The 144,179-nt window shown below is 37.7% G+C and overlaps 1 pseudogene across 1 annotated transcript; it reads left to right on the top strand.

Annotated features, from left to right (window-relative positions):
- The first annotated feature begins 71,565 nt into the window (after window positions 1-71,565).
- LOC149225917 (major strawberry allergen Fra a 1.06-like) lies at window positions 71,566-72,463 on the top strand (annotated as a pseudogene). The gene is made up of 2 exons (XR_016246989.1): window positions 71,566-71,763; window positions 71,928-72,463. The product of XR_016246989.1 is annotated as a major strawberry allergen Fra a 1.06-like (transcript).
- The last annotated feature ends 71,716 nt before the right edge of the window (window positions 72,464-144,179 follow it).

The following is a 144,179-nucleotide window of genomic DNA, read 5'->3' as shown; positions in this document are numbered from 1 at the left end:
TGTCGATGTAGTGCCCACATGACACAAACATTCAATGGTCTATCATAGCCAAACACTCTATGATGGGTTTCAAAGATACCCAACCTATGACAACAAGCTACATTCTTTGTAGAGTCATGATCCGGATTACCCACAGTTTCTAGTTCATTCTGCAGACGTTTCAAACCCCAAAGGGGGTCCATCATCATGACAAATCAAATAGAAAATGAATGAAAGATTATTGAGAGAAGGGAGCCTTGCGACCTAGATATAAATAAACCAAGAACCCTAATTTTGAAAGGGCCGACACATGATTTCTTATTTATTAATTAATTTCCTTAAATTTTTTTATTTAAAAGTTTTATAAAAACATTTTAATTAATTATTTAATTATTCATTATTAGTTCAAGATTAATTATTTTCATCATGAATCCTTAATTGATTCAATCTTATAAAATTATATAATTAAATCAATGATTTAATTTAATATAATTAATTATATAATTAAATCATTAATTTAATTTAATATAATTAATTAAATTAAATTAATTAATTAATTAATATAATTAATTAAATCATTAATCTAATTTAATATAATTAATTAAATTAATTTGTTTAAGTCAATTAATTAAGATTTAATTAATTTAATATAATTAATTATATAATTAAATCATTAATTTAAATTAAATTAATTAATTAATTTGTTTCTAATTTAATATAATTAGTTATATGATTAAATCATTAAATTAATTTAATTTAATATAATTAATTAAATTAAATTAATTAATTAATTTAATATAATTAAGTTAAATTAATATAATTAATTAACTTAATATAATTAATTACATTAAATTAAATTAATTAATTAATTAATTAATTAATTAACTTAATATAACTAAATTAAATTAATTAATTAATTAACTTAATATAATTAAATTAAATTAAATTAAATTAATTACTTTGTTTTAATTAATTAATTAATTAAACTTTCAAAATGAAAGACCCCTTTTTCTTTATGCTTCCAAGGGTCCGGAGGGGTTTATTTGTTTGATCAGAGGAAGCCAATTTCCACTGATTTCACTCCCATTGTCCCTGTTGAGGTTCTGAGGGAATTTTATAACTTCAATGGCCTCTCTGATTTTTCTTTTATGATAGTTGTCCTCTCTAGCAATTACCTTGGTGTCTTCCAAACACACATGATGTTTGGTCTTGGAAGAGTGCTCAACAAGGGTTGATGTACGGGATCTTTCATTCTTTATGTCAGCAGCGTGCTCTTTAGTATTATTTTCAGAGACCGACCTGTTTCCCCAATATAATTGTTGCCACATGAGAAATCAATCTTGTACACACCCTTGAGTTGTTGACGATCAATGTTATCCTTAACCGACCTCATCATTTGCCTTATAGTTCCACATGTTGTAAACTGCGTGCCTATGTTATTCTTCCTTAAAGTTTTTGCAATCTTATCTGTAACCCCTTGGATGAATGGAAGGTAAACTTTCCCATGATTTTCTTTCTTGTCTTTAGGGGGATGCTTAGAGAGGGCCCTATCCTGAGCCCTTCTTATAGCTCTCTTGATACTCCACTCCTTGTATCCAATGTTTTTGAAGACATTGGTCAAGTGATCAATCTCTTCAAAAACATTGGATACAAGGAGTGGAGTATCAAGAGAGCTATAAGAAGGGCTCAGGATAGGGCCCTCTCTAAGCATCCCCCTAAAGACAAGAAAGAAAATCATGGGAAAGTTTACCTTCCATTCATCCAAGGGGTTACAGATAAGATTGCAAAAATTTTAAGGAAGAATAACATAGACACTCAGTTTACAACATGTGGAACGATAAGGCAAATGATGAGGTCGGTTAAGGATAACATTGATCGTCAACAACTCAAGGGCGTGTACAAGATTGATTGCTCATGTGGCAAGAGTTATATTGGGGAAACAGGTCGGTCTCTGAAAATAAGACTTAAAGAGCACGCTGCTGACATAAAGAATGAAAGATCCCGTACATCAGCCCTTGCTGAGCACTCGTCCAAGACCAAACATCATGTGTGTTTGGAAGACGCCAAGGTAATTGCTAGAGAGGACAACTATCATAAAAGAAAAATCAGAGAGGCCATTGAAATTATAAAATTCCCTCAGAACCTCAACAAGGAAAATGGGAGTGAAATCAGTGGAAATTGGCTTCCTCTAATCAGACAAATAAACCCCTCCGGACCCTTGGAAGCACAAAGAAAAAGGGGTCTTTCATTTTGAAAGTTTAATTAATTAATTAATTAAAACAAAGTAATTAATTTAATTTAATTAATTGTATTAAGTTAATTAATTAATTTAATTTAAATTAATGATTTATTTATATAATTAATTATATTAAATTAATTAAATCTTAATTAGTTGACTTAAACATATTAATTGATTAATTAATTTAATTTAATTATATTAAGTTAATTGATTAATTAATTTAATTTAATTTTATTAATTAAATTAAGTTAATTAATTATATTAATTTAACTTAATTATATTAAGTTAATTAATTAATTTAATTTAATTTAATTTAATTAATTATATTAAGTTAAATTAATGATTTAATCATATAACTAATTATATTAAATTAGAAACAAATTAATTAATTAATTAATTTAAGTTAATGATTTAATTATATAATTAATTATATTAAATTAATTAAATCTTAATTAATTGACTTAAACAAATTAATTAATTTAAATTAATCTAATTAATTATATTAAATTAAATTAATGATTTAATTAATTATATTAATTAATTAATTAATTAAATTAAGTATATTAAATTAAATTAAAGATTTAATTATATAATTAATTATATTAAATTAAATCATTGATTTAATTATATAATTTTATAAGAATGAATCAATTAAGGATTCATGATGAAAATAATTAATCCTGAACTAATAATGAATAATTAAATAATTAATTAAAATGTTTTTATAAAACTTTTAAATAAAAAAAAAAAATTTAAGGAAATTAATTAATAAATAAGAAATCATGTGTCGGCCCTTTCAAAATTAGGGTTCTTGGTTTATTTATATCCAGGTCGCAAGGCTCCCTTCTCTCAATAATATTTCATTCATTTTCTATCTGATTTGTCCTGATGATGGACCCCCTTTGGGGTTTGAAACGTCGACAGAATGAACTAGAAACTATGGGTAATCTGGATCATGACTCTACAAAAAACTTCCACAGTAGCTTGAAATCTAAGCTACATTCTATTGCCAAAGCCTGTAAGCAGTGGAAGAATTATATTCTACCAAAGGATATGACCATCCACACCAATTGTGGGCCTTTGCCTACTCTAGATAATCTTTGGGAGTTAGTGCCCCTAGATTTTATGTCATGTTTTCCCTCAACCGAGCATGGTAACAGATGTGTTTTTGTTGTTGTTGATTGCTTCCTTCAGATGGGATTTTTAGCACCTTGTAAGAAGATTGTCACAACAAAATCCACTCGTAAGTTCTTCTTCGAGTATATTTTGATTCACTTTGGGTTTCCAAATACCATATTTCTTGATAGGTGTAATAGGTTCCTTAGTAATTTTTGGTTTAACCTTTGGTCCATGATGGACATCAAGCTTGACCAAATCCACTACATTCCATCCCTAGATTGATAAATAGAAAGTAGTAGTCAATAGGATTAATATAGATGTCTTTAGAGTATATAATTCCAAGCATCCACATACACGTGTTGAAAGCCTTCCATATCTTCAACATAAATTCGACATAACTCTTCATATTTCTATTGCCACAACCTTTTCAGGTGTGCTTGGGGTCCCAAAAATTGGCACAAATTGATGTAGATATATTCATGGTATAACACATGAAGATACCTCCTATACATGGAACGAGATAAGTAAAGAAACCAATTTTGAGGAACGTATCTGACAAATTCAACAATGAATTCATGATATTTTGTAGAAAGATTCCAACTCCAAGTACAAGTAGATACACAATCCATTGGGTTTGACATAATTTTCGGGTTGGTGAGGAGTTATGGTTGGACTTGCATAAAGGGAAATTGACAAACTCCTATAAGAAGCTCATACCACTTTGACATGAGCCTTACACTATCATTAAGGCTATGGGTGATAATTCTTTTGAGGATAGCCATAGGATGATTTATATTACAACAAAAGTAGGTATATGTTAAAATGATTTATTCTTGATGGGGTGTAGGTATAGAAAAAGTCCTCAAAAAAATAAAAGAAATGATCACACCATTACCAACATAAATTATTGTGATATTATACTTGACAATAGATAACTACACAAGAGATTTTAAAAATTCACATTTTAAAAATTTATTTTATATCAAAGCACATGGATCATTATCACTAATTTTTTTAATATTACACTGCTCTAATATTATTTCTCTTATGACCAAATTTTTTAAATATTATCACTCTAATATTATTTCTCCTATGACTAAAATTTTTAAATATTATCACTCTAATATTATTTCTCCTATGAGTAAATTTTTTAAATATTATCACTCTAATATTATTTCTCTTACACACTCTAGGTTCGAGAGATGAGAAGACCATTGCAGGTAGGCCATATCTCTGCCTTCCTTGTTTTACAGTCCTCTTTACCTTGGATTTCCATAACCCAAAACGTTTTTCTATCCATTTGGGGAATGAAATTTCCTCCACCAATGCAGGAGTGGGAGTGGGAGTGGGAGCGCGATTGAACCACTCTTGCAATCGATATTGATCTAAAACCATACCCATATGCAAGCACAGATGAATATGAGGGATCAGATTTGAACCCCACCATCGTGGTTGTTGTGACGGTGTTGTTGAAGGCGTTAGGGTGAAAATGTGAACCGAGATGGATTGAAGAAAACTCCACTGTGTTGCCAAGGCGTTCAGGGATGGAACAAGAGGTATGCATTCAATATGCCTATTTTTGGATTTGATGGCCTCCTATTATCTATTACTGGTGTTGTTGGTATCTATTGAGGACAAAGATCAGAACTCTTTTCGCTTATGTTCCTGTACTTCTTAGAGAAATGCTCCTTAATCATGGTCTTTCCTATGCCCTTTTTTTACCAAGAAAAGGTTATATTTTTATTCATGGATATTATTCTAAAAGACTAGACCTATTCATATCTAGATGAAACATCTAAGAAACTATGCATATTTTGCTTCTTTCTGTTGTTGCATACCTCTAGGTAGGCTAGTGTACAGTTCTGATCCAAAAAAATTAAACAATCCTCTCATAAAAAAAATGTACATTCAACTATGAGAAATAGAAAAAGAATCCAAGATTCCACTGATAAAAGGAAATGAAAGTGGAAATATTCAGTGTGCAACCCATTTAAATATTCTTAAACAATCCAGTGCCCAAGCTAAAGCTCGAGACCATTTGACAGGATAATTTCCCCTTGACTTCTTTCTCTCAAAATGTGAGAAAAGGAAACTTGGGTAAGCCCCTCAACAATACTAAGAATTTCCTCATCAGTGATGGTAGATATTTGTAGAGTATGCTACCTATTGAGTCATTTTATAGCACATTGAGAATTGTCAAATATTAGAAATTCTACAACCACATATTCCACTGCCAGAGTTTTGATAAGCTTTAGTGCCATTAGCTCAGCCTTGTTGTTGAAACCTTTACTAATTCCTACCTTAAATCTGATTACATGAGACTCACTGGTATGTAAGATGTTTCCTGGCCCTCCCAGTAGGGTTCACCTTGAGAGACACCATCAAAATAGGCCCAAGGCTTTGAGCGATCAATTCTATGTTCTGCAATACGACTATAGTAGCACATTGGACAGGTTTGTTCACTAAATATTTCAAAGCCGAATGGTTAGTAAAAAACTTGAATGGGCCTCCTAGTAAATAGTTTATGAATTTTTGGAGTGAATATACCATCGCAATTGCCTCCCTCTCAGTTGTAATATATTTATTTTCTACTGTAGAAAATTTTCTACTCGTAAAATAAATTATGTCATTGAGGTTGCCTTCCCCTGATTGAGCCAGAACAACACCTAGAGCAACGCCTGATGCGTAAATGTGGACACAGAACTATTTGTTCCAGTCGAGGTAGACTAGGATCAATGCAATTACTAGTTTTTCTTTCAGTATGTTGAGTGCATCCTCACATTATTTTGACCACACAAATCATCCAACATTCCTCAATATCTTCTCCATCGGTGCAGTAATCGAGGCGTAGTTGTGGATAAACCTCCTGTAGTACCCGGTATGTCCCAAGGTGGATCTGAGATATTTTACACTTGTGGGGGGGTCCATAGTCATGATCGCTAAAACCTTAGTAAGATCTACACATACTCCTTCTTTGCATACTATGTGGCCCAAAAGTGTGCCAAAAGGGACTGCAAATATGCAGTACTTCTTCAAATTTAGTGAGATATGTGGTTGTATACATCAATAAAACATGATTTTGAGTAGAATGGAGTGTTTCTTCAGCATACTATATATTGTCTAGTCATCCATATAGACTTCTAGGAACATGTGGACGTAATCTCTAAAGGCAGAAATCACAATTCTTGACAACACCGCAGGTGCATTTTTGAGACCGAATGGCATAACATGATAGGAATACGATCCCCATCCTCTTCTGCGATCCTAACTTGGTGATAACTAAAGAATCCATCTGTAAAAGAGTAGGCTTCATTCCCTGCTACATTATCTAGAACTTCATCACTGAATGGTGTAGGAAAATGATCATGCACACAAGCGTTGTTCATACTATGGTAGTCCACATAGACACTTATCTCTATAACGTATTTCCTTTTACATATCACAATCATACTTACCCACTCTACCTTGTCCACCGGAAATATAAGCCCTACTTCTAGCATCTTGTCTTTTTTTTTTAACTTTCTCCTTAACCTTTGGGTTCAGTGGGTATGGTTGATGCTTTAATCACTTTGCATCTGGTTTTAGCATGATTTTAATCACCCCTATGTCTCCCTTAATCCCATTTAGTTTCATGACCGATGAAGGGAAGATGTCTTCATATTCTCTCAGGAGGTTGAAAATTTCCTTTGTAGTCTACTTATCCTAAAAATATCCAATTGAGGCTAACTTGGGTTTGTCATCGGTCCCGATGTTATGTTTCCATAACTTCAATGGGAGTAAATGTGGATCATCATTGACAGGTCCATCCTTGATATCCCTTTCCTCTTCAGTTTCGTGGAATGACAGATGTCGTAATTCCTCCAGATCATCTTTATTCGGGTCTTTGTCCACCTTCCCATAGGCTATTGCTTCATGATATCTGGACTCGTAGATATGTTGTAAAGTATTATGATCTATCCACCGCTCTGTTAGCTGACTCGAGGTGAGAAGAATCCGCTTGACATCCTGCAACACCTCAGTCAGCCTCTTTTTGCGGTCTAAAAATCAAAAGCTACTGACAAACTAATCAACCAAACTGTCCCAATCTCCAGTATGTTTCCTTATTTCTTCTTGTACATACCAAGATTTTGGAAAGGTTCTTAGGGTGTGTATAAAACCATGCACCCATAAATCCTTTGGAACTCCTTCCCAATTCCATCTCTCCTTACAATTTTGCAAATGTTGTCGAGGGTTAGAGTCCCCGTGTATTTGACGAAATCTTGAGCATACTCCCCCACTTGTCTAAATCTTACTTCCATGGCTATTTTGATCTTCTCCCATTCTCGGAGGTAGTTGCAGTGAACTCCCCACCATATTGGTGGTGTCGCTTGTAATGCGACATTTAGTAGAGGTACTTTATGTTCTTCAATAACCATTGCATCAATCTTGTTGATAAATGAATTTACTGAATCTATACCATTAAAGATAGGGAAATCTCATACCTCAGTGCATTTCCAATTGATCCAACATATTGTGGCACAACATCTAGTGTTGATTTCATATCCAACCTGCTGCCAATTATCCCCATTTCCGTTGGCGAGTGTGGGTCCCTGTCACCTTCCGGACCCACTTTGCTTGTGGCCGTCTTTGCCCTTCCCACTGAAATTCCTTCCATACTTTCTCCCTCTTCCTAATCTCTTAACACCACTCATGCTTGTTGCAATTCCTTATGTCGGCTTTTAATCGCGTGCATGGCCCTTAATGATTTCTACACCATACGTGCTCTCCGTTGCGCTCTTAGATCCCTAGCCTTTCAAAAGTCATATGCATCCATCCTCATGACATTCTCATAGTTCCTCGCTCAGTAGAATCCTTCCCTTTAGGTCCTTCCCACAGTACTAGGTGTTTACACTCTTAATGGAACTATGTGTTTACACATAGTAATCTAATGGTATATACCACTAGTTGAAGAGGTATATGTGGCCTGAATCAAGGATGATATCTTAACACGAGTTATCGACACTTGAACATAGTTGCCATGGATCTCATGGACAAAATATGGAGAGACTCTTTGAATCTTAGGAAACATTTTCTCATAATCTAATTAATCTATAGGAAGTAGGGCTTCATTTTTTCCATTTACTGGGAAATCTCACCCAAAAAGTCAACCATTGAAGAACCAATCCTATGCTAAATCACACCTAACTTCTAATTTTTAAGATCTTTGTGAACTTTCACCTATGACCCTTAACGTTAGTTTCCTTTAGCACCTTGAATGGTGCAATAGAAGGCGTTGCAATAGGAGGAAAACTCCATTCCCCTTTACCTTTCTAAAGACCTTTAGAGACACCTATAATATATAACCCTCCTCTAACTCAACATGAATTTTTGTTCTTTTCCACTTCTTTTACAAACCATCCCTTCATTGGAATCCTCGTAGGAAGATCTTGTGGTTGAAATATTGTGAAAAACAAAATGTGGAACACTATCTCTTTACAGGGTTTCAAGGGATGGGTATTGGAAAATAATTGTCTTATCCTCTATAACCCTTAAGACCTTCTCAACACATAAGTGAAATAACAAATTGATAATTGGACCAAACGATAGATCTCAATGTTCAAGGCCAAACTCAATAGAAAGAATCACACCATGGATTAAGCATTGGAATTAGGTTTTGGTAGAATAAAGGACTTCCTTTCAAGACAATGACCTTGTTTTTAGCACTCTCGAATGGAAGGTTTAAAACCCACATTAAAGAGGGGATATTTTAACCTTAGCGTTTGCAACCTTTTCCCAATACGAATCTATTTAATGGACTATCTTGGATAAGTTAGGTCTTGGATTTATAGAGTACCTAATAATTTCTTTTGATGCCAACTCCCTATATCTAGCTAAAATTTAGTCCTATTGAATAGGAAACTTGAAAAATCCTGCTAATAGGAGACATTTTCCCTTCCTTTTGACTTATTTACAATAAACTTTAGTGCCTCTCCTTTCTTATCTTCCTCTTCCATTCCCCAACAAAAATTCATTGATCTTATATCATAAATAGTCTATATAGGTAAGCATTGGAATAATTTTCCTCAACTCATGGGGTACCTTTACACCTCAACCCATTCAAGTGGACCTAAGTCCATGGTACAACCCATCACACTCTAATATGGTTCTAATTGTCTCTTCAAAACTAGGGCATAACACACCTTACAATGCGAAATGGTTAAGCCATCCGAAACTCGTGCGCTTTTTGCCTTCATGGAACATATTCTAGCTACTGTTAATCAAACACAATGCTCTAACACCACTAACACACACCAAAATTCCAAGATAACCGTAAGATGTGGCCCACACCAAAGAAATTAAACTACAACCCCACAAAATGCACCTTCAAATTTGGATGTCCGAAAAAAATACTATTCTAATCCAATATGGCCTATTTGTTAGATTTGTGTAATTCAATCTTTATCAAATCCTTGCACCTCCTTAACACCCCATGAGAAATATACTCCAATGGTCGCCTCCTAAGTTCCAATACCTCCTTCTAAAACATGAAAAAACCACCTATATATGTTGCAACAACCTTTCCAACCTCTTTAGTGGGTTGCACATATATTTCACATTTCTTCTTCATTTTGAAAAGTGGTAGCGCAAGGAGAGGCTATCAACTTCGATCAAAGAATGTTCACTTAGTATCACTACCAAGTTGCCTTTCTACAACTTTTCAAATGTCTTAAGTTAGCTTCAAAACTTCTCATGGTGCATAACTCACTTTTCTACACCTCTAAGTAATACCACAACCCCCAAACCCCTCTAACTATTCCACCTCTTCAACCCTTGTTAGAGTCTTCTTGGACATGCACCCATGCCTCGAGTAGAACATAACACTAGCATCCCAAATGTGCATGCTCGTTCCATATTTTAATGCCTTGTGGAAACCACATCATCACACTATTTAAAATGAAATGTTTACATCTTAAGGCAAAGCACCTACTTTGCTTATGAAAACCTAAACTATGTTAGTGACTCAGAGAGGAATCCATTTTATCAAGATAAAAACATAGGGTCTTACAAGCCCATTCACACAATAATTTGAATATATTTAACCTAGGGTACATATGCTACTCCTTCCAAATTGGCCATATGACTTTTAAGAAACTAACACTTGTTTTTAATTATTAAATCTACTTACTATATACTCTCTTTTGTTTGCACCACTTAATATGCAAGAACACTTAAATTTTTCCAATACAAGCAAGTTAAGAGTACATGTTTCCTTCTGAGAGATCTCACATTCAAATTCCAAAAATAGAGTCTGTCCACCTCCATAAACTTGCATAAAAAAATTAATCTTAAAATTAAATTATTATTAATATTATTATGATAAATACACCAAATATGCAAAAAAATGTTTTCAAACACAACAAAAAAACTTTCCAATAGCGTTAGTTTCTAAAATACAAATAAAAACATACTATCCAAGAGAAAATAAAATAATGTATAATGTATTTAAGTGAAAATAATATAATGTATTTATAAAATAAAATAATATATTTATAAAATAAAATAATGTAATTATTGTTTTTTAGGAGGAAAAATTTTAGCATATTTGAAAATCCCTCCTAAACCGATCTTTGTTTAAGTTCTAGAACAGGTAGTATATGTTCACTTTTCACAAGGCCAGAGCAAAAAAGAGATTTAAGAGAGTTGCGAATTAGGGTTATCGAACCCCACCAACTGATCTTCACTCCATTGATTGCGCCAAGGTATGTTTCATTTTCAATTTCATTTCATTTTCAGTGTTCCACACAGAGACGAGGTTCATTGCATTTTCTGTTTTGCAGGCAAAGAGGAGAGGAGCACACAAACCTCAAGTCTTTGGTTCAAAATCCATTGTTTTTTTGCTTCACACTTGTATGTTTAGGCTTTAATCCCTATGATGCATTTTGTTACTGTTTCTGGGAGGGAGTTGACATTTGATGAGTTTGAGAAACCATTTATCATAATAAAGGAGCAAGAGCAGAAAACCTGAATGATCTCAGTCCAGAGCCTCGACGGTGATGTCACAACTAGTATGTTCCTGTTCCATTTATTCATTCTCTATTTTTAGATCAGTGAAAAACCTTAAATTATGAAAATAAGTAGGACTCTTATCGTTTGATGGGCCATTTCTAATATTTTTGTATTTAACCGATGGGTGTACTCAGGTCTCCCATATAACTGTATTGGATTAGAGTATCTACGTGAAAGGAATTCATATGTGACAACAAATTTTGTGTTCGATTCTTTAAATTAACAAATTATGCTTTATGTACTGCAAATTATTCATGTAATGGGAAGTACTGATACAATGAAAACTCCAGGACCGATGATTTTCTAGCTTCTGTTGGCCATTCTTGGAGTCATAATTCATGCTTGTAAGTAGTCATTCATGTATATATTTTCTTTCGTTTGATGGGCCATTGCTACACTTTTTGTATTTAACCGATGGGTGTACTCAAGTCTCCCATATAGTTGTATTGAATTATAGTATCTATGTGAAAGTCATTCATATGTGACAACAAATTCTACGTTCGGTTCATTAAATTAACAAATTCTACTTTTGGTACTGCAAATTATTCATGTGATGGGAATTACTGATACAATGCAAACTCCAGGACCGACGGTTTTCTGGCTTCTGTTGGCCATTCTTGGAGTCATAATTCATGCCTTTAAGTAGTCATTCATGTATATATTTTCTTTTAATATCACTTTGGTTTCGCTTATTTTCATAAGTTGCGTACTGAAGAAATTTCAAGGGATACAATAATTTTTTTTTCTTTCTTATGGGCTTCTGACAGCCATTGATTTTGTTTCTTGGGATAAATCCTTTGTCAGAAGAAATTTGGATGAAAATTCCATGGGTTCCTTATCTTTTTCCTATTGGTACTAACATTCCATGGGTTGGGTTCCTTATGGTACTGACATTTTTTCCAGAGGAAAGAAATCGATCTTTTTCTCAGTAGGAGGGTTAGAGTGAAGTTGTTGGTACAGACCAACCCACAGGTGTAATCATTTCAGAGTTCATAAATCTGGAAGCCAATACAACAATATTCATAAGCACAAAGCCATTACAAACATATTTATCAAGGCATTATAGCTCATCATATCACTGGCTAAAATTTGAATCTAAATGAGAAAAATAATAATTATTCAGCCAAACAACCCTAAATAACCCTAATAAATAATCTATTAGTACTAACATATATCTGCTTCTGGTTCCCTTATCTTTTCCTATTGGTATTAGCATATATTTTCCTATGGGGTTTCCCTTATTTCAACCAATAGTCTATACAAGTAAATCTCAATGGTTTTCCAATGTTTTGTCTTTGAATGTCCCTACTGTGTTGATCAGGTTTCCCTTGAAAAAATCCTACACTAGGTAAGTCTACCTGGTAAAATACCGTGATTTTACATTGTAAATTGTCTGGCTACCGTTTGGATCTCGTTCTTGGAAGGCAGTAGGGATTATCCGCGCTAGTTGCTATTGAGATTGTTGTGCTAGGGTGTTTTAAGATACTTTTGGAAAAATGAAATAATGTGTTTATTTAATTTGAAAAAAAAATCTACATGTTTCTTTTGATATTCATTGTGCTTCCCTTTTTTGAAAATTTTATGGATTGAGCTCACATTTGGCCCCATAGTATTTTGATTGTTTTCAACCATTCCAATGAAATTCCAAGCCTTGTTATGCCTTATACTAGCATTCCTATGTATTTGATTATATACAGATCCTGCATGATTTTCACTAGTTTTTCAATGTTTTATCTTTTTCTTTTTGTCATTGTTGCACAGATGCAGAGGATTACACCATCGGTGTCGCTTATGGGTAGTTTGGTGACAACCTACCCTCGGTACAAGAATCTATTGACTTGATCCAGAGATTGAAGGTTGGCAGGGTTAAAATCTATAGTACCAATCCAGTCATCCTCAAGGCGCTCTCTAACACCAGTATTAAGGTCTCTGTGATGGTTAGGAATGAAGATATTGCTAGTCTCTCAGCCAGCCAGTCAGTTGCAGACAAATGGGTCAATGATAATATTGTTCCCTTCTTGATAATATGATAATATGGGTCAATGATAATGGCTTTCACTTGGACTCTTTGGCTCTACTTGAACTGAGAAAATCATGATGATACCATTGATGGGATAGAGGAAATCCCAGAAAATATCCTTGTCATTACCTTCTACAAGCCATTGAAGTTTACTGGCAGTCCTAATGGTGTTGGTAAAACAACAAAAATTGAATGCTTAAAGCATGCTTGCACTTGAGAGCCGCCTCCAAGCTTTGTGTGCTCAAAGGAATGGGTTTGGAGGATGCTTGCAGCTAGTGAGATGGAGCTACCCATGACTGAGTTTTGTTCCTAAGGGTTGATAGAATATGGATATATGTTGCTGATCCAGTTTGTGAGTTTATTTCTTAACTTCTCGTCTGTTATTTGGGTAAGCATTTTCTAGGTTATTTTTTGCATGTTTGGGGGTCTTTCTCTTTCATGTTTTTGGGTTTATTATGGCTTGCTCTATACGAATATGATATTCTTGGGCATGCATAGTATGTCTATCTTTTCCATATATATGTACATCTTCCAATGCATGTCTAAAAATTATGTGACAACTCTTCGATAACAGAGTAATATTATTGCAATGCCCCTTGCCTTTGCCTTCAGTTGTTTATATATGTGGTGCTCAAAGAAAATCAGAGTAGAGGAGACTACGTAAAACCATGCCCTTGGGATTGAAAATTTTCATGTATTCATATTTACTGTTCCACACCGCTGATGCTATGACTCCCTTCAACTTGACTATGGAGAATGATCATTCTCACCTCCTTACACTTGTTCCATAATAAGATAAAACAAAAACTCAAAAGAATTTGTATATAATAATGGTGCTAGAGCTAATGGATCTTTACGTAATGCATGCTTGAATGCTTATATCTGCAGATAAACTAGTTCCAGGGAAAATACACAGATTTGTTTGATGCAAGTTCATTCCACCAAGACACACTCCACTGCCTGATCTCATTTCTCTGATACCATGTTGAAAAACCTTTTTTGATCTACAAATAATTACTTGTGATATTATTTACCATTAGTTTGGCTTATTCAATTTTCATCAAGTAATTATACATACATTAGAAATTTAACCAATACTATTATAGTTATAGTCTAAGAGATTTTACTTGAAACATAGGACCAAGTATATGGGAATAAAGGAAAATTTGGTTGTAGCTGCTGAAACTAGAGCTTGCATAGCTGTGATAACACAGGTACAACTCCTTTTCTTCCTAATTTGTCCTAGTGATTTGGATTTTCTAGCCAAATTTTGGTATTTTGACTTGTACATTTCTTGCTTAAATTTATACATAAACACTATGTTATGTGGTCGTTTATTTTGTTTTGGAAAGCCATTTGACACAACTTCTGCTTGGATGTAAACTAGCGCATTTGGGAAATGAAAGGGATTTTGGCAAACTCTTTCTAAGGGTTCTTGGAAAGAGGCATTCGATGGACTTGGTGTGTCTTTACTCCTAGTATCAAATCCTGCTATATAGGTAAACTGTGAAAAATATATAAATCCAGAAAAAACCCTTTAACTACATTTCATCATGATCAAAGCCTATGGCTTTGCTAAAATAGGCCTACAACTTTAAAAACAAAAAATCTAGAGATCCATTGTAGGTTGAACATGGCTTTAAGAATTATATAGCATCAAATCAACACCTCCAAATAATTGCAGATGCAGCGTAACAAAATACTAACATTTTGTTGTACATTAGGTCAATTTCCTTTCAATCTTGGGGTTTGAAACAATTTATTTTCCCATTGAGATGAATTTTCTTAAAACCATGTAGTAAATTTTGTCTTATCTATGGTAAAGATTTATACTTTGTTTGACATAACTCTGTGTCTTCCCATGCTAGTCACTTTTTTAAGTATTCAATTTATCACTGTGGTAATATTTTTTTGATTGGCTGGTTCATATCCTTTGTTAGATTTTCTACCTTATTTAACTCTGACAGTCTTCTCCATAGTACTAGGGTGCACTTAATTGGTAGGTACAACAGTAGTAAGGGTGTACTTTTTGTAAGTCCATACAGCAGTAATAATGGCAACAATTTTTCATGATTCCTGTGCACATTATAGTATGAGGGAGGTGTTGTTATGTAAGAGAGTAGATGGTATATTTCCAGTTTGCTACCCTTAATTAATTTCAATTTGCATGTTGTTTAAGATTAAGAAATTCCATTTTTTCTTTAGTTCAGTTTAGTTCATTTCTGCATGCATGATCTAATATTTGGAGGGCACAAACCCTATATAATCAGAGCATTTTTTCATGATAAGGTTCCAGTCTAGGTAGAGGGCATAATTATCAAGGAAGGAGGTGCATGCTTCTGCTTGTCTTCTAGTTGAGATGCACTTACCTAGAAAACTTCTCCATGTGGCAAGGGTACACTAGATGATTAAACTTGGGCTAGCATTTGACTGAGTCACCTTGAGTGCTTCATGCATGTGACCAGATACTTTGTATCTTTTCTCATCTTCCTATTCTATAAAGGAGACGTAGTGAACACTTCCATGTTGGTTAGAAAGCTTTTGGTTTTGAGGTATTGCATTGTATTTTCTTTGCTCTACATTCAGTAGAAGATAGATGTGATTGAGAGTTCAGATCTGTGTACATGCTCTTATTATTTTTCTACAATGTGTTTTTGTAGATTCTAGTATACCCATCAAGGGCTTTAAATTACCTAGGATCTTAGGAATATTATTTTAGTGTAAAATTTATTACTATTGTCTAGCTTACATGGTATCAGAGAAATTTCACTCAAACTAATAAGAAGTTGTGCATGGATAGGATTGCAACTTGTTAGAGGGATTTGTTGAAGGGTTTCAAGGGTGGGATGCATGAGTTTCAGCAAGTGAAACAAATTTCGACTGGCTAAAGGTTGTGGCGCATGGGGTGTGATGTCCCAGTTTCTCCAGGGATTGGAGTGTTATTTTGCATGTTTGCGAAAGGAGGCCTCCACCTATAAGAGGTTGCATGTTTGATTCTTAGTTCTCAGTATGTTTTCATGTTTGTTTAAAGAGTTGTAATCACAAGTACTTAGGGTCTTTAGGATTGTCACATGTTGGGGGATACTTCCAACTCTATCATAGTTCAGGATGTAGCATCTCTTGGAAGAGTTTGAATTATGGTACCTCATGCAGAAGGATATTTTACTTTCAACAGATACCAAGGAGTTGGTTGAGCATGATTAGAAATTGGTCAAACTGGAATGAATAGTTTTGGATTTGGTGAAGAATCATCTAACCCCTTTCATTGTAGAGAAAATGATTGATAGGGAAATGCATATTACCTTGATTACATTGTATTGGAGCGAGAACATGTCTAAGAGAATGCTCTTAATGAAGAAATCATCCATTACTTGCATGAGAAACACTACTACAATAGTTATCTATCTGATAAAGATCAAGAGTTGAGAGATCAACGAGCTACACTTGATGACAAGGTAGAAGAGAATGGACTAATTTGGATCAGTTTGAATGGATTTGGTCCATCTTGGCACCATTTTGTACAGTTTGTATGTGCTTATGAGAATATACCCTCAATCGAAAGTTTGTGGGATGCATTTATCAAGGAGGAAATGAGATTGGAGATGGTTTCAGCCAGTGATGAGGATGTACCAGAGCTAGCCCTCATTGGGAGGGTGAGGAAAGGAGGAAATAAAATAGGATTTGTGAAGGGTTAGAAGAAGAAGGAAGATTCAAGCTCTTATAACTAGCAGAAGAATAATTTAAGCCATATCAAGTGCAAGAATCATGGCCAATATGCTTCTTAGTATCTTCAAAAGTAGCGGAAGGGTAAGCAACAATAACAGTAAAATAGTTTGCAAGAATTGTAGAAGCTTTGAGTATGCATGGCCATTATGCTTCTTAGTGTTCTAAGAAGAAAGGGAAGGGTAAGCAACAACATCAATAAAAATAGTTTCCTAGAATTCCAGAAGATTTAGGTTCATACAAGTTGTAGAAGCTTTGAGTATGCATGGCCATTATGCTTCTTAGTGTTCTAAGAAGAAAAGGAAGGCTAAGCAACAACATCAATAAAAATAGTTTCATAGAATTCCAGAAGGTTCAAGTTCATACAAGTTCATTGACATGTGTGGTACAACCTTTGCCATGGTATCATGCCTTTCCACCAACTCTGTTTTAGGTGTATGTGGTATGTTTAGAAGTGGAGCTTCAAGACATGACAGTAAACAAAATAGCTTTTTTCAATTGTCTAGATGAGTATACCTCAGCACTTCTAGTCAATGTTATATGCCTTTAGGAAAAAGTAAAAATATTACTCCACATGAGGTACATGATGCTATTTGCCTTGAGGAAAATGTAAATAGAACACTACACACCAAAGCCATGTATATTTAAATTTTACAACACTTGCACACAAAATTAACCTAGATGATTTGGAAATTATCTCTTAAATGATCCTTAATAACCCGCAAGCTATTTCTTAGAAGCATATATTTGGATGTGAGTAGAATTCATCTTACATATACATTTAGTGAAGGCAACAATATTACTAGGAGTCATCAAGGCAAACTATATGGTTGAAGATATATTTGTTGGCCTTGATGACTCCTAGTAATACTGATTTTGTATTGGAATTTCTAAAATACATAAGAATTATATATGGTGTATTGGCATTTGAAAAATACATAGGATTTCACAAGTAATCCTAATAATCAACTTCCCTAATGACTAGGAGGCCTTAAAACTCCACTAATGGTTTTTGCACTAAATGTGGGTATCATTTATTGATAAAAGTGGGATCTCGGGGAGACTTGTTTGGAAGTTGTTTGTAAAGAGCAACCAAATTTAGAAATAAAACTTTGGCACAAGTGAACTCTAACAAAACTAAACAAGTTTCTCCTTACACTTTCAGGGTAGCCCAGAAAATCCCTACATATTGGTAATTACTGATTGTACATTCTAGCCTCATTGGCATATTTTTTGTCATTTGTTGGACATCAATAAAATTACCTTTCTCTGCTTAATGAAAATTTTGTTGGGTGTGGAGCCTGATTATCTTCTGTATTCAAAAGGTTTCAGCCGGATGTATACCCAAGGAAGATTGTACACCCCTCCATGCGGGGGGGGTGTGGGGCGGACTTGTTCCCCCCTCGGGGGTTTGGGGGGGGCAATCCCCCCCCACTAGGGGGTTCGTGGGCTAGTGGTCCCCCGACGAGGGTTCAGGGGTAGCGCCCCCGTAGCTAAAAACAGATGTAAAATTGCCTTGTAAAAGTACAGTAATTTCTAGTCAATCTGGGCCATTCAGTAGGCGAATGATCTAATGGTAGAAGTTATGTTTAGTTTAGAGTTTTTTTCCTTAGAAGGCAACCCCTCGCTATATATGAGGGAATTGTATTGCATCTATGTATATCTGTATTCTGAGTGAGGAAGAGAGAGGAGATTGAGAGCGAAGAGGGAGTAACATTGGATCTGTTGTAGGTTGTATCTCTTCAGTTTGTTGGATAATATAAAAAAGAATGACTAGCTGTTTCTCCATGGACGTAGCCCAAACTGGGTGAACCACGTATATATGTCTCTCTCTTATTTGATGTGTTTTCTGTGTTTATATTTCTACAATATATGTGTTCCATTGCTCCATAATATGTAATTTTCTAACAACTGGCATCAGAGTCGAAGGTCTATTTGGCTGATAAACGCGTGGGAGAGAAGGGTTCCTGGTTCGAGTGGAAGCAATGGCGGAATATGGTAGGTTTAGGGTCGAAAAATTCAACGGCCAAAACTACCAGCTATGGAAGATGCAAATTGAAGATTATCTGTATCAGAGAGATCTGTACCTATCATTGAGCGAAAAGACAAAGAAGCCGACAAATATGACAGACACGGAATGGAATATTCTTGACAAAAAGGCACTTGGAACAATACGGTTGTGCATAGCGGCGTCAGTAGCGTTTAATATTTCAAAGGAAACAACAACAAAGGGTTTAATGTTGACATTGGCGAAACTATATGAAAAACCCTCAGCCTCAAATAAGGTATTTCTTATGAAGTGTTTATTTAATATGAAGATGTCAGAAGGTGAATCTGTTGCAGACCATTTAAATGATTTTAATACAGTTACAAGTCAGTTAAGTTTTGTAGGGGTAACTTTTGATGATGAAGTTAAGTGTTATTTCTATGCTCATTGCCAGAAAGTTGGAATGGTTTAGTTATGGCCATTAGTAACTCTGTCTTTGGATATAGTACTTTAAAGTTTGATGATGTTGTCGGTGCAATCCTTAGCGAGGAAATGCGATGAAAAAGCTTCGGTGAGACATCAGGTAATGCTTTGACTGCAAAGACTAGTGGAAGAAAATTGGAAAGAGGAAAGAGCATTGGATATCGCAATTAGTCAAGAAAAGGCAAATCGAAGTCCAGATCAAGGATAGTGTGCTGGAAATGCAGGAAGAAAGGACACCTAAAGAAAGACTACAAGTCTCGGAATGGAAAAGAAGAAGACGCATAGCAAGAAACTAATCATGAAGCGAATGTAACAGGTGATGTGTTGCAAGATTCTTTGATCCTTTCATTAGAAAATATTACTGATGCCTGGGTGGTAGATTCAGGGGCCTCATTCCATGCCACACCTGATAGGAAACATTTTTATGATTATGTTCAAGGAGATATTGGACAGGTTTGATTGGGTGATGATAAACCCTGTAAAATCATTGGAATGGGTACAGTTTTCATAAAACAAAAAAATGGAAATCAGTGGCTATTGAAGGAGGTAAGGCATGTTCCATATCTGAAGAAAATTTTGATTTCAACATTGCAGTTGGGAGGTGAAGGTTGCATAACTACTTTCACAGATAAAACCTGGAAGGTCACTAAAGGATTTTGGGTAATAGCGAAAGGAGGAAAGGTTGGTACATTGTATTTATGCAATGGTATTTCTAATTCTGTTAATGCTTTAACCTCTATAGGAGAAGATACGACATTATGGCATCATAGACTCAGGCACATTAGTGAGAGGGGATGCAGATTCTTCACTCAAGAAATTTGTTGCTAGGTTTGAAGCATGTTCATTTAAAATTTTGTGAGAATTATGTTTATGGAAAATAGAAGAGAGTCAGATTCCTTAGAGTTGGGAAAGAAAAGAAGATCGAAAAATTAGAGTTTATGCATACAAATGTATGGAGACCTGCTCAGGTATCATCTCTTATTGGCTCTCATTATTATGTTACTTTTATTGATGATGCAATGAGAAAAACCTGGATTTATTGTATTCGAAATAAATATGATGTATTTGATACTTTCAAGAAATGGAAAGCTTTGGTTGAAAATGAGACAGGAAAAAGGTTGAAGTGTCTCAGATCAGACAATGGAGGTGAATATTGCAGCAAAGAGTTTGATAGTTATTCATATGAGAATGGAATTCTCAGAGAGAAGATAGTTCGAGGAACACCACAAGAAAATGGTGTGTCAGAAAGGATGAACAGGACAATCATGGAGCGTGCAAGGTGCATGAGATTGCATGTAGGATTGCCTTTAAAATTTTGGGCAGATGTTGTAGATACTGATGTTTATCTAATAAATAGAGGGCCTTCAAGTTCCTTGGATGGTGGTATTCCAGAGGAGGCATGGACAGGTAAAAAGGTAAACTACTCTTTTTTTAAAGACTTTTGGTTGTGAAGCCTTTGTCCACAATAATAAAGAAAATAGAACAAAGCTTGAGGCAAAATCAAAGAAATGTACCTTTATTGGATTTGGTGTTAATGATTTTGGTTATCACTTTTATAATTATGAAAAACACAAAATCATTAGGAGCAGAGATGTCATATTCAATTAAAAGGTTTTGTATAAGGCTCAAATGCAGGAAAAGAAACAGGAAAAAGAAAACAAAGAATACACAGCGCATGACAATATCATAGGAAAAGTGATGGTGCCTAAAAATCATAATGATCAATGGCTAGAACAAGAACCACAACAACAACAAGCACCTCAAACACCTAAAAGTGGTGTTAGAAGATCTACGAGGATAAATAGACCCCGTGAACGATACTCTCCTTCATTATATTGTGTATTGTTGACTGATTCTGGTGAACCAGAATGTTATGAAGAAGCAGTGCAGGTAGAAACCAGGAAGAAGTGGGAGCAAGCCATGAAAGAAGAGATGGACTCCTTAGCACATAACCAGACTTGGGATTCAGTCATGTTGCCTGCAGGTAAAACAACATTGCAGAATAAATGGGTTTACGAGTTGAGGGAAGAAGATGGAGGTAGAAAAAGGTATAAAGCTAGACTTGTGGTGAAAGGGTTTGCACAGAAAAAGGATATAGACTTTGATGAGATATTTTCTCCTGTTGTGAAAATGACTTCAATCAGAACTATTCTAAGTCTAGTAGTAGCTGAAGATTTGCATCTTGAGCAGTTAGATGTAAAGACAACCTTTCTCCATGGGGATTTGGAGGAAGAGATAGATATGCAGCAGCCACAAGGATATGAGGTAAAAGGGAAGGAGAAACTAGTGTGCAAGTTGAAGAAGAGCTTGTATGGCTTAAAAAAGGCTCCAGGGCAGTGGTATCTAAAATTTGACAATTTTATGTCTCAACAAGGTTATACTAGGTGTCACTCTGATCATTGTGTTTATCTCAAAAGGAAAAATGATGGAAGCTATATTATATTGTTATTGTATGTAGATGACATGCTTGTTGCAGGTTCTAACATGTAGGAAATAAATGTGCTCAAAAGGAAATTGGCAAACTCATTTGCATTGAAGGATTTGGGTGCTGCAAAATAAATCCTTGGTATGAGAATAGCTAGAGATAGGAAGAATCACAAATTAACATTTTCTCAAAGTGGGTACATAGAAAAGGTGTTGAAAAGGTTTACTATGAAGAATGCAAAACCAGTTAGTATACCTTTGGCTAGCCATTTAAAATTAAGAAAGGAGATGTGCCCAAAGACCCAAGAAGACATGGATTATATGTCTAAAGTTCCATATGCATCAGCAGTTGGAAGCTTAATGTATGCAATGGTCTGCACAAGGCCTGATATTGCACATGCAGTGGGAGTTGTAAGCAGGTACATGAACAATCTAGGAAAAGAACATTGGATGGCGGTGAAGTGGATTCTCAGGTTTTTGAGAGGTACCACAAATCAAGCATTATGCTTTGGTGGCTCAAAGATTTCTCTACATGGATATGTTGATGCAGATATGGCAAGTGACGAAGATGACAGGAGGAGCACTACAGGATATGTATTTACTGTAGGTGGAACACCTGTAAGTTGGCTCTCAAAACTGCAAAGTGTTGTTGCACTCTCAACAACAGAAGCAGAGTATATTGCTACTACAGAGGCTAGTAAAGAAATGATTTGGTTGCAAAGGTTTCTAGATGAATTGGGTAAGAAGAAGGAGTTGGGCAGTTTATACAGTGACAGCCAGAGTGCCATACATCTTGCAAAGAACTCTGCATTTCATTCCAAGACTAAGCATATACAACTCAAGTACCATTTCATATGGTCATCATTAGAAGATGGACAGTTGAAGCTGGAAAAGAAACACACTAGCGAGAATCCTACAAATATGTTAACAAAAGTTGTAACCAGGGAGAAACTGAGAATCTGCTCAGTTTCAACTCGTCTTCAAGTATGATGAAGAAGATGAGAAAAAACCAGGTCCAAATAGGAGTCATTGTCTAGAAAATGAAGCAGCAGTGGAGTTGCTATAATCAGTCTACAAGTGTGAGATTGTTGGGTGTCCAGCCTGATTATCTTCTATATTGAAAAGGTTTCAGCTGGAAGTATACCCCAAGAAGATTGTACACCCCTCCATGCGGGGGGGTGTGGAGGGGACTTGTCCCCCCCCGCGGAGGTCTGGGGGGGGCATCCACCCTGGCTGGGGGGGTCTGGGGGCCAGTGGTCCCCTGACGAGGGTTCAGGGGTAGCACCCCCAAAGCTAAAAACAGATGTGAAATTGCCTTGTAAAAGTATAATAATTCTTGTCAATCTAGGCCGTTCATTAGGTGGATGATCTGATGGTAGAAGTTATGTTTAGTTTAGGGTTTTTTGCCCTAGAAGGCAACCCCTCACTATATATGAGGGAATTGTATTGCATCTATGTATATATGTATTCTAAGTGAGGAAGGGAGAGGAGATTGAGAGTGAAGAGGGAGTTACAGCGGATCTGTTGTAGGTTGTATCTCTTCGGTTTGCTGGATAATATAAAAAATAAGGACTGGCTCTTTCTCCATGGACGTAGCCCAAACTGGGTGAACAACATATTTTTGTGTCTCTCTTATTTTATGCATTTTCTGTGTTTATATTTCTGTAATATATGTGTTCCATTGCTCCGTAATATATAATTTTCTAACAAATTCAAAATGTTAAACAACTGTAGTTTGATATGAATTCTCTGAAGGAAGGTCTCCATGTTGTGGAACCTATTATGCTTTTCTCTCAAATAAGATAAATTACCACCAATGAATTCCTTCTCCAGAACTTAGTTCTCCTACAACTGTAGCCCTTCCTTTGAGAGAGTATATGGTGTCCTATTAAGTTCCTTGAACACATGAGAGGTTATGATCATTTGGAACTGCCAAGAGAGCTCTTTCATCTAAGTAGCTAAGGGAGATAAGGAAGTATCCTGAATCTGACCTTGTGCATTCATCCAATTAACATCTAGTGCTGAGTGCCCAAAGACCTATAGATGACCAATATCCTTTTGAAAGGAACATGTTAATAAGGAAAATAGAGCCTTCAACTTCGCCAACTTATTATTATCTTTATCCATGTTTTCCTTAGTTTGGAAATAGTGAGTGTCACAGCAATAATGCACAAACTCACGACTACAAATCTGATGAGAGTCTTGGAAAGCAATTATACATGTAGTAAATTTTTTATTTGTGTTTCAGATGTATTGCTTTTATGTTATCAAATTGTAGTGTTACCAAAGGACAATAGATACATGCGTTGAAGAGAATTATCACAATTGTAAGATATTCAACAATAAAAGTTTAAAACCATTTTTATGTGGACTGTGTTCATTTAGTTTCATTTGTGTTATCGCTTTCCATAAGATAGAGTCATCTTGGTCTTGCTACTATAGTTTACCTCTGTCAGAATCTTGATAAAGATGACTTATTTAAACTTTCATTCTCACATATATCTAAAGTTAATAGCCAATCAACTTTTGAGTTGTACGATGGTATAATGAATCAGTTCTCTCTCAAGGAGGCCACAGAGTTATGTTAATGACAAGGTTATCATGCTTCAGTCACTAAGCAAGTTCAATATGGCACAGGGTTCAGATATGAGCCTTCCAAATAATAATAACCAAGTCTGCATAGTTATTGCAACTTTCACCAACATCAATATACTATAATTTCACTGCAACAATGACCTTCAAGGAGGCCAAGATATTGTGTAAAATGACCATCGAGTGCCAAGTGTTGACTAATCAAACCTTCCAGTGCTCATATTATCGATAACCTTGTTTTAGGGATACCTCCAACATAACCATAATATGTCTCTTGAGATCAATATGATCCTTCTTTATCTCTTCTCTTACGCAATCCCTCGACCTTATTCCTGCAGCAAGTTAGAGGATTCAATCCTTCAAGAAAGGCATCATAGTGACTTGATCCTATTCAAAGCGAAATATCCTTCCAAAACCAGAGGCACTAATAGAGAGAATATGTGCTGATCAGTTGATACTAATCAATTATCATGGTGATCATGCTCAGAATTTTATAGAGGAATTTTAGATTCCAGGACTCCTCTGAAATATGTTTTGGTCTATGATTTGGTACTCTTGATCGATGTCCAAGACTATAACTTCTTAAGAAAGAATCTCAGCTTCAAAAGTAATAATAGAATGAATGAAAGCCTATACTTATTATCTGAAGTATTCGATATATATTAGATAGATATTCCCTGCACTTGATCATTCCTCTAGAGATGAGAATAGTATTTCAAATAGAGATTTCTAGAGGATTGACCTTACCTCCAGGGATCATAGAAAATATCTTTCCATAAGCTTACAATGATGATATAGTCTTAAACTTGATGAGTAGGACTATTATAAAGTACAAGAACATACCTTGTTGCGTTCCAACTTTTGTCTGTGATAGTTGAATATCTTTAGGATGGGTGCCCATGTTTACTAATTAGGGCTTGAAGAAGGCCTTGAGAAATAACCCAGATTTAAAATCTGATTTGATTTACCATAGAAAGCTGGAGGTATCAATGAAATTCTTTAATGATTGCAATCTCTTTAAGCTTGGGTTTGTCCTCACCTAAGCTCCGATATCATGTTACTTTTCAGTTAACATGTTCTTTGCTTAGGTTAGATACTTCATTCAACCATATGCCCATTAATCCATTTACCAATCACATTAGACATTATATAACAGTAACTGGCGAAATAACATAAATGATAGATGCAGAAGACAAGCCAAGATAGAAAGACATGAGAATATGGCTCAAGCCAGGGAAAAACCCCAAGATGGGGAAAACCCTTGATCAAATATTCTTATTATTATCATAAAATGTTCAGTAGAGAAAGAGAGAGAGTAAAATGATATAAAATAACTTGCCAATATGAAGATCAGGCATCACTTCTCTTAGATCCATTCAATCATGTAATCTGGGCAGTTTGTTCATAGAGGACAAATCATATTGTTGTACAAGATCAGTCTGGTTAGGGAAACAACAGTCCACTGCTTTCTAAGTTGACTAATCCAAAAATCCTCCTTTCTACTGCAACCTTCCTTATTTCACATGATGCTCCCTTTTGTTGGCTTAAGGAGTTGGTTTATGACCACATTAAGGTCACCATTGATATTATCTCTATGGTTCTAGATTAGGGCTTCTGAAGCATACTTCTCCAGCCCTTGAATTTTGTAAATAGTGCAGCCTTTTTCTTCTTACAAGGGCTCTATTATTTGTAGTAGTCCTAGCCTATTTTTAAGTTTCCATGTCATCCTCAACAAGAACCTAAATACTATCATATAAGGTCAATGACTTTCTGTTGTATTTCAGCTTCCTGGGAAAGTGATTCAAGGCCTGCGGTCAAGTTGTGAGAATATCTTCTAGTAGCAACCAAACTACAGGAATAAGTCCCATACAAAATAAGTCACAACCCATATATAAGATTTCCTTAACCATAGTGAAGCACTGCTTCCAAACTCAGACCTATTATGACAAACCCCTAACCAAAACAATCCCAACAATAAACATAATTTATCCTCCTTAATATTCATTGCCACAAAGATATCTTTTTCTTTTGATTGATCTGTCTCAAATGAGAGAGAACTCTCCTCTATATATACAATTCAATGGAGTTGACCGGATGTGACTTTTGATCTTCTTAAGCCGACATATAGTTGATGCCAACCTAAATAATTTACATGAGAGAAACATAAATTCAAAATTCCACTTCTACTTATCCAAATTTGACGATCTTTAGATCAAATTTTGGTCCTCTCAAAAAGACGAATTAAATACCACAATTATATTCCCCAAAGGAGCCATTCAAAGTGGAATTTGGCCCTAGTTGCCATTTTTAACAAAAATAACCATCAACATTTTTTTCTAGCATTTTGGGCTGAATTTACAATAGTATGCTAAAACGTGTCATTTCAATGTCTGGAAATTAGGATATATAAATGTGAGATATATATTCTACATATTTGGGTTATCTCCTTTTCAAATCTAGGTTTTTTTAGGCTACATGTTAATTGTTTAAACTTTGAAGTTTGAACAAATTCTTGAATGGACTTTGTAAATACTCGAATGGATGGACTTCGTAAGGCAGTGGTACCATAAATTGTGTTATTTCAAATATTTGACTTCCATATTTTCACAAAATACAATGTCCTCAATAAATACTTATATGTATAGATACTTATGTTTAGGATTATATGTGTTGGAGCGGTTCCTTTATGTTTTACTATAATCTTGATGTTGACAAGATTTAGCTAACTTTTTTCATCAATTGCTCATAGAATATGCAAAAGGAAATGATTGTCAAAATGTGGAAAAATATACATTTCTCCTCATTTCTTTTTTTATTGTTCATGAAAGGATAATCATGTTATAGGAATGAGTTATCCTACAGTCTGTTTCAATTTGTGGATTTTTTTTCCTCCCATTTTCTTACAAGGATGTAGATTTCATTTTCATGTTGATGGTTTTTGCATGTATCTTATCTAGCCCCAAATGATGATAATGGAGCGGATCTTGAGAAGTAGTCGTGGACACAGACTCTATCAAGGGTTAATGTTACAATACCACTTCCACCTGGTATCAGAAAACATTTAATGGTCTATGACATAAAGAAGAGTTATTTAACGACAGGGTTGAAAGGGAAATCTCATGTCTTAGTTGTAAGTCATTTATTTGTGTTTCTTAGCTGTAAGTCATCTGTTGGATTTTGAGCTTTATCAAATCAATTATTTTGCTAATCCAATATGCATGTCCTGTATTTCTCACTCGATGTTAGTTACTTGACATGGTTGACATAACATTCAATTCTAGGCCACTTTTATTTTAAGTCAGAGATTTTATTAATTAAAAGGATGTTCATATTTCGATTGGTTTACTTAGAGCTTGATTTATTTTATTTTTGTAAATCCCACGTGGATGTTATTTTTTCAAGGTGATCTATTTGCACCAATAAGGTTAGATGATTCCTAAAACATAGGTATACAACAAGTGCATCTTTGGCCTTTGTTGTGTATATGTTATTCATTATATCATTGATGGATGGTTATTGATTGACGTAAAACAGAGGATGGGAAGCTCCTATCATTTCTCTTGAAAAAACAAAATCAAATGGAGTGGTAGAATTGTGTTTTAAATGGTGAGCCAAAAATCAACACTTGAAAGGTAGAACTTCAGAATATCAAGCTATCTAATCTGGATCTAGAGACACAATAGACCGTGGAAAAAAATATGATGGTATTGATGAGTCTTCCCTGCAAATAAGCTCTAACTGTTAGACCACTGCCAAAATTTCAGTTATCTGCAAGGACAATAGTGACTCTAGATTTATTTGTATGAAAGCAACTTTGGCCATTGTCCTATTCGTTTCCTATGAATGATTTTGATTTTCAAGCTTCAACAATTTTGTTGTTAAACTAATTAAAGCTTTAATGACAAACATATAGTTTTCAAAGCTCTTTTCTAAATATATTTTCTTGAGAAAATTTTCCTTTTTACTTTAGGTACTATAGATTGCTACCGTGTGACATATGCGGTGATATAATTTCTTGGATAAATAGACAGAAGTGTTGTACAACAATCTTTTTTAAATCTAAAGAAACAAATTTCCAAATACAAAGCTTATTAATTAAGAACGTCTTTTAGACTTCTTAGCTAAATTATGATTATATTTCGGTAGGGGATTTTGTGTACGCTGATATTGTGTTGTCTCTTTGATTTTTGTCAAGTAACAATGGTTAATAAGGAATGTGTTCTTGAGAAGCAGGCACACATCTTATTCTACTATCGACATGGATCTCCATGGTTTTCAAGCATGGCAACAAAAACGCAGATGTCAGTGGGATCTCCAAAGTCCGTGTTGGATGAACTTAATACTAATGATGATTTTGATTCCTTATCAGATAAAGAATGTCACAAGTCAAATTCAAATAAACAGAAGCAACTCAAGAATGAAGGTGAAGCTATGGCTTTCTATCCAAGTCAATTTCTTTTATTTGTTGGTTTTTGTCATGTTTTGAGTGCAGACTTGTGAAATTTCAAATTGCATGTTGGTTTATGTAAAGGGGATATATATGTATATATATATGTATATGTATATGTATATATATATATATATATATATATATATATATATATATATATATATATATAGATATATATATATATATATATATATATATATATATATATATATACATATACATATACATAATTTTACGATATGTCGTTCATGGTTTCGAGAGATCCATGTTACATTTGCACAGAAGTTTAGATATCATTGAGATATCTAAACACCAAACAACAAAAACATTGAGATTTTCCTTTCACTCAACATATAACATATTGCATATATCTTCATCAATGTTCTTCTTCCATATGCTATCCACTCATGATATTTCCTTTGCAATATTTGGTGCATTTGCTAGTTATAGGTCATTTATAGATTATAAATGTCTTTAGAGTTTCACTTTTAATTGAGTATTCAGCTGAACATATTGATTCTCTTATACGTAATTATTTTTCCCTCCACCCACTTTTCATAACTTCTATAACCATTCAGTAGGGACCTACAACTTTGATGTTTCTTTGCTTGTTTAGTAAAATATTGCCGAGACGTTAATTTATTGAAAGTTGTATAATTTACAATTTATGAAGTTTCAAGGTCTAATTTTTAAAAGTCAAATTATTTAAAGGTTTCTACCTCAATGGAAGAGCATCTTCTTTACAAGCAGGAGGTTGGTGGTTCGATTCCATCGTGCCTTGACATCCATATGGAATGGTGACAATCAATTTTTGGTGACAGAGGCTCTTTTGAACATCACCAACGAGCTTTGGTGATATTTTTCGACCCTCACTAAAATATGAAATGGTGATGGTCAACAAACACCACCATATATATGCATCAATAGTGATGACCCTAAAAGGTCTGTAACCATAAATCGTTATTGTTGATATGAAATGGCCTCGGTCTCTATCCGTCATTATAGTCATTATTCATGATCGGCCTTGAATGTCACCACAACACCTATACTTCTGGAAATGTGGTTTTTGGTGATGATCAACGAATGTCACCATATATATGCACCAATAGTGATGGCCTTGAATATCCCTCACAATAAAGTATTGTTGCTCATATGAAATGGTGACAATCACTATCCACCATTATAATCAATATTCGTGATGGACCTTGAATGTCACCATAAAACCTATACTTTTGGTGATGCCACCTTTGGTGATGTTCAATTTTTGGTGATGGAGGCTATGGTCCGTCACCATTACTCATATGAAATGGTGATGGTCACTATTTGTCATTATAAATCATTATTGGTGAAGGAATTTGAATGTCACTACAGCACCTATACTTTTGGCGATGCCACCTTTGGTGATGTTCAATTTTTGGTGATGGAGGCTATGGTCCGTCACCATTGCTCATATGAAATGGTGATGGTCATTATCTATCATTATAAATCATTATTGGTGATGGGCTTTTAATGTCACTACAACACCTATACTTTTGGTGATGCCACTTTTGGTGACATTCAATTTTTGGTGACGAAGGCTCTTTTGACCATCACCAATGAGCTTATGGTGACATTTTTTGCCCCTCACCAATGTCCTTTTTTCTTGTAGTTTTTGTTGGCTACAATAATTATTCAAAGTTCTATAAGATCTACATAAAAGAAGGAAACCGAATATAATTCAGTCGAGATGGGATATTTGATGAAAGTATTGCATTCAAGAAATCAAAGGATCCCCCTATGAACTCTAATGATGAATAACCTCTGGTACTTGAACAAGACGTTGCTAGGGAGGAATAATAATCAAATCATAAAGATGAAGGTCCCAGTGGAGCTATTGAACTTGTGTTAATCTCTGAGACTAGAAAGAGACCTAATTGGTTTAAGTCCACCCTATTAGATATAGAGGGTCATCAAGTAGCTGAAGGCACATTTAGAGAAAGCAAGAAGCCCAAAATATACAAGGTATTGTCACACGGAATGTGTCGTTCTTGCGAACAAGACCGACCTCCCTTGTATCTAATGATATCTAGCGACAAGAAATCCAATCAAATCCTATCTTTCTCTAAATATGCAGTTTATAAATAAATGCAAACAAGTGTTTTAGGCCTACCTTGGGTCCAATGCATGTTTGTGGAAGCCTCGCTCCGCTGATCCAAATGAGCTCCCTTGTAGAGAATTTGCAAACACAAACAAGCACACAAATTAAATAGCACCTGAAAAGCCAATATAATAAAGCATACTTATCATGATGATCAAGGAATTCATGAAAAAATCACATAAGACAATTTGTTGAGAAAAATGAATCTAATTGTATTAATTCAAATCAAAAAAGAACTTTACAACCTGTGCCTTGATGCTGTACAAGCTCCTCCCAGGGTCCAGCAAGAAGTCTGCTCTACTTTGACAAGTTTCACTCTCTTCCCAATGAAGCCAAAAGGTATGTGATCTCTCCTCTCAAGCTTAACTAGGAAGTCCCAATTCCACCAGCATTTACCCTCAAAAATGTTTAGCTTCTAACCTCCTTAGCAACCAGCCCAATGCCTTAATTTATAGTGCAATGGAGGGAAGTTACTAGGTCCACCGTCAAAGGGATAAATCCCGCCCTCAAAGGGATAGCTCCTCTCATCAAGGGATTAGCTCCTTCACTTTTGAGATGCATGAACCACCTAGGAGTGAACCATCCACGTCAAAATTCCTTCTAGAATCATCTAGAATTAACCCAAAGTGATTTTTTAAGAATAAACTTGCACCTTTTTGACTTTCATAGGGGTATGCACCCACTCCTTTAGAGACAGAGCGGGCAGGTCCGTAGGTAACACGAACAAAGGGTGCGGGACGACAGGCAAAAATGAGAGAAAGTGCGGAACCAGAGCTTTATTGATTTTTAAGGTCTTTCTCTCATTTTCAAAGCTTGACATGGAGAGCTGAGGTTTGAGACTTGCTTAGGAGGACAGTATGAATGATGATACACCCATACTGACTGCAAATAGTCATGGTGACAATATTTTGTGTAACAGATTTCCCCCTAAAGTGCGAAGTCTGTAGTAGATGAGGATTTCATTTATCATCTAGGAAGAGTGAAGTACTTTATCATTTTGAGATCATCTTGTGGAGAGCCCGGTTGGAACCTGTAAAAACATTCAATGCAAAATATATATTTGAGATCATATCATCGCTAAGGTAGGCATTCCCATACTCAAATCAAAACTGACTGGAAAACTAACTACTGCTCTGATATAGGAATGATCTTGTAATACATCACAAGTATAGACACATGTAGACACAGTATGGACACATCCATCTGTTTATGAATAGTCCACTATATAATGAATACAAAATTCATCGCAGCCTAGATGGTGGAAACTAAATCCAGGGTCTTCATTTCTACTTCTCGAAATAGTACGATTCTAACCATGTGAATGAATGTGTCGAAGTCGAACATGGTAGAAACCACTTGATTACTAGTCAATGATGTAAACTGTTAACAAGTGTGAGAGAAACCACCAGTAATGTCAATGGCTCTCAAAGTACTCAGTACAATCCATGAGATGTGAATAGATGTGTTGATGTTGAACATGCCACAGAATCCTTTGATCGAAGGTCAATGATGCAACCTATCGTCGAAGGCGAGAAACCTTCCATTGAGGCATGCAGATCCCAAGGTACTGATGATTTCTAGATCATCTTTCTAGATAATGAGCTGAAGTCGATAGAAATCGAACTGTCATAGGCAAGCCCACAACATGAAATCATAGATCAAGTTTGACGAAATTTAGTTGCAAGGACTGACTCGGGGATGGTCAAAATGGATGACAGATATTTTGCAGATGAATGGCATATTTTCACTGACCTCTTAAACACATAACGACACAACAGATGGTTTGGTGACAATTGACCCAAAGTTAATACCCAGAAACCGGCTGAAGACTTTCAATATGGTTTGATCAACTGTTAGGCAAAGGATTTCCCAACTTAGGTGAATAATAGTGTCGTGTTCAAGAATGGTTACAAAGTATGACAAACAGGCTCATTTTTCTCTCTTTTCCCCCACCATTTCTGGCAAGTACCTCTTTATTTTTTACAATCTTGAGGAGGATAACATTTGCTTGATTATAAGCTCATCCTTTGGATGAGTCCAACTTAGTTTAAATTCAAACCCTAAGAAGGAGTGGTCTGTTCCTGTTTGTAATTGAATAGGTCCTTTAATGTTAAATTTTAACGAGTCCAATATAGGAGAAACTCGGCGTTTTGCAATTTTAGAGAGTCTGAAAAAAACTTAAGAAAACTCCATGGTTGTCCTTTTTCGTAAATTTGTGTCTCCCAAGCCTGAAAAAGTATAAAATAATACTTGAGAGAACCACTTGATCATTACGACCAAGGAGTACTTTTCATAATTAGTGCCTCTGATCCGAAAAAGTAAAAAAGCTATCAATGACACGTCATTTTATAACCAATATCGAATTTGAAATGACAAAAATCCAGCAATCTTTTCATGTTTTTACAGTCACAAAAGGGCTGTAAGTGGACCGTCTTTTTAGTTCCATTTTAACGAGTTTAAAAAGACAAACTCATCAATATTTTCATGTTTTAGGAGTCAGAAAAGAGCTTAAAGGTGACTCTAATGTTTTTTTGTCAAAAATGATTGATTTCGTCTGAAAAATCCGTTATCCTGAACAAAAACTCAAACATTACTCATACGTTTTTAAAATGGATAAAATGCTTCAAACGTTACCTCTTTAAAGTGAAACATAAACAAATTAAAAACTCATTTATTCAAAAAAACTTATAAAAAGGGCTTTTGTAAATTCATTTTTATCGTTTGAGTTCTGGGTGAGAAAATAGAGCTTTTGGTTAGAAACTTCCCGTGAAGATTGCAGAAAATCCGTCCGCTGGAATCGAATGTCGTCCCCTCCAGGTAATCTACATCATCCTACTCTCTAATTTCATCTGTTTCAAATTTTTTTTTTAGGCTTTAAATTCATTTTTAAGGGATTCTTAGGTTAGAAACGCGCGCGCGGGGGCCCGCAGGCACAGCATAGGTAACCTGTGGACGCCGACTTTTTTGTAACGGGAAAAAAGTCAGTGGTCCACACTTGCCATGAAGGCAAGGTGCGGACCCACACACTGTCTCTAACAAAGAGGGTGCGGTCCCTACAGCAAGGGTTTTAACCCTAAATTTCTCAAAATTCACCCAAAAACTTTGCTTTTAGACATTTTAATTCTCCTTTTTGTTGAATGTAGAGTATACACCATGCTTGATTGGCGGCAACGGGAGCATGAGGATGTAGATCTTGCTGCGATAAATCATCAACCTTCGATTGATGCATTGAAGGCATGCGGCTTATACAAATTCTAGGCCATACCTACATGAGGGCCTAGGTGGACTTTTTGCAATGGCTGGTAGACAGGTGGAGCATACAGGACCAATGCTTCTTTATTGGTGGTCACCAGCTCGAAATGGAGCCAACAGACATTTACTTTTTGACTGGTTTGCCTAAGAGAGGTGAACACTTGACTCTATTCGGGACTAGGCCAGGTGGCCAGTCTGTCGATAGCCTCCAGCTAGAGTTCTGTAATAACCAGACTAGAGACAAAGGGATAAATATCAAAACAATATCCCTTCCTGAACTCAAGGTAATTGTGTTTACTATTACTAGGCTCTGTGGGAGCGCAGCACTACATGTAGCCATTGGATCCCAGATGCGGATGGCAGTAGACTGCTTTCGAGGCACCATCTTCAACTGGTGCGATGCTATGTTGGCTAATATAAAAGGCCAACTGACTAGAGAAAAGAATGTAAAACTGAATACCTTTGGATATGGTGCTTTAGTCATGAGCATTGGTCTGGAGAGGGTTCCAATGCTGGTCCCACAGCACCTCACTGTTGGAGCTGGACTTCCTCGAGAGCCCAAACGTATGCGATGGGTTGCAGTTATGGCCCGTCATCCTGAGGAGGGGACAGAGGTTGTTCGATTCACTCCTGAGTATTTCCATTGGTTGGAGAACCAGGTTTTTTCTATTCAGGACTTTCCTTATGCTGGGGTAGATTTTCGTGGTGACCAAAACATGGCTCTTCCACCAGGAGAGCAATGGGATGATTCAGGTAAAATCATTTTCAACATTTTCTAATTTAATTTTTTTTGTTTGTTTTTATCTCGTCCCAAAATTGATAGTAAAAGTTTCAAATGCAGATGTAGGTCCACGGCGACCAGCTGCTCTCCGGCCCTATGAGAGGAAACAACCAGCTGCAGCAGCACCAGTCCCACAGGACGAATCAGCAGAGACCTTGGCTGAATTGGAGAGCCATCTAGAGAGTTTGACAGTAGACATTCCGGAGACCAGCATAGATGACATTCCTCTTAGGCTATAGCGCTATGTGATTGGGGTCCCAGGACCTTTCAGGAGGTTCCTTTGCAGGGTGGCCTGTACAGTGGTTTCTTATCGAGATCATCACCAGTGATAGGATGATCGCCTGTTGTAGACACATATGACATTTTTTCTTTTTGTACTATCATTTTTGCCGATCATAAGGTGTTTTTCAACCTATGATCGAAGACGATGTATATTTGACACACTCCTATGTTATACTATATCACTATTACCGGCTTATCTTGTAAAACATGTTATGGAATGTTTTTAGATTTACTTGTATGATTATTGCAAATGTCTATCTAACATTCGAGAAGTAGTTGCATCTGCTAATGTATTTAAATATCTTGGAATATGCTGATATTCAATATAGTCAAATTCACGTTCCCGTTAGCCTCCTGCTGCAGCAGGTATTCATCTTTCATGATCGACATTTTTACATGCCAAATATGTCATACTTTGCATGCTGCAATGTTCCATATTTGCTACAAGAGGCCAAAGAAGTGTCCATGAGAGTGTGCTAGTCTAAATGCCACTGCTGTGTTCCATTTTTGATGAGTCAATCCATTTTGATGAGGTTTCAGTTAAGGGAAGTCCAAACAGCTTAATCTTAGCTTCCCTAGGTTTTAATTTCTTGTTGTAGAATATAGAGAATGAATATCTGTCCAAACAGCCTAATCTTGGTAGATTTGTAGATAGGTAGAGAAACAAGGGTGCTCAACAGCTTAATCTGAGCCCCTGGATGCAATAAGTGTAGATTTAGATAGGGGGACAGCTGAAAGAAAAGAAGAAAAGCTGGGTTTGCTAGTTCAAGTGCACCCAAACCAAAAAGAAGACAAAATGCTAGGTGAGTAGGCTGGGTAGGTAGTTTTGTGGTGGCAGAATGATGGATTGTGATCCTTTTCATGTTCTCAAGTGTCAAATCTATCCAGATCACAAGTTCAAGGCAGTTTTTCATTCGGAGCAGCTCAAGCGAGGCATGTTTAACTTCCCCTTCTTCCTCTTCCCCAAATCATTCACTAACTTCCCCAAAGAGGTCAAGATCTACTTGATACCTCTTAGATTCATTATTCTTCATATCATTTGCCTAAGCAAAGATCTGCTTTGCTTAAGGATGCTTATATTTCTTCTACAAGTCCTATTTCCCCTTTAAAGCCTAATTTTTCTATACTTAGCACTTTCTTCACACTTTCATGTTAACTACTAACTTTATTATGTAGATCCCTATGTTTTCCCCCTTCCCTTATTTAAAATATGTTATAAATCCCTTTATATACATATTCCCCTCTCTGGTTGAAATATAACCATAAGTATCCCTTGGGAATTACTAAGTTTACTTGAAACTTAGTAAGAACCCTCATCTCGCCTTTAAAACCATCTTCCCAATGCACTTGGACTTCTTCCATTGCATAAATCCCTCTTTTATCTTGTTTTTACCTTTTCCAAGGCAAAGACCCCCTTTCAAATGCTTCGGACCCCTTCCGATGCATTAAGAACCCTCTTGTCACCTTATCTACCACCCTCTGAATACACAAATCCTTCCCCTGATCGCAATAGCCCTTTGCTGATTCATAAAATATGCCTCCGATCCCAAGTTCCTCCCCTCCGACGCGAAATTGTTGTTGGAAGTCGTAGCAAAAGTTGGCCCTTGTATATATGCTGCCCCGAGATACATCCGCCGATAACCATTTCGGCGATCGACATATCGCATGGTTCCTGCGCATATATATGATATCCCCCCGTCCCTACCGATCGCCGATACGCCGAGTTAATCGCAGCCATTCGATCGTGCAACTGCATCGACGGTCCACAATCCATCTCTCCCATTTCAAATATCGCTCGTCGCAAATGTTAATAAGCCCTCCTCCCCCGATCGCCGATAGCGATATCGGCGATCGCTCCATTGGCCCATCGCAACAATGTATATATGTGTTATCGCCTCCGCCCGATGGATAGCCCCGATGCGATATGGCGATTTAATCCTGGCCGTTGGATTGGCCTGCACCGGATCCAACGGCCCAGATCTATTTTTGGCAACAATAATCGCTTCCGCCCATTTTTGATGGATTTTTATGTTTTGAGGCGTTTTTGCCTTATAAAAGGGAAATGGGCCATTTTTGTATTTAGCAGTTCGGCGCCCCCTGCAGTCCATCAACAAAGAAAACAAGGCACTCTTCAACAGTTTTTGGGTCGCTCCAAGCCCGATTGGCTCCAAATGCAACAGTTTTTTGCCTCGGCAAGCCATCAATGCCAGAACTCCACCATTTTTACATTAATTCATCATTTTTAGTAGTGTTTTGGTCGTCCAGTGCCGAAACTCCTCCAGAAGCCCACAGACAGCCACAGAAAGCATTGCAATAGTATTTTCGGCCATAAAGACATAAAGCAGGGGCAATGGGACAGTCAAAGTGTTTCAGAGGAAGCAGTTAAAGAGTATCAGTTGAGGGAAAAGGGCCCGATTCAGTGAAAGAGTATCAGTTCAACCAAAAATTCAAAGAATATCAATGCAACAATAAAGCCACAACAAAAGAGCATTAAAGAGGATCCATTTAAGTCAAAGAGTATCAGTAAGGAGTTTAAAGCCATTAAAGACTCACCAAAGCAGAATTAATGCGCTCCAATGCCACTTAACAGCAGCAGAACCGCCTAAAGGGAGCATATAGGAGATTTAAGGCCCAGATTTTGCATAGGCAGTGTATAAATACACCTGAGGGCAGCGCTTCAGTATTCAAGGCTTAGTTATGGCAAATTGCCAGCACATCACAACAAAGGACCCATATTAATTTATTCTTATGGCTGTTGCTTCCAGCGCAGCTCACAGAGATATTGGTAGTATTTATTTCAATAAGTGTTAGGTTAGAGGCTTTCATTTCTTCAGATCTGTCTCAGATCTACTGTTGTAGATATTTTTTAGATATTTCCTCTATAAATACCTCCCTCTGTATTGTGAAAAGGGTTGGTTGGTTGTATTTCTCATTCTAGATTTGCGCTGTAAGCTTAAAGAACTTCTGTAATCAAAGATTGTTGGAATATTTGCATCTGAACTGGCTGGTTGTGCTTTCAATGGCTGAAGAGCTTGATATGGAATTCTCATGCTTGCTTATGGTCCAATAAGTCTTTCCTCCCTCTGTTTTATTAGTTTATATGCATCAGTATCATCTATATATCATAATCTAAGTTGCAGGAAGAAGGAATAGATCAGAACTGGCTTTCATGCCCTCTGTGCTCAATTCTTGTAACTTTTCTATGTTTTCCTCTGAATTAGTGATGAATATGCATACTTAATTGATCATGTTTAAGCTATTTCTCATTTCTGAATGCTGTTTAGGAATCCTTAATTGCTCCTATTTAGCCTTCATCCACTTTCCCTCTTTGGCTGGATGAGAGATCCTTAACTGCCTCTCATCCCCTGACCTCCATTTCATCCTTGTTCCAGCATTAATCATTGTGCCATGCGTAGCTATCCTGCTCCATATTCCCCTCTTCTGCCAAGGAAAACACACCCTTCAGTTCACATTCATAGACTCCATGCCCAATGGTTTGAACTTCTTACACTGTGCATGCCAACTCTGCTTGAATAAATCAACCATCCCACCAAACTCAAACAAAACCCATGTACATCATATCTAGCCTAAAATATCCCTTAAACAAAGCTAAATCCTAAAGAGAGAGCCCTCTCTGACTGCTAGTAGGCTAGGACCTGCAGTCCAAAGATTGGTTTGTGGTTACCTCGGCCGTATTCCCTTAGGAGTCAAAGGGAACAACCTGAGTGTTAACATAATGGCGACTCTGCTGGGGACAATCATTTGTTTATTGCTGTAAATCACCAATTTTGATCAGTTTGCCTTTCGAATAAGCCTTAAAGTTGTTTTTGAAAAATCACAAAAAAAAAAATCAAATAATCACAAAAATCTAAAAATATTTGATTCCTGAAGGAGATTCTCCTTTTTTCTTCATGACTATTTTCATATTTAGATCTGGTCTGTGTTGGTGGACGAGATCAGACCCTTCAAAGTTAATTTATCCACCTGGCGACTCCACATAAATCCTCATAATAAAGAATCCGCTGGAGAAATGAACCCAAAAGAAATATATGCGCAGATCAAGCTTTTGACCTGGATTATTATCCAAGAGGTCATGTTGTTTCTCTTCCATAAAATTTTGCTGTGTATATTGTATTTTAAAGATGAGTTTAAATTTTATTTTTATGATTTTCCTTTTGAAAATGTTGAGGAAAGCCCTCCTTGCACATTAGAACAACAACCTTTAAATGCTGCTGAAGATCATCATCCAGCCAAGGAGGAAACAAGTATCAAAGCAAATCATCCTATCCCTGTTCATATCGAGCCCAGTCATTCAATCCCTATACATAATCCTGTGCCTTGTAAGGTTCCTGATAGATATAAGCCACTCATTTTGCCTCCCGTGCTCAATCCTTTGCCCAAAAATCATCCTGAGTATCTCCCAAGATTTGATGGAGAAAATGGTATTACTGCCCAGAAACATATCGAGGCTTTTGAGGATTATCTTAATATATTTGAAGTAGAAGATGAAGATGTCAGTCTTAGATTATTTTCCCTTTCTTTGCAAGGCGAAGTTAGGACTTGGTTTAAAGCATTGCCTGAGTCCAGCATCTCTAATCTTCAGTAGTGTTCCAAGCTCTTCCTTGATAGATGGATGATTAAAATCAATTTCCTCTCGCTCATCGAAGAATATAATCAGTTAAAAAGGCATCCAAATGAATTTGTTCAGAAATTTTCTGATCGATTCAATCAAGTTTATCATTCTATGCCATTGAATATAAGACCTCCTCCTGATTTAGCTCTATTGCATTATCCAAGAGCCTTTGATGCAGAGATTGAATTTCGTTTGAGAGAAAGAGGCCCGTCCACCATGAAACAGATGCAAGACACGGTTGTGGACGTGGAGGCAAATCTGAAGATGAGGAAAAAACAGCGCAAGGCAGAGCAAGAAGAAAAACTTCTTTATTTGTTAAAAGAAGCAGAGGAAAGGATGCAGAAGATCACAAAGAAAGTTGAATGCTTAGAGCACAAGAACACATCTGTTGTGCATGAGGAAAGTAGTGACATTCACGAACAAACCTACCACAAATCAGATGACATATTCATACAACCATATGTGAAGGAGCAGTCTCCTGATATACTATGTGAATATAACAGCTTCTCTTCTTTCAGCTCTCTGCCCAAATATGATCTGTAAGATGAAGATTATGCGCCTCAAAGCCAAATCAGCCTTGCAGAGGAATCAGAGCCTATTTTGGCAGAAGGCAGTATTCAGGTTCAGCAGCCTGAATCCAGTGATCAGCCTGTTCATTTCAGCTATGAAGAGGAGGAGGAAAATGCAGAGAATTTTGATTTCAACGAAGGAACTTTACTTTTCTGTTTTGAGTCTTTTCAATTTATTAAGGAGAACTATCATGCAGTTAATAAGCAAGTATCAGCAAGTGTTGATATTGATCATCTGGAGGAAGCCCAAATCATTGTTCAAAATATATTGCCTCTAGTTCCGCAGCCCCAAAGAGCCATCGAATATCAGATTGAGGAAGACTTAGAAGCAGCAGCATGTGATCAAATGATCCAAGTGGATCTCCTGCCTCTTGGTTTTCAACCATCTCAGGTATTTGAAGAACAAGAAGAACAACAAGCGCAGATCAGTCGAGTCCCATTCGAGGCTGTTTGTAATAAGTTGCAAGTTTCGCTCCCAGTTTTGAATAATCCATCAGATGGCAGGCTGAGTGATGAATATAATCATTGTTCTTCTCCATCAGCAGGCTGTGTAGCTCAATGGAAAGTTGTTGCTGATCTCCCAATTCCAAAGCATGATAGCTACCTCAAGCCTTTGTACAGTTCTTTAATTCAGTTCAGCAATAATGTATACATGTTATAGGACACTTTTGTACAGTTTCCTGTTTCAGCAAAGAAGGTCAGCAGTTCCCTGATCTTCTCAATGGTTGACAAAGCTATATCAGATTACAAGATCTCCATTTCAAGCATCAGCAAGCGCAGGCAGCAAAGCTCATTGATGTTCATAATACTTAAGTGGCTGCATTGGTTATTTCATTTCACCTAACCAGCAAAGTAAGTGCTGATTAGGGTAGGTAGGTAGGATTAATAAGGCAGCCAGCAAAGGGAATTTTGCATAATTCTACAACAATCAAGATCAAGGCAGTCTAACCTGCTGTTCTTGGCTTTTCATAAGGAAAAGCCATCCCCAAGTGGAGCCATTGTTGGCCTCCTGCTGCAGCAGGTATTCATCTTTCATGATCGACATTTTTACATGCCAAATATGTCATACTTTGCATGCTGCAATGTTCCATATTTGCTACAAGAGGCCAAAGAAGTGTCCATGAGAGTGTGCTAGTCTAAATGCCACTGTTGTGTTCCATTTTTGATGAGTCAATCCATTTTGATGAGGTTTCAGTTAAGGGAAGTCCAAACAGCTTAATCTTGGCTTCCCTAGGTTTTAATTTCTTGTTGTAGAATATAGAGAATGAATATCTGTCCAAACAGCCTAATCTTGGTAGATTTGTAGATAGGCAGAGAAACAAGGGTGCTCAACAGCTTAATCTGAGCCCCTAGATGCAATAAGTGTAGATTTAGATAGGGGGACAGCTGAAAGAAAAGAAGAAAAGCTGGGTTTGCTAGTTCAAGTGCACCCAAACCAAAAAGAAGACAAAATGCTAGGTGAGTAGGCTGGGTAGGTAGTTTTGTGGTGGCAGAATGATGGATTGTGATCCTTTTCATGTTCTCAAGTGTCAAATCTATCCAGATCACAAGTTCAAGGCAGTTTTTCATTCGAAACAGCTCAAGCGAGGCATGTTTAGCTTCCCCTTGTTCCTCTTCCCCAAATCATTCACTAACTTCCCCAAATAGGTCAAGATCTACTTGATACCTCTTAGATTCATCATTCTTCATATCATTTGCCTAAGAAAAGATCTGCTTTGCTTAAGGATGCTTATATTTCTTCTACAAGTCATATTTCCCCTTTAAAGCCTAAGTTTGCTATACTTAGCGCTTTCTTCACACTTTCATGTTAACTACTAACTTTATTATGTAGATCCCTATGTTTTGCCCCTTCCCTTATTTAAAATATGTTATAAATCCCTTTATATACATATTCCCCCCTCTGGTTGAAATATAACCATAAGTATCCCTTGGGAATTACTAAGTTTACTTGAAACTTAGTAAGAACCCTCATCTTGCCTCTCAAACCATCTTCCCAATGCATTTGGACTTCTTCCATTGCATAAATCCCTCTTTTATCTTGTTTTTACCTTTTCCAAGGCAAAGACCCCCTTTCAAATGCTTCGGAGCCCTTCCGATGCATTAAGAACCCTCTTGTCACCTTATTTACCACCCTCCGAATGCATAAATCCTTCCCCTGATCGCAATAGCCCTTTGCCGATTCATAAAATATGCCTCCGATCCCAAGTTCCTCCCCTCCGACGCGAAATTGCTGTCGAAGGTCGCAGCGAAAGTTGGCCCTTGTATATATGCTGCCCCGATATACATCCGCCGATAGCCATTTCGGCGATTGGCATATCGCATGGTTCCTGTGCATATATATGATATCCCCCCGTCCCCGTCGATCGCCGATATGCCGAGTTAATCGTAGCCATCCGATCGTGCAACCGCATCGACGGTCCACAATCCATCTCTCCCATTTCAAATATCGCCCGTCGCAAATGTTAATAAGCCTCCTCCCCTGATCGCCGATAGCGATATCGACGATCGCTCCGTTGGCCCATCACAGCAATGTATATATGTGTTATCGCCTCTGCCCGATGGATAGCCCCGATGCGATATGGCGATTTAATCCTGGCCGTTGGATCAGCCTACACCGGATCCAACGGCCCAGATCTATTTTTGGCAACAGTAATCGCTTCCGCCCATTTTTGATGGATTTTTATGTTTTGAGGCATTTTTGCCTTATAAAATGGAAATGGGCCATTTTTGTATTTAGCATTTTGGCACCCCCTGCTGTCCATCAGCAAAGAAAACAAGGCACTCTTCAACATTTTTTGGGTCGCTCCAAGCCCGATTGGCTCCAAATGCAGCGGTTTTTTGCCTCGGCAAGCCATCAATGCCAGAACTCCACCATTTTTACATTAATTCATCATTTTTAGTAGTGTTTTGGTCGTCCAGTGCCGAAACTCCTCCAGAAGCCCACAGACAGCCACGGAAAGCGTTGCAACAGTATTTTCGGCCATAAAGACATAAAGCAGGGGCGATGGGACAGTCAAAGTGTTTCAGAGGAAGCAGTTAAAGAGTATCAGTTGAGGGAAAAGGGCCCGATTCAGTGAAAGAGTATCAGTTCAGCCAAAAATTCAAAGAATATCAATGCAGCAATAAAGCCACAACAAAAGAGCATTAAAGAGGATCCATTTAAGTCAAAGAGTATCAGTAAGGAGTTTAAAGCCATTAAAGACTCACCAAAGAAGAATTAATGCGCTCCAATGCCACTTAACAGCAGCAGAACCGCCTAAAGGGAGCAGATAGGAGATTTAAGGCCCAGATTTTGCATAGGCAGTGTATAAAGACACCTGAGGGCAGCGCTTCAGTATTCAAGGCTTAGTTATGGCAAATTTCCAGCACATCACAACAAAGGACCCATATTAATTTATTCTTATGGCTGTTGCTTCTAGCGTAGCTCACAGAGATATTGGTAGTATTTATTTCAATAAGTGTTAGGTTAGAGGCATTCATTTCTTCAGATCTGTCTCAGATCTGCTGTTGTAGATATTTTTTAGATATTTTCTTTATAAATACCTCCCTCTGTATTGTGAAAAGGGTTGGTTGGTTGTATTTCTCATTCTAGATTTGTGTTGTAAGCTTAAAGAACTTCTGTAATCAAAGATTGCTGGAATATTTGCATCTGAACTGGCTGGTTGTGCTTTCAATGGCTGAAGAGCTTCATATGGAATTCTTGTGCTTGCTTATGGTCCAATAAGTCTTTCCTCCCTCTGTTTTATTAGTTTATATGCATCAGTATCATCTATATATCATAATCTAAGTTGCAGGAAGAAGGAATAGATCAGAACTGGCTTTCATGCCCTCTGTGCTCAATTCTTGTAACTTTTCTATGTTTTCCTCTGAATTAGTGATGAATATGCATACTTAATTGATCATGTTTAAGTTATTTCTCATTTCTGAATGCTGTTTAGGAATCCTTAATTGCTCCTATTTAGCCTTCATCCACTTTCCCTCTTTGGCTGGATGAGAGATCCTTAACTGCCTCTCATCCCCTAACCTCCATTTCATCCTTGTTCCAGCATTAATAATTGTGCCATGCGTAGCTATCCTGCTCCATATTCCCATCTTCTGCCAAGGAAAACACACCCTTCTGTTCACATTCATAGACTCCATGCCCAATGGTTTGAACTTCTTACACTGTGCATGCCAACTCTGCTTGAATAAATCAACCATCCCACCAAACTCAAACAAAACCCATGTACATCATATCTAGCCTAAAATCATCCCTTAAACAAAGCTAAATCCTAAAGAGAGAGCCCTCTCTAACTGCTGGTAGGCTAGGACCTGCAGTCCAAATATTGGTTTGTGGTTACCTCGGCTGTATTCCCTTGGGAGTCAAAGGGAACAATCTGAGTGTTAACAGTTCCAAGAGACGAACTCTTAAAAATAATCTTAATAACATTGGATTTCTAATGGCATATACTCTATTAAGCTGTAATACAACAAGTTCAGAATCTAACCTCACTATCAAACTATGAATCCCAAATGAAATAGATTGAGATAATAACACAATCACTGCACTATACTCGGCAATGTTGTTCGTTGTTTGACCAAGGCTTACCCCATGCATAGATACCAACTCTTCAGAGGGCGAATAGATAACCCAAGCTGCAGAAGAAATGTTCCGTGTATACGACAAGCACCATCAGCAAAACCAATGTATGTTTGAAGATGTGTCAACATCTGCAATATCAAGAGTAAAACCAAGATAAGCAGGAATAATGACGAAAAAACACTCTCTAAGCTAAGCACACTTTTTAAACTAAAACACACCAGCTAGAAAGAAAACTAACCTAACTAAAAATCTCCACACCTAGATTTTAAGCATAATACCTCTTCAGGTAAAGACCATTTCTAGGTTTACCAAAAGAGACCCCGTCAAAGTCTACCAATTCATAGGCCCGTTTTGCTAGCTTTTTCTTAAAAACATAAGGACCATGCCACATGGGTACGAATTTCCCAGCGCCTAATTTATCATTTGCTTGATCGTACAATAAGACTAGGTCTCCTTCCAAAAAATTTCGAGGGGTAACATTTCGATCATACTAAGCTTTAATACGTTTGGCATGAGTTTCGATCGCTAATGCAGCATCACGTCGATTCTCATCTAGCTGAGCCAAGTATAACAATTTTTTTTCCTCTTCGAAAGTGGATGGAAGTAATTCGATGGCCATTTGCAATGACGGTATTTCGCATTCAATGGGTAACACAGCTTCCAGACCATAAACTAGTTGGGAAGGAGTGAACCCGGTTGACATTTTTACTGAGGTTCAATACGCCCAAAGCGCTGAAAATAGCATGTTATGCCAATTCAACCTATGAATCCCAATGATTCTTCAGATCATGACGACTAGAACTTTGTTGATGGCTTCAACCAGACCATTAGCTCGTGGATAATATGGAGTTGAACTGTCCTGACGCAAGCCAAGTTGGCCTGTAAGTTTAGTCATCATAATATTTCGAAAATGATGCCCATGATCAGTGATAATCACTTGTGGAACACCAAACCTAGAAATTATATGATTGAACACGAAAATCGCAGTAGTTTTTCCGTCTGCCTCAAATGTAGGCATCGCCTCGGCCCACTTGGTAAAATAATCTACCGCAAGGATGATATACACATGCCCCCCGGCCGAGTGAGGGTTACATGTAATAAAATCGATACCCCATTTCGAAAAAGGACCGACGGAAATTATAGGGTGGATAGGAGCAGGTGGAGCGCGCATCTTTCGATAAAAAATTTGGCAGTTGTGGCATTTTCGGACCGTGTTAATACAATCTTTAAACAAAGACAGCTAGAAATAACCAGCGTGCAATATCTTTTGGGCTATGGCAAACCCAGACATATGACCGCCACATGCTCTAGAGTGACAATCATTTAGAACCCTTTCATCTTCCTCATGAGTTAAACAACATCGAAAAACAGAGCCCGCCCCACGACGATAAAGCGTATCTCCAATAATTTTAAATTATTGGGACTGGAATCGTATTTTTCGACGTTCTGACCTTGAAATTTCTGGCCGAAAGGATTGGGTCTGGAGATAAACGATGATATCCCCATACCATGGATCTAAAGTGCTGATTAGAAACAAGGATTTGTCCGCAATGGGCTCCTCTGCCACAGTTTCTGTGTCAGCACGCGGGAAGTCACACATTAACTCCACAAAAACTAAAGATTTCTTCGACTTAGACTTTTCAAACTCCAAGTCGAACTCCTGTAGGATCACGATCCATTTGGAATACTTGCCCCCTAGCAATTGTTTGGTCAAAATATAGATCATAGGGTTGCAATCAGAAATTATTGTAGTTTTACATAGTAAAATGTAATGATGAAAACGTTGGACAGCTTGAACAGCTGCCAATGCCAATTTCTCCACATGTGAGTATTTTAGCTCAGTTGGATTTAAAGTTCGACTAAGGTAATATATCACATGTTCAGTACCGAATTCATCTTCCTGAACTAACACCATTCCGATGGTGGAATGGGAGGCGGTGAGATACAAGAAGTAGTCCTGGTTGTAGTTGGGAGGATGCAATAACGGTGCATGGGTCAACACGTGTTTTAGTGCATCAAAAGATTTATCAGCTATCTCATCCCAAAAGAATGGAGTATTCTATTTCAACAACCGGTAAAACCCTTTGTGATCTCGGCGTAGTTAGGAATGAATCGACGTAAAAAGTTTGCTTTCCCTTGCAAACTTTGGAGTTGGCAAAGACTCGAAGGAGGAGGCAATTTGACAATAGCTTCAACCTTCGAGGGATCGACGCGAATGCCAGCTTTCGAAACAACAAACCCCAGTAATTGACCCATTTCTATACAGAAAACACACTTGTGTGGATTCAACCTAATTCGATAATGCCTAAACCTCATAAATATTGCTCGTAAATGGATGAGATGATCAGCTCGATGTAACGAATGAGCAGGTAAATCATCGAGATAGGGTTGCACAATGTGCTTGATGTCATGAAACGCATAAGACATGGCTCTTTGAAAAGTTTCCCCGGTGTTCTTGAGTCCAAAAGGTAATTTGCAATAAGAAAGTGTCCCCCATGGACAAATGAAAGTCATTTTTGGTTGATCAGCAGGTAGAATATTGATTTGATTGTATCCGGAAAAACCATCCATGAAGGAGAATATTTCACTGCTGGCACAATCATCAATGATTTGATCGATATAGGGAGTTGGGTAATTGTCTTTTGGACAGGCTCGATTAATGTCCCTATAATCGATACATATTCTTATTGTCCCTTTCTTTTTGTTAACAGGAACAATATTTGATACTCAATCCATTAACGGAATTGGATAAATGAAACCTGCTTTGAGTAAATTTTCAAATTCTGCTTTAATAGCAGCAGCTTTTTGCGGGTGGATCTAACGCAAACGTTGTCGGATGGGTTTAGCATCCGGGTAAGTTTTGATTTCATGAAAAACAATTGCTAGGTCAATTCCTGGCATTTCCTCATATTACCAGGAAAACACGTCGCGGAATTCTTGAAATAGGGCCTTATATGTTTGAATTTCATCTTCCGTACAAGAGGCACCTATATGAATGTTTTCAACAATTCCAGGTTTAACTGAAATATCAATAGGAATAGTTCGAGAAATGTTTCCCATATTTAAATCTGAATCAGGATTTTTCATTGGATTCTGAGGTTTGTTGACATATTCAGTCGTAAAAATAGATGAAAAATCATTTTCAAAATGATCAATCTCAGGTAAAAACAAAGATCTATGATGAAGATCTTCCCATGGTAAATCATCTACACATAGGATTTCACGAATTTTCTCATTAGTGTGAACAAGTTCGGAAAACGTTGTTGAATCCGAGTTTGATGTTGAAAGTGATTCCTCATGGACCACATTCATTAACTCAATTTTGGTTGAAGAAAGGTCGGAAAAAGACTGCACGGCCTGATACGCAATTTCATATGGACTCAAAGGCATAACATCACCAAATGAGTCTATCTCAGATTCAGAAGGTACGATTCAAGGATCGTCATAAACAATAGTGTCTGACAAAATCATATTAATAGTTGCAGTAGAAGACGATGAGTTGATAGGAGGAAAAGGAAAAGTTCCTAGTAAACCAGAATCTTTAACTAGTCCTACTCCAACATCCTTATACGGGATAGTTGTTTTGCCGACATGCTGAATACTTTCATAAGAGGCTGGGTCAGATGAAAAGTAAGTCAGCTGGTCTATATTACGATCTTTCCATTATGAGGGAACTTTATAAGCCGAAAGACCGATGAAACGACAGCTGTCATAGCGTAAGACCAACTACGACCCAAGAGAAGGTTGTAATCTAGAGGGGCATCAACCACCTCCACATCTAGATTAACGGTTTTGCCTTCAACCCCTATAGGTAAATCCTGTAGAATGCCAAAAGGATGAAACCCACGGCCATCAAAGGCCTTTAGAATCGTCAGGGATTGATTTAGTGTAGGAGAACCTAGCGATCTCCAACACTGTATCGACATAATACACGTTGAGGATCCCTCGTCAATCATAGTCCTATAACAAGGTCTGTTTTTGACTAACACTAGGATCTGGAAAGCCATTTGAAGAGGTAAGCGCGGTGTACTATTTTCTAGATCGAAAATTATAAGGTTCGAGTCCTGAACGTCAACAGCTCCTATAGCCGACAATAGTAATTTACGCTGTGCTGGACATGATTGCAGCACTTCCAAAGCCGACATTGTTGAAGGTGAAATAGCCAAATCTTCAACAATTTTATAGTTTTGAGCCGCTCTCGCATGTGGATTGAAAGCTAACTTTCGAAGTATACCCTTGGCGGGTGATTCGATTACTAAGTCTGGGTTAGGTTTGTTGATCTGTAGTGGATCGGAACCGAGAGTTGAAGTTGATGGGTCCGAATGAGAAGATTCTGCTTCTTTACCATCAATAAGACTTTTACTTCCATAATCATGTGATCGAGTCGCAATCCTAACATGGGACATCATCATTATGGGTTCTTCAGAGGCATTTGAGGAAGAACCTATTATCTTACTGTCTTGACTAGGAAAAGGATCCTTCAAAACAGCAGGCGTTTGGGAACCTTTGACAATTTTCGCAACCTCTGCACGATGAGGGCAGTCTCTTGTAAAATGCTCTTCATCAAAAATGAGACAAGGATAACGAGGTTTGTGTTTCTCATCAGTTGATTCTGTTTTTCTGGTTTCTCTTTCAAATTTTTATCTGTTTTATTTTTCTTCTTCCCTTTCTTCTTACCGCCGGATTTTGATTCGACTGTGGATGACTCTACAACATGAATATTAGTGGAAATTTCTGCGAAAGAATCTCTTGTCGGGGAATCTAGTAAATTTATTATAGGAGAAGAATTCTTAGAATATTTCTTCTTACTTTTGGTATTAACCGTACCAATCATACCATCAGTGGCATGAGACCCTGAAGGAGCTGCAGTTATTTGATTTTGTTTAGGAAGATTGGGGATTTTCTCGTGTAACGTACCTGACTGCATATAAACTAAGTCAAGGTACTGAGCTTGAGCAATTACTTGCTCTTCAGTAATGACTCCAGCCTTAGCTACATCCTCAGTGATCTTCGGTAATAAAGATTTTACAAACCATTCAGCTAAGATTTGATCCGGAATAAAAACCTTCACTAAACACCATCGACGTCTCCATTCATGAATGTGATCTGAAATGTAAGTGGACATTGACTTCTTTAATGAAGTTAATAATTCCGTGCCATTGTCATATCTGACTGGAAACTGAAAGTGAGTTAAAAACAAAGTAGCTAACTGACTAAAGTTATAAAAAGTGGCTCACGGTAACTCAATGTACCACTTGACCACAAGACCAATTAGAGTGTGCTGGAAAAGCCTTAAACGGATTGAATCATCTGAAATGGAATTAGACGCACACCAGAGGCGATAAGTCATCACATGGTTCGACGGGTCCTCTCCTGATTTGCCTTCAAACTTAGGAATATCACTAGGCAACTTTTTCGGCATTGGCGGCCAAAATGGAAGATAGTTAATTGGATCGTTCGTGAGGCGCGACAAGTCAAGCAAGTCCAAAGTTGCAATAAACGGTAACTAACAATTAGGGTCCCTAAAACCCTGGGTCATGAGACCAACCCCAGGAGGAGGATATCCAGGATAACTAGGAATTGTAATTACATTTGGGATATTATATCCTCCCGAAAAACCAGGATTAACCAGACTGTACTGGGGTTGTTGAGGTTGTTGATATGTATACCCAGGGTACGGTTGATACTTGATAGACTGGCTGCTGCACAGTAGGACTGAATTGGTACTGTCCCTGGTACGGTTGATAAGTAAATTGAGGTTGACTTGTGACAACCATACTTGGACCAAGTTGTCCTATAGGCATTTGAATCGAAGTCTGAATTGTGGATCCAGATTGAGGTAAAGATGTCTGAGGAGTTGATACAGGAACAGTAGAAACCGGAGCTGTCGATACTCCAGAAGTAGGTGGGGTAGATTGAACAGATGTTGCAGCAGTTGCGGCAGTCGTTTGAGGTGGAGTACAAGGCGTACTAGGCCCAGACTGAGAAACTACATAAGGTGCAGAAGTTCGAATAGTAGACTGGACAGGTTGCTGGGGTGAACCAGAAACTAAGCGTTGTCAAGTTTGAGATGACAACTGTACATTCGATTGCAAGACCTGTTGAGATTGAGATGGATCCCACACTAAGTTCATTCCGGGGTACGGACCCATAACAGGTTGAGAATATTGAGGACAATAACCAAGTTGAGGGTAGGGTTGATAATTCAAAGGTACATTTCCAGCTCCTCCGACATATGATTGACCAGAAGGTGGTTGGAAACCTTGGGTTGGGTACTAACCTTGAGGTTGATAACCTTGAGGCACGTATTGATACTGGGGTTGACCTTGAGGTACATATTGATACTGGGGTTGACCTTCAGGTACATACTGAGTCTAGGGTTGACCTTGAGGAATGTACTGTCCCGTAGGTATGTACTGTCCTTGAGGTTGCCCCCCAGGCGGAAATTGGGTACCTTGAGGTTGCCCCCCAGGCGATAATTGAGGACTTTGAGGCTGCCCCCCAGGCGGTAACTGGCCACCTTGAGGTTGAGGATTAGGAATAGTACCTGACATCATAAGAATATCTTCTACACTCAACGGCTTAGTTCCATTATTTCCAGTTAATAACCCTTGTTCAATAGGTTGAGGAGATGCTCCCGAAAAAGTACCAGTAAGTGACTAATACCCAGAGGGAATAGAAGGACCGTCGTATAAAAATGTTTCCATAGATTGAGAAAACATGGATGACTGTCTTGACATATTTAACAAAGGATAGTAACCCCTAGGTGTTGGGTGAAAAGGAATGCGAGGTGGTGAAAAACTTAGTCCCGGGTTTTCCAAAAAATTGGTCAATGAAAGATACCAAGCGTTGCTCCTAGGTGGACTGTAAAAGATTGATTCACGCTCCCTAAGTTCTATAACAGGTTGATTTTCAGGGATAGGGATACCTTCTTCTTCCAGAGTAGCAAGTTCTTGAATAGCTATAAGTCCAGAAGGAAGATTTTGGGTAATTATTCTTTCTACCCTGGGTGAACTAGGACCACTAGAAGTTGGAGAGGCAAACCCTGATGTTGGCATAGCAACAAATTCAGTTTCAGGTTCAGATATATCAAGTTCCTCACCTACCAGTAACTTCAGAAACAGAAACATATTGTGGATTATAATCTGCTACTAGAGCTTGATAATCAGGATGTACCACTAAAGAAGATTCTCCTTCTTCAGGTGACCCAACTCTACTGTCTCTAGGAGTTACAAGGGCTCGTAGCCCTTCAGGCTGGCTCAATGAAAACTCAGGAGGTTGGCCCCGAAGTCTACGGGACTTCCTCGGTAATTCAGCCACGATTAAATATTTTAACTACTTCACACGCAAACAAAGAAAAATATCAATGAAAACCACCTAAAGTCTCTAACGAACCAAAAAAATTTGAATCACACACCTAAAGAATCTAGGAGATCAAACCACACAAACAGTAACATTCCGTACTGAAAACACTAGTTGGTGATGAAATCCAACGTCGCAGAGTTCAATACAGAAATGGCGGTTGGAACAGTTACCCCGGAAACCTGCTTAATGAATAGACTGGCACAATTTTCTCCACTAAACCATCTCGAGTGAAGAGAACCCCCCAGAAAATCCAAGTGAGTCTAGCCGAAGTTTACTCCAGGGACAGTGGGATCTTCCCTCCACCATCACCTTAGGAAAGAATCCTATAGAATATGGGCACTATGGTTACCAACGGAAACAAATATACCTGGGGGAATAGTCTACGATTCGATACGCACACAAGGGCTGAGTAACAAGCTCAATCCCCTTGAAGGCTCCTTGACATAATCGAAGGTTTACTAACAAGTGACCCCAGGCTCCTCGACAATGGTTAATCCGAGGTTTATCGTTTTTAATACGTGAATATCTTCTATCATTCCCAATGAGGAAGGATTGATTCCCACACGGGTTCAGATATGATCTCGTGCTTCTCCTTTAAGAAGAGCTTTACCAGAGCATAGATGTAACAATTGGATTTTATCTCCTACCGCAAGATACAGTACTTGTTCGTTTTACTATCTTGGAGAGTTAATACTCCCTACTCCAAGATACTAGCCTAAGCTATGTTGGTGATATAGAGCCCTAGATTACTAGATAGATTACTAGATAGATTTTACTTTAAGCGTTATTTTTATTGGTTTTTCTTTAAGTCAAGAGGTGCAAAGATGAAACTTATGGTGTGAATACTCAACTCGAAATCACTTAAAAATGCACTTAAGATGATAAGCAGTCTTTTCCCTTCAATGAATTTCTAGCTAGGAAAGAGTTGAGGATGCAAATGCTTGTAAAAACAAATCTTTTCCTTAACAAACAAATCAAAAGAGCTTTTTGTCTTTCAAATGCACTAAAAAACGAGACAACTAGTTATACTCACGAAAATTTCCCTTTTCTTTCAAACACTCAAATACTATAAAAGCAAACTTTTTCCAAAAGAGATTTTTTTTTATAAAACACTCAAAACTATGGAAAAATCTAATCTTGAGATCAATAAATTCTAAGAACTATTTGAAGTAAAAGCTTACAAGATTTCTTTTCAAGGATGTTTTACTTAACTATAAGCAAACTAAGGACTAATTTGTCCAGAATCACAAATCAGTCAAAAAACAACCAATTTTTGTTTTCTTTTATAAAAATGAAATCCAAAACTTTTAATCCCAAGTCCTTTCGAAGTTTCACAAAGAGAAAACACAAGATGGATTCCTCAACAAAGGTAGATTTTGCAAATGGTCAAACTCATAAGAAGGCCAATAAAAGCCAAGGTGATTTGAGGCTTCTAAGGCTTCTAAGCTCTGAGCTACTACAAGACCAAAATGAAAACCAAGCCCGGCAACCAAAACTTCTAGGAATTTCACCTAAAACCCTAATACCAATGGAATTAACCTAAGAAAAGTTCCTGACAAGTCACATGCAGGTCTGGGCAGAGGATATAAACACCTAAACAAAAACTAAGCTGACTGAAAGAGAAAATCTTAAGTTTTTCAAAAGTTTGACAGGGTCCGCAGGCCCTCAGTCCACACAGGTGCGGTACCGCTCTGTGTGTAAAGAAAAAGTGTGGATAGGTCGGCATTGTGTTACAAGCAGAGGGTGTGGTCCTCTCCCAAAAGTATGAAAAACAAAAAATAATCCAAGATCTACTAAATCTACCCAATTCTACACACAACAAGCCAAAAACAGAAACAAAATACAGTTTCTCAAGTCAAAGTAAAGAAAATCAAAAAATCAAGTCCCCAGCGGAGTCGCCATTTTGTCACACGGAACGTGTCGTTCTTGCAGACAAGACCGACCTCCTTAGTATCTAATGATATCTAGCGACAAGCAATCCAATCAAATCCTATCTTTCTCTAAATATGCAGTTTATAAATAAAGGCAAACAAGTGTTTGAGGCCTACCTTGGGTCCAATGCAAGTTTGTGGAAGCCTTGCTCTGTTCATCCAAATGAGCTCCCTTGTAGAGAATCTGCAAACACAAACAAGCACACAAATTAAATATCACCTAAAAAGCCAATATAGTAAAGCATACTTATCATGATGATGAAGGAATTCATGAAACAAATCACATAAGACAATTTGTTGAGAAAAATGAATCTGATTGTATTAATTCAAATCAAAGAAGAACTTTACAACCTGTGCCTTGATGCTGTACAAGCTCCTCCCAGGGTCCAGCAAGAAGTCTCCTCTACTTTGACAAGTTTCACTCTCTTCCCAGTGAAGCCAAAAGGTATGTGATCTCTCCTCTCAAGCTTAACTAGGAAGTCCCAATTCCGCCAGCATTTACCCTCAAAAATGTTCAGCTTATAACCTCCATAGCAACTAGCCCAATGCCTTAATTTATAGTGCAATGGAGGGAAGTTACTAGGTCCACCTTCAAAGGGATAAAGCCCTCCTTCAAAGGGATAGCTCCTCTCATCAAGGGATTAGCTCCTTCACTTTTGGGATGCATGAACCACCTAGGAGCGAACCATCCACGTCAAAGTTCCTTCTAGAATCATCTAGAATTAACCCAAAGTGAGTTTTTAAAAATAAACTTGCGCCTTTTTTACTTTCACAGGGGTCCGCACCCACTCCTTTAGAGACAGAGCAGACAGGTCCGCAGGTAACACGAAAAAAGGGTGCGGGACCACAGACAATAGTGAGAGAAAGTGCGAAACCAGAGCTTTATTGATTTTTAAGGTCTTTCTCTCATTTTCAAAGCTTGACATGAAGAGCTGAGGTTTGAGACTTGCTTAGGAGGATAGTATGAATGACGGCAGACCCATACTGACTGGAAATAGTCATGGTGACAATATTTTGTGTAACCAGTATGCATCATATACAAAATTAATAGAAGTAGAGCCATCAATTTTTGAGGAAGTTATCAATCATCAAGAATGGAAAGATTCTATGAACAAAGAATGCCTATCGATAATGAAGGATAGGGTACAAGAGATCATACCTAGGCCTGAAGACAAGTGTTTGGTAGCTTCTCAGTGGTTTTACAAGATTAAACATGTGGGAGATGGAAGTATTGACAAGTATAAGGAAATATTTGTGGCTAGGATATTCTATCAACAAGAAGGCATCAATTATGAAGAGGCATTTTCTCCAACAACAAGGTATACAATTATTCGATCATTGGTCTCATTGGCAGCATCGATGGGATGAAATATACATTAAATGTCTATTAAGATTACATTCCTGAATGGCACAATTGATGAGTAAGTCTATATAGAGAAACCCTTGGGATTTGAATTCAAATTTAGAGAATCATATGTTTGCAAGTTGAAGAAGGAATTATATGGCCTTAAGCAAGCCCCAAGGGAATGGTATGCAAGGATGGATGCATGCCTTCAAAGATTAGGCTTTACAAAAAGTCATGTTAATCTGAACATTTATTTCAAGATTATAAAGGGTGAACCTGTAACCATTCTTCTAAATGTGGATGATCTTCTCTTTACAGTGTGGAAGATTGAATTAAAGAATGCAAGAAACAACTAGCATTAGAATTCGATATGAAGGGTCTTGGGTTGATGCATTATTATTTGGGAGTAGAAGTCTGGCAAGGACCTAATGAGATATACCTAGGTCAAGGGAACTATGTGATCGAGATGTTGAAGAGGTTTGACATGATGGATTACAAACCAATGTCAATCCCGATGATCACAAACTTGAAGAGACTAAGGATTTCTGAATCTAGGCCAAAGGATCCTACTAGGTATTGACAATTAAATGGCTCACTAATGTACTTGGTGAGTACTCAACCAAACATATGTTTTACAGTAAATGTTCTCATTCAGTTCCAAGTGGAGTTAATGTCTGATCATTTGATATTAACTAAGAACATACTGAGATATCTGTATGGAACAATCCAGTACTGCCTGAAATATTATAGGAGGAATGATGTCCACTTGATTGGATATACAGATTTCTACTGGGGAGGCAGTGAGTAGGATGAAAGGAGCACTATAGGAGGATGTTTTAGCTTGGGATCCTCTATGATCTCATGGATGAGTTGAAAGAAAGATATTGCTTCTTTGAGTAGTGTTGAGGTTGAATATATTGCAGCCTATGAAGTGAGAAGAGAAGCTTTCTGGTTGAGGAAGTTGTTTTCTGACTTATTCGAAGGACCAATGGACCCTACATTGATACACTGTGATAACACTAGTTGTATAAGATTGTTTGAAGACCCAGTTTTTCATGGAAAGACAAAGCATATAAACAACAAGTATCACTACATTTGGAAGCTTGTGCAAGATGGTATGTTGCAGCTACAATATATCTCCACCGATGAGTAGGAAGCTGAAATATTGACAAAATATCTTCCTATTAATAAGCTTGTATATTTTATAGACCAACTTGGTTTGGTTGATATATCCTCCCTGATTGAGAGGGAGAGGCAAGAACATCATTGTTGTCTTCACTTGGGAAGATAGAATGAAGGATTAGGTAAGCATCTAACATCTGATACTCTTTGAGGATGAGGTAGGGAATCCAAGATAAGGGTAGTCGAGGACTGATATTCTTTAAGGACTAGATATCCAAGACAAGAATAGTCCAAGGAAGGATATACTATGTGAAAACTTGGGTGGGGTATGTGCCTTGAGAGATAATGATGATGGTGTCTATAAATCATTGGTCTCATTGGCATTGTGCTTTGATCTTGTGGAGAGATGGAGATGTTATTCAAGGCCTTACTATATGGAAATGTTGGTTGTTATGATGCTAAACAGAGGGGTTAGCAATATAACTCTTCTTATGATATCTCTTCGGATTAAGAATGTCCATGTATCATTTATTAATACCTTCGTAGTTAAGAGGGAGTGTTGAAAAATGTGTAACTAGGTTCGGTATTATTAAATATGAAATTAACTTTTAATTTTTGTATATTGTAAAATGAAAGAAAAAATATCATTATTATTATTAGAGCATGGTTTTCATCCTCATGGCCTTTTATTTTAGAGGTCAAGCACCCATTGAGTGCTTCTAGGATTTCTCCTAGGTCAAGAAGTCAAAAGATTCATTGGCATAAGTTGAAGACCCCATCAGGCACATTGTAACTTGTAAAGAAAAATATTTTTGTCATTAAAAGTGTCAAAAGACCATTCTAGACCAAGTCGACCTTGCAGCTGGGAAGTTGACCTCTTTTCAGGAGCCACATGCACCTTTAGAAGTCTATATAAATCAGGGAACATGACCTCCTCAGAATACAATAATCAATTGCTCATTCAAGTGAAGATGGAAGGCAAAGAAGGAGAAGGATGAAGAAGAAGTGTTTATGGGTTATTTCTCTCTCATAAGTGCGAAGGAAGACTAGAGACTTTTTTGTTGGACTAGGCTTTTCTTCTCTAGGTTCTATCTTGAAGAAAGAAGAGAACGGTGGTCAGCGAAGGTCACATTAGGTCATCCTCAAGCACCATAAGAAGGATAAAGCCAAGTGAAAGTATGAAGAAGCCTTGAGGGGCCATAATAAACTCACACGTGTGGCAATAATTGGTGCTAGGAGGGCCAAAAATTTCAAACCTACAGTAGAGGTTGAAATTCTAAAGCTAGAGATCGAAGTTGTGTTATTGAAAAAGATTTTACTAGGCTTGACTTGGATAAAGGAATCACATCATCTAGAAGGGTTATACTTGGTCTTGGAGGGTATTGGTCTTGGTTTAGAGGTCTTGAAATTCTTCAATGGAAGAAACTATAAGAAGAAAAGAGATTTGCGGGTTTTCCTCTCAAGTGATTAGGTTTAGAACCTAGATTGCAAACTACATTCTGTGTTCTTGTTACTATTATTCTTCTTGTTTTCATATTTGTTTGATGATACACAAACTTAATAATAAGTGAAGAAGCGAATAAGTAAGAAAAAGTAAAATTACGTCGCAAGCAGTTATCAAGAAAAGAGAAATCATCCTATCTATTTCCGTATAGATTTCCAACATAATGAACTTGCAAGAGATAATTGTGATGACTATTTAACCTTTACGAGATCTTCTATCAATGACCTCAATGTGATGAACGATGCATTAATTTCATCATTTGGATTTCTTAGTTCTTGGCTTGGGTTGGTTGTTCTAAATATTGGTTTAGTGATGGTGGGATTGGGTTCTCATTAGGTTTCATATTAAACAATTTACCTACAGTTCCATATAGTGATTGGTATTATGGTATTACTTATGGTATCTTTTCCAATTTAAAAAAAAAAACATAGAAAAACATTAGAATTCTTACCATGACTTCAAAGATGACGTAGAGTGTTGATTTCATAATCGAGGTTGTTTGAGAAGTAAAAATTTTTCTCAATATCTCCCAAAATCATGCCATTCAATTTGAATAAGGTAAAGAAATGAGGCCATAGGAACATAAATAAAATAATATTATGAGTAATGTGTGTGCATTTGTAAGAACACTTGTGTGTTCCTAGCATGGGTGCATTCTTGATCCATGCTGAAATGGAAACCTAACTGGTGTCTTAGTTGGAAACTCAGACCTTGCCAAGCCTAAGTGCCCAAAATTGCATATACATTATTGAAATCATAATAAGTATCAAAAAACTCATTTCATCATATAGTTCAAGTTGCGAAAATTTAAAAAAATGATAATACTTAACTAAATTATAACTTCTTACAAATTATTATTATTGTTGATAAAAATGATTAATATATAAGTTAAACACACACACACACACACACAAACACACACACACACATATATATAACAAGATTATTAACCATAGATTCCCCCACACGTTATTATGGAGATTCTTTTATAATATTATTGGCCAAAACCATGGCATATAAATACCACATGCCCAAAGAATCATGACTCATTTCATATGACACTTTTTCATATAACACTTTTTAATTAATGAATTAATTAAAAGGACAATAAATGCATAAATACTTTGGAAATAAATCTCAGCCTTTGATTTGTGTATACTAGTAAGAATATTCTATAATATTCTATGAATGTTTAGTTCCTGCCATCCACCTAATAATTATTGATAATTAAATTAAAATTTTGGAAACATAATTCCCAAATAAACATGCATATTAGTGTTATTACCAACATCCAAGTTCATATTTAAAATGTGATGTGTCAACTCTATTGTAATCATTGATGAAATTCATATGTAAGAGTGGAAATGAGAGAAAATAATTACTAACAATATGTACACAAAGATTACATACTTAATTTGTTTTGGAAATCCAAACTGTGAAAAATCACTCATCACCAAGCCAATCAAATGAGCCTTCATTGCTTAGTATACACTAATTACAACAATATCTTCCCAAGCCTTTAAAAAGATTTATTACAGGTAATCTTATTTCATAAAATAAGATTTAAAAGCATATATAATTTTATTTCAACTATTTATATCTATATATATAATTATAAGTTTATTGTTACATATATAGATATATATTTTAAATGTCACTTTTCAACTTTGCAGTGAATACTGAAAAAAGTTATGCATCTCTCCTGACTATAAAAAACATCTTTGAACAAAAGTGCAGTGGGAAACAAGAATGCCAAAGTGTATAATTTAGTGCTTAGGTGGTTTTTTCTGCCCCATATACTATGGCATTGTGTTTCATGATTCAATTAAACCATCAAAATTTATAATAGTTTAAATATTCAGTTTCTTTAAATATTTTTCTATATTTTTTGTTATTAATTTTATTTAGAATTAAAAAATAAATTAAAAAGAAAGTATTTAAAAAAAATTAAAAAAAAATATTCTTATGGTAAAGAATAGGTATGGATATGTCGTAGTATAAAATCTTTAGATTTTTATAGGAGGTTTAATTTATTTATATATTAAAAAGTATAATTTAAACCATTATAATTTTATTCAAAACAATAGAATTAAATTGAAATGATAAATATTGAAAATAATTTAAAATTCAAATATTTAATCTTGTTTTTTATATTTTTATATTTTTAATTTAATTTGGAATTTCAAAAATTGAAGCAATAATTTTTTTTGTAAAGCATGGCAGGTCTATCAATTTTTTATTATATATTAGGAAAATTTACACCACACAGATTTACCGGGTGGCCTCAACTTTCCCCGAGGGGAAACCAAGTCTGTTGGTCACTGGTCAGCATTATACGCCATCCAAAAACAATATTGCTTCAGTCTTTCTAGCAGAGCTAGGTAAGTCTCAGTCTTGTGTCCAAATACTATATAACTTTACCAACTCACATATGCAACAGAAAATTTAAAAGCTACCCGCATAAACAGAAACTAAGCATAATGAAACTAATCTTTCTGAACATTCTTCTTATCAAAGACATACGCTACAGGAGCAGGATCTTCAACAGTTACTCCTGGCATTCTTTACAACTCTAGGATGCAAGGGATGTGATGATCAATACGATCCATCCTGATGTCTTGTTTGTGCAACTGAAATAGGATTTTCTCTATGTCCTTTTTATAATTGGGCAAGCCCTGCATTGTGACTGCCATCCCCACAGAGATTTGTTCCATCGCTTTTCCAAGCAGACTTTTCGTCAAGAAGTACAAGTATAAGGTATGTTTGAATTGTGTAATTCTACCTTGTGTATTCCGTGGATCAGGAACCAATGTCCTGTACTCTTCTATCTCCTTTTCTGGTTCCCTTTCATGTTTGATCTTAGCTTCCCAATCATCAATCAGCTTATGGACTCCTTCATCAATTTCATCCCGGTATGTCGCAGTTGCCTCTGTTATGAGGTGCTCAGCAGGCTTATGACCCCTGTGGCCTTCTGTCATGCTCAGTCTCTTTGTTGCCCTATGGGTCGGGCCCCTACTGCCATGACCATGCCCTCTCTTTGTTGGAGCCATACCTTGTTCCTTGATGCCCTGTGAATATTCAAACAACATTAGTGCCATCAGTCCATTCACATCATCCCGACGCAACTGCTCATACCATGCCTCTCTGCCTTGCTTTGCCTTCTGCGGGTTAAGGTATCCCAGTGCCCACAAGTGGCTAGGGGAATTGGGTTTTGAGCATAGTTCCCCAAGCTCCTCACAATTCCCCTCCCCCTTGCCATGGTGCAATTTCCTATCATCCCACTACAGTTGGATCCAAGCCTTCAGGCCCGTCTAAAGTCTAGCTCTGTGATTGCTATCATACCCGCATGCATCTCCCTCAGCCACCATCTGCATGTCATGGTTATGCTTGCCCCTTTGTCCCTCATACTACCCTAGGTCCGTAGCTACACCCTTGCTACCAAGCGTATGCAGATGCCTAGGTTTTCTCAGCGAATTACTGACATAACTAATATCTCGCCCCCCTGCCCATGACTCTTTCATACGTCTCCCTTCACCACTTAGCCCCTCAAACATGGCACACCCGTTATACCCTATACCCCTGCTCTAAGACATCAAGTAGGGGCCTGTATCTCTGCTTGACCCAACATTACCAGTGTCACTACCGAGACCCTGGCTTAAATGAAATAAAGCCAAAATGCAGCACCGAGCCATTGCCCTCCCTTTCCTCCCCCTCTTTCTCTCAGATAGTGCTGAGGCCCATTGGGGTGGCCTCTTTCCGCTCCATTCCCCCCCACAAAACCCCCACCAACTCATGTAATTGATGCAGGAACCCAACAAGATCATAGAAATGATGTAAGAACGAGACCAAATTACATACCAGGGATTCATTACTAGCCCACAGCCAAGGTGCCTTCGCCTCTCTTCCGCTCTGAGACGCCTTCCTTCTCCACTACAAATTTCTCCTGCCCGGCACGTCGAATGCCATTCCCATCTCCGCCACCCTACCTTATTCCTCCCTCTGCCACCTTACCAGCCCACTGACCATGCATTCATGGCTAAGGACACCGCACCCCCTGCCTTGAGCATGTGGGGGATGGTGGTAATTATCGTCCTAGTACAAACCATGTCACTTCGAAGCCTATCGCCTCTGACACCCTCTCTCATCCTGATTGGGAGCTTGGATTTCCTGGCTCTAGCTCTCCTGGCTCTGCCTGAGGTCTTGTTCCAGAATTTCCTCCAAGGTTTCAAAGGTTGTGTCCCTTGGTCGAACTAGCCATTATTTTTCCATCCGATCTTGCTGATGGTTACACCCCTAGTTAGCCAAGAAATCAGCCCCCTTGTTTCCATCTCTCCGGACATGTTTGACCTAAATGTAGTCAAATTTGGGGATGATTTATCCTATCTCCTAGATTAGTCTTGCAGTCTTGTAACTCTGGTTAAGTTTGTCCAACTTAGTGCCATTGTTTAATTTTTCCACTGTATTGATTACATGGCTTGAGTCCCCTAGCACTTCTAGGTTTCTATACCCCATTCTGATAGCTATTGGGAGGCCCTGTCGAACTGCTGCAAACTCTGCCTCATTGTTATTGGAAATCTCGCAACTTTATACATAGGTAAGACAGGTGTTAGCTTGGGAGTCTCTAAAGAGGCCCTCGAGGTCTGCCTCTTCCAAGTTACCTTTGGAGGCCCCATCAAAATTGAGTTTTATGAACCTTTCTTCCGGAGGGGTAAAATGGGACCCAAAGTTCATGCCCATGTTTCTTGTCTTCCATGCTTTGCTGTCAATCATCCCAATGCTAGGTTTAGCTTTTGTGATATTCGGGCTTCTAGGGGCAACATTCACCAATCCTCTTTGTGCCATGGTTCTTCCAAGATTGTTCCCTTATGTTCTGGACAATACCTTCCCATACTTTTTCTTACAAGGTTGTTTTGTGCTTGAAAATTTTGTGGTTTCTCTCCTTCCATATGGCCCATAGGGTGAATCCAAGGCCTAGGTTCCAAGCCCTATTTACTACCGGGCTAGAATAGATATGGGTTCGCCATAATAGGATTGTTCCTTTGATATTGTTTTGGTCTCTGTCCATCCTTTCAAAAACTCCTTGCATTTGTCTCCATTTTTTCTCTGCAAATGGGCAGTTGTTGAGGATATGTTCCATGTCTTCCCTGTTTTGGTGGCATAACCAACAGAAAGAGGGCCCCTGGAAGCCTCTTTTCTGTAACTGATCCCAGGTCAATATGTGTCCTTTGCTGACCATCTAGAGGAAGTGGGTTACCTTTGGCCACCACCCCCCTTTCCAGACCTTTTTCCATATGATGTCCTGTCCTTCCTGTTCTTGTCGAGCCTGGATATCGTAGGCTTCACTTATGGTGAAGGTTCCCTTGGTGGTGTAACCCCATCTCAAAATGTCTGGGTCTTGACGAATCGTTATCTGCCTTGTCCTTAGTTCTTTATCTAAGTTGTCCCATTGATCTGTGTCAGCCACCTGTTCCCAGTCCTCTCTTGTCTTCCATCTTCTCCAACTTTCCTCACCCTACTCTTCCTTCCAATACTGTTTCACCACCTGCATATTGCTATCCTGGGTCTGCTGATATATTTCCTTGATTTCCTGTTTTTCCACCATTTTCCCTCTTTGTTGCCATGATTTCGTCCAGAATCGAGTTGTTTTTCCATTGCGGACCTCCCAGAAGGCATGTTGTTGGATAAGGTGCCTATTCCAGGCCACCAAATTCCAAATTGCAGAACCCTTGGGAGGGTCTTGATGTCTGAGGATATCCTCAGTTCTCATGGGCATGTTATACTTACGAGTCCATATTTGTTTCCATAGATCAGCTCCCCTACTCATCCATCTCCACCATAGTTTGGCTCCCATGGTTTGGTTCAGGAGGTATGGATCTCTGAGTCCTAATCTGCCTTCCTCTTTCCTCTTAACTAGGCCCTGCCATGACACCAATGCCCATTTCCTGGTCTGTTGGGCTCCTCCCCATAGGAATTTTTTAAAATTGTCTACCATCTTGGTGCATGCTCCTTTTGGGGCCACCATTCCAGATAGTTGGTATATAGGGATCGACTGGAGAACTGCTTTGAGGAGAACTGTTCTGCATGCAATATTTAGAGATCTAAAGGTCCAACACTTGAGTTTTCTTTGTAACTTTTGGAGTATGTTTTGCCAGCAATTATTTCTTAGAGGGTTATCTGAGAGCGGCATACCCAGGTATTTGGATGGAAAGTTGCTAGAGCTAAACCCAAGGATTCTAGTGAGGTAGGTCTTAACATTTCCTTGGGTGTTGAAAAAGAAAATGCAGGATTTTTCATTATTGATCTTGGTTCTCGAGGCTTCCATGAAGGTGTTAAGGATATCTCTTATGCTCTGAGCTTCCCTCAGGGTGGCTTGACAGAAGAGCATAATGTCATCCATGAATTGCTGGTGGGTGATAGGCATGTCATTTCCCCATATTCTTAGTCCTTGGAGTTGGGAGGTGTGGACCTTCTGCTTTATATACCGGCCAAGCCCGTCCACTGCTAGGATGAACAAGAAGGGTGAAATCGGGTCCCCCTGTCTCAACCCTTGGGATGGGTTGAAGGTCATAGTGGGGGTTCCATTTTGCAAGATGGAAAAGACCGAAGAGGATATCATGGCTAAGATCGAGTTGATCCATCTTTGGGCAAAGCCATAGGCTTTGAGAGTGCTCGAAAGGTATCCCCAACTAAGTCTGTCATAAGCTTTGGATAGATCCAGTTTTATCATCATGCCCGAGAGCTTCTGGGACTTAAGGGAGTGGACTACCTCCTGGGACGAAATAAAGCCATCGAGGATTTGACGACCTTCTACAAAGCCTGTTTGTTTAGGAGAAATGAGACTGGGAAGAAGGGGTTTCAGGCATTTGACAATGAGAGTGGCGATAATCTTGTAGATGACATTACACAGGGAAATTGGCTGAAACCCTTGAGGATCCTCAGACTTAGCAGACTTAGGAATCAAAGAAATAAAAGTAGAGTTGAGGCTTGGACATACCTTTTGAGTACATCTTGATTCCTCTATGACCTCCAAGATGTCCTGTCCCATGAATGGCCAGGTGGCTTGGTAGAACTCAACAGTGAATCTGTCTGGGCTAGGGGATTTATTCTTTGGCATTCCTTTTACTATTTCTTCTACTTCTTCTTTGGAAACAGCTCGCATCAGGGCCATATTCTGGTCATTCGTTATCAGCTTGGGGATGTGCTACTTGATTCTTTGGATGGCTTCCGTTCTGTTGTCAGCATTCTCCGTGAGTAGGTATTTGAAATGGTTGACCAAAAGTTCTTCCATTTCTTCATGTTGTATTTTGCATTGTCCTTCTGCATCTTTAAGAGAGTAAATGTGGTTATGTTGTCGGTGATGCACCATAGCTTTATGGAAGAATCTTGTGTTTCGTTCTCCTTCCCGCAACCACTGAACCCGTGATTTTTTCTTCCATAGGATTTCCTCCTCTTGTCTTCTTTCCTCTATCTGATTGATCAGTAATCCTTCCTCCCACACCAGGTCTTCCGACCTTCCATCTTGTATCATTTTTTGTTGGATGATCACCATACGCTTACTGAGTTCAATTTGATCTTTGAGGATATGATCGAAATCCTCCTTATTCCACTTTTTGAGCCTCTTTTTTAGTTCTTTTAGCTTCAGTTGGAAGGTATGCATCCTATTCCTGCCCTGTTGAACACTTTGTGTCCACCATTCCTCCATTTTTTTAGGATATCAGGGTTCCTAAGCCAGAAAGATTCAAACCTAAATGGCCTATTCTTGGGTCGATCTTTTAGATCCACTTCCAGGCGAATCGGCCAGTGGTCTGACCCCATACATGGGAGTATCATTGCTTCTATGAAGATGTCTTTGCTCATTAGCTGTTCTGAGATTAGGAACCTGTCTAGGCGGCATGCTATTTGGTGCACCCCTCCTCTTCTGTTATTCCAGGTATGAATCCCATTGATTGTGTCTATATCCACTAGGCATAAATTAGTAATGGTTTCGCTGAAGGCTTCCATATCTGAATCTGCTCTTCTCATTCCTCCCTTTTTTCCCTAGGGTGGTGATCATATTGAAGTCCCCCCCTACTACCCATAGATCATCTGGGTATAAATTTCTCAGGTCACTCAACTTTTGAAGGAAGGCTCCTCTTTCTCCTGGGAGATGTGGTCCATACACCCCTGACAGCAGATCCCATTCACTAGATCCTAGAGTCCAAAATTTTCCTGTGAGAATTCGTGGTATACTTACCCAGTCTTCGAACAACACTTCTGTCAGATTCTAAAGGATCGCCAATCCTCCTGCACTCCCATTTGCATCCTGGGCCATGACTTGGTATTCCAACTTGAAGTTTTCCATTATTTCTTTTAGCTTTCTTTCACTGATTTTAGTTTCCTGTATTATCATAATGCTTGGCTTATCCTTTTTCAACCTCTCCTTAAGGTACCTCTGTTTTCCTCTACTATTGAGGCCTCTAATGTTCCAGGTTGTAATAATCATTTTAACAGTTTTATCGGTTGGTGGAACACCTCCAACAATGGCACTACTCTTCCTGAGTTCACTAGTAATTCCCCAACCATTTGTATGGATTCATTCATTGTTCTCCTGCCTCTTTTTCCCCCTTTTCCTTGTGTTCCCGTCTCTTGTCCTTGATTTGCTTGGGCCCCTAAATGTTCAGGTTGGCTTATTATCACTAAACCTTGCTTGTCTCTATATCACTGGAAGGTCTCTTTATAGAGTTGTTTCTAATCTTCCAGGATGAATCTTTCATCCAAATGTCTCCATTCCTGCAATAGTCGCTTCATGACTTGTTCTTCTGCACTTAGGTCATCTTTCTAGTTGTCAATCTCCATTAGGGTTTCCACCATTTGCATGTTGTCCTCTGGTCCTTGCTCAACCTCAATCGCCATTTCCTTTTTTTTCCCTCTATTCCTTTGTCTTCCTGGCTTTCTTTTGCCTGAGAATTGTCGCCCATCTCCGTCCCTAGATCTTCTTCCTGTAGGACCGAAAATTGGTTCTGCGACCTTTGCTCCTTCTCTGCTTGGTTTGCTTTGTGGTTCCTGGCCTGTCTCGGGGTTCTTTTCCTCCTTTGCACCTCTTTATACCCATCTCCTTCTGCTTTCGCCATCGGGTCCCCATCCCTTTCCTCCACCAAATGATTGACTGTCTGGTTAAGGGGGCATGCCCAGAACAAGTGGCCATATTCGTGGCATCTACGGCACCGAAACGGGATGTGCTCATAGTCAATCGGTTGTGGCCATACCTCATCGTGGTACTCCAGCTCTATGTAATCTGGAAGTGGTTCCGTTATATTCATGTAGACATAGAGTCTAGTGTAGGAGGTGTATCAGCCTTTCCTTGTCAATTTTTCTACCTTCAAAAAAGTGTCGATCGAGTTTCCAATGCCTTCTAGTATCTCTGGATCTCAGAAGTCCATTGGGAGGCCAAATAGCCGAACCCATATTGTGGAAGCCAAAAGTTTCTCCTAGTAAGGGTTGTAGCATTCTTCCCAATGCCTCATCAAGAGAATGGCATTGTTAAAGAAGTATGGTCCGTCTTCAAATATCCTCTCTTTGTCTTCCAGATTTGAGAAGATCACTGTGAAAAATCCTTTCGCTCCCAGCTTGAGATCTGTATGCCCTTTTGGCTGCCATCGTTGTAGAATCCATTTTATCAATTATTTCTCTGTAGGCCATGCCCCTATAAATTTGCAGATGAGGGCATGGTCCTTCATGTACCTTCTATATTCTTCCAGCTTATTATTCGGGATAACGAATCTGGGTTTTTTTGCAACTCTTGGCCACTGTCTTAGTCAGGATGTAGGCCTCCGTTTGGTTTTTTCTGTTGCAGTTTTGTCAGGGCAACGCTGTGGAACCCTGAAACCCTATCCTCCCGTGCTCCTAGCTCTCTCCACCATAGATCCTCTCCCCCTTAATAATTGAAGCAATATTACAACCCTATGCTTTTGCCTTTTCCATATTCATTTGTTGATAAATACATGATAAATTCTAAAAATTAAAATTGAAGGAAAAATAAATATTTAGGTTTTGCAACACTTACTTCTTCTTCTTCTTTTGTTGGGCCCTAATAACACTGTGCAACCATTTTAATAATATTAATATTATTGCGCACATCAGGAGCCACAACTTCAAAGGATTTCGATGTAGTTTTTTATTATTGTCCCTATCTGCATTCGATTGTAACCTTCCACGTCCATTCATTTATCAAATCTCATGGGTATAAATAAATAATTTCGATTATAATCAGCTTAATTGATTCTTTAAATTATACATTTTGATTTTGATCACTTTCACAGTCGATGGATCTAATCTTTGTGTTGTGGACAGCAAGCAGTTTTAATCTCAAGTTGCTGGTGTATCAATCCACTCACTGGATGATCGATAATTAGTGGAGGCACGATAATTAGTGGAGGCAATGAAGCGATGGATGAATCACAGAGGTGACTGTAAAGAGATAGTTGTCCAATATTCAATCCAAAAATTGAAGAAAAACATAATTAAGTCGTCGTTCCATTCTGGCGGTTGATAACCATTTTTTATGTTCTGAATATTTTGCCAGCGATCTCACAATAAGATTAAAGGCAATATTTTGAATCAATATTAAGACAGAAAGGAATGTGTGGAGATATATTTGGTTCAGCGATTCAAGACTTTGTCATACGCAACGTAGGGTTCCGCATTTTGGGAGGACTGTTGAACGGGTAGAATGGAAGTGGCAGAAGAAAATGGAAGCAACTGGTCCAATCGGTCTAATAGGTGACTAAATCACTTGAAACTGGCGGGAAACCACTTTTGAATTAAAAATTATTAAATCACAATGTGGAAGATACGGATCTGCATGAAATCATCACTTTTTAATTAAAAAATTATTAAATCATAATGTGCAAGATGCTGATAGCATGAAATCTAATTTTTCCATATAGATATACACAAACCAATTTTCTTTTTTCTTCTTTCTTCTTTTTTTTTTTCTTCAAAAGGTGGAAAAACCTATCAAACTCAGTTTGTCAAACCAACAGTGAGGACAGCCATCTCTGGCTGCTATTCGTGAATGTCAGTTGACACATCACTGTTATCAACGAAAACCACGCCACCTGAAATAACCCGCTGGTGGTCCGTAAGGGAGCAGGTTTCACTCCTGCCAGATGCCTCTGGGTCTTGGGCCGTTAACCTGTTTCCTTACGTCCGAGGAAGACGAGCTCTTAGCCAAGCAGAAGCAGTTTTAGGGCATACTCCAGGCCCGTACACAAACAAATTTTCATTTAATCTTTTTCCATCTCTTAAAAAAAAAAAAATCCTTTTTCCATCTCTTTATTAAAAAAAATAAAAAAATAAAAAAAATCCTGGAAGCCAATTCAAATAAATTTTATGCATGCCCAATTCGAAAATAGACGAGACATATTATTACTAGAGTAGTTTAAGGAGGCAATAATTTTGCAGAGAATAAAATGGAAATTTTTGTAAGATTTTAATAAAAAATCTGATAAGATTTTAATAAAAAAAATTGGTAAAATTTTTGGGAAATTTAGCTAATATCAAGCTTAAAGATTTTAGGTTTTCCTGGATTTTTCATGATGTTGAATGTATTTTCATTATTAAAAAAATAATAGATAAAAAACTCTTATATGGTTGGAATTTTTAATAAAAAGATTTGTCAATTCTAGTTAAAAATCATTTTCTATTCAAAATTGTGGCTTTTTTCGATATTATGTTTTTTTTAACACAGTGGAAAACTTGTCATAACTCACTTGTCAAATCGGAGTGAGAACAACCATCTCTTGCTGTTATCCGCGAATACTCACTTATCACCCTTATTCAAGGAAAACCAGGCCACCTAGAATAACTTGCTACTGGTCCAGGCTTTTCTCACTTCTATGCCTCATTCAAGAAAAACCATGCCACTTGGAATAATCTTAGTCCGTAAGGGACAGAATCTCGCTCCTTCCTACCAGATACCTCAGTGTTCGGTCTTTAACCTGTTTTCTTATGTCCTAAAAACACAAACTCTGGCCAAACAAAAACAATTTTAAAATATACTCCAAATATTATGTAAATAGTTTTTTTTTTTTATATATAAATTTTATGCTATGTAAATAGTTATTTTTTTTATACAGAACAATTATTCGGAAATATTTGGTTTTTTCAAACTGAGTAATATATATATATATATATATATTCACGGAGAAGTCATTTTGAAATATATGCATTCCACCGTAGCATGGCACATCGTTGGCCAATGTAGACGCCTTTGTAAGCGATTTATGGCAGCTTTGACATTTTTGGAACTCTTCTAGATATTCGGTGACAAAACCGCGATGGCCCATGGGTTAACGACACTGACTGACAAAACCGCTGTGGTCCGTGATGTTGGAAACGTTATTCATTCGACACAAAATGGCGATGGCCCATGGGTTAACAACACTGGCTGATAAAACCGCCGTGGTCCGTGAGGTTGGAAACGTTATTCATTCGACCCATTAATATGTTTGACGCGAAAGGATCAGATTTGTAAATTAAAAACAAATCAAATCCATTCCATGGCATATCTTGTTATTTGGTCGTATCTTCCCTTTGTCATGAATCATCTATGTAAATGGGAACCCGAAACGGGATAAGATCACAAATCACAATGTGGACTAAAAACATACAGCCATCCATCCATTTTTCAAAGTCGGGACAGACAGTGGGGTCCGGGGGATTGCTGTCATTTAGGACTTTTCGAAACCAGGCATGGCGCTCAATATTGGTCGGCCACAAAGGCCGAGGGTTCAATAGAAGACACAAGTAGTTGGCATTGTGTGCGGCCATCTGTCCGTCCAAATAACAAGTAATCACATGCAATTGGCTTCTCATGCCATAGCCTGTGCCTTCTCTTTAATGTACATATTTTAAAGGTTTGTAAACGACTCCTATAAATACCGCCTCGTCTAGTGCAGATGAGAGCAAGGATCTTTCGTTTTGTGCCATATTATTGAAGAAATAACTATTGTGTTGCGAGAGAGTTGAGTTGAAGATGGTGTCAGGCACTTCAACAACGGAAGATGTGGTTAAGTGGAGGCAAGAAGGTTGTGGAACGCCACAACGAAAGACAGCCACAACTTCTTGCCAAAGGTTTTGCCTGAAGTTTTCACTTCTGTGACCTTACTTCAAGGAGATGGAGGCGTGGGCACCGTCAAGCATATCAACTTCACCCCTGGTATAACTACCATAAATTCCTCTCTTGATCACATATCATCGTTACGTTCATTATACTTCCACTTCTAATTATTTCCCCGCTTGAATTAGCGTAGCAGATGCAGAGGGGGTTGAATATTATTTTAGTATTTTACACTTATAAGGTTTTTCACTTTCCTGTCACAGGTAAGAGGGATTTCAGCTTCGTCAAAGAGCGAGTGGATGAACTTGACGAGGAGAATTTTGTGTATAAGTATACAGTGATCGAAGGAGGACCGCTGGGGAGCAAACTGAGCTCTGCGAGCTTTGAGGTCAAATTGGTTCCCAGGAAAGAAGGGGGATGCGTAGCGAGCTGGACCTGTAACTACGAAACTCTTCCTGGTGTTCAACCTGACGAAGGAAAAATAAAAGAAGTAAAGGAAGATAGCCTTGCCCTGTTGAGGAAAGTGGAGCAGTATCTCCTCTCCAATCCCAACTTATATTGCTAAATATAGTTATCTCTAGATCTGTCTACCTATGCATAAATAGTTTAGAGCCGCCCGTTCACCGTGCAAAATAAAGAAGAGTGACTATATCACTCCCTCCCAACGTCATTGTCGTTTATGGGCTATAGGATGCCTTTGTCCTGTGTGCGCCTGCGATCGTATCTTTACCGTTAACTGATTGTGTGTACTTCCGTGAATTCAAATCAATGTCAGCGTTTGTTCAGTATTGTGTGTTCAGAGCGAATTCGTCTCCTTTTTATTCACTTTTCAAATTACAAAGATAGCAATCCGATTTTATAAGATAAATGGGGTTTTCCCGTTATAAATGAGATAAGATCTTTAAAAAAATTTAGTTTCATATCCACTTTCCAGTATTTATATACTATGACATGAATTACGACTATGGAAGAATTGATCTGCAAGTTTATTTGTAGGATATTCATTTTAATTTTACATATATTAGAATAATGTAAAAATGGAAGAGTCTAGCAAGGCGATAGCTTTGTTGAATGCTCATAGCTAGGACAATAAAATGGTTTACTATTAGAGTGTGAGATTCCCATTGTTGGGATTTAGATTGTCTGATAGATGATCATTGTGTGCCTATATATACATAATAGTTGTCAAAATATTCTAATCAATAAGACGTGTGATTTCAATTATATGTTATTTATGTGCATCTCTCTAATATTCCAATTTAGTATCAAAGCTAGAGGGTTGAGATCGAGAGGGCTCCAGATTTGAGAGCTATAAGGTTGAGATATGAGAGGCTCAATTCCATAGGAGAGTGCGCGATCAGTGTTCATCAGTTTTTTTTCATGGGTAAACGTGGTCGTGTCTTGTGGTTGAGATCGCTCAGATTTAGGAAAAGATTCTCTGCATGTGGTGTTGCAGATCTGCAAGTGACATCATCGTCATTGGCTCTCTCTCTTCTACCGTAACTAATCATTGTTGATATGAGAGTCGCAACGCTATGTGCACCATCATCGTTGCTGCGTGTTGTTCTGATCGATATGTAGACGGTAAAGCTTCCATGTTAAGAGGTGTCATTGTAACCTGTGGCAACTAAGTTGTAATAAGTTCTTGCAGTCCTAGTCCGTGGAGGATCTGCTGGAACTACTGCTTCATTAATGAGTTGGGGAAGTATATATTATTCTCTGATTTAACCAAATACATTATCAGAAGTATCAGAAAATGTTATATATTATTTTGACTCGTTAATGGAAGTTGGCTTATGAGTCTTACAACAAGTGACAAGTTATTTGAAGCAAATAAGGTATTGATTGTAGCTGGCCATCATTTTTTTTGGGAAATGAGTATTTTGACTCTCTTAAAAAAATTAAAGAAAAAAAAACACTTTTCAAAACGTTTTATGATATTATTTCAATTGACTTGTTGCTCATATCACCCAAAAAAAAATTTGAAAATCTATAAAAATATATATATATAACAATAATTAATTTAAATATTTTGTATAGTTAATTTTTTTTTTTCAAATTCAACTTATATCATAAAATAACTATATTGTATTGTAGGTTTTTCTTATTTCAGAAACAAATGAAAAAACCTACAATGCAATTATTTTATGTGTTTAATAGTTATTTTATCATATATTTTGAATTTGAATGGATCATAAATTTACGTTGAACAAAAAAGTTTACCCTATTAAAATTCCAAATCATATAAAATTTTAAACATCTTTACTCTTTAGTAAAGTCAATACTATCTCTTAAAATAAAGTAAAAATTTTAATTTAACACATAATAAAATCTTAGTCAAAAATATTTTAATATTTCCTTTAATTAAATATTTGTAAAATGAATCTTTAAGATGAAAACCATATCCCATGGATATATTAATATTAATATTATAAATTTAATAACTTAAGTTTAATACAATATTAAATTTAATCTAATATTAAATTTGTTATATTATAATATATATTAATATATCATGATAATATTAAGTCTAGATATATATGGGAGGGAAGATAGAGGAAGTGAGAGGATGAGAGAGAAAGGGAGAGAGATGAAGGATTAGAGAGGACTTGAGAGAGAGGAGGAGAGAGGGAGAGATAGAGAAATGGAGCTGGAAGGAAAGAGAGAGAGGGAAGAAGACACACATAGTGAGAGAAAAGCAGAGAGAGAGTAAAGGAGTGACACAGGAGAGATGAAGAGAGAGTGTATATGTTTTGGGGTGAGATAGGGAGATAAAGAAGGAGAGATAGAGAGAAGAAGGGGAGAGAAGGAGAGATAGTGACAGAGTTTGAGGGTGAAGAGAGAGAGACAGAGACAAAGATAGAGAGACGAGGGGGAGAAATAGAGGGACGCAAGAGAGAAAGGGAGAGAGGAGAAGGAAGAGAGCGACGATGTGAGAGAGTGAAGGAGAGAGGAAGGGAGAAAAAGAGGGAGGTAAGAAGAAATACATAGAGAGAGAAAGGTGGAGAGGGAGAGAGGGACTGATAAGGGAGATGGAGAGAGAGAGAGAGAGGAGAACAAGAGGGAATTGAGATAGAAGGGGGGAAGAGGGAGAGAAGAGGAAGTTAGAGAGAGAGGGAGAGGAAGAGGGAGGGAGATATAGATAAATATGGAGAAAGGGTGTGTATGTATTGGGGGTGATATAGAGAGAAAAAAGAGAGATAGAAAGAGATAGATATATAGATGGAAGGTGAAGAGAGGCAAGAGGAGAGATAGACAGAGGGAGAAATAGATAGACATGTGTTGATGCCTGGAAATGTTCTGGCTCAACACGTGAGAAATGGCCTAGTCAATGTCCCAATTAGACTCTTCTCCATTGTGATAAAAATCCTAACTAGTTCAAATGGGTTTCCAATTACCTGTTTCCTAGGATTAGCCTAAGTTAATGTAACAGCCATCGTGAAAATTATGTGCAATAAAAGCAAATAAAGAAAAAATAATAACCACAGATGATGGGACACTAATTCAAAGCTGAATGTTGGGAAAAATCCTAGTGATGGGAATCACTTGTGATTAGTTATGGCTAAGGAAATTGGCAAAGGCAATGACTAAGGCTTTCGACACGCAAAACGACATTTTTGGCACTTTATTTATGAAAATAATGGAAATTAAGAGAAAAATGAGGTGAGGGTTAGAGGTTGCATGTGAGGAGGAAAATGAAGGAAAATAATGGAAAATGAAGAAAATAGAGGCCTCACTCATAAAAAGGCTTTTGTGGATCAGTTGGTAACCTTTTGTCAGTTCAATTTTGGAGCTCTCCCATCATTCTCTCTCTCTCTCTCATACTCTTGGAGACTTAGAGTTTCTTGGAGCAATCTTGGAGGGTGTGGCATACTTGGATTCTTGGAGCAAGTAGGCAAAGGAAGAGCAGGAAAGCGTAAGAAGGAATCAGGATCAGCAACTACATCAAATTTGCTTGCAGGTACGGAGTTGCATGTATGTTTCCTTCACTAGTTTTGGCATGCATGGCATATACATGTGGTTTATTGGTTGTGATTTATTATTGGAATGGAGGATGGCCAAGATTGACAATGGATTGCGTAGCCTTGCCATTTCCTAGATAACCATGGTGATTGTGGGTTTATTTGATTTTTGAGTTTTTGGTTGGTTCTCATGTTTCTTTAGCCTGGGTTGAGTTATTAGTTCCTCGAGCCTTGGTTGGACAAACGCTCTGGAGCCCTATAACAACTTGGGTTGCTTCGGTTGATTTAATAGTCCCGTAGCCTTGGTTGGATAAACGCTTTGGAGCCCTTGGCAGGTTGAGTTACTAGTCCTGGAGCCCTTAGCAGGTTGAGTTACTAGTCTTGGAGCTCTCCAACAGTTGTAGGTTGAGTTACTAGTCTTTGAGCCTTAGCTGGAACAAATTTTATGGAGTACTGGATGGCAAGGACAAAGACCGATCTGATGATGGTCTTGTGATGTCCGACTGCGAGGTGGAATCACTTTTCAAAAACGCTATGGAGCTTCGCAACAGTTGTGGGTTGAGTTACTAGTCTTAGAGCCTTGGTTGGAACAAACACTATGGAGCCCTAGATGGCAGGGATAAAGACCGATCTGATGATGGTTTTGTGATGTCCGACTACGAAGTGGAATCACTGTTCGATGCGTTAAGGTGTGTAGGTTCTAACCCCGTACAGAAACTACCTGCATACGAATTCTAAAACACATAAAATAAACAATGTGAGAGCATAACACATAAAACACATATACACAGACAGTTTCCCCTTGATCCCAAAACCGGGACTACCAGCTTGATTTTTCTTTATGTTCCTTTCAATGTTACAATTCATATTTATACATGCCGAAGCATCCAATACCATGGACCAAAAAACATTGTGTCCAAAACCATGGACCGAAAACCATCGCGTCCAAAACCATGTGCGAAAATCATGCACAAAACCATAGGTAGGTCCGCCTAACCTAACATAGGTTCCAAAACCAAAATTTTCTATGGCGCTGCCGCAGACCCCATAAAGTGGGGTTACCTTCACCCCTCAAACCCCCTGTGACTCCCCCAAGGGGGGGGCTCCACTCCCCTTCTAACCCCCCGGTTAACTACGTGGGCTAGTCGTGGAAAGAATATAACACAACCCAACATTATCCCACTTGTTGTTTTCTTTCCACAAGGGGCCACAAGAGAGCTTAGTCATTTATCCATCCCTGCAATGCCCATTGTTTCTCTACACCAAGAGAAATTCTCAGAGCTCATAGATTTGGTCAATGCATCTACAGTATTCTTCAAAGTGTCCACCTTTACCAGCAACACATTTTTTCCTTCTATCATATCCCTCACAAAGTGATACTGAACATCAATGTGCTTTGTATTTGAATGATATGTAGGGTTCTTTGCCAATAAAATTGCACTTTGGCTGTCACAGTCTATGCTTATAGTTCCCTGTACTAACCCCATACTTGAACACAATCTCTGCAACCAAACTGCTTCGTTGCTTGCATGAGTGGCTGCCATGTATTTTGCCTTTGTAGTTGATAGTGCCACTACGGATTGTTTCTTACTCATTCAACTGACTGCACCTCCAAATAGGTTAAACAAATACCCACTTGTAGATCTTCTTTGATCTAGATCTCCAGCCCATTCTGCATCATCAAAGCCACGAATATCCAACACTCTATCCAATCCTCGTCTTCCTTGGTAGCACAAACCATAATGACTAGTGCCATGCAAATACATGAAAACCCACTTCACTGTTTTCCAGTGCTCCTTCCCTGGTTTTGACATAAACCTGCTCAATACTCCCACTGCATGTGCAATGTCTGGTCTAGTGCAGACCATCGCATACATCAGGCTACCGACTCCATTTGCATATGGAACACAGGACATGTCCTCTTCCTCTTCTTGTGTCTTGGGACACTGTTCAACATATAACTTTACACCTACAGGAATAGGAACCTTCACCGGTTTACTATCCTGCATATTAAATCTTTGCAATATTGTCTTGAGATACTTCCTCTGATTTAACCAGAGCTTCCTCTTTGCCTGATCTCTTTTAATTTCCATGCCCAAAATATAGTTTGCAGCACCAAAATCTTTCATGTCAAATTTGGAGGAAAAATGGGTCTTCAAATCCTGGATAATTTCTTTGTCATTTCCAAACAGCAACATATCATCCACATACAAAACCAGATAAATAACACAGTCACCAATCAATTTAAAATACACACAATGATCTGCTTTGATTCTGGTGACGCCAAGTCCCCGTATAAATGTATCAAATTTTTGATACCACATCCTTGGTGACTGTTTTAACCCATACAGAGACTTCTTTAACTTGCATACCAGTTCTTTCCTACCCTTCACCGTAAAGCCTTCAGGTTACTTCAAGTAGATTTTCTCTTCCAGATCCCCGTGAAGAAATGTTGTCTTCACATCCATCTATTCTACCTCAAAATCAAAAGCAGCAGTAACAGATAAAAGTAATCTAATAGAAGTTAACTTGGCAAAATCAATTCCTGGCACCTGGGAATAACCTTTTGCTACCAATCAATCTTTGTATTTCTCCACCTTTCCTTCTGCATTTGTCTTCTTCTTGAACACCCATTTGCTGCCAATGGGTTTCCTTCCAGTCGACAACTCCACCAGATCCCAAACCTCATTTTTGTGCAAAGATGCCATTTCATCAACCATGGCCTCTTTCTAGTGTTTTCCATCCTCTTAATCTACTGCTTCCTTCACAGTTTTGGGATCATCGTTAGTAATAGATAAAGAAAAATTTGAACAAAAAGCAGATGGACTATAACTTTCTGGCTGCCTTCTTTCTCGAAGTGATCTTCTCACATTCGCAGTTTGTGGCTCTTCATCTTCTGATTCCTCCTCTGCTGTAGAGTCTGATTCTTCCTCCTTAAGCTCAAACTCTATCTTCTCAGGTTCCTTTGGTTGGACTTCATGTTTAATAACATCTTTCACCTCTCTAAACACCACATATCGAATGTACACAACCTTCCTTGTTATTGGGTTCCAAAGCTTATAACCCTTTAAACCATCTTTATACCCAATAAGGATGCACTTTTCAGATTTACTATCCAACTTGGTTCTTTTCTCCTTTGGAACATGTACATATGCATCACATCCAAATACCGTCAGATGTGAAAGAGAGTGTTTCTTACCAATCCATACCTCTTGTGGAGACTTATCCTCCAACGCTGATGAAGGTGATCTGTTAACTAGGTAACATGCAGTCTCCACCGCCTCTGCCTAGAATTCATGTCCTAACCCGGCACCACTGAGCATGCTTCTTGCCCTTTCCATCAACGTCTTGTTCATTCTTTCTGCAACTCCATTTTGTTAAGGTGTATATGGAGTAGTCTTCTGCCATGCTATACCACACTTCTTACATAATTCTTCAAATTCCTTATTGCAAAACTCTCCACTATTATTTGTCCTCAGCACCTTTATCTTCTTCTCTGTCTGGTTTTTCACCAGAGCCTTGAATTCTTTAAACCTGTCAAAGACTTCATATTTCTTCTTAAGGAAATATATCCATGTATCCCTTAAAAAGTCATCTATAAATGATACATAGTACATAGACTTACCCAGTGATGGAACCTTCACAGGTCCAAACATATCACTATGCACAAGCTTGAATATATGTTTCGCCCTCTTACCACCAGAGGGGAAACTCACCCGATTCTGCTTCCCATATACACAATTTTCCCAGAAATCAAAATCCAGAGAGGTAGTAGTCATACCTTCTACCATACCTTTACCATAAAGTATTCGAAGACCCTTCTCTCCAATATGTCCAAGCCTTTGATGCCACAGCATGGTCTTCTCTCCAGAGACCACTAGATTTTCTGCTCCACTTTCAGGACCCACAGAACTGTTGCACCCATCAACAACCGTGCTACCTTGCAGCTTGTACAGAGTTCCAATCCGAACTCCCCGCATCAATATTAGTGTTCCCTGAACCATCTTGTAGGTATCCTTCTCGAACACTGTTTTTACATCTACATCATCCAACTTGCTTACAGAAATCAGATTTCTGGCCAATGCAAGAATATGCAGAACACCCAGAAGTGTTCTAACCTTTCCACCTTCCAACTTCAACTTTACTTTTCCGTGACCAATGATTCTAGCCTTCCTATCATCCCCTAAGAATAAATCACCACCATCGTATTTCTCATACTCGCAGAACCACTCTCTATGGGGAGTGAAGTGAAAGGATGCACCTGAGTCAATCAACCATGCCTCATGATCTACATGTGTACTTGAAGAAGCCAAGTACACATCCCCACCTTCATTTGAGGTGGTTTTCGCCTCTGCAGAAGGAGCATCATCAGATCCCTTTCCTTTATCAGGAGCTTTAGATTTATAGTCCCTTTTGTATTGCCCTTCCTTTTCGCATTTCTAGCACACCACCTTTAAAGGTTTTCTTGGAGATTTAGATCTCCCTCTAGATTTAGATCTCCCACTCGACGACTTATTTTTGTTTTGGTTCTGGGACCGTCCTCGTACAGACAAGGCATCACTATTCTGGCTCTCCTTATTTTTTCGTCTCATCTCCTCCGTCAGCAAGGATGAGACCATTTCATCAAACTACAAGGTAGTTGCATTGCTACCTATTATAATAAATAGACTATCCCACGAATCTGGTAGAGAACACAACAAACTGATGCACTTATCTTCATCTGAAATTTTAATATCAACAGATGATAACTGACTTACCACAGTATTAAATGCATTCAGATGCTCCGTCACCGAGTCTCCATATTTCATCCTCAGGTTATAGAACTTTTTCTGCAGGAACAATTTATTCACCAAAGACTTAGATTGGTACAAAATCCCTAACTTGTCCCACAAAGCCTTCACCATAGCTTCCCCTGATACATTTAGCAATACTGAATCTGAGACACACAATCGTATTATGCTCTTTGCCTTCTGATCCAACTTCTTCCATTCTTCATTGGACACTCCCGTTGGTTTAGTACCCGGATCTACCTCGATCCACTGATCTTTATCCACCAACAGATCCTCCATCTTGAGTTTCCACAACTTAAAACTCTGACCATTAAATTTCTCGATCTCTATCTTTCCACTGCTTGCCATCTTCTTTAACTACCAGAATCGATTTTGTAGATCTCCCACTGAACAAGGTCTACCACAGGCCCAAGCAAAACCCTTCAGCAACAAAGGCGTCCCCTTGAATCCAAAACAACTCTGATACCAAATGTAGGTTTTAACCCCGTACATAAATTACCTACATATGAATTCTAAAACACATAAAATAAACAATGCGAGAGCATAACACATAAAACACATATACACAGAGAGTTTCCCGTGGATCTCAAAACCAGGACTACCAGCTTGATTTTTCATTAGGTTCCTTTCAATGTTACAATACATATTTATACATGTCGAAGCATCCAATACCATGGAGCGAAAACCATCACGTCCAAAACCATGGACCGAAAACCATCGCATCCAAAACCATGTGTGAAAATGATGCACAAAACCATAGGTAGGTCTGCCCAACCTAAAATAGGTTCCAAAACGAAAATTTTCCAGGGCGCTGCCCCGGACCCCATAGAGTGGGGTTACCTGCACCCCTCAAACCCCCTGTGACTCCCCCTGCTACGCAATTGGCGCAACAAAGGGGGGCTCTGCCCCCCTTTTAACCCCCCGGTTAACTACGTGGGCTAGTGGTGGAAAGAATATAACACAACCCAACAAGTTGGATGGCATCTGGAAGCCCTAGATAGTTTTTTATTGATGTGTTCTATGAGATCCCACATTCATGCTTGGAATTTGCCATGGGGTGAAGGGCTAGAGAAAGAGTTGTCTCAAGCATTCTACAGTCGGGTGGAACCTGGAAATCTCATCTCGGGTTTGGATTTTGCATCATTAATGAAAGGTTATTTCTCCTTGTATTTCTATGAGAATTTTGATGGATTATATGAGGTCTACCTGGTTGTACTTTCATGAGTATTTATGCTGCTATTATGTTGGTTATTTATGTGTTTTGTGATAGCACCTATGTAAGGATTTCATCATGCTTTTACTTGTAATTGAATGATCAATGTATCTATCACCTAATGGATGGAATGACAGTTGATGTGTTATGGCATCAATGGTTCTTAACAATTCACAGCTAAGTATGAGACCCCTATGCTCAGATCTGTTATTTGCACCTGTAGTTTACATATTCATGATATATTTGACGAAATTCTTGTCATGGCTAGTAGGGGTCCAGTCAAGGTCTTAAAAAAGTATTTTCTTTAGTATTGTCATCTCCATGTTATTTTACTGTTTTGAAGAGATGGTTCAATTCTAGGCAGTGACCTGGGCTTTGGGCCTGAAAGAGTGGCTCAAATACCAATGACGCTAGCATAGCACTGACAAATTTAGTTTCTGGACACTCGAGAAAAGCCTATGAGAGAAATTTTGGGTTTGTGGACGTTGTCATGCCTATAGCATGAGAGCAACCGAGGCTTAAGTTGTCCAAAAGTTCAGTAGGACCTAAGGGTAAGCTATATGAAGTGTTGGATTGGTTCCTTTGGGTCCTGAAGCTAAAGTTGAATGTTTGTATTGTGTGTTTCCTTTGGTTCCACTTCCTTAACATAGTTAAGAGGTAGAATCATATCATAGTGGCCTCTCATCAGATATTTACCCCGGATGGCTGGTTGTTTGGGTAGATGTTGGAGAAGGGTGTCACAGAGTAGTATGAGAGCATGGTTCACCCCTCGGTTTGGATGGGCTATGTGTTGGTCATCCATGCATGTCAATTGCATCTGTGTCTCTCACACTTGCATTCCATGTGCTTGGAGCATTTTCATGATGTTGTTCATGGTTGTAGTGATGTCATCATGTAGAGTTGATGTGTTTTACTATGGGACGCATTGTTGTGAGTGTATGACTTGTTACATGTCAATTTATGTCGCTTACATGTATCGTTGTAATATGATTGGTTACATCCTTGCACATTTTGTTACATTCTTGTATGCTTGGTTGCATGTATCATTCTTGTAGGTTTGATTTCAAGTATCATTCATTCATGATTCATATTATGTACTTATGTATATGTGTAGTTGGTTATGTATTTCTTATGCATGTTCATGTTTGCATGTGGTCAAGTGTACAGTGATGTAGTGGTTGTTTTCATGCATGAGGTCATGCTGTGTGTTGTTGTTAAGGTCATGTATTAAGGACTCGACCCTAGCTAGAATGACGGTTTCACGGTTATACGATTAGATGTTATGTTCTTATATGTTGTCATGATTATGTTATACACATATCATGTTGATTTATTGATATTGCAGATAAGGTATCATCCCCAAGCTATACTAAGGTACAGTGGTTTTGTGATTTGGTTTAGATGACATGATATACCTTGCAAAAAGAAATATCAAATGGCTAGCAAGATGGTTGACTAAAAAGAATATCCCTATGAATCAGAAGAGTAATATGGTGTTGGGAACTCTTCTGATTTAGCAGTTACATTGAGAATCTTAAAATACGAAATAAGGAGTTGTAAGGCAGATAATGACAAAATCATACAGACACAAGAAAAGCTAACAGAGGTAAATGCAGTGATACTTCAGAGCTTGTTAGATTTGCAATGATAGGGACCACGTCAGATCATATATGAACATGAGGATAGAACTAATGGGGCATATGGTAGTCAGTCACATGGTGGTCACAGGTGAGATAGATATGACACAGTCAGAGATGGCAGATTGTTGGACACTCTCAATAGGAGAGGGGATAGACACATGTATGATTCTAGTTCTAATTTAGATAGGCTTCATCATCATCATCATCATCCTTATAGAAGGAGTGATAGGGGATACTTTTTAGATGAATTTAAGAAATCAAAGCCATGAAAATTTGATGGAGAGATGAAGAAACCATAGGATGCAAAGACATGGTTGCTTGGCATGCAAAAATTCTTCAGGTTGCATGACTATTCACAGAACATGAAAGCGAGAGTGGATACATTCAATCTCAAAGGTAAAACAAACATTTGGTGGAAAGGTGTGAAGAATTTTAGATGTATTCATGAGGAGGAGTTGACTTGGAGTGAGTTTGAGCGGCTATTCAAGAAGAAGTATTTTTCAGAAACACACTTTGATGACAGGGCGAAGGAATTTAATGAGCCAAAGATAGGACCTATGACAAATAATGAGTAATCTAATAGGTTCTTGGAGTTACTAAGGTATGTGACTTGTCTCATGGAGGAGAAGGCCAAGATTAAGAGATTCATTAGTGGATTATCGGTTGCATTCAAAGATAGGATTGAGTTCGATGAGCCTAGATCATTCGAGGACGCCATCTGAAAGCTTAAACATTGTTATGAACAATCAAAGCGTAGAACTGAAACGAAGCGAGAATAGAGAGGAAATGCAAAGAATAAGGGAAAATGGGACAAGAGGCGAGTAAGACCATAGGATTCGGGTAACATGGAGAATGTTGCACCACCTAAGAGGTTCAATGAATCAGATAGATGACAGGGATAAAGATCTGAGGAGAAGAATAAGGAGCCCGTGCAGTGTTGGACTTGCGGAGGACACCATCGCATGAGGGATTGTCGACAGTACGAGAGTGGTACGCCTAAGATATACATTGCGCAAGAGGCATAGGCTATTGGAGATGTTGGTCATAGTATTTTGCATATCTATGAAACATTGGATAACAAACAAGTAGAGCATTAGGCATCAATCATTGAGATGGATGGTAAGCTTTGTGATCAATTTATTTCTATTTTGATTGACCCTCGGTCTAATTATAGCTATGTTAGTCCTAACTTGGTAGATAAGTGTGGTTTGAGTAACGAATTGCATGCAAAGTCTTATTTAGTGCACTTGGATACAGGTACGAAGATGTGACTTCATCATTGGGTGAGAGCTTATGCATTTGATTTGAATGGTATGCTGACCGCAACACGTTTGAATGTATTACCGTTGGGATCATCTAATATATTGTTGGGCTTGGATTCATTGTATCTACATAGAACCAGGGTATACTATTATGACAAATCCATTGATTGTGGTGATGACAATGTGGAACTAAGACTCTTATAGGGTAAGGGGAAAGCTACATCAGTTAGGACGGTGACAACTATGCAAGAAAAGTGCAGTCACAAGAAAGGGTGTATGTTATTTGCAGTGCACATTTCTAGTCATAAAGATAAGGAAGTTGAAGATATTGATGTGTTCAGTAGGTACCCTATTTTACAGTAGTTTAAGGATGTATTTCCTGAGGACGTTACAGATTTTTCACCTCACAGGGAGGTAGAATTTCTATTGAGTTAGTGCCAGAGGAAACCCCAACATCAAATGCACCTTACAGGATGAGCACACATGAGTTGGTTAAGTTAAAGTTGCGGCTGAAGGAAATGTTGGACAAGGAATACATTAGGACAAGTGTATCACCATGGGGCACACCAGTATTGTTTGTAAGCAATAAAGATGGTACTCGTATATTATGCATTGAATACAGCCAGTTGAACAAAACAACCATTAGGAATAGGTATCCATTGTCGAGAATTGATGAATTGATTGATCAACTGAAGGGAGTAGTAGTATTCTCAAAGATTGATATGAGATCTAGATATCATAAGGTAAACATCAAAGAGGAGGGCATTTACAAGACATCTTTCCGAACCAGGTATGGGCCATATGAGTTTCTTGTAGTTCCATTTGGCTTAACCAATGCTCCAGCTACATTTATATGTTTGATGAATAGTGTGTTTCATCCGTATTTGGATAAGTTTGTTGTTGTGTTCACTGATGATATAATAGTATATTATAAAAATGAGGAAAAGCATGCTGAATATTTAGCAGTAGTGTTCAAGGTGTTGAGAGAGTATCAGCTCTATTCTAAGCTTATGAAGTGAGGTTTTTTTCAGACACAGGTACATTACTTGGGGCATGTTGTCTCCAAGGAGGGCATTGCGGTAGATCCGACAAAGATAAGAGCCGTCATGTAGTGGGTAGCTCCTAAGAATGTGTATGAGGTGAGATCTGTCATGGGCTTGGCAGGCTATTATAGGAAGTTTAGCAGGAACTTCTCATAGATTTATTAACCTATCACATCATTGCAGAGGAGAGGTAAGAAGTTCGAATGGACAAAGGAGTGTGAGGCTAGTTTTGAGCAGCTCGAGCAGTTGTTGACACATGCACTAGCACTAAAGATTACAGATCCAAACAAAGAGTTTGTAGTATGCACGAATTATTCCAAGAGAGGACTTGGTGGAGTCCTTATCAAGGATGGACGGGTGGTATGCTATGAGCCGTGGAAACTGAATGAGCACGCGCAGAACTATCCCAAGCATGATCTTGAGTTAGCAGCAATTATACATGCATTGAAGATGTGGAGACACTATCTTCTGGGCAAGAGGTTTACATTGATGAGTGATCACAGTGGTTTAGGATATATATCTGATCAACCAAATATGAATGGTAGGTAGGATCAATGGTTGACTATGATCATTGAGTTTGAGTTTGAGATCCATATATCAAATCTAAAGAGAATAGAGTGGAAAATTGTCTTAGAAGGTAGGAATAGGTAAATCACTTATCATTTATGAGTTCCTCTGGGGCAGATCTGCAAGTAGGATCTTGCGGGCAGGTCAATAGGATGTCAAATATATGGATATTTTGCACAGGTTTCAATAGAGAACAGGTAAAGGTACAGGTGACAGTACAAGTATAGGTACAGGTGATGGTACAAATACATGTACAGGTAATGGTACAGGTATAGGTACAGGTAGTGGCACATGTACATGTACAAGTGCAGGTGCACAAGATGTGGACTATTTCCTTACAACAGATGGATTGGTTAGGTTCTGAGACAAGATATATGTGCCAGATAGCAATGAGCTTAATAAGATGATCTTGAGGGAGTTTCATGTGAAATCATATTCGAGCCACCCAGGTTATCAGAAGACACTAACATTAATGAAGAGATTTTACTATTGGCCAAATTTGAAGAGGGTTGTAGTAGAGTGTGCGGCTAGATGTTTTGATTTTCAGCGTATAAAGGTAGAATGTAAACACCCAGGTGGACTGTTATAGCCGATTGTGATTCTGGAGTAGAAATGGGTGATCATTTCCATGGACTTCATCATAGGGTTTTCGAAGACAGTGAGACATCTTGATTCCATCATGGTCATTGTGGACAGGTTGAAAAATGTGCACACTTCATTCCAATGAAGTCTACATTCTCAGCTAGCAATGTAACATAGGTATTCATGAGAGATGTGGTCATATTGCATGGTGTTCTGAAGAATATTGTGTCAAATAGGGATGCTTAGTTCACTTCCATGTTTTGGAAGGAATTATTTGTAGGTTTGGGCAAAGAGTTGGCCTTCAGTACAAACTATCATCCACGGACAGATGGATAGACAAAGATGGTCAACAGAATATTGGAGGACATGTTGAGGATGTATGTGATGCATCAACAATGGAAGTGGGAAGAGTAGCTTCCCTTGGTAGAGTTCGCGTACAACAATGGTTATCATGAGTCATTGAGGATGAGTTATTTTGGGGCATTGTATGGACGAAGTTGCAATACTCTCGTCAGTTGGAGTGATCCATTTAATAAGGTATTAATTGGACTAGACATGCTCACAGACATGGAATAGGAAATGTAGGTTATAAAGAAAAATTTAGAGGCAGAATAGGATAGGAAGAAGAGCTATGCAGATCATAACAAGTTGTTCAAGGAGTTCCAGGTTGGGGAGCAGGTTTTCATATGCATTAAGCCGAAGAATATCTCCTTGCCGATTCAATCATGTGCGAAGTTGGCACCATGGTTTTGTGAACCCTTCAGTGTTATTGAGAGGATTGGGCCAGTAGCCTGTCAAATTGGACTGCCTCCAACAGTGAAATTCCATGGTGTTTTCCATTGATTAAGAAGCATGTTAAAGATGTTTCTCATTTGATTGACGCATCTGTATTACAGGTGGAACCAAATGGAGAATTCCAGCCAGAGCCTGTGTATATTGCAAAAAAAGGTACTCATGCTCCAGAACCAAATAATCGAGAAAGTTAAAGTGCAATGGAAGCACTTTGGGCCCGATGAAGCTACATAGGAGATGGAAGATCAGATGTGGGCTATGTATCCTTCCTTGTTTGCTAGTTCAGGAAAAGCAGTTTTGGCTTGGTGTTTTGTTGTGATTTTGGTATATGTTCTGGTATATGATTTGCTATATGTTTTGGTGATGTAGGTTTATGTACATATGTATATTGATGTAAATACTTCCATGAGATATGTTATAAAGCTCCAATAAGCGGTATGGGTGTCATGTCATTACGATATAATGTTTGTTATTTTTTCATGTTGGCTTGCTCCACAGCAGGTTGATTATTGTAAATACAACATCGAACTAAGTTATAAAGCTCCATTAATGTTATATTTTTCTTAAATCAGTTTTATTCTTATAGGTGTTGTTGAACACCGAGGACAATGTTCCCCCAAGGGGGATGGTTCTATAACAACCTTGGTGAAAATTCCATGTAATAAAAGTAAATAAAGGAAAAATAACTACAAATGATGGGATATGTATTCCAAGTTGAATGTTTGGAAAAATCCTAGTGATGGGGATCAATTGTGATTGGTTATGGCTAAGGAAATTGGCAATGGAAATATATAAGACTTTAAAAAGGAAAAATGACATTTTTGGCACATTTATATATGAAAATAATGGAAATTAGGAGAGAAAGGAGGTGAAAGGTCACGATTTTCATGTGAGGAGGAAAATGAAGGGAAATAATGGAAAATGAAGAAGATAAAGGCATCATTCATAAAATGGCTTCTGAGGATTAGTTGGTAACATTTTGTGAGTTGAGTTTTGGAGATCTCTCATTATTATCTTTCTCTCTCATACTCTTGGAGACTTAGAGTTTCTTGGAGCACTCTTAGAGGGTGTGGCATAATTGGATTCTTGGAGCAAGAAGGCAAAGGAAGAGAAAGAAAACAAAAAAGGCATCAGGATCAACAAGTACATTAGATTTTCTTGTAGGTATCGAGTTGCATGTATGTTTCCTTCACTAGTTTTGGCATGCATGGAATATGAATGTGGTTAGTTGGTTGTTATCTGTCATTGGCATGGAGGATGGTCGCAATTAATAGTGGATTGCTTAACCTTTCCATTTCTTGGATAAACATGGTGATTGTCGGTTTATTTCATTGTTGAGTTTCTGGTTGGTTTTCATGTTTCTTTAGCTTGGGTTGAGTTACTAGTTCCTCGAGCCTTCATTGGAAAAATGCTCTCGAGCTCTGTAATAGCTTGGGTTGAGTTACTACTCCCATAGCCTTAGTTGGAAAGTGCTCTAGAGCCCTAGATGGTTGGGATAGGGACCGATCTGATGATGGTTTTATGATGTTCAACCATGAGGTGGAATCAATGTTTGATGGGTTGAGGTGGATGGCCTCTCGAAGCCCTGGATGGTTTTTTATTAATGTGTTCTATGAGATCCCACATTCATGCTTGGAATATGACATGGGGGTGAATGGCTGAAGAGAGATTTGGCTTGGCCATTCTACGGTCGGATGGAATGTGGAAGTCACATCTTGGGTTTGGATTTTGCATCATTAATGAAAGGTTATTTCTCCTGGTATTTCTATAAGTGTTTTGATGGATTATATGAGGTCTATATGGTTGAACTTTCATGAGTATTTATGTTTCTATTATGTTGGTTATTTATGTGTTTTGTGTCATCACCTATGTATGGCCTTCATCATGTTTTTACTTGTAACTAAGTAACCAATGTATCTATGACCTAACAGATGGAATGCAAGTTGATGTGTTAAGGCGTCAATGGTTCTTATCGATTCTCAGCTAAGTATGTGACCCCTATGCTCATATCTCTTATTTTCACCTTTAGTTTACATATCCGAAATGCCTGTCATGACTAGTAGGGATCCAGCCAAGGTCCTAAATAAGTATTTTCTTTAGTACTGTCATTTCCATGTTTTTTTACTGTTTTGAAGAGATGGTTCAATTCTGGGCAGTGACCTAGGATCTTAGCCTAAAAAAGTGGCTGAAATCTTGGGGACGCTGCTGTATCACTGACAAATTTAGTCTCTAAATGCTGGAAGGCAAGCCTGTGAGAGCGAATTTGGGTCTCTGGATGTTATCATGCCTATAGCATGAGAGAGATTCAAGCTTAAGTTGTCCAAAAGTTCAGTGGGACCCAAGGGCAAGTTGTCTGAAGTGTTGGATTAGTTCCTGACGGTCCTGAAGATGATGTTGAATGTTTGTATGGTGTCTTTCCGTCGGTTCCACTTCCTTAATGTGACTTAGGAGGCCAGATCATATCATAGTGGCCTCTCGTTACATATTTAACCTTGATGGCCAGTTTCTTAGGTACATGTCGAAGGAGGGTGTTATAATTAACCTAGTCTATGCTAGGTAAACAAGTATGTACAATATGCACAAGAATGACCCTCAGTCTACTTATGGGTGATGGTTATTCAAGAGTAACAGACCGACGAGAAAATGAGTCATCTATATAATAATGTTTAAGTGAGACGATTCTTAATGATTTGACTTAAATGAGGGCTCCATCAAGCCACTATGAGGCTTGCTCCTTCCCAAGGAGTCTTGAAAAATAAAAGAAACAAATGCAACTAGTTTTATAATGTGAAAAAAATTGAAAGGAAAACTATCTCGACTAAGCAAAGGATAACCTTATCCCTATCCAAGAGCTAAAGTGTTTCAATTGGAAGGGGAAGGATTATGTTTGATCTTAGGATGAAGGTTCACTCATGGATCCGAAAACAATTTTTATATCTATGAATGTATTTAACACAAACGTAAATAAAACAACCCTGGTAGGAACATACCAAGATGACCTTATTTACACACCTCAATTCAATTATATAATGAGTTCATTATATATTTTATACAAGGAGAGAGAATAATCTTCTCAACTAGATAAAAGCTAACACAAGAAGAGTTTGTAGAGATAAATAAATAGTTAACTTATCTTACAAACTAATTTCCATAAACTCATTTTTAATGAAAGCAAATAACAATACCATCATTTGTTGGTTTCTTTTGTATAAACAAAAGTTTTTTTTTTTTAAATATTAATATACTATTATATGACAAGACATCATTTAGCATGTATATGAAAGCAATTATAAACATTAATACAGACACAGATATATATATAGATATATATATATATATATATATATTAAAAATTAATCACAACACACACATGATGAAATTATTAACATGGCATTGGAACATGAATCAAACAAATGATGATATTAGTCTTGTTCATATACAAAACAAAACGCATATAAAGATGTAGAACCAAGATGCCAAAGTAACGCTAAAAAAAGTCTTTCCATGGACAAGAGACCACCATATACACGCCCCTAGAAAGCTTATCCGTATTTCTACAAGTCAATTTGAATCTCAGCAAGCGAGTTTGAACTTCAACATGTTGATCTGAGCTACTCCTTTCACTACGTTTTGGATCCTCTGCGTTCTCCTCAATGCTGCGTAGATTTTCGAAACCTCTGTAAAGAAATTCTGAAATCCTCAGCAATTGAATTCAAACTTCTTCGAAATAATTTTGAATCCTCTTTGCGTTCTTCTTAATGTTGCGTTACTCTTCTCCAACAGTCTCTTTTCTTTCTGCATTCAAACCGGTGCTTTCGAACCATCATTTACGTGTTTTTCCCACATTGCGTTTTGGCTAACACTTCCTTTGCCTCTACATTTCCACATGATACGCTCTTAAGCGTTCTCACCCCTAATTCGAAACCCTTTCCTTTATAAACATTACAAATCCTCGATTTCGATCAATTTTTCTTACTGAAAATCCAATTAACTTCCATCATATTCCACTTTATATCATCCATATATGCCTCACTTTGACCTTATTATGCATATTCAGGTAAATAAATTATGTTATTCAATTTTTACATATTTTTGTAAAAATTTAGTTTAAAGAGCATTTTTGGACAAAACTGGAAATTCCCGTAATAATTCTATTAAAGTGATATATGCAGGACACCTAGGCTCGAGCTGGATACATATTGGGAAAGTTTAGGAGCCAAGGATGGGTGAAAATCTATTGGCTCGGTCAAAATCAAAAAATAGAGGCAGGGCCAAAGGTGGTCAAACATGACCTATCACCCAGAAATCGCTTTTAAAAAGGGGCAGTTTTAGGATTTTTTGGAATTTTTCCAGATTTCTTGTAACTAATGGATGGCTTCGAACTCATGAAGTGGGATAACATTAATTATGGTTGTTTCAAACTTTTTACCTTATTTGGTTATCATTTTTCCTATTTAAGAAGAGGCATTCATAGTTAAGTATTTAAACAAACTTATTATTTTTGAGATAATTGAAGACAAAAATTTTGCTTCATGATTTCTTTGTGTTTGTTGGAGTAAATGAGTTGTTGTAGCTAATTATTTTAGCAGTGTACCAGCAAGGTTTGAGGGCCCCCATCCAAGCTAAGTACACTTTGTTGAATCATGTTTATATTTGTGCATATGCTAGCTTGATTTTACATGTTCATAATATTCATTTTCTGTAAACAATTGTAGATATCTTTAATATGAATTTATTTTATGAAATGTGTTAAGTGAATATTGCTTATTTTAGTGATTAGCTTGAATGTGGAAGGACAACCAAGTATCCTTGAGGGAGACTCTTCCTCGTGAGCTAAAACTAAGACTGAATAAGATTCACTTCTTTCAAGTTTTCTTAGATTAAGTTTTTATGTTTTCATTACATTATTTCTTTCTTACTTAGATATTGGCAATGTTATTATAGAATTGTTGAGGGAGGACAACCATGCCTCTTTGAGAGAGCCTCTTCCTTGTTTTTCTAAAATAGCCTAATTTCATTGACCAATAATGTATGTGTTTATGGAATAGACGTAGATAGTTTTTGCTTCAGTTGTGAGAAGTAATTTATAATATGTATTTCCATTCTTAGAATGATTTATATTTGTAATATGCACTTCTGTTTTCATAATTACTTCTTACATTAGTTTTTATCCAAAAGTCCATAAATTGTGGTTTGCTTATAATAATACCAACCTGGATTTATAGTAAAATACATGTCTTTATTTACACAATAAATTGAGCTAGCATTTTTGGCAACGTTTCCGGGGAAGCATATTCTAGATATAACTAATTAGGAAGAGAAAAAAAAACATAAGAAAACATATATAGGATTTTTCATTATGGTCATTTATGCCTATATATAGAGATGAAAAGGGTATATACGTAAAACAAGACCCGCAAATTACTAAATTATTCGTAGAAGCAGGACTACCTCCATTTGAATTAACTACACCAATAGCTGGAAAACCAACTTGGGAAGTGTTGACAAGGTTAATCCTCTCCGCGGAAAGAGATAATCCCTCTAGACCAATGAGTGGGTCTAGAAACTTGAGAGGACAATCAACTAGAAATATTCCTAGATTATGATTGAAAAATAAAACAGGAGAAAAGGCCTACCTTATTCTAATGCTAATCTGATTTCCTTTGTTGAAATCCTCGAATTGCTTGTGTCAAGGTCTTCTTCCTTCTTCTTCCAGTGCTTATGTACCTGGACAAACAATCAAGATATAGAAAAGCATGCCAAAACCAATAGCAAATCCAATAATAATCTATTTAGCTCATCAAGGAATGCGAAACAAATACATACATGAACATATATATTGGGAAGATGAACCAGAAGTTGTATTATTATTTGAAACATAAAAAGGAAGCTTACAACCATAGCCTTGATGTTGAAACACTCTCCTTGAGTGGCAATCTAAGTCCAAGCCAAGAAACTCTCCAAAACTCCTTCTCCATGTCTAATGAATAACCTCTAGGCACAAGCTCAGCATAGGGGTGAAAATGGACATAGATCAACCATTTGGGAATCGTAGAGGGGGAATTTATAGGCTGGGAGAGTGAGTTAGGACTCCTTCAAAGATAGGATTAGACCCACATCTTAAGGAGGTAGCTCATAGGGATTATACCAAGAGGTCAAATTAGGAGGATTCGACCTCATCTATGCGAAACCACCTCCAGCTCACTGCTCTGGAAGTTTCTAGATCACGAAGCTTCTCATCCTTTCTAGGAAAAATACCTTTCTGAGACCATCGTGAGTAAGAGAGAGAATAGAGCGATCCCATTGCTGGATTAACAAGGTGCAACATGTGATCATCGCGGTTTTTGGCTTCATAAGGGCGATGATTCTCATTTTAGGGTTTCATGAGCTATTTCTTCAGGGAAATATCAAGATATTTTCTAGGAAAAGTTAAGGAGGGATCTAAGCTGCATAGATTGATGAGTATACTTTATAACGATCATGTTTTAGGCACTTCAAGGTATGTCACAGGGAAGTACAGTAGGCATGAAAAAATACTGCGTAACAGATGCCCCCTAAAGCATGAAGGTAGAACAAGGAGTGATGGCTAAACTGATTTACGAGCTTTTGGTAAGGACAAGGACGCATACTATTAGGAGACCTACAAATCAAGGATGCATATACATATACATATTTGAGATTAAGACACGAATCCACGACATGGGTGCAACCATCTAGATGATGAAGACTATATAAAAGGATCCATGGTATGGGTACAACCATCTAGATAACAGGGATCAGTATAAATACTAAGTCCCACGGTATGATCACAACCATCTGTCTAGTAGAAACATGTGTACAATCACGAATAACATAAAACTCCATGCAGCCTGAGCCATAACAGATAGGACTCAGGGTCTTGCGCTCCATCCCGACCCGATCAATTTACGAATCCCAGCATGCAAATAAACGTGTTGAATTCAAACATGCTACAAAACCACCTGATTATCGGCTAATGAGGTGGACCGTTAACAGGAATGAGAGAAACCACCAATAATGAAAATGGCCCTCAAGGTACAACTATACAATCCGTGAATGTGATAATGAAGCTGAGGTCAAACACTCGTGGAATCACATGATCAAAAGCCAATAATGAAGACCTGTCGTCAGATGCGAAGAACTGACCATTAAGGCATGCCAGCTCTAAGGTACTGAAAGGGAGTTCCTAAGTCATCTTCCTGGATAGTGAGCTAAAGTCGATAGGAAGTGACCCGTCGAAGGAGGGAAATGATGAATCCCCCATCATTGACATGAAACAAGGAATAAAGTGGAATGATATTCAGGACTGTAGAAATGACTCAAACAATGTATAGGTAAATAACTGTAGATTGGACTTCTCTTGAACATATTGGCGACACGACTCCGGAGTGTGGCAGCATCTGACTCAACATGGGACTAAAGGTCATGATGACAGTGTGGAATAGTCAAATGAGAGGCAAGATGGATCACCCAAACCCGGGAGGACAAGTGACTAAGTGAGAATATCCCAAACACGACACGAGAGCAGAAGAGTGTCATGTTCAAGAGTGACATGCTGCTTATACAAAGGATGTCTCATCCTCATTTTCTCCCCTCTATTTCTAGTGAGTACCCCAATTATTTTTAATCATAACATTGAAGGGGATAGCATATGATTGTTATGTAAGTTCATTCTTCGAATGAATCCATCCTAATAAGTTTTATGAGCCATAGGAAGGAGACGCCCGGTCCCGTCATGGTGACGAGTCTTTCATCATAAAATTTTAACGAGCCCGACGTAAGAATAACTCGGTATCTTTTTCATGTTTATATATTTTGAAAAAAATGGAAGATAAAACTCCATCATGTCCCTTTTCGTAATTTGTCCCTCGAACTCGAAAAGGTAGAAAACAATATCCGAGGGAACCTCTTGACCATGTTGACAAAGGTGTATATTTTTTGTAAATAGTCAGTTTTGAGCCCGAAAAACGGGTAAACATATACTGAGGTGACATCAATTCATTTACTTTAACAAGTTCGAAAAGACAAGTACTCGACAATCTTTTCAATTTTCGAGAGTCGGAAAAGAGCTAAAAGATGACTCCAAGGGGTTCCTTTTTCATTTATTTAAGGAGTCCGGAAAAGAGATAAAATAAAAATCCTATAATCGGTCAGTAAGGATCAATGTTCACATTGAAGGCACATCTAACTGCACAAGAAACACACCCATCACTGATATCGAGAAAATATTAAAATATTACAAAAATATTTGACAAAACGACTTTCAAAACTTATAAATAGGCAAAAGTAATTTCACTTTTTACCATTTTACCAAACTGAGCTCTGAAAGTGTTTTTGTGCCCTAATTTCCTTAATTTTCCAGTGGCTTTTGCGGGAGAATTGGGGGACCATTTCACAATCCTCCTATGATAGGTAAGAGCGTCAACCCTACTCTTGCATTTCATTACCTTTTTATGTCATTTTAACGGTGAATTTTAAGCTAGAAAAGAGGATTTTTAAAATTTAGGTCATCGGCGACTATCACAGGTATGGTCAGTCAACTTGCAATGGTCGCACTTGAGCTTAAAAGGCTCCTGCAATGCCATCGCACTATTTTGAAAAACAGGCGCAATGGCGTCGAGAGTGACTTTTAGAGATTAAAAATTCATATTAAAGAAAAAAATGGTGATTTTTATCCATGGAAAAAGCACTAAAATGGATTTGAATGTTGTTTGCATGAGAAAGATGGTCATAGAGTGGCAAGAAAGAGGCCATGAGGTTGAGGATCACCAAGCATCTCAAGGTTCGGCATGCATAAATGCTTTGAGGGATTGTGGCCTGCTGAAATTCTTCCAGACCATAGGGTTGGTGGCATAGGTGGAGATACTACCTTATCTGATCATACTTTGGGATGTAGATTGAGAGATCTTAATCATCAAAGGGCAGGAAATGGAACTGGAGGAAACAAACATTTACTTCATCACAGGATTATCCCATTGAGGAAAACCCATTCAACTCTTTGGATCTCGCCAAGGAGGTGAGAGCACCAGGATTCTAGTCCATAGATATTGTCCTGGAACCGAGATAACTAACGGATGTAAGGTGAAGATTACAACAATCACCAATAACCTCGTTCTAAGAAAAATATTGCTCACCATGGTGCGTGTATCCAGCATGTAATCTCTTCGCAAGGCTTCCAAGTCTGAGTTTCAGTATGCCATTTCTTGTTTGACGCCCACCATCTTCAACTGGTGTGGAGGTATTTTGATGAACATGAAGCACCAACTGACCAAAGGTAAGCATGGACACTTGAAGCAGTTTGGGTTTGGTTCCATACTAGTGACCTTCTTGGAGCGAATACCACTCTTCTGGTATCATTGGGCAAAAGTACCACATCTTACCCCCCGAGATCCGAGGCTTGTGAGATGGAGCCAACTCATGCCTGGAGGAGGCACGGGCCAACACATGCACTATCCACCATAGTTCTTTGCCTATCTTGAACACCAGCTTCTAATGGTAGACGACTATGCATATGCCGCCGCAAGTTTCAGAGGGGATCTAGATCTACCTTTGCCACCGAGTGAACACTGGACCGACGCAGGTAAAAACTTGTTTTCGGATTTTTTTCAAGTTTTTATGATTTTTATGAGAATGTAATCTAAGACTTAACTTATGATAAATGTGCAGATGTAGGACTAGAGAGACCACCGGACATGTCACCAATAGCATGGCGAGTTGCCCATTCGATAGTGGTTGCAGACTACAAAGAAGGGGCTGACCCCTTAGTCGAGATGGAATGCAACCTAGAGGCAACCACCCGAGGGCTTCCAAATTATGCCACCATTGATGATGTTCCACTACATTGGCAGAGACATACAGTGGGAGTATGTGTGAGACTACGTCGGCTTTTAGGTCTAGTGATCAGAGAAATCACATGATTACATGAGCACCACGCAGTTTGATAGTCCTTCTAGTCTTTTACACATTTTGTAGGCTTTGAAAGCCAAGTTTCTCAGAACACTCTATTTTTTGACATTTTGATGTAAACACTTTGGCAGACATGATATATATATATATATATATATATATATATATATATATATATATATATATATATATATATATGCATGTTTTGTTTCTACTTATGTGTTCATAACATGATTTAGCTTTACAAATGACGCAAATGTGTATTAAGAACAAAATTTGTTAATGCATCAGTTAATGTATTTAAATTATGTGGAATATGTTGATATGTAATGTAATCAAAATTTCTTTCCAACAATCTAAAACATAGATACATATGCAATATTTGTGGATTTCTTACTGAATAATGATTATTTAATTGTAGCACAATGAGCTAGGAATCCAACTTAACAACTAAATATCTAATGCCAAGAGCAACTGCTTCTGACAAGAGTTCCATAACTGCACTATACTCAGCTATTGGTTTTTTGATAGAGGAGGAATGACCTGTTATAGAGTTTTGTGAACCCTATCAAAAAACTCTCCTTACCTGTATGGATTCATTATTTGATATTATTGGCTGTTCGACCAAGGGTTGTAGAGTACCCATGCTGTGGAGGAGAGGTTTCGTTTGCTACAACAAGCACCATTAGCAAAAACAATGTAATGACCTGATGAGATCTCCAAACCGAGTTGAACAAAGGGTAAGCAAAAAAACATATGTCTACAAAGCAAACAAACACACCAAAAATAAAAACGCACACTAATTAATTAATACACTAATGTAAAAAATTTATCATACGAATTTCACGCATAATACTTTTTTAGATACAACCCATTTCGGGGTTGTGACAATGCCTTCCGCTCATAATCACATAGCTCATAGGCACCTTTCTATAAGACACGCTTGTAGGGCTCATGACACATAGGTTCAAACTTACCTGCCCCCAACTTATCTTTGACTTGATCATAAAGAAGGACTAAGTCGCCTTCAATGAAAGTGCGAGGAGAAATGGTTTGTTCAAAATGTTCTTTGACTCATTTCTTTTGAGATTCGATAGTCATCACAGCGATGTGACGAGTCTCATCAAGTATCTCAAGATATAGTATCCGCTCCTCTTCAGGTGAGGTATTCGGAAGAATTTCGATAGCTAGCTTAAGAGAAGGGATTTCGCATTTGATTGGAAGAGTTTCCTCTAAACCTTACACCAACTGGAACAGAGTGAATCTAATGGTCATCTTAGCAGAGGTTCGGTAAGCCCAAAAAGCTGAGAAAATAATTAAATGCCAATATTTTATGTGCTTCCCAATGGTACACTAAAGCATAGTAATCAAAACCTTCTTGACTGCTTCAACTTGGTCATTGGCTTGTGGATAATATGGAGTCGAGCTATCATGGCAAAGGCCCAAATGATAAGTTAACTCTGCCATCATGTGCTGACAAAAATGTGATCCATGGTGAGTCACGATAGCTTGAGAGACACCGAAACATGCTATAACATGGTTAAAAAGGAACTGCGCAGCAGTAATACCATCAACATTGTATGTAGGCATTTCCTTGGCCCATTTCGTAAAATAGTCAACAACGACGATGATATAACCATGCCACCCAACTGAGCAAGGGTTACATGTCATGAAATCAATTCCCCATTTGGAAAATTAGCCAACGGTAATTACTAGGTGTAGGGGTGCAGGTGGGGCACATTGTTTGCGGTTGAAAATATGGCATTCATGGCATTTTTGAATAGCTGGAATGTAATATTTGAAGCTAGAAGGTGAAAAATAACCAACACGAAGGATCTTCTGAGAAATGGCATATCCAGACATATGACCACCACAAGCACCAGAGTGGCAATCATTTAGGATCCGCTCAGTTTCTTCAAGGGTGAGACATCTACAAAGGACAAAATCCACACCAACCCAATACAAAGTATCACCGAGGATCTGATAGGGTTGGGACTAATGCCGGATCCGACATCAATCCAATTGGGACAACTTAGAGTGGAAGGTCCGGGTTTGGAGATAAACAATAATGTCTCCATACCAGGGGTCAAGAGTGGTGATCAGAAAAAATGTTTCATTGGGTATCTGCTCAGTAAAATTAGTTGGGGTGTTTGCAAATAGAAGAGCACAAATTAACTCAGCAAAGACAAGTGATTTCTTTGATTTGGAAGCAGTGAATTACAAATCAAACTCTTGGAGGATGACGATCCATTTGGAGTATTTACCTCCCAGTAACGAAAAAATTAGTATATATGTCATGGGGTTACAATCAGAAATTACGGTGGTTTTCCTTAAAAGGATATAGTGTTGAAATCTTTGGACGACATGAACCGTCACCAAAGCAAGCTTCTCAACATCAGCATAGCGGGACTCAGTATCAAAAATATTCTGAATCAAATAATAAACCATGTCCTCATTGCCACCATCGTCATCCTGAACTAACACCATAACAATGGTGTTATCAGTTGCAACCAAATACAGGAAATAATCGCGGCGATAATTGGGGGGATGGGATAAAGGATCACTAAGCAGGGCTTTCTTTAAAGCATTGAAGGATTATTAAGAAAATTTATCCCAAATAAAAGGGATCCCCTTCTTAAGTAAGTGAGTATAACCTTTGGCAAGTTCGGCATAATTGGGGACAAACTGACGGAGGAAATTAGCTTTTCCTTGCAAGCTCTGCAATTGTAGCAGCGATGTTGGACGGGGTAGAGTGACTATGGCCTGAAATTTCAAAGGATCAATTTTGATCCCTTCACGAGACACGACAAAAACTAAGAGCCAGCAAGAATTGACGCAAAACACACACTTGTGTGGATTGAGACGGATATTATAATGCTAACATCATAAAAATATAGCTGTCAAGTGACCTAGATGGTCACGACGTTTAGACGAATGAGCAGGAAAGTCCTCAAGGTATGGCTGAACAATATGTCAAATGTCATGGAATGCATAGGACATTGCTCGCTGAAAAATGGCACCAACATTATTCAGACCAAAAGGAAGCCTTTTGTAAGTGAATTTACCCCAAGGACAGATAAAGGTTGTTTTATGTTAATCGACAGGTGAAATGTTAATCTGGTTATAGCCAGAAAATTCATCCATGAAAGAAAGAATCTCACTCCCTGCACATTTGTCAAGGATTTGGTCAATAAAGGGAGTAGGATAATTATCTTTAGGACATGCATGATTGATATCGCAGTAATCAACACAAACATGTATTGTTCCCTGATTTTTGGAAATAGGGACGATATTGGATACCCAATCCGTCAATGGAATATGATAAATGAAACCTTATTTCAAAAGCTTTTCTACTTCTGCTTTGATGGTAGCATCCTTGCGAGGCTGCACATGGTGAAGTCATTGTCAAATAGGCTTAGCACCAGGATATGTCAGGATCTCATGCACTGCAATGGTTGGATCATATCGGGCATCTCCTCATATGACCAAGGGAAAATGTCTCAGAATTCTTTAAAAATATGAGTATAGACCTTGATCTCATCTGGAGAACAAGAAAACCCTATATGAATGTTCTCTACAACTCCTAGTTTAATGGAAATTTCAATAGGCATTGTAGCAGTGATGTTTCCCATATTACCCTCTGACAAAATTTCATGCACCCGAACAGGTGTTTGAAATGGAGGAATAAAAGGATGAGAAATAGACACTTCTGCACAAGAAGGCATCTCATCAAGGCGAGAGAGAAAGGAAGAACAATGATGTGGACTATTCAATGGAAATTCCTCCAGAAACATGACTTCCACGATACTCTCATCAATGGGGAATGTCTCGTTCAAAGCATCCACAGAATCCCAAGAACCAAGATAAGGGGATGGAACATAAGTGTCCAGGTTCATACTGAAGACAATATGACTTTCTGAGGTAGTCATCGAAGCTAAAACAATTTCTTGATAATTTATCTCTAATGGACTTAAAGGCATAGCATCGCCAAATGAGTCAATTTGATCATCAGAATGGATAACCCAAGGATCCGTGAAACCCGAGGTCATATTAACTGAATGAATATGTGGAGGTGGAAGGGTAAAATTACCCATCAAAGCAGAGTCTTTGAAGAGACCTGCACCTACGCTCTCGTAAGGAATCTCAGTATTTCCCACATAAGGAACGTTTCCATTGGACGAACCAGAAGAAAATAAATATAGTTGATCAATCGTGACTATTTTTCCTTCATGAGGAAAACGAAGTACGTGGAACCAAGAAGAAACCACACAAAACATGGCGTGAGTCCAGCTTCGCCCGAGAAGAAGGTTGTAGTTGAGATTGGCATCTACAACTTCTACTTCTAACAGTCTTGCCTTCTAATGTAATCGGTAAGTTCGTGAGAATACCATATGGTCATGGACCTCTGCCATCAAAGGCTTCCAAGGTGTTTCAAGATTGGTTAAGAGGAGGAGAGCCAATGGCTTTCCAACACGAAATGGACACGATGCAGGTCAAGGCACCTTCATCAATAACCGTGAGATGAATCGCCTTTCCTTTGATAAGAACCTGGATCAGAAATGCAATCTAATAAGGAAGACGACACACATGATTCTCTAGATCGGAAGTAATCAGACTCAAATCAGAAGGACAGGTAGCACCCTATAGAAGACAACAGTGACTTCCGCTACGTTGGATAGGATTTAAGAACCTCCAAGGCAAACATCGTTGAAGGTGCCTGATCTAAATCCTCAACAATATTGTAATTTTGTGCAACTCTGGCATTTAGATTGAAAGATGACTTCTGAAGAACACCTTTAGGGGGTGGTTGGATGACGGACTCACTGTTAGGGCACTTGATATGCAGTGGACCAAAAGAAGACAGAGTAGGAGTAGAAGGAACATCATGGGCTTCTTTCTCCATGGTCTGTTTAGATTGTAGCTTGATAGTCTTGGTTCGAGTAGCAATCGAGATAGGTGACGAACCTTGTATCACGAACACTTGGGAACCTGAGGAAGTAAAAGACTGGGGCTGGTCTACCAATTGGGCCTGCTATGACAAAAATGGTTCTTTTAATATAGTCAAAGTCCATTTTAACAAGTGACTAACTTAAGATCGTTGGGGACAATATTTAGTGTAATGATATTCCTCACAAATTAGGCAAGGATATTTCGTCTTTCATCGAGGAGCGTCATCAACAGAAAATTTAGGAGGGTCCTATTTTGGGGCATCGACTTTGGCTTTACCCTTGCCTTTATTTTTACCTTTAGAGGGTTTATCTGCTATGCTAGATTGGACAACATGAACCTCTAAGGTTTTACTAGGACTGGGTGAATTCTTAGAGGAATTATTGGAACCAGTGTTCGAGACCGATTTCTGCTTCGAAGAAGATTTTGAAGGAATCTGAGACACAAAACCAATCAAAACGTCAACAGGTGGTGTATCTGGAGACTTCAATGCTGTCATATCTGATGATGGCCTCAAATAAGTAGGTAACAAATCATACAATGTGCCATGTTGCGAATAGACTAGGTCTAAATAATGAGCACGGGCGATAGCTTGCTCTTCAGTAACATATCCACACATGTCCTTAGCAATTTTGCTAACGAATGATTTTGTGAACCATTATGTCAACAATTCATCAGCAATCTCAAACTTGATGAGGCAACGTTGATGTCTCCATTCATGGATATGATCAAATATGTGGGTTGTGGTGTCTTTCTTTAGTGACATAAGAAAATTGGTGCCAGTTTCATAGCGAACTAGCAGCTAGAAATGAGTGAGAAAAGCCATAGTGAGAGAGTTGGAATCACTGTAGGTACCTCGAGGAAATTCGATGTACCACTTGTTGGCAACACCTATGAGAGTCCTTTGGAAAAGTAAAAGACGGATAGAATCATCGACATATGAATTGGAGGATCACCAAAGGTGATATGTCATCACATGGGCTTGTGGATCCTCCTTTTTTCACTCAAATTTGGGGCAATCACTTGGAATATTCGATGGAACTGGAGGCCAGTACGACGAATGAAGAATGGGATCATTTGTGAGGTTGGAAACATCGGGCAGCTCTAATGTAGCCAAGAAAGGCAATTGCATATTAAATGGCATATAGGGCCTTTGAGGAGACCTAAACTCTGGAGTCCATCCTTGTTGGTAAGGATCTTTCCCCATAGTGGCGGATTTTGTCCATATGGAATCTGATTTTATCCGCACTGAGAGTTACCTTTCCCATAAGGAGGATTCGGCCCTAGGTATGTTCGATACTACCTTGCCATAGGTCGTTGATGAGCATTGTATGTAGCATACAGGCTATAAGGCTGTTGAACCTAATGACCCTGGACGTAAGGATTTTGAACCTTTTGATGCAGGGTTTGACCTTGACCTTGCAAAGGTTGACCTTGCTGATACGCATATAAGGCTTGCTGCTTCCAAGGCTAACCTTGTTGCTGCAAAGGCTAGCCTTGCTGCTATAAAGGTTGGACCTACAACTGTAGAGGTTGGCCTTGGAAGGGAAAATGTTGGGAGGACTATTGAAAAAACTGCATCTGCGGCTGCAAAGTTTGTTGCGACTATTGCAAAGGTTTCCCTTGCAGTTGTAGCAGTTGTTCTTGCTGCTGCAATGCTTGCCCTTGCCACTACAAATATTTCCCTTGCTGATGCGAAGGTTGCCCTTCCTACTGCGAAGGTTGTCCTTGTTGCTACAAGGGTATCTGGACAGTTCCTGGGGTGATACCCTGAGGGTATTGATAGTTCTCAAATTGGATCTGGCCATATCCACCAGGCACTATGGATTGACGATGCTAAACATAAGGCCCAACTTGAGGAATGTAAGGTGGATTCACCACAGCTTGCGAACCATATGGGACATAAGCCAGTTGGAATGGGACGTGAGCCATATATGGCTACTAGTATTGGACGTTCTAACCCAGATGGACCAACAGGGTTAGGAATAGTGTCGTAAAAGGGTTGATTCATTCCAACCATCTAACTTTGTAATCCACTCACACTGGTTCCACCAGACATCATAGGGATATGCAGACCTTGCTCCCCAGGAGGTGGCACAGTCTGTCCACTTGCTGGATGGATAGAAGAACATACTGAGACTTGACCTAATACTATTTCTTGAACCGGAAGAGTTGGTCAAAACAATGACACAGGTTGAGATGGAATGGTAGGTTGAACCGGAGCTAAAGTGACTACAATTTGCACAATCGATATAGAGGTCGTGTTCTGAATGAACGAACCTGACATAGGCATAGCACGGGAAGACCAAATGGGGCTATGATATAATGAAGAGGCACTAGGAGTGTTGAAACCAACTGAGCTAGAGAGGTATAATCATGCGGCAATATGGGATTATTTAACTGAGGATAAGAGAGAGACGAGACTCTTCCTATAAACGGGAAACCTTCTGGAGGGAACTCATATCCTTGCTCATCATCTACGTGAGAAGTGTGGGTAGCAAAAATGTCTAAATGAAATGGAGAGGAGACTGGGATCCGGCCTTCTGACTCCATAGATGGAAATAACTGGCGACGAGGAACCAAAGATGTCCGAGGGGATAACTCTAAAGGAATACCAGGCCGATCTCACGGACCGTATGGACATTGTGGAGATATCACAATAGGATCGAAAAATGGGTTTGGTGGATAAACAACCAGTGTTTGTGGACTTTCTAGAGTATGTGGACTCTCAGGTGTCCAGACAGGATTATCAGAGGAATCCAGATCAAATTATTGTGGTGACCAGGAATCTGATGCAGGCATGTGAGAAGACATAATTCCAAGTTCAACACCTTGATCCTCAAGTGACTGATGAAGTTCCGAATGAACTCCTTGGGAGAACCGTTCGGTGTCAAACAACGAAGGGGAACTATGAGATGGACTTTGGTTCAGCCACAATGGCTTCCCCTCAACAACAAAAACGAAAAGGAAACAATTTGATTAAGGATTTAAGAATCTTGAAATTAACATGGAATTACTCAATTTGGTCTAAGAAGCAACTGCTTGGGATGACATGTTTACCAAGGGTAGTTATATTTTAAAAACAAAAATCATTGCCTTTTCATATTTTAAGAGTCGAGAAAAGGGTGAAAAGGTGACTCTAGTCGCCTTAAATAGTTTTGTGAGCATGAAAGGACAAGTTGCTCGATGATATTTTCAAATTTAAAGAGTCAAAAAATATCAAATGACTACTCAGGTGAATCTAGGGAAAAGGAGTACCAAGTAACCGTGAACTGTAATATACACCTCAACCAATAAATCGACTAAGGACTTGACATACATTTAGGCAATCTCCCCGAATTTTGTGTTCGGTGTATCACATTTAGAGGGCAGCAGACTCGACTTCCTATGGATAAAGGATTTCAGCCTAGAGGGATCTCCCTTTATATATGTGACGGTACAGGGAGCACATGTCCATGCTAGCGTTGTCTAATGTTGAAGCTAACGACATCTGCTATGCTTTAAAGACGTTGGAACACGTCTCTAACCTAGACCACTAGATATGATCGTTAATGTTCCAAATGCTCCTTAGGTTAATTGATAGATTTTAAAGTTGATCTTGTAATTGTGTCTCAATTTCAAGGACCTAATGATGTTTCTTCTTCCTAAGATGCAAACTAGATGACAAAATGAAATATTTCAATTCGATGAAGGCTAGCTATGTAGGGAATAAAATCACTTAAATCATGCATCAAACCTAATGAAATATGCATCTATGACCATCTTCAAATGCAAAAAATATGAAATGTAATCTTTCATATGATAAGAAAATGCAATGCGAAAACAAATATTAAAGAAAAATCTCTAAGATATAATGATGATTTTTCTCTCTTTTTCCAAAATGCAACAAACATAATCTAGTGCAAAAGGAAAGAGAATGCAAGCAAACCAAGAAGTATGAAAATCACTTTCACATCAATGATCCAAATGCAACACAAAAATGTTCTGAAAACCAGGAAAAGAATTGCAATTTCACTTTTAGTTTGAAACATAAACAACTTCAAAGCAAACACTTCCTTTTGATTCCAAAGATACAATCGATTTTTAATCTATCACTTGTCGAATGAAGCCTAAGGAGCTTTCACTATATCCACTAATGAAAACAACTTAAGGCACAAGAACCAAAAGTAATATGCAAGCAAGTCTGAACACGCAAAGACTTTTTAACACAGGGAATCAATCCCTAATCGAAAGACCGACGACTGTACTAAGGTTGACCTAGAAGACCTAGAACCATAAAAGGCTAATCAAGCTTCAAGAACACTCAAGCCAAGTCAAAAATCAATTGCAAGTAGACACTGAGAGAGTCAATGAACAAACACACTGGTAAATCTCATGGAGAAGACAATTGAAACTAAAAATCAAAGAGAAAACCCTAAATTTCTAACTTTTCTACAATCATCACACTTGGCAGAAGTAAAGTAGTGATCATCACTATTGTGACTAGAAAACACGTGATATCATCGCAACTGTCAGGATCATATCCGCGATGGTCAAGGGAAATAAAAAGGAAAACTAAAATCTTTAAAAACAACTCAAGTTAACAATCTTCAAACATCTATCAGGCCATGACACTAACTACAAGCAAGCAATGAAGTCTAAAAATCAATGGTTGACAAAACTCAGCAAAAGAAAAGGTTAAGGAGAGGAAGGAAAAGGTCCTAGGCTCCCGAGCGGAGTCACCATTTTGTTCACAAGGTTAATTCTCTCTATGGATAGAGATGATCCCTCTAGCCCAATGAGTGGGTTTAACAACTTGAGAAGACAATCAACTAGATATCTTCCTAGATTATGATTGAAAAATAGAATAAGAGAGAAGGCCTACCTTATTCTGATGCTAATCTAATTTCCTTTGTTGAAATCCTTGAATTGCTTGTGTCAAGGTCTTGTTCCTACTTCTTCCAGCACTCATGTACCTGCACAAACAACCAACAGACAAAAAAGCATGCCAAAACCAATAACAAATCCAATAATAATCTATTTAGTTGATCAAGGAATGCCAAACAAATACATACATGAACATATATTGCGAAGATGAACCAGCAATTGTATTATTATTTAAACAATAAAGGGGAGTCTTACAACCCTAGCCTTGATGTTGAAAGGCTCTCCTTGAGTGGTAATCCATGTCCAAGCCAAGAAACTCTCCAACACTCCTTCTCCAAGTCTAATGAACAACCTCTAGGCACAAGCTTAACATAGGGGTGAAAATGGACATAGATCAACCATTTGGGAATGGTAGAGGGGGAATTATAAGCTGGGAGAGGGATTTAGACCTCCTCCAAAGATAGGATTAGGCCCACATCTTAAGGAGGTAGCTCATAGGGATGAGACGAAGAGGTCAAATTGGGAGGATTCGACCTCATCTATGTGAAACCACCTCCAGCTCGCCACTCTTTAAGCCTCTCGATCACGAAGCTTCTCATCCTCTTTGGGAAAACATCCTTTTTGAGGCCATCGTGAGTATGAGAGAGAATAGAGTGATGCCATCGCTAGCATAAAAAGGTGCAACAAGCGATCATCATGGTTTTTAGCTTCATAAGGGTGATTATTCTCATTTTAGGGTTTATGAGCTATTTCTTCAGGGAAAACTCTAGATATTTTCCAGGAAAAGTTAAAGGAGGGATCTGAATTGCATACATTGATGAGTATATGATGAAAATTGATTTTGGGGTAAGGCCAAAACCCCTTTCATATAAATATTCGATCCTGAGGCCTGTGAGTTATGGCCCACAACCCTATCGGAAGCATTATTGAGGCCTTAAGCCTTTAAAACCAGGACCACTTAAACTTATCAGAGCCACTACACTATCAAGAGAATTCCTTAATCCGCTCTTACCATAAAAACTCCAGGACAACAAAAAATTATCAAAATAAATAGGATTACATAGGAAAACCCTCTTCGCAGAATAAGCCGAATCTAAAAAATGATTTAACCCACATTCATAAAGCTCTGTCCGGTCCGCTCTTTAGTCACTCAAACCCCTTTCCACTGACCTTTCCGATCTTTGATACGCCCGATCGCCGAAACCTCTGATCCATCATCTATCGGTGCATCACCATATCGCTTAATCGGCCGTCGGAGTATCGGGCCATCGGCAATGGGCATTCCCAATATCCAATATCACTTGCCTCTCTATATTTGCGATCAACGATTTGATCTGGACCGTCGATACTAATCTAGATCCGACTGTCCACACTTAATCGCATGATCACGATCGCGCTATTTCAAAGGCTCGTTCCTTTGTAAAATAATCCTCTGATGCGATAATAGCAGATCTCTTCTCCTTTTCAACTTCATCTAGACCGTTGATCGACGAGATCCAACGGCTCCTGTGCCTAACTCGATCTATTTCTCTTTAAATTGATCTCGTTTTCCTTCGATGGACTCTGTGTTAAAACATAGTGCTCTGCCATAGTCTGTCAAACCACGCACCACTCCATAACACAACTAACTCTATTTAATCAATGGATCGCCATCGATCCTTATAGTGATCGATGGTCGATCAACATGCATACAAACGGGATTTAAGTCATTCGACGCATAAATACACAACAGAACTGGGAAGGACATAATACACAGACACGCAGAAATCCACACAACACGCATATTTCTATTATACATATACAGACTTCCATTACAGCCTAAGGCATTTCAGCCTTAGGAACGAGTTCTCCTTTCGGTTACATTTCGACCACACAAATTCTATCTATTGCTCTATCTATCACCTCCTTACACAGACTCTCTTTATATCAGAGATTACAACAGTCATGGATCATTTAAGATGCACGATTCCTCCCACAATCACTCAACAAATCCCCAATCTCTCGTTATGCACACATATGAGAGATTAAATTACATTAAATAAGTCTTCGAGAGACTTTATATACTCCATCATTTACTCTGTTTTTAAAATAAATGTCTTTGTTTTGCTCCGATGGTCCACGTCCTTCTCCTTGCTTTGCTTTGGATTCCTCCTTTAATTATGAGTGCTTGGATGCTCCTGCATTAGACTCCCGACGCACAAAAATTTATGACCTCCTAGTCATATGCTTCTCCTTGTCCTTAGCAATTCTACCCACCTCTCAGTGGAACTGCTTTCATGATCTTCTGTGAGCTACAACCAACTTCTATAGTAACAGTCTTCCTCTGATACACGATACCTCATCAAGCTCTCCTCACTCAGTCTTTTGGCATCCTTCTAGTTCTCTTCTCTGGAACCAATTGAGCACTTCTTGCTCTAAGTTGCTGCAAGTCTTCTCACCTTCTGTTGTCGCTATCTGCATGACAGTGAGACCATAACTCTCCAGTCTTTAAACAATTGTACCTCTTTTCCCTTCTACTTGCACACTCTTCTTCCTTCTCGCAGGAAATCCTTTCCCTGCTCTGATACCACTTGATGAAAAGTGATTTTGCGGTAAGGCCAAAACACCTTTCGTATCAATATTCGATCCTGAGGCCTGTGGGTTATGGCCCACAACACTATCAGAAGTGTTATTGAGGCCTTAAGCCTTTAAAACTGGGACCACTTAAACTTATCGGAGCCACTACACTGTCGGGAGCATTCCTTAATCCGCTCTTACCATAAAAACTATGGGAGAACAAAATTATCGAAATACACAGGATTACACGGGAAAACCCGCTTCGCAGCATAAGCCGGATCTGAAAAATGATTTAACCCACATTCATAAACCTTCATCGAGTCCGCTCTTTAGTTTCTCAAACCCCTTTCCACCGACCTTTCCGATCTCCGATATGCCCGATCGCTGAAACCTCCAATCCATCGGCTATCGACGTATCACCATATCGCTTAATCAGCCGTCGGAGTATCGGGCCATCGGCAATCGGCATTCCCACTATCCACTGTCACTTGCCTCTCTGTATTTGCGATCAGTAATTAGATCTGGACCATCAATCCTAATCTCGATCCGACGGTCCACACTTAATCGCGTGATCGCGATCGCGCTATTTCGAAGGCCCATTCCTTTGTAAAACAATCCACCGATGCGATAATAGTATATCTCTGCTCCTCTGCGACTTCATCTAGACCATTGATCGATGAGATCCAATGGCTCCTGTGCCTAACTCAATCTGTTCCTCTTTAACTTGATCTCATTTGCCTTCGATGGACTCTGTGTTAAAACACAATTCTTTGCCATAGTCTATCAAAGCACGCACCACTCCATAACACAATTAACTCTGTTTAATCAATGGATCACCATCGATCCTTATAGTGATCGATGGTCGATCAACATGCATACAAACAGGATTTAAGTCATTCGACGCATAAATACACAACAGAATTGGGAAGGACATAATACGTAGACACGCGTAAATCCACACAACATGCATATTTCTATTATACATATACAAACTTCCATTATAGCCTAAGGCATTTCAACCTTAGAACGAGTTCTCCTTCTGGTTACATTTCGACCATACAAATTCTATCTATTTCTCTATCTATCACCTCCTTACATGGACTCTCTTTATATCAAAGATTACAACAATCGTGGATCATTTAAGATGTACGATTCCTCCCACAATCACTCAACAAATCCCTAATCTCCCATTATGCACACATATGGTAGATTAAATTACATTAAATAAGCCTTTGAGAGACTTTATCCACTCCATCATTTACTCTGTTTTTAACAGAAATGTCCCTGTTTTGCTCTGATGGTCCACGTCCTTCTCCTTGCTTCACTTTGGATTCCTCCTTTAATTATGAGTGCTTGGATGCTCCTGCATCAATATACTATATAATGATCATGTTTCGGGCACTTCAGGGTATGTAACAGGGAAGTGCAAGAGGCGTGACAAAATATTGTGTAATAGGAAGAGTTGGAGGAAAAACAACGTTCAGGACAAAGGATAACTCTTGTAGAAAGACAAACTTTTTTAGCCTATGAAGTGAAAAGAACAAAAGAACAAACAGAAATACCTTCCATAGGAAAACAAAAAGAAAAAATAAAACAAATTGATCAGCAATTCTTGAACAAATACATCAACCTATCTTTGAAAACAAAGAACAAGTTGAATCTCAAATTTCTATTAAAACAATTGAAACCACTGAAAAAGATATGGCAGAAGAAGGGAAAGGATCTAACATCCTCACTCCTCAACAAAGGTTACAATATGAGAAACAACAAAAAGAATGGAAAAGGAGAAGAGAAGAAGAATCTAGAAGAGAAGCAAAAAGGAAAAGAGAGGAATATCTAAAAAGATAATATGATAATACAAGAAGATAAGATGAAGAAAATGATGAAGAAGCTACTTTTGGATTTCCAATTCTAGATACTAGAGAAATTCTAGGAAAGGAAGTAAAAATGAAGAATATTCCACCTTCGGTTTTACCAAACTTCTATGGAACGTCTACTGAATATCCTAATTCTTTCATGTTTGAATTTGACATCTTATGTAGAACTTATGGTAACACTGACGATACACATAAGCTTCATCTTTTTCCTGCTACTCTTACAGCAGTTGCATTAAAATGGTTTATGGGATTATGAGAACACTCTATTACTTCTTGGGACGAAATGAAGAAAATCTTTCTTAATAAATATCAAGCCTATTTCAAGCCTAGAGATTCAAAAGAAGATATTTTTATAATGTCTCAACAAGCAGATGAGAGTTTGGAGGAATATTTGGAATGATTCCTTTACAACCTATAAAAATCAAAACAACATTCTCTAAATCCTGATACCATTAGAACATTTTTTCTTAAAGGAATACGAGATGAGTATCTTGATATTCTTAATGTAATGGGTAAAGGAGATATTTCATACATACCATTTGATGAAATAACTGAACTATGTGAAAAGTACTATAGACGAAGATCTAAAACAATAAAAAAATATGTAACTTCTAGAGCTTCCAAATCTACAGCAAGAGGAGTGACAAGAGCAGAAATAGGGAGTTTGTTAGAAAACTTTAAAACAGATCTTTTGAGTACCTTAGGAACACAAGTTGATGTATTAAAAACAAAGAAGAAACAACAAGAAGAAGAACAAACAATGTCAATCTTTTGTCCTAAGTGTAGGAAGAAGCATCTTTTACGAGAATGTCCTTTGGATAATATACATGTTTGTGGACTATGTATAGAAAATCATGTTACAAACAATTGTCCAACATTAAAAGAATTGCAAGAAAGTCAAATAGAAGAAAGTCAAGGATTTTATTATATGGCACCAAGAAGAGCTTGGAAACCATGTTTTGCAGGTACATCTCAATAGTTTCCTCAACAAATTCCTCAAAATTTTCAATATAAAAATTCATGGAATACTCCTATGCCATGGCAGTTTTGGCCTCCCCATGTTAGGCCCCTATACTACTAGTGTAACCCCTTATTGTTATTAGTACAACCCACTTATTATATTGATGTACCCATGTAGTGCCCATATTGTTACTATTGTGCCCTATAGAAGCCCACTATTGTTATTATTGTGCCCTTACATTATTATTGTTATGTCGGCTCTGATTATGTTATGACCCCTTAGACTCCTATATATAGAAAGGAGGTCTTTTCATTTGTATCATCTAAGAATTGTTCATTTATGTAATGTAAAGGAGGTTTCCCCCTTGAAGAGGCTGAATTTTAAGGCGTTGATCTATCTTTTATATCTTTTTCTTGAGCTGGTTTCATAACATTTGGTATCAGAGCTTTGGATTCAACGGTTTTGCTACTCCAAACAGGTCATCGTGGAATTTTCGCTATAACGTTTTTTCTGTGACGTTTCAGAAGTTGAAAAAACAACCCATTTGAGAATAAATCTCGCTGAACCGCGAGTCTGAATTTCAGAGCTTTTTGCGCTATATTTGCGGAGATATGATCTGAGGAAGTTGGTCTTTTTGCAGACTCCTGAATTACATTCCAAACAGGTGACCTGGGGAAAATCGTCATAACTTTCTCTCTAGGGATTGGATTGAAATTTTGTAAGAAGGCACAGAAAGAGGATGGATTTTAGTTTCTTGTATCCATTTTTCAGACCTAAAGGTCGAAACAGTGACTCGTGGCATGTCGTAAAAATTCACTCTACTGAACTAGTCTATAATCAAGTCATCTTGGGAGATTGCGCATAACTCTTTCTTGGAGAATCCAATTTGGATCAGACTGGTGGCATTGGAAAGAGGACACAAAGGGCTACTACAGGTCACAATTTCAGAACTTAAAGATCTGAAAGTACAGAGTTACAGTCATTTCAAGATTGAGCTCCTAAAATCAAGAAAAATCAATATGAGGAAGTTTGATGGCAAGGATCCCGCAACATGGATACTTCAGATGGAGCAATATTTTGATCTACATGGTGTACCACTGTTACAAAAGGTATGTATTGCATCTTCATATTTAGAACCGAATCAATTTTTATGGTATGAAGGACTTTGTTCTCGTAAACAACTTGTTACATGGTCAATTTTCACGGAGGAAATGATAGCACCTTATGAGGATACAAAGAGCAACACCTTCTTTAGAGCAACACCACAACAATTGGAAAGAGTAAAAGGGCTTTGTGAAATATTGGAAAGCAAAATTATGGAAACCAGGAAGCATACCCCTCACAACTATAAAGATGGAAGTGTTGTTTCTCCTAGCCTTCCACAACCTACAAGGGTTACACCACAACAATTGGAAGAAAAAGGAGAAAAAGGGCTTTGTTACAATTGTGATAGCAAATGCACTAAAGGTCATAAGTGTGCTGAGAAGAAATTATTTTACGTAGAATATGAAGAGGAGGAAAAAAAGGATCAAGAAACATCAAAAGAAGAAGATATATGCCAGGACCCCACCCCAGAGAAAGAAGAAATGAATCAGACGATATCTTGTAAAGCATTGGCAAGAATTACCACTCCTCAAACTCTTAAGATAGAAGGACATATCAAGAAGAAAAAGGTGCAAGAAGTGAAAGATCACATCGAGAAAGAAGAAATGAATCCAACCATTGTAATTCATTGGTCGAAATTACCACTCCTCAAACTATCAAGATAGAAGGACCTATCAAGAAGAAAAATGTTCAAGAAGTGAAAGATCACATTGAGCATCAAGAAATGAATCCAACCATATTTTGTAAAGGATTGGAAGAAATTACCACTCCTCAAACTCTAGAGATAGAAGGAAATATCCAGAAGAAAAAGGTTCAAGCAGTGAAAGATCACATCGAGCATCAACAACAAGTTCTCCAACTTTTAAAGGATAACGCCACTTCGGTGCAAAATCAAACGAAACAACAGGTAGATCAACATTGTAGTGAAAAATGTTATGATGTAGGTGATTGGGTATTTTTACTGCTACATCTCAAGCAAGCTATTTATGAGAAGGAAATGTTGGCAATACTACATGCACTTAAAAATTGGTGACCTTACCGAATGGGAAGACTCTTCAAGGATGAGGATGTGGAAGCATTGTTTTGTGTTATTTCTATTATCCAACCAGATTGGATAAATGAAGCAAGTGATGAATGGAAGAAGGATGAAGAAGTATGGCTACTTATTCAAAAGTTGCAAAAGATCCCAATTCAAAAAATATTGCCAGAAATTGAAGAGGAAGGAAAAATCATATTGGAACCTGGAGCAGTCATAGAAACAAGAACTCGACAGCTACGGAATCGATCAATTTCAGAGTATCTCATCAAGTGGAAGAACTTACCCGCTGAAGATTCCACATGGGAGGACAAGAATTTTATACAGAAGCATCAAGAACTACTAAAGCGTTGAGGACAACGTTTTTTGAAGGAGAGGGGCATGTTAGGCCCCTATACTACTAGTGTAACCCCTTATTGTTATTAGTACAACCCACTTATTATATTGATATACCCATGTAGTGCCCATATTGTTACTATTGTGCCGCATAGAAGCCCACTATTGTTATTATTGTGCCCTTACATTATTATTGTTATGTCGGCTTTAATTATGTTATGACCCCTTAGACTCCTATATATAGGAAGAAGGTCTTTTCATTTGTATCATCGAAGAATTGTTCATTTATGTAATGTAAAGGAGGTTGCCCCCTCGAAGAGGCTGAATTTTAAGACTTTGATCTATCTTTTATATCTTTTTCTTGAGTTGGTTTCATAACACCCCAGCAAAACCAAAACCAACCGTCACAAAGTTGGCGAGGATATGCTTATGGAGCCCAACCTCCCCAACAATTTTACTCTCAACAATATCAATCTTATCCATCATATCAACAACCATATCCACAACAATCATTTCCATAACAACAATTCCATCAATCCACTCAATCAAATCCATTTACTCAACAATCAATGCCTGCACTAACTCAACCTCAGAAGCTTCAGGTGCCTTCTAATCAACCACCACCCAGACCAACTCAATTACCAGCCTAGCTAGCAGATCCAAGCAATAGAGTGGAGAGGCCAACAAATAACATGGAAGAAACAACATTATTTCCTACATATTCAATTATTCCTATACAAGATGTCCATTTAAGGTTTGGGAAAGTATTACACAAATATTCTCCACCAATCATTGAAGAACAAATTGAACAAGGAGAACAATCTGAAAAATCTCATCCAGAAAATCAAATTCAGAAAGGAAAAGCTATTATGACTCAAAAACCACCTTATCCAAAGAGGTTAGTAGAGCAGAAAATAAAAAATCCAATTTCTTTTCCTGAATTTGATATTGTAGAATAATTACAAAATTCTTATGTTAAAATTCATTTGTTGCAAGCTATTAAGGAAATACCAATTTATAGAAAAACAATAAAGGAATTATGCATTAAGCAAACTGGCAGAAAGAAAAGAGATCCACCCACAATTCAAGTCATTGGCAAATTAGCTAGTCTCATGTCTACAAAATCAACAATTGAAAAATATATTGATCCAGGGATACCTATGGTTACCATTTCAATCAATAATTTTTTAGTTCCTAAAACTTTAATTGATCTAGGGGCTGCTATAAATGTCATGACGACAAAAACAATGAAGTATTTAAAATTGCCAAACATCCGACCTACTACTACAATTTTAGAACTAGAAGATAGATCTAAAGTTGTACCGGAAGGAATACTTGAGGACATCATTTTTTCTTTAGATTCATGGGAGTATCCTATATACTTTTTGATCTTGGAACCAAAAAAAATATAGGAGGCCATCCTTTAATTCTCGACAGACCATGGTTAGCCATAGCATATGCCTTCAAAGGATGTAGATCGCAAAGCATGATCATAGCAAATGGAGATGAAAGGAAACATATTACACTCTATCCTCCTGCTCAATCTCCTTCTTTACTATCATGACTTGATGATGAAGAAGAAAATACCCAACCTATTTTAAGCATTAGTCAAGCCTTCAATTTTAGAGAAGAGGAAGAAGATGAGGGTTTAATAGATCTTTTTATCTCAGAACTTGATATTTCTGAACAGGTAAGAATAACACAATATGAAGCTGCAAATCATATTTTAAATCAATGTTTTCAGGAAAATTGTAATATTCAATCATTGTAGAATTCATTTGAAAGCAATTCCCTGTTAATTCAATTACCAATTCTCAAATAAAAATTGTTGAAATCAATCCAGGAAAGAATCTAAATATTGGTAATAATCTACAATAATCACAAGAACAACAAGTAATTACAATATTACACAAAATATTCAACATATTTTGCCTGGGACTATACAGACATGCAAGGAATTCATCCAAAGACATGTATTCACCATATCTATACTGATGATCATATCAAACTAGTGAGACAACCACAAAGAAGAATGAATCCTATGATGAAAGAAATAGTGAAAGAGGAACTGCAAAAACTGTTACAAGTAGGATTCATTTATCCTATTTCAGATAGTCAATGGGTTTCACCCTTAGTTGTGGTGCCAAAGAAAAATGGAAAATGGAGAATATGTGTAGACTATAGGGAACTGAACAAGGCAACATTAAAAGATCACTTCCCATTACCATTCATTGACCAAGTACTGGATTCACTAGCTGGAAAGAAATTATTTTCTTTTCTTGATGGGTTTAGTGGATACAATCAGATTAAGATAGCATTAGAGGACCAAGATAAAACCACATTTATTTTCCATGGGGAACATATGCATACAATATTTTTCCCTTTCGTTATGTAATGCAACTGCTACTTTTCAAAGAGAATTCCTTGCAATCTTTTCTAATTTAATTCATGAATGTGTAGAGGTTTACATCGATGATTTTACTGTATACAGAAATACATTTGATGATTGTTTGAAGAATATTGAAAAAGTTTTAAAGAGATGCATAGAGACAAACCTATCTCTCAGCAATGAGAAATGTTTTATGATGTTAACTAAAGGGATAGTGTTGGGACACCACATTTCTTCTTCAAGAATCAAGGTCGGCCCAACAAAGATACAAGTTATTGTAAACTTAATGCCACCAAAAACACAAAAAGAAGTAAGAAGTTTCTTAGGTTATGCAGGCTACTACAAAAGAATTATTCAAAAATTTAGTAAGATAGATTTACCCTTGTTTAAACTGCTTGCAAAAGACATTGAGTTCCAATGGACTACAAATTATCAAAATGCGTTCGAAAAATTAAAAGAAAAATTGTTTATAGCACCCATTCTCAAAGGACCAAATTGGTCACTGCTGTTCCATATATCTATTGATGCATCAGACACAACAATATGAGCATCTCTAGGACAAAAAGAAAATTAGTTTAACTATGCCATCTATTTCATAAGCGAAAATTTAACACCAGCAGAATTAAACTACACAGTAACAAAAAAGGAAATGTTAGTTGTTGTCCATGCAGTTAATAAATTCAAACATTATATAAAACATTATCAAGTATTTGTCCATACAGATCATTCATCCATTAAATATATAATGAACAAAACAATTACTAATGACAGAATTACTAGATGGTTATTATTAATGCAAGAATTTAATATCATTGTTTTAGATAGACCAGGGAGAGAAAACCAAGTAGAAGACATTCTATCAAGACTTCATTCTACTAATGACCTTATACCTGTGTCAGATAACTTCCCTGATGAGCATTTATTTGCTATAACAAGTAATACCCCATGGTTTTAAGATATAGAAAATTATATATCATCTGGAATATTACCATCACATTTGACAAGCAAACAAAAAAAGCAAGTAAATAGAGAAAATGCAAGGTACAGTTGGATTAATGGAGATCTCTTCTATACACAACCTGATATTATAATTAGAGAATGTATAAGAGAAGATGAAACCATTGATATTTAAAAACCATGTCATGATGAACCATGTGGTGGTCATTTTGCAGGGAAGAGGACAACATACAAGGTCTTAAATCAAGGATACTATTGCTCATCGCTATTCAAGGATTCAAAGAATTATGCTAAAAGATGTGATAGTTTCCAAAGAATAGGAAGACCTGTAGTTTTAGATGAAATTTCACTAAAGCCACAAGTGCTGATAGAGCCATTTGAACAATGGGCTCTTGATTTTATGGGACCTATCAGCCCACCATCAAATGGTAAGAAGTACATCCTAGTATGTACTGATTATGTAACAAAATGGGCAGAGGAAAAATCATTGAGCACAACAATAGAAACTGCAGTAGTTACTTTTCTTTATCAAGAAATATTTACAAGATATGGAGTTCCAAGGAAGATTGTCACATATCAAGGTACACAGTTCACCTCCAAGCTTGTTCGAGTCCTGACAGAGAAATACAAGATTAAGCATAGAAAATCAACTTCATATCACCCACAGGGAAATGGAAAAGTTGAATCAACAATAAGGTACCCGAGAACATTATGACAAAGATGGTGAACATTCATAGAAAAGGCCGATTAGAGAAACTGAATGAAGCACTATGGGCTTATAGGATAACACGAAAGAAAACTACTGGATTTAGCCCATATCATCTTGTTCATGGAAAATAAGTCTTGTTGGCAATTGAATTTGAGATTCCTACATACAAACTTGCCGCAGAATTGGGACTAGACCTGATTGAAGCACAACAAAAAAGGATCATGCAACACAATGAACTAGATGAGATGATAAAACAAGCTATGGAGCATACATCTCTAGTTCAACAACAAAGGAAAGAATGGCATGATAAATTCATTAAAAAGAAAATATTTTGTATAGGAGACTGGGCACATGGGTAGAGACACATGGGTAGCCACGGGTACGCAGGTTGAAGTATGAGTTGGAGTGGTAAAATGGTCAAAACGCATTCAAACAAACTCTCTGTAATGCTATTGCCTTCATTCACCATTCTAATGCTAACCGAGCTCTGTGTTAAGCCTTTCTTCCACCATCACAGCTAGATTTAAGCTCAAAAAGAAGAGGAGAACACTGTGCACTTATATGCATGTGTATAACACCCTCGTAGAAGGAGAAAATAAGCAGGAAAAACGTAAATATTGGAGAGAGGGTTGCATAGAACAGAAAGCCTGAATAGAGGAAAACGTTGCATAAGAAATAGGAGAGGAAATTAGAGAAGTTTGTGGAGAAATAAGGGAGGAATGCATCGGTTTTAACGAGAGAATTAAAGATGAGATCTCCTATTTGCCAAGTCGACCGAGTTTACCAACAAACTCCTGGAATTTCGCAGAGAAACAAGGTAAGAAATCATTTCCGGATTTTCATCAGTAGTTGAATGGATTTCAGGGATAGATAAGCTCGAGTTAGTGATTGAAATGTGTCATGTTATAAGGAGTCAAACTTCAGTTATGGAATCAAAATCTTGCCACCATTAACACCAATGTTTCCATCTATGTAATGCGAAAATCCTCAGAGATGTTGGAGAAGATTTCTAATCAAAATAGCATTGTTAAACACAGGAACACAAGTCATTAACTCAGAGATATCTACGAGATTGCTTCCAAATCAGGTAATTGAGCTTGAGTTACGGATTTCTTCATATATGGTTGCATATGAAAACAGAGTCTCATTTTTATATACACAGTGAAAATTTTCCTACATATAGTGAGAAAAATTTTCATATATATATGGTAAAATTTCCGTATATACAGTGAGTGAGATTTCATATATACAGAGAGAAAACTTTCCTACACAGTGAGCACTCTTTTTCTCTATTTTTCATATATAGAGTGTTATAGCACCATTTACCACTCTTGGTAGATCTGATGCTCTGGTTATGGCCTAGGTAAGCCCTTCCTTCCAAACATGGTCTGAAATATAAAAAATGGTGTTTTATTCCCCGTACGCCATTTCTCCTTGTGATAAAAGCATGTACACGTGGGTTAGAATATACCCAACATGTGTACATGTGTTAAAACACTTAAAAAAACAATCCCTTAATTTCAGGTAGAGTTCATGGGTTTTACCTGTTACTCACCTACTATAGCTCGTGGCCCAACTGTTTCCCGACTAAAAAAACTAATTTGGAGAAGTATAAATCAACATCCATGGGAAGGCCTTAAGGGGGAAGATATGAGATATTGACACTATAGTGAGATTATCCTTGATTGAGTCTGACGAAATCCCTGTGCCTCTTGCACCCCGCAAAGTTTCAGGGAACCCTTGTTTCCTTATTTGAGATATCCTTCATCTCTCTTGAGATATCCTTATGTTGGTGATGGAGGAAGATTGTTGAGGTCAGGAAAGGACGGATCCATAGGACGGTTCCGCTTGGAGCCGAAGAAGGACTTGGGTCGTATTTCTCCACCTTACTTGTAGCTTACTTCAATAAAGAAATGTTGTTCAGTTCCCGATATTAAACATGTTTATGCATTGATTTATGTTGTAATTCGTTTATGAATCTTATATTGATGTGTAATTGTTCATTCATTTATATCATCTAAAGTTAATATCATGAACATGCTTTATGTTTCTACTATTGTATAAGTTTCATTTGAATAATTTTCAGGTTTGAAAGACATCAGGAGAAGCTGAAGGTTTGCACCCTATGCGATCTACTCAAACGTAGGACCTCCGGGTAAGGACACTCTTGCACAGTTCAGTAGAATAAGCACTTAGGTTGTTTGCCTGAGCATTTCTTGTTGTTGTTTGGCATCCACTCCGTTGGGGTTTTCAAAGAAGGTTTGTGGTTTGTGTCTTGGCTTCAAGACTTTTATTTGAAGTTCTTGGATGTTCCGGTTTTCCAGAACAAGAAATTGATTTCGATTTTGTTTACAGCCTGGATTTCAAGTTTCCCTGCTTTGCTTTTCCTTGTTTGAATGGCCTAGTTGCTTTTTGTGCTTTTTTGAGAGTCCTTTTTGGAAATTTTGAAAGTTTTTCTTTCTAGACATTTTTTTGGTTTGCTGAAATCTTTTGTTGTTGTTCAAGATCAGTTTCTGCAAGTTTGTAGTCTTTGTTGTTTCAAGTTTCATTTATGAATGGAATTTATAACTTGCAAGATTTAAAGACTCCTTGTGCTTATTTCTTGATCTTTCAAATTTAGTAGTTCTTTTTGTGACCTCAAAAGTTGCTTTAGTTTCCTTAAAAGAAAAAGACAAAAACATAGCTTTGCCTTTATTTTTCTTTCCAAGCTTTTGGTTTTTTGGTTTCTTTTGGTTTAGGTTTTTGAGCAATTGTGATCTCTTTTCAATTTGTTTTTCTTGGTTTTGAGGGAAATTTGTTATTAAATTTTTGCCCTCTTTATTGTCAAGTGGGCTTATTGATTTTATAAAGAAACACTTTTTCTTCTTGTATGAGCATCCATGCACTATCATTATAGTTTGCATTAAGATAGTTTGCATTGCATACATTTTAGTCTTTTTGTTAGCTTTTGAGTGTGTGGAGTGTGTTTTCTGGAAAAAGAAATTTTTTCTTGTACAATTTTATTCATAGAACTCTATATAAATCCCTTTTCATTGAAGAAAATAACTGCATTTTCATGTAGCTAAGTTTCTATTGGTTTATGTTGCATCAAAACATCATTAGTTTCACTCTCATTTTTACCCATGACTTAAAGAACAACCCTATAAAATCAATCACTTTAATAAAATGAACTAGAGCTTTTATTTTTGTCATTAACAAACACCAACAAATTTAGAGCCTTGGAATAGGTGAGTGGAGAGTTAACTCTCCAAGGCCGCTCAAATTATCAAACATAGAAGTTGAATAACGAGCGGAATCCAATATCGTTAGAAGGACCTGGAATGCTCCGTGACTGGAAGTTAAGCATGAGGGAGGGTGAAGACAAGGAAGAGAGATACCCCCTCTCCTACTTGTTGAATCCCGCCTCACGAGTGTTGCACCCAGCTTTTGATATGAGTTGGTGCCCATAGTTGCCTTTCCTAGGGATCTCATAGGTGGCTGCAGAGGGGAATCCCGTGGCACCTGAGGCAGACATCACATCACATTCATTATTACTTTTCGAGGGTACCCTTGCAAAGCATGGGTGCTTGTACCAGCAAAGGCTTTTTTCTGGAGGTCATTGTAATTGTTTATGTTACCTTCGCTGGAAGGCTTAGGCCGTTATTATCCCAAATTGTCTTTGGAATTTCCCCTACTTTGCTTTCCTGTATTTTGGTGTCCGGTCCTCATCACTCGGAATGGAAATACTGGGAATTTGCTTGACTGGTTTCATCTTTAGGGACTTTATAGTCCAGTGCTCTTTTCTCTTTGTATTTACTTGGCTTTAGGTGGATTTTTCTTGTAACTTTTGGACATTAGATTCTGAGTGACTGACCTAACACTCCATCGATCTTGAAAGGATTTTGATCTTTCTTTTGAAAATTGTGGAGTTTCCTTGTTAAGGGAAAAGGTTTTGATTGTGCATCTCTCTTCCTTGGAAAGTCATTTGTATATTCCCACGAGGGAAGGATCTACGAATAAGTTTGGTATGGCCACTATTCTGGTGGAGACCAGCCAAGGTACCCTTCCAAAAGGGGATCCTTGTTCTTTTCCTCTATTTGGAAACGTTGGTACCTGCTTGATGGCCACTTTGAATATTCCTCTATTGAATGTTGGATTACCAGTTTGGCTGTGGTCAACTTTGAATATTCCTGATGTTCTTGAAGCTTCTTATATGAACGCTTTATTTCAAGGGAATCAAATGGGTGTTAATTGTTCATATTCTTTCAAAGAGAAATTTGGGATTCCTCTTCCTCCTCCCTCTTGTAATCAGAGATCCAAAAAGAGGAGAAAGAGGAAGATGAAGAAGAAGAATAATTCTATCCATTCATCACCAACCTCTACTAGTCATGTTGGAGATGAGCCTTGAGCCACTGCAAGTCATGCTGGGGGCATAAGTCTGGTCACTCCAAGTCATACTAACTATGCATCACCAACCTCTGCTAGTCATGTTGGATATGAGCCTTCATCCGCGGCAAGTCATGTTGGGGACATAAGTATAGTCACTGCAAGTCATACTAGCAAAGAATCATCATCAACCTCTGCTAGTCATGTTGGAAATGAGCTTTCGGCCACTACAAGTCACGCTAGGGGAATAAGTCTAGTCACTGCGAGTCATACTAGCAATGGGTCACCTACCTCTGTGAGTCATATTTCTTTTGACTCACTTGTTTCTCTGAGTAGGGCTGGGAGCAAAAGTCCTATCTCTCTTGGGAAAGAGTCACTGACCTCTGCAAGTCATGTTGGGGACTCTTCGCAAACCACTACTACTCATGTTGGCAGAATGGATGTTTATAAGAAACCTAGGCGTGGAAGTTTTAAACCTAAGTTCCCTTGTAAGATATGCAAGGGAGATCATCTTACTCATTTGTGCCCTAGTATTCCAGAGGTACAAAGGATATGGTCCGAGTCTGAAAGTTCTTCTACTCCTGAATCTGATATGGTTTCTCAATAGTCTCATCAACCATTGGTTGATAATGTGGTTGAGCCAGTGAAATCTCTGGCTGATTACACTCCTCTTTTGGGGGGTGAAGTGCCTAACAACAAAGTCTGTTTGATTTCTAGTACAGAGTCTTCTGGTATAGGAGGCATTCTGGTTTCTTCGAATGCTCCCCCTCCAAGTTCTAGGAGTGTCTCCTTTGATTGGGATAGTCTTGTCGAGCCTCATCTTCCTTCATTTGCAGCTTTCCAAATAAAGGTTAGAGTTAATTCCACAAAAGTCTATCGATGTATGATGGATGGAAGATCCTCTGCAAGTACTATATCTTCCTTGACTTGGAAAGCTTTGGGTTCTCCAAAGTTGTTGACAACTGATAATAAGTTGTTAGCCTATGATAGAAGACCTGGTGAATCTATGGGTGTTCTTCCTCAATTGCCTATTACTTTAGGTGGGAAGATTGTTTTTATCGATATGATGGTGGTTAATTTCCCTTTAGACTTTAATATGCTACTTGGGTGTGATTATGTCTATTCTATGAATTTTGTGGTGTCTTCACTCTTTCAAGTGATGTGTTTTCCTCATAATGGGAATATTGTTACTATTGATCATCTTGCATCTGATAATCAGCATCCTAATTCAAATTTACTGTAGAATACCCCTTGGTTTGTTCCAAGTGTTCAAGTAGAATCTACCTTGCCACAGGTGAACTATGTGGCATTGAATCCTCAATGTTCGATTGCTTCTGAGAAGGATCCGTTGAGCTATTATTATTTTTCTTAGGACTTGGTCCCGATAACTGACCGAATGATTTCTCCTATGGGGACATGGGACCCCTTAATCCCCTCTTTGGATCCTTGTAGTTCTCATGATTTCTTGGAGTTTGTTTTTCCTTCACAGGAGGAACTTTTTGAAGCCATGAGTTTTGACTGCTAAAGGAGTCCTTAGCATGAGCCCTGCAAGGGGTTTATCCTGAAGAACTATTATGCGTAAGCCACAAGGATGCGTGGTTCCGTATACCATATTATACATATAAGGTATGCATTTTCAAGTTTTGTATTCTATAAAACAATATTTTATCTCTTGTTTATATGTGGGATGTATTAAGTTCTTGTCTTGTGTTCCTATTTATGTCTACAGAATTTGGAAGATTTCTCCTTTGGACATTTTTATGGTTGATCTGTTTTGACAGGTATTGGTTCTCAAAACTGGCATATAGGTTAGGTTTTCCACCTACATTGTGCCTTACGATCACCAAGATATGATACAGAACCTTCTCATTGCTTAGAAGTGTCATACCTTGTGTGGTAGAGCCTACCTTATCATGGGCACCCTAGATAGTAACTTGTTGTCACTTGGAACCCATGTTGAACTCTTGTTCTTAGGCTCGGGAGTCCTCTTTAGTCCCACCATAACATTGTGATGAAGCTTCATTCTTCTACTTCTTCACCATTTTTCTAGCTTTATAACCTAGAGGCTCCATTGTGTTGAGTTGTACTGTTGCATTGCATGTTGACCATTTGTACCTTTTGGCCTTGAGTCAGCTTAACGTGGACTCGTGTCTAAGGCACTTTTCGACCATGTCTTCTGCAAAATCAAGCTTGCAATCACTTAGACTTTGCAACTTGATGCACCCTTTTACCCGTGGAAAGAACATTCCTTTGAGTGTCATTGACCAGTTTTGCCACCTTGCATTAAGCATAGGAATGTTCCCCTCCCAAGAACTAGAGCATCTGTTTTTTCGACACTCATTCTTTCCACTGTACTATAGCATTATTTTATTATGTTTAAGGCTTCACATAAATGAAAAAGACAAAAAAAATTATATATCCCAAGAAAAAGCGGGAACGGGACATTATTTCCATATTTGATGGCTGGTAGAGCTATTTGTGTCGCCCTTGATCAAAGCACTCAAAAGTAAGTATTTCCTCCATTGGGATGGGCTTTAGTTTGACTTAGGAGAGCCTTAACCTTTTCATTGAGTCATTACTCCTCCAATTGGTTATCTCTTCCAATCATATGGAGAGTTTGCTTATGCCTCCTGGATAAAAAATTTATACAAAGTTATCATATACTGCCATGTAGTCACAATTGGGTCATGCTTTTGTTCAAGGGAAGTAAACCTAAGTCGGCCTCTCTACGGTGTCTCTTGACCTATTTTTCAGTCGGCCATCCCTAGTTTTCAACATCATGTTCGTTATCACATCAGCTATATTGGTCCTTCACTCGTGCCGGTTTGAGAAGGTCTCCATTGAATTCTTGCTGGCGGGTCTTGCTCTTATCAACTACGACAAATTGCTCTGAGGGAGGATTTAGAGCCGCACCTTGGCCCTATTTTCATTATTCATAGGTTAACTTGTGCTCAGAATTGATCGGTATCATGGGTCTTTGAATGAGTGGTTTCCCTTGTGCTTGACATCAACTTTCATTATCACACATTGGGATTTGTGCAGTACCTTGGTTTCCATTTGACCCTATTGGTGGATTCCTCGCCTTTGTCTCAACTTTCATTATTTGGTTGGTTAGAAGGGTTTCTATTGTGCACTAATTACATTTTGTGTACGCTGGAAATGTGCTTCAGTTGGGTTACTACATCTTTGTTCATCTGATTCCTTACACATTATTGGCCTACGAGTTACACTCACACTAGATTGATGAACGATTCCTTAATGCCTTCCTTCTAGTAGACATTTTCACATCGATTTCAACTCATTGCTCTGGGAAAGAGATCTAGAGTCCATTTGGAAGTACCTTAGGGTTTGCAGTCATCAGAGGAAGATTCCTTCGCTATCGATAGTGGGAAAACAACATTCTCTCTTGATTGATAGATTCTTCCAAGTGTTCGACTACAGCTCATTTATTCGCACTTGTTAGATTGTACTATCTACCTTGACTCTCATCATCATTATCGATGAGTAGCCTCGCATTTGTTAACAATATACATCAATGACCTGTAATCAAACAATTTCTCACATGGTCGAGTTCAGATCATTTATTCCCATTGTGTAGAAATGTACCACGGTGGTCTGTGAAGACCTCGGGTTTGCATCAGCATGTCTTGGTTCACTTGTCAGTTGCTCATGTTTTTACTAGTTGACACCATCCACCTTATATGTTGGCACCCAAGTTGCGATGTAGTACCATTTATTCCACCATGTTGACTTGGTACTATTTGGATTAGTTTATTGATTTTAGTGATCAGCTTCATATTTCAGCATCATTGATCAGCTCTTTATGTGTGATATTCAGACATGTACTTTATTGATTATGATCAAATGATCCATTATGTATTTTCAGCTCCTTTATACTTGTATGCATATTGGATCCGCTTTTGTACTTGACATGGGGACATGATTTAATATTTCTGAGCATGGGTATACCGGCCTCAGACAACATTTTATTTTTGATCTATTTCACTGGCTTGGCAAGCTGAATTTTGGTGAAATCCTCCTCGGTCTCGGCATGATTCCTTCTATACACTTAATACATTCCTGCCATCATGTACCCCTTCTGACGTCATATATTAGGGGGCATATGTTATAGCACCATTTACCACTCTTGGTAGATCTGATGCTCTAGTTATGGCCTAGGGCAACACTTCCTTCCAGACTTGGTCCAAAATCTAAAAAACAATGTTTTATTCCTTATACGCTATTTTTCCCTATGATATACCCAACCCATATACATGTGTTAAAACACTTAAAACTAAATAAATTTCCTTAATTTCGAGCGAAGTTCATATTTTACCTTTTACTCACCTCCTATAGCCCGTGGCCCAGCTGTTTCCCAACTAAAAAAACTAATTTGGAGAAGTATAAATAAACCTCCATGGGAAGGCCTTAAGGGAGGAGATATGAGATATTGATACTATAGTGAGATTATCCCTGATCGAGTCTGACAAAATCCTTGTGCCTCTTGCACTCCCCAAAGTTTCAAGAAACCCTTGTTTCCTTGTTGGAGATATCCTTCATCTTTCTTGAGATATCTTTGTGTTGGTGATGGAGGAAGATTGTTCAGGCTGGGAAAGGACAGATCTGGAGGACGGTTCCACTTGGAGCCAGAGAAGGAATCAGGTCATATTTCTCCACCTTAATTGTAGCTTACTTCAATAAAGAAATGTTGTTCAGTTCCCGAAATTAAACAAGTTTATGCATTGATTTATGTTGTAATTCGTTTATGAATCTTATATTGATGCATAATCATTCATTCATTTATATGATCTAAAGTTAATATCATGAACATGCTTTATTTTTCTACTGCTGTATATGTTTCATTTGAATAATTTTCAGGTTTCAATGACATCAGGAGAAGCTGAGGGTTTGCACCCTACGTGATCTACTCAAACGTAGGACCTCTGGGTAAGGACACTCTTGAACAGTTCAGTAGAATAAGCACTTAGGTTGTTTACCTGAGCATTTCTTGTTGTTGTTTTCCATCCGCTCTGTTGGGGTTTTCAACCCAAGACCCTAGGGTGATATCACCCACAACATACAATGACCACATTTGTTCCATTCTCATATGCATAGTTAAAAATTAAAAAAACCAGAGAGGGTATTTTCATAACAAAACTTTGGAAATTAGAGATTGGAGCATGAAGTTTAAAAGCAGTGAGACATTGTTATGATATTTTTGACATCTCTTTACACAGTGAGCCATTTTTAAAAGAACAGTGGACTTCTTTTTGGCAACAGAACAGGGAATTGAGAAAGATTCAAGCAAGGGAGTCATTTTTTTTATTTTTTATTTATTTTTTTATTTTTTTATTCCAGAGATCATGTAATCCTATTTTCTATGATCCATAAACCAAAATTGCATGAATAAGGAAGCAGAGATATATCTATATATGTAATTTTGTTTATGATGAAGATGTTAACTGTCCAAGGGTACATTAATTGGTACACAGAACATATGGCAACCAGAACTGAGCCAAATGAATTCAAGATAGAGAATTGGGGGAAAGAAAGCATAGAAAGACTGTATCAGGCAGGATTGATAGGATTTCTTCAAAAGTTTAATGGGCATAATAAGAAGATTACTCAAGAATTCATAGATCATTATGAACAAGGACAAACAAAAGTAGGTGACCTCTCCATACCATTAAACCCATAATTCCTTTCCCAAGCTTTAGATCTTCCCTTAACAAGAGAAGAATATCATAAGGGCTTACACTTCAAAGAGAAAGGATGGACATTCTTTTTGGAGAAGCAGAGAAAAGGATCTTTTGATAGATCAAAAGGCATTCAAAGGGATTGGTTCAGGGAACCTTGGTCTGAACTAGTTTTAATCCTTCAAAGATACTTCACTTGTGACAGTAGGCATAGCCTAGTTTATCTCTACCACATTAGGCTACTGCAACACATAAAGGGAGAATCCAAGATTAATCTACCCTATTTCTTCTCTAAAAGCTTGATTAAAATGATAGAGAGTGTCAAAAATAAAACTGAAGTGAAAGAAGCACATGTTTATCATCAGGGGTTGATCAAAATACTTGTAGAACATCACGTGAGAAGCAAGGGATTTATTTGGAGATAATTCTTGGTTCAACATCATATGGAAGAGCAAACAATGGAAGAGAAATTTGAAAAAATGCATGTTACTAGAAGAATAATGAACTCTCCTATGTATCCTAAGACTTGGTCCAAAAAGAAACAAGATAGTGGTATGGTTGAAAAAGAAAGATCTTTCATATTTGTTCCTAGAAGGCCGAGGAAGAAAACCCAAGGAGATCTAGGTGAGAAAGAAAATGACCCAGAGGTAGAAATTGTTGCACCTCCAACAGTATCAAAGGAAGTTAATGAGATATTGCAAAGGATGGAAAGGGAAATTCAAGAAGAGCCTTTGGAAAATGAATCTTACTTTGAGCATGCATGGATATGAGATACATCATCACATTCATTTTCCAAGGAAACTGTAAGAGAAGAAAAAGAGCTACAGCAAGAAGAACATCTTAAGAAGATAGAAGAGTTGACAAGGGAGTTGGAAGTCAACAAGATTTTGGAAAGGCATTTGAAGAAAGAAAACAAGATGTATAAACAAAACAACAAATCTCTCATCAAAGAAAATGAAAAACTGAACAAGAAAATTAATAAGCTTGAAACAAAGAACATTTTGATTTCTAAACAAGCTTACAGATGGCTCAATGAAAAGAACACATGGAAATACAAGTATGAGAGATAAAAGGTGATGGCTACTATCTACAAAGAAGGGACATGTGAAGGTATTGATTATCTTCTATAGGCAGCACAACAAGAGGCTTTAGGATCAGGGATAGTAGGTACATCAGCACTCAGAAGATCGAAGAGAAGAAAGCAAGCATGAGGACATGCTTGGAGATCAGCAAGGGGGAGATGTTGGTCCTCGATTTTGATCAATTTTGCTTATTAAAAATCCACTTAACTTCCATAATATTCCACTTTATATCATCCATATATGCCTCACTTTGAGCTTATTATGAATATTCAGGTAAATAAATTATGTTTTTCAATTTTTAGATATTTTGGTAAAAATTTTGTTTTAAGAGCATTTTTGGACAGAACTAGAAATTCCCGTAATAGCTCCATTAAAGTGATATATACAAGACACTTGGGCTCGATATGGATACATATTTGTAAATATTAGGAACTAAGGATGGATGAATTGCTATTCACTTGCTAAAAATGAAAAAATACAGGTTCAGTCAAAGCTGGTCAAATATGACCTGTCACCCAGAAATCCCTATTAAAAAGGGGCAGTTTTAGGATTTTTTGGAATTTTTCAAGATTTCTTGTAACTAATGGATGGCTTAGACCTGATGAAGTGGGATAACATTAATGATGGTTTTTTCAGAATTTTTGGCTTATTTGGTTATCATTTTGCCTATTTAAGAACAGGGATTCATAGTTAGAAGTATGTAGACAAACTTATTATTTTTGAGATAATTGAAGACAAAAATTTTGCTTGATGATTTCTTTGTATTTGTTGTAGTAAATGAGTTTCTGTAGATGAGTATTTTAGCAGTGTACCATCAAGGTTGGAGGGCCCCCATCCAAGCTAAGTACACTTTGTTGTATCATGTTTATATTTGTGCATATGCTAGCTTGATTTTCCATGTTCATAATATTCATTTTTTGTAAATAATTGTAGATATCTTTAATATGAATTTATTTTATGAAATGTGTTAAGTGAATATTGCTTCTTTTAGTGATTAGCTTGAATGTGGAAGGACAACCAGGTCTCCTTGAGGGAGCCTCTTCTCCATGAGCTAAAACTAAGACTGAACAAGATTCACTTCTTTCAAGTTTTCTTAGATTAAGTTTTTATGCTTTCATTACATTATTTCTTGCTTACTTAGATATTGGCAATGTTATTATAAAATTGTTGAGGGAGGAAAACTAGGTCTCTTTGAGAGAGCCTCTTCCTTGTTTTTCTAAAATAACCTAATTTCATTGACCAATAATGTATGCTTTTATGGAATAGACTTAGATAGTTTTTGCTTCAGTTGTGAGAAGTAATTTATAATATGTATTTCCATTCTTAGAATGATTTATATTTGTAATATGCACTTCTGTTTTCATAACTACTTCCTACATTAGTTTTTATCCAAAAGTCCATAAATTGTGGTTTGCTTCTAAGATTACCAACCTAGATTGATAGTAAAATATATGTATTAATTTACACAATTAATTGAACTGACAACGCTACATAGATTTTCGAAACCTCTACATTTTTTTTTGAAATCCTCAACAATTGATTCAAACTTCTTTGAAATAATTCTGAATCCCATTTGTGTTCTTCTTAATGTTGTGTTACTCTTCTCCATGAGTCTCTTTTCTTTCTGCATTCAGACCGGTGCTCTCAAATGTTGCATTCTACCATCATCTAAGTGTTGTTACCACATTGCGTTCTGGCTAACACTGCCTTTGCCTCCATGTTTTTGCATGATATTCTCTTAAGAGTTCTCACCCCTAATTCGAAACCCTCTCCTTTATAAAAATTACCGATCCCCCATTCATTGGTGCGATTCCCATCTCCTTCATGGATTGCCTTGGAGAACAACATCCACTGCAACTATTACTTTCTCCTCCGCCACCAGATTCAATTTGTGGGTGAGGTGCAGTTGTCCATTCCCCACTGCTTGATGGTGCTCCTAATCATGAGGAAGGAATATGTGGGCATGTGACCAGACACCCACAGACCCTTACCTAGTGCAAGCACTTGATTTCAAAGTGCATTGGCCAGGAAAAACAACATTAATATTAATATTATAACTTTTAATGTAATTATGTTTGTACTGTCAATGTTAAGTGTATTGGATATTGTTTTTAATTTCAATGAGAGCAAGGTGTCCTGGTTATTGTTGTTTTTAACTTTCATGATAGTAAGGAGTCCTCTTTAAATTGTTTTTAAAGTTTATGTACACTCTATACCACATATTAATCACCAAAATTACATTTCAAAATCTAAAATAAAAACATTTTGTGTAGGAATTTACAGGGTAAGTTCCTCAAGTAGAACACCAAAGGACACCACTCACAAAAATATCACAAATCAATACACTAGTATTCTTGATGTGGTTAAAACCCTCAATGAGTGAAACAGTCCATGGCCTGAGCCAATGCGGCCACTTCAGGCAATTTATTAATGTAAAATAAAGAAAATTTACATAAGCTTCTCTCATGACCGATCACCTTACAAATGACCCTCCATACTCTTTATATAGAGATCATGGACCAATCAGGTGTTAAGCCATAGATCAAGTGTCGGTAATACCGAGGAGAGAATGAACCGTCAGATCACTTCATGTCTAGAACATATCATGACCATATGATTGTAAGTTAGAAAAGTACATAGTAAAGAAACACACTTTACCTAACTCTAGACTAGACCAAGTTATACTTAACTATTTCCTATGTGTCGAAATATCCTAACATGCCCCCTTCAGAACAAATTGGGATAGTATTGAAGGATGTACAAATATGACACAATAGGAGAAGGAAGGAGGCATTAGAGCCTATCCCCCTTTAGTGACATCTTCCTGAACTCCAACCATAAATCGAAGTTTAGTAAACCTCGCCTCTGTGAGAGCATTTGTAAACATGTCTCCAACTTGATCATCAGTTGAACAATATTACACTTCAAGAACATGGTCATGAATGAGCTTTATGATGAAGTTCATATGTAGTTCAATGTGTTTGTTGCGCTAATGTTGGACTGGATATTGGCATAGTTTAATCGCACTTTAATTATCACACCAAAGTGTAGTCGGATGCTGCTGCTGAAAGCCAAACTCAAACAGGATCTGACGAAGCCACAGGGCTTCCTTACTATCTTCTATGACGCCACGATACTCTACTTCTGCTGAAGAAAGAGAAATGGCACTTTGGTTCTTGCAAGCCCATGTAATAGGTCCAGAACCAAGAGTTAACACATAACCTGTAGTAGACTTCCAATCATCAGGGTCACCAGCCCAATCAAAGTCAGTGAAACCAACCAACAGAGGAGATGCTTCTGCACTATAATGAATCCCAAACTGAATTGTACCTCGAATATAACGAAGTATTATTTTAGCTTCTTTCCAATGAATTTAATGTGGGTTTTGCATAAACCGAGCAATAAGGCCAACAACAAAGGAAAGGTTAGAATGGGTATGGGTAAGATATAAACGTTTTCCTACAAGTTGACGGTATAAGGTAGCATCAACTTCAGGGACAGTATAAGTGACTGAAATTTTGGCTCCAGGCTTAAAGGGATAATGGGCTTGTTTACAGTCTTCCATTTGAAAGTGGCGTAGAAGATCACAGGCATACTTGGACTGGGAAAGGAAAATACCTTCCTTGGATTGCAAGACATGAAGACCAAGAAAATAATGCAAGTGTCCTAAATCTATCATTTCAAACTGCTTTTTAAGGCTATACTTCACATGGTTTATAAGGTTGGGATCAATACCAGTAAGGATAAGATCATCAACATAAAGAACAAGAATGATAAGAGACTTACCCACTTTCTTGGTGTAGACAATATTGTCAGAATGACACCTAGTAAAGCCAGTATCCAAAAGAAAGCTATCCATTTTGGCATACCAAGCCCAAGGGGCTTTCTTGAGACCATAAAGGGATTTCTTAAGCTAACATACAAGGCTGGAGTCTGTTTGTATAAAGGCAGGAGGTTGTTCAATATATATTTCTTCATGCAAGTCCCCATGTAAGAAGGCAGATTTAACATCCATCTAATGGACTCCCCATTTGAAAGAGGTAGCAAGGGAAAGAACAAGACAAATAGAGTTCATTTGGGAAGCATGGGAGAAGGTTTCAGTATAGTCAATTCCTTCAACTTTTGAAAAACCATTAGCAACAAGACAAGCTTTACGTTTATCAACTTTTCCATCCGGTCCAAACTTAGTTCTGTAAACCAATTTGCATCTAACAAGTTTTTGTCCCTTTGGAAGAGGAACAAGATCCCATGTATCATTTTCCAATAATGAACGATATTCTTCATTCATAGTTGTGTCCCAATCTAGATGGCCTAAAGCCTCTGCAAAGCTGCCAAGATGATAATTCGTTGAAGCTTGAGACAGTAAAGAAGAGGCTCTATCGAACTGAGAACGTGTACGTCATTAATCTATAAGATCACCTACAAGAGCACCTGCTGCATCCCGAGTAGTACAGACCCATTTCAGAAGCTGAGGAGCTGAAGGAGGATCTTGATAATGTGGGGGAGGATTGTCATCCTTGCTATCATCATTTGAAGAAGAAATATTTTCAGAAGTAGAAGGGATAGAGAGAGGTGGCACATCTGTCGAACTAGGCTCGTAGACCGATATATTTTCAGAAAAATTTACATCTCTTTTAATGATAACATTTTTGGAATTAGGTGGAAAAAGTCTATATCCTTTGAAATCTTCATAATATCCAACAAAAAATACATCTTTCACTCTTAGGTTCTAAGGCTTTATGTTTCTTATCGGGAATATGGGCCCATGCTTCACATAAAAAAACACAAAAGTGACTTACATATGGTTTAATTGAGGTCCATGATTCTTCTAGAGTGATATTCTTTAAAACCTTAGTAGGAGTGTGATTTACTATGTAATTTGCATAGTTAATTGCTTCTTCACAAAAATTAAAACTAAGTCCTTTAGATTGAAGCATACAATTAGCCATTTCCTTTAAGGTGCATTTTTTCCTTTCAACTACACCATTTTGTTGTGGAGTATATGGAACAGTATTTTGCATTTGAATTCCATGCTCAGTGCAACAGTTGATGAATTTTTTGTTAAGATATTCTCCACCATTATTAGATCTTAGCTTAAGAATTGGATGTCCAAATTGTTTCTCAACAAAGGACTTAAAGGCCAAGAACATGTTAAATACTTCAGTCTTGAGCTTTAAGAAGTATACCCAAGTGCGTCTGGAGAAATCATCAATGAAAGTTAAGAAATACTTGTAGCCAGAGAATGAAACAACTAGAAGTGGACCACATAGATCACTATGCACAAGCTGTAAAGGGGCTTAGGCATGCCAAGAGGCATGTTTTCCAAAACTATCCCAATGATGTTTTCTGAGTACACATTCGAAACAAGCACCATCTCTGCAAGATACCATAGGAAGACCTATCACCATATTTTCTTTACATATATTTTGAAGGGAGCGATATTTTAAGTGACAAAATCGCTCATGCCAAAGTTTTCTCACTTCATCATTATGAGCGATAAGTACTGAGGGAAGAGTTGATGACCCAAAGTTGTTAAAATTATACAACCTTGTAGAATCATCAACAATGCCAGTAGCTAAAATCTGTCTAGGATATCTTAGGTCCTTAATTACAACATCATGAAGTGAAAATTCAACGATTTTACCTTCACCTAAATGAGTTATCTGATATACAGATAGAAGGTTGTAGGATAAGGTTGGAACACATAATACATCATTAAATTGACCATTGTCTAGATGAATAGCTCCAGTCCCTACAACACTAAGAGATCTATCATCACCAACATATATATTTTTGTTGTTATAATCATTTAAAGAAGAAAACATGGCTTTGTTTTTGCCCATGTGATAAGAAGCTCCAGAACCAATGAGCCACTCATGAGAATGAGAATAAGAAGTTACATTTAGTGCATAACCAGATTGATATGCTTGACAACCACATGCAGAAACTGTTATTCTTGAAGATGAAGTTGAAGTTGAAGAGTGCTCCAAATGGATGTTACGCTTCTTCATTGTTGCTTCCAAGGATTCCATCTTCTTAAAGCCTTTGGATTCTAAGTGGCCATCTCGATTACAAAAGTTGCAATGTCTATCAGTCTTCTTCCCTTTGTTTTTATTTTCCTTATGATTTTGTTGAATTGATTTTTCATTTTCTTGAGACTAAAAGTGTTTAGAACCCTTATTTGGTTTAGGACCATTCTTTTTAGGATGTTGTTTCTTAGGATTCTTTGAACTTGGTGGCTTTCTTAGATGAGTTTCCAAGATTAAGAAGACCAAGTTGTAAGAGTTTTTCTTATTCTCTTATTAAAGAATCACAAAAGGCATCAAAAGAGGGGGACTTGTAGGCTTGTCCTTGAGAAATAAAGACTTCTCTAGTAGAATGGAAGGTGGAAACAAACATAGAGTAGGTTGGTCCTAACTTAGTAAGAATGGAATAAATAAAGCTACCATCCTCTTTCTTAACTTTAACACCTTCCAAGAGAAGTCTAAGGGTTTTGAACTTGGACAAAAAATATTCAATGGAAAAAAAATTATTGGGGTCCAATGTAAGCAACTCATTGTTGAGTTGATGGGCTCTAATTTCATTTTTAATTCCAAAAACTTTATTGAGTTGTTTCATTGCTTCATCAGGGGTATCAAGTTCTGCGATATGGAATTTAAGGTCTGGAGACATAGAAATCCCTCTCAACACACAAGCTTGATCTTGCTTATTTTCCCATTTGAATGTCTTATTTTCATCTTTAGGGTTACACTCTTGGCCTAAGGCTATTCTATAAAGACCTTTACTTCTAAGTAAATCCTCCATGTAGGACACCCATTGGAAGTAGTTGATGTTTTCAAGAATAACTTGGCATGAACTTTCTGTTTTAACGGAAACTGAAGATGTAGATGCTGAAACTAAGAGTTCCAATGGAAATATCTCGAAAAATTAGGTCGATTAAAAAACGGCTCTGAAAACGGCTTCCGGATGAAGAAGTTATGGGTTTTTGAACAAAAGTTGTTGAAGATGCCAACGAAGTACGTGAATGTGTGGAAGTGAATGATAATGTTATATTTAAAAAAAATAAACCCTCTTTCCAAACATAATCTAATTTGTTCACTTTTAAAAAAAAATTATGTGACCCACTTTTATAACTAAGTGAAAGTCACTTTTACAATAGTACTTTATGAGCTACCCACTAAATTGTAACTTAAATAAAAGATAAAGAGACTTTAGAATTATAAGTGACCCAATTTTTTATAATGGGTCAGAACACTTTTACATAAAGTAACTTTAAAACATAAGTTACATATGCCTTTTGAAAAAGTAACTCAACAAAAGGAAAGACTTGAACCCAAGACCTCTATTCTCATAAAGTAACTTTAGACCAAGTGAGCTAGTTTAAAAGGTTAGTAATTTTTGGAAAAGAGGAAGGGGGTTATTTTTTTCTTTTTTTTCTTTTTTTAGTCACTGAATATTTGGAGTGCATGCTTACTTGAGAAATCCCTTTTTGCCTAACAAAAAAAACCACACAACCCAAAATGGACATGCAAAAAACCAAACCTTACGGCTTGAAGTTAGATTTAACCAGAAACTATATACTTTCCTCAATGTTTCTGATTTTTCGAGATCACACTAAGGCATGACGAAAAAAAGCATACGCGTGAAAAACATCCTTCATTTCTGTTTCTGACTTGCCCAGATCGCACAGAGTCGTGGGGCAAAGAGAGTACGCAAAACTAAAAAGTATAGATCCAGTATTAAAAAATAGAGAGATAAATAAATCGAAATAAACAGAGAGATAAATAACTAAAACTGCAAATAAAGAATGTATAGCTCAATATCTTAAAAATGACGTAGCTAGGGCACCCGAAAACCTTTTCACGTGAAACGAAAGGGGTTCCTGACTCGAACAGATGCTCCTAACACAATAGGGTAGTCCTCTCAGCCTGAAAGCAGTAAGAAACAATAGATATAAGAAACAAAATTCGGATGTAGTTGTACTGGCTTTGAATTTGGATCAACAACGAATGCGGCCCTCAAATTGCTCTGATGCCATGTAGGAATTTATAGGGTAAGTTCCACAGATAGAACACCAAAGGACACCACTCACAAACAGATTACAGATCAATACACCAGTATTCATGACGTGGTTAAAACCCTCAAAGAGGGAAACAGTCCACGACCTGAGCCAACGCGACCACTTCAGGCAATTTATTAATTTAAAAGAAAGAAAATTTCAATAAGCTTCTCTCATGAACGGTCACCTTACAAATGACCCTCCATTCTCTTTAAATAGAGATCATGGACCAATCAGGTGTTAAGCCACGAATCAAGTGTCCGTAATACTGAGGGGAGAATGAACCGTCAGATCACTTCATGTCTAGGACATATCGTGACCATAAAATTGTAAGTTACAAAAGTACATAGTAAAGAAACACACTTTACCTAACTCTACACTAGACCAAGTTATACTTAACTAATTCCTATGTGTCGGAATATCCTAACATTTTTCCTTTACAAAGTGTTAATTAAATGTATATTTATTTTTATAGATTTTATCCTAATCGATTCTAATAATGACGATCTGCTTTTTCCCACCAATTGTTTATGCTTTATATAAGCCTACCTTCATATTAAAGAACATTTTCATAGATACTGATGTGGATATGAATGTGAAAAATTAAGTTTAATTTATTTTACGTATAAATATTTACATGGATATTGTTTAATGCCATTTTTAATTTACTTTAGATATTACTATTTATATAAAAAAGGATTAATGAAATTTTAAAGAGTATAATTAATTAAAATATTAGTAATTATATAAATATGGTTTGAAAAATACAAATGAATATAATTTTTAAAAAATATGAAAAGGAAGTTATATTTCACATAATATCTTTAAAAAAAATAAGGAAAATAAATATGATTTCCAAAAACACTATAATATGTATGTGAAAATGGTAAGAGGAGAGAGTGAGAGTATATTAATGAATGACTAAAAGAAATCAATTAAACCTAAAAGAAAAAAGGTTTAAAGAAGCATTTATAATATTTAGTGCCACAAATAAACATGCCATCTCCATGTTCCTATGGGAGTCATTGGTTTACAATGACTAGCATGTTTGTAACTGCATTAATGGCTATTAAATCTGTGTTTTATATTCTATCTTTTATTTGAATTTAAAGGAGTAGGTAAAAGGGACATGCAGTGGCTTTTTGACAAACTCAAAATTGTTCCTTTTGGCATGTGTTGTACCTCTATTCCTTTTTCATGGCATAGCTATAAATATATTTTGCCAATTTTGTATTGGAACAATGGTCCTCTTCTCATTTATTAATTAAATATGAAAACAAAAGTGATGAGGGTAAGGGATAATTTGACCATCATAAATAATGGAAGAAAATGAATAAATGGGTATAAATGTCACCAATGTTCAACGAGTGTCTTCTTTTAATTAAAACAGAACAAAACAAAGGAAGTGGAGTGTTGTAGGAACTATCAATCTATCTATCTAGACCTGAATCTAAATCCAACCCCCCGAGTTTGGAAAGGAGACCCAATTGAACAATGAAATTTTGAAAAGCTTGCAAAGCTACAGTTCCATACCAACAACATTTTCTAAAGCTATCTTTCATGGTTCTGTTAAGTGATCCAATTAGGGTTTGAAGAATTGAAATGTGCGATATTTCCTTAACCATAGTTTCAAAGTATTCAAGTCCAAAAAAAGGATTTTTATAAATTGGTTATTATGTTTTTTGAAAGATGTTGAAATATCATAAATACTTTTTTGGATTTTAGATGAGTTTTTAATCAATTAAAAGTAAAACTTAAAAAAAAAAAAAAAATTCCTTATATGTAACAATGGGTAAGTGGGCTCGCTCAGCATGCCTTGACATGGCATCCAATTTAAATTTCTAATCTCATTGTTTATATAATAATGTATATCAAAATTATATAAATTATTATTAATTAATGAGTAAGTGGGCTGGTTTAATATGGACATGTCATGCATTCAATTTAAATTTATAATCTCATAATTTACATAATAATTCATATACAAATTATAATTGATTAAATTTATAAAACCATTATCAGTTATCATTATTTTATAGTTAATATAGTAATTCATAACAAAACTATTATCAATTAAGTTGAGAAAGTCATTACCAATCAAACTCGCTATTACCAAATTACATAATAATTCATATCAAAATTATTATTAATTAGATTTCTAAAACCATTATCATTTAAAATTACTATTATTATTTCATAATTAGTATAATAATTCATAACATAAGTATTATCAAATAAATTGATCCGGATTTAAACAAGCATGCAAAAAATTACAGAGATAACCATAAATACAAAGATGCAACAGAAACAATACTTCATTTCATTAATGTAAAATACTGAAATATGCTTACAAACATAAATGAAAGTAAACTAGCTCGGGCGATGGTAGCTTATCTCTGAGGAGAGATGTGGCAGCTACATGCCTTTGAACTCTCTTACAATGAGGCTCAAAGGCCTATTTATTATTGAGAAACAATGGAAAACCCTAAACATCCAAAACCTTAACCCTAGGAGATGAAGCGCCAAACTATGGGCCCCGTTTTTGGTAAATTGGTACATCAACTTCTGGGGTCATAAATTTGGCATACGATCTCCATTTGATGCACACAATACCTCATTAGAAATATCTATCTGAGGACTACAACTTTCGAAAGAGAAACATCGGTCCATGAACCAATGTTGCTCCTAGGATTCCCAAAAAATGTCGTTTAGGGCCTCAAAACGGCTCCGGAAGTTCAGGACCTGAAAAACTACCAAAAATAGTAAATTGTGCTACAGATAAGGAAACTAAAAAACTGAAAGAAACAATGGTGGGGGTCCAAGTGGAATTTGCGGGTGGCCACCAATATCCACCTAGATCATTCCTCCCCCCTTAGGAAGCAATGGTCCCCATTGTGTTGAGTTCCTCCATGATATGAGGAAGCTTCTACTGAACTTGGTCCCTGGTGAGCCACTTGCCCTGGTGAAGGAGTTGGCCTACTTTGACAACTCGATACAGTTGGGTCTTTTGTTGGCGATTGTTCTTGATCTGCGTGTCCATGATTTGATCAGTTGCATCTTTTTCCATGCAATCTGAATTTAACTCTGTTGGTGTGAGTTGTTCTGCAATGTCGGATGTGTCTAGTAATGGTGGAAAATATGGTCAAAGGTGGTCCACATTGAACACTGGGTGCAGGGCAAGAAATGGGGGAATGCTGAGCTCAAATGCATTGTCTCCCACAACCTTGGTAATGGTATAAGGACCACATCGGAGTGGTATGAGTTTCTAATAGGCTCTGGTAAGGCATTCTTTTTGCAAATGGAACTAGACTTTGTCGCCCACCTGAAACATGTGTGGCACCTGATGTTGATCATGTCGCTGCTTGTACTTGGCATTTGATTTCTCCAGAATGTCATGGACCTACTGGTGGATATGTTGGATGTGCTCAATGAAGTTGTTTGTCTTATCTATTTCAAACTGGACATGAGACAAATCTGCCTGAGTAGCTGCAAATGGCATGGCCACATCAATGGGACATAGTGGCTGGAATCCGAAGCCCACCTAAAAAGAGTTGTGGCCAGTCGAGCTGTGGAGAGCCCAGTTATAGCTATGTTGAACATAGGGGAGGCTCTCATCCCATGTGCATGGATGCTTCTAGTTGTACATGCGCATAATGTGTACGATCATCCTGTTGACAACCTCTGTCTGGCCATCAGTTTGGGGATGGAAGGCTGTGGACTTAGTGAGTTTGGTGTCTAGCATCAACCAGAGACTGGACCAAAATGTAATGAGGAACCTGCTGTCTCGATTTGAGATGATAGACCATGGGATCCCAAAGTGTACCTACACTCATTCAAAGAAGAGTTTAGAAGTGGCTTCTGTTGTGATATTCTTCTTGCAGGCCGCCATAATGGCCATCTTTGAGAACCTGTCGACGACCACAAAAGCATAGTCGCTTCCATGCTTAGTAGAAGGAAGCCTTGACATGTAATCCATGGAAATGGATTCCAAAGGTCGACTAGGGGTAGGAAATGGAGTATAGAGGCCTTGATTCTTGATGGTCGATTTGGAAATGGCATAGGAAGTGAAGGATCTGATGTACTTTCCGACATCTTGTCGAAGATTCAGCCAATAGAAATAATTCTGCAGTATTGCCACTGTTTTCTCGACCCCGAAATGCCCAGCATCCCAACTATAGTGTGCTTCCCAAATCATCTTGGAATGCTTGCTTGAAGGAACACAAAGGTGACCCAGGTGGCATAATAGGGCATCCTGGAGGTGAAAATCTGGAACATGCTGACCCTCCAAGAGGGTCTGGTATGTGTGGCCGAATTCTGGGTCTCTTTTGTAGAGAAGTGACCAATCATAAGTTTGTTGCCCACAAGAGTTGAGCACAGGGGTTAATGCCATGATCGGTGGTCAACTGAGGTAATTTGTAACATTATTGGTTTTGCCCTTCTTATACTTCATATTCAAGTGGAACTGTTGCAGGTATGTGGACCACTTCTGATGGTGATCATTCTGCAACTTCCCTTGCATCTATATGAACTGCATGGGCCGGTGGTATGTGTGGATGACCATTTCCTTCCCCAAAATGTAATGCTTCCATTGTCGGCAGGCCTGCACAATGGAATACATCTCTTTGTCATAAGTGGGATACTTCCGGACTGTGTCTGAAAGTGTCTCACTATGATATGCCACTGGATGCCTATGTTGATTAAGGACTACCCCAATAGCATAGTCAAAGGCATCTGTCTCAATCTCAAATGGATGTTGCAAGTCTGGTAATGCAAGAACTGGTGCCAAGCAAAGGCAATGTTTCAACCCTATGAATGCCTTCTGTTGAGATTCAAACCAAAAGAATTTGTCTTTCGTTCCTCCCTTGGTGACTTGACTCAAGGGCCAAGTGATGTGAGAAAATCCAAACACGAACATGCGGTAGAAGTTGGCAAGGCCTAGAAAGTTGTGGAGCTCTACCAGAGTGATTGGAGATGGCCAATCCTGAATGACTTGGATCTTGGCTGGATCCACATGCACCCTTTGTTCATCAATAATGTATCCTAGATACTAAACTTGGGTCATGCCAAAAGTGCAATTCTCCAAATTGGCACATAACTTGTGTTGCTGTAGTGTTTGGAGAACCTGTCCGATGTGGTGGAGGTCCTCTTCCCAACTAGGGCTGAAGATCAGGATTTCATCCAAGTATACCACTACAAATGAGTTGGTGAATGGCCGCAAGATGTCATCCATTAGCCTCATGAAGGTTTCTAGGAGCATTCGTCAACCCGAAACGCATAACCAACCATTCAAAAAGGCCCTCCTTGGCTTTGAAGGTAGTCTTCCACACATCGGAGGGTTCAATTAGTACCTGGTGATATCCTGAATTCAAATCGATCTTACTGAAATATTTTCCCCCCTTCAATTGGTCTAGAACGTCATCAATCCATGGGATCGGGTACCTATTCCAGACAGTGATCTTGTTCAACACCCGATATTCAATACATAGTCTCCAAGTCCCATCCTTCTTCTGTACCAACATGATCGGGCTCCCACATGGCAATGAACTCAGTTGGATGTGACCTTTCTGCAACAACTCCTTAATCTGCCTCTTGATTTCAATGTTCTCCAGAATGGAGCACTGATATATTGGTCCATTGGGTAGCGGTGCACGTGGGATCAGATCGATGGGGTGCTTGACCTGATAATGTAGAGGAACCCTTGCAAGGGAGGTGAAGATGTCCTCATACTCCTCCACGACCTTGTCGATCTGTAGTTGTTGTGAGGAGGGGCCCTATCTGGAAGTCGTGGCCACTCTCTTCT

This window comes from Pinus tabuliformis, chromosome J (genome assembly GCF_031772625.1).
Source record: "Pinus tabuliformis cultivar Carrire ecotype Pingquan chromosome J, CPIR1, whole genome shotgun sequence".
In the NCBI taxonomy this organism is placed as follows: Eukaryota; Viridiplantae; Streptophyta; class Pinopsida; order Pinales; family Pinaceae; genus Pinus; species Pinus tabuliformis.
Note: the sequence above shows the minus strand (reverse complement) of the source record. Positions and strands in the feature narration are given on the sequence as shown.